The sequence below is a fragment of the Metopolophium dirhodum genome, chromosome 1, assembly GCF_019925205.1.
Source record: "Metopolophium dirhodum isolate CAU chromosome 1, ASM1992520v1, whole genome shotgun sequence".
In the NCBI taxonomy this organism is placed as follows: Eukaryota; Metazoa; Arthropoda; class Insecta; order Hemiptera; family Aphididae; genus Metopolophium; species Metopolophium dirhodum.
The window spans coordinates 144,792,761-144,923,242 of record NC_083560.1 but is presented as its reverse complement, the minus strand read 5'-3'; the positions used below and the strand labels follow the sequence as shown (position 1 = coordinate 144,923,242).

General features: G+C 31.6%; 9 protein-coding genes and 4 pseudogenes across 9 annotated transcripts; 6 read left to right on the top strand and 7 right to left on the bottom strand.

The window, feature by feature from the left end:
• The first annotated feature begins 19,817 nt into the window (after positions 1–19,817).
• On the top strand, positions 19,818–20,988 carry LOC132933123 (uncharacterized; annotated as a pseudogene).
• Positions 20,989–22,667: 1,679 nt separating this feature from the next.
• On the bottom strand, positions 22,668–23,336 carry LOC132933122 (uncharacterized; annotated as a pseudogene).
• A 12,871-nt stretch (positions 23,337–36,207) lies between these two features.
• On the bottom strand, positions 36,208–37,493 carry LOC132932777 (uncharacterized). The gene is made up of 3 exons (XM_060999141.1): positions 37,455–37,493; positions 36,510–36,641; positions 36,208–36,414 (listed from the first exon to the last, which is right to left on the bottom strand). Exons 1-3 carry the CDS (start codon positions 37,491–37,493, stop codon positions 36,208–36,210), a joined length of 378 nt encoding a protein of 125 aa, XP_060855124.1.
• Positions 37,494–40,423: 2,930 nt separating this feature from the next.
• LOC132933121 (uncharacterized) lies at positions 40,424–43,627 on the top strand. The gene is made up of 3 exons (XM_060999446.1): positions 40,424–40,594; positions 40,927–40,937; positions 40,999–43,627. The coding sequence occupies exons 1-3, from the start codon at positions 40,424–40,426 to the stop codon at positions 43,625–43,627; spliced, it is 2,811 nt and encodes a 936-aa protein (XP_060855429.1).
• Positions 43,628–47,541: 3,914 nt separating this feature from the next.
• On the top strand, positions 47,542–48,345 carry LOC132936955 (uncharacterized). Its single transcript, XM_061003768.1, has one exon. It carries the CDS (start codon positions 47,542–47,544, stop codon positions 48,280–48,282), a length of 741 nt encoding a protein of 246 aa, XP_060859751.1. The 3' UTR covers positions 48,283–48,345.
• Positions 48,346–53,457: 5,112 nt separating this feature from the next.
• LOC132933119 (proteoglycan 4-like) lies at positions 53,458–54,198 on the top strand. The gene has a single exon (XM_060999445.1). The coding sequence runs from the start codon at positions 53,458–53,460 to the stop codon at positions 54,196–54,198; it is 741 nt and encodes a 246-aa protein (XP_060855428.1).
• Positions 54,199–55,433: 1,235 nt separating this feature from the next.
• On the top strand, positions 55,434–56,171 carry LOC132935386 (uncharacterized). Its single transcript, XM_061001929.1, has 2 exons — positions 55,434–55,656; positions 55,864–56,171. The coding sequence occupies exons 1-2, from the start codon at positions 55,539–55,541 to the stop codon at positions 56,157–56,159; spliced, it is 414 nt and encodes a 137-aa protein (XP_060857912.1). The 5' UTR covers positions 55,434–55,538; the 3' UTR covers positions 56,160–56,171.
• A 56-nt stretch (positions 56,172–56,227) lies between these two features.
• LOC132935385 (uncharacterized) lies at positions 56,228–57,840 on the bottom strand. Its single transcript, XM_061001928.1, has 4 exons — positions 57,159–57,840; positions 56,809–56,928; positions 56,511–56,713; positions 56,228–56,399 (listed from the first exon to the last, which is right to left on the bottom strand). Exons 1-4 carry the CDS (start codon positions 57,195–57,197, stop codon positions 56,243–56,245), a joined length of 519 nt encoding a protein of 172 aa, XP_060857911.1. The 5' UTR covers positions 57,198–57,840; the 3' UTR covers positions 56,228–56,242.
• Positions 57,841–61,302: 3,462 nt separating this feature from the next.
• LOC132933118 (uncharacterized) lies at positions 61,303–63,537 on the top strand. The gene is made up of 2 exons (XM_060999444.1): positions 61,303–63,276; positions 63,364–63,537. Exons 1-2 carry the CDS (start codon positions 61,303–61,305, stop codon positions 63,535–63,537), a joined length of 2,148 nt encoding a protein of 715 aa, XP_060855427.1.
• An 8,288-nt stretch (positions 63,538–71,825) lies between these two features.
• Positions 71,826–73,482, bottom strand: LOC132933117 (uncharacterized; annotated as a pseudogene).
• Positions 73,483–91,321: 17,839 nt separating this feature from the next.
• Positions 91,322–92,023, bottom strand: LOC132933793 (uncharacterized). The gene is made up of 3 exons (XM_061000071.1): positions 91,846–92,023; positions 91,622–91,766; positions 91,322–91,472 (listed from the first exon to the last, which is right to left on the bottom strand). The coding sequence occupies exons 1-3, from the start codon at positions 92,021–92,023 to the stop codon at positions 91,322–91,324; spliced, it is 474 nt and encodes a 157-aa protein (XP_060856054.1).
• Positions 92,024–93,178: 1,155 nt separating this feature from the next.
• Positions 93,179–93,763, bottom strand: LOC132933116 (zinc finger MYM-type protein 1-like). Its single transcript, XM_060999443.1, has one exon. The coding sequence runs from the start codon at positions 93,761–93,763 to the stop codon at positions 93,179–93,181; it is 585 nt and encodes a 194-aa protein (XP_060855426.1).
• Positions 93,764–101,187: 7,424 nt separating this feature from the next.
• LOC132933115 (uncharacterized) lies at positions 101,188–106,272 on the bottom strand (annotated as a pseudogene).
• Positions 106,273–130,482: the final 24,210 nt, after the last annotated feature.

The following is a 130,482-nucleotide window of genomic DNA, read 5'->3' as shown; positions in this document are numbered from 1 at the left end:
TATTATGATTAAATTATGTCCTGAATAGAATTCCTGGCCTGTCTATCTAACATTCTAATCACTGATAAATCTTTGAACGACACTTATTATCGGAGATGCGAACAATAATATAATTATCCTTCAAAAAATAGGAGACCGCTGCAGGATTTGTCAAAATATAAGTAAAGCTTATTAAAATAATTTTACCTCAGATTGTAAAAGTAATAGAATTTAATAGATTCATTCAGAACCTTAATTTAAAAAAGTAAAAACTAAGTAAAATGTACTATTAATTCTGAAAAAAACTGTTTTTGTTGCGTTTTCTATTTATAATTGTACTCAGTTTTCTAAGCACAAACTAATAATATAAAATGATAGTCATAAAACTGACAGTGCATATTATTTTCAAGTTAAGAGATAAAAGTCAGATAATTAGGTTTAATATTAAGACTGCAATTTGAGATGGAACATATTAATATGCGCTTACGAACTATTATTACTTGACACTATATCAATCTAATTTACAATATGGGATAACTATATGGGGTGGTACCTCTGAAAACACACTAAAACCACCAATTTAATTTGATATACATAAATAAACGTGAATCTATAAGATACAACCTAAATATCAATTATTCAAAAAACAGTATTGGTCAGATATTTCTAGACTATTTAGGACCAACTTATTTCAATAATCTAGAAATTAATTTTAAGAGGTATCTAAGGTAACTAATTTGTTATCTCAATTACATAGTTTATAAGTTTCTCATTTTTGTTATAATTGTATCGAGTCTTTTTATAATTATATTATATTATTTTATTATTTTTTTGTTAAAAATTGTTATAATGTTTGATTTAAAACTGTTTGAATAAATAAATAAATAGTAAATTGTATATGCTGTGTAATCTCTCTAGCTAAATAGCTTGTTCAGTATCCTTATATTATTTTATTGATGATACACGTGATAAGTACTATATGTTGATCCCCGCTGTATTTAATGTATAATGATGTAATTTAGTAAAGTATTACTGCACAAGTGAACGGGTTAAGGTCGGTTTTGACCTAACGAATTAGTTATAAAGTAATTATATTTCAAAATAATGTCCAAAATGTAGTGTATACTTAATGTAAATTTAAAATCGCAGTGTCAGCTTTACTGTACAACAAAAACTATGATTCTATTTGATGGTGTTGATATTAATGTGCAATAAATATAGTGAATATAAGTGAACAATTTGAGACAGCTGTGTAAAAAATTGTGTTTTTAGTAAATAATTATTAACTAACCCGCTGGTATGGTTTGCATCCTGTGTTGCGGGTTGATTGGATTCGTATCGTAGATGACCAGATTAATGTCTCTTGGCGGACGACCCCCTTCGCCTACGAACACGGCCGCAACTTCGTTTGCGGTAGGCAGGTTATTTCGCCCGTCGTCCCGGGCCGCATCTCGGACAAAATGCATCGTCACTGGCCTAGGTCGCACACCTGCGGGATCGGCGTCGGCTAGGTCTCTTTCTGCCAGCCACACCTCACGCATGTTCCTGGAACAAATATAGACATGTATATTTTTATACTTAGACAGACTCCATTTAACTGCATTTAACTCTATAATTGTATAATTAACATAATACATAATAATAAATATGTATATTATAAATGTGTGTGAAGTGTAGTAAGCTTAGTAGACCACATAGGTTAGGTAATAACAATGAAACCTATACTTCATATAAATCCAAGCATTAAATTAGTTATATATTTTGGTATAATTATGATATAATAATAAAAACGTCCCAGCCCTAAGTTATATTTAATATTACCTATATCATTCATAAGTACATATAACTCTGTTGGTAGCAGAGTAAAATTATAATAAACACATAAAATACATATAATATTTAATATAATTTAAGTAATAAAGTAAAATTTTTTGCTTTGTATACTATTTTGAATCAACATTAAGTAATAACTGCAGTATATTGGTAGCTGTGAGTGTCTAATATCAACGTAATATCTAGTTTGACAGTTAACATAGTTAGTTTATTGGTTACAGTTTTTTTGTTTTTTCAGTCTACTTCAGTTTGGCCCACAACCTCGCCTTCGAAGTGGCGGGCGTTACACTGTGTGCAGATTCTGTTTAACGCGCCCGCGTTGTGCTGCTCTGGAAGCGGGTGTGTCACGCCTGCCGGCCTGTCAATTATTGGCGCACGCCCTCGGGGTTGTTCACCCACGGCAAGTGGTCAGAACTGCAATTTAAATGATAAGTTTTATCTATGGTTTTTTTTATAAGTAAGACATATTTACTGACCTCTTCGTCGACGTCTGGCTGCAACTCGTCGAGCATGTCCGCAAACTCCAGTTCCGCTTGCACTTCGTCCATCTGCACTTCTACCACTTCCACGTCCTCCCCTCCGTCCATCTGGACTTCTACCACTTCCACGTCATCCCCTCCGTCCATCTGGACCTCAACAAATTCCACGTCCTCCACCACTTCCATCTGGACCACCTCGTCCTCCACCACTTCCATCTGGACTACCTCGTCCTCCACTTCCTCCACACCTTCCATCAGGACCTCGACAAATTCCATGTCCTCCACCACCTCCACTCCTTCCACATCATCCCCTACATCCACTGGGACACCAACGACTTCCACGTACTCCACACCCTCCACTGGGACGCCGACGATCTCCACGTCCTCCCTCTCTTCTATCTCGACGTCCCCAAGCACCTAAAAGTTAGGTTGAGTTTAGAGTAGGTACAATTGTATTGATAATTCTATATAATTATAATAATAACAACAATAATTATTGCTATCTATGACAGTAAGCGTAGGTACCTATAATATGCAATGAGTGAATTTATATGAAATAAGGTTTATGTCACACAAATAAAAGCATACATGTTTTGGTTCAAATTTTTTTTTAAATAGTTACAGAATAATGTTTAGCTGAATGTGTGTTCAATGTGATCAAGTCACACCTATATACAAGCCCTGCCTAATCTTAATACAATCTTTTATGATAACATTGCAGTAGGTATATTGAGATAATAAAAGATGCACTGAATTTTGTTACAGTGAAATAAATAAATTTTAACTTTAAATTAAAACTTTGGTTGAATGAAGTTTAAAAAGTGAGATGTATATTGAACGCCATAACTATATCAAATATTGGCAATAATGTTTGTAGAATGTTTTTGCTGTTGTCATTTTGTACTGGGAGTACAGTGTACCTACACACTTTATTTGAAATAAAATTAGTTATAAAATCATGTGAGAATTATAAACCATCAGCACAGCAAGTAGGCTATTGGATTTGGTTTGCAGTCTAGTAAAGTATCAAACTGTAGCCACTGTGAAATACCGCCCACATGGGTAAATTGAAATAATAAACACATTTTAATGCACAAAAGTTGATGTAGTAGGTAACATTTAAAATAAAGTGAGATAATTGTAACTTAAACCTAGGTCATTAGTAAGTAGTGAGTAGTAGTAGTGGTAGTAATATTAAGAACAGTGTGAGGAAACGTTTAAGTATTTTGTTTATTGGTTGTAAACAACCATAATAAAAGTGAAAATACAGTGAGTTAACTGGAAATTACACTACCCATTGCGTATGAGTAGATAATATACAGTTTAACATGACATTTTGAAATGAAAATTGTCCAACTGAACAACATTATATAGGTTGTATTAGTTACCTAATGAATCACAATAAGATTGACCCAGTGTTTAATATGCAATGAAACAGCAATGTTGTTCGTAATTGTTTAAATAATAAAAGCAATAACAAAAAAAGATTATAATTTTATACAGAATGCAAGTAGGCTATTGGATTTGGTTTGCAGTCTAGTAAAGTATCAAACTGTAGCCACTGTGAAATACCTACCACATGGGTGTATATAAATAATAAACACATGATAATGCACACCGTAGTAAAAGTTGATGTATTAGGTAATATTTAAAACTAAGTGAGATAATTGTAACTCACACTACCTACAATTGTGTATGAGTGGACAATGACTTACATTTTAAAAATGTATTGTACTCTTTAACAGTAAGTGTCATATGCAATAAGTGCATTTATATTAAATCACATGATAAGTTGAATATAAGGTTTATGTTACACTAATAGAAGCATACATGATATGATTCAAATTATTTTTTAAAGAGTCTTCAATGTGATAAAATTAAGTACACCTATCAAATAATACACAGGGTGCACAGTGTACATATTTTATTTTAAACAAAGTTAGTCATACAAATAAAGTCAAGAAAGTATTGAAATAATCTTACTGTATAACAGTAAGTGTTAAAGTGAAATTGCATGATAATTTAAGGTTTATGATACACCCATAAAAGTATACATGTTATAGTAAGTCTAAGTCTAAGAGTACCACATGTGAAATGATAAAATACCTATCTAGTACCCAACTTACAAATAAAGGAGAGTAAACCTAGGTCAGTAGTAAGTAGTGAGTGGTGGTAATATTAAGAAGTGTGTGAAGTATGTTGTTTATTGGTTGTGAATACCCAAAATAAAAGTTGAAATACAGTGAGTTAACTGTAACTTACACTACCCATTGTGTATGAGTAGATAATATACAGTTTAACATGACATTTTGATAGAAAAAAGTCCAATTGAACAACATTATATAATATAATTTAACACAGAATGTTAACCAACAACAATAAAAGTACCTATTGTATTTGGTTTGCAGTCTAGTAAAGCATCAAACTGTAGCCGCTGTGAAATAATAAACACATGTGATATTTTAATGCACACCGTAGTAAAAGTTGATGAATTAAATAACGTTTGAAACAAAGTGAGATAATTGTAACTCACACTACCTACAATTGTGTATGAGATGGCAGTTTAACGTGACCTTTTACCACACATTAGTAGTAATATTACACTGTAGTGTATAGGGTGTACAGTGTACATATTTTATTTTAATCAAAGTTAAAGAAAGTATTGAAATAATCTTAACATTGCTAACAGATGTGACACATGTTCTTAAATGATAAAATACATATCCAGTAATGAGTCAAGTAATACTTTGTGTAGTAGTTGTATTAAGAAAATGTAAATTCATGTAAGAAAACGTCAAGCACTCTGTTTAGGTTAAGTCAATATACCCGTAATAATTTTAGTTAATGTATTAAAATAAGCTTTACCCAGTGTTTAATATCCAATTACAATGTTGAACAGCAGTAACGCAATTGAATAACGAAGTATACAAGTAGGTAGTGTTTAAGACACTATCTGAAAAACACTATATTAAGTCAATCCCATATTGTAAATGATCAAAATGTATATCAATGTGATATTATCATGACCTTTGTTACAGAACCGTAGTACATACCTATTTATTATGTTTAGTAGTATACTTGTATGTTGCTACAAAATAGTTGAATGTCATTGAGTTAAGTTATTAAATCAAGTTTGAAATACACAGTAGGTACCTACATTAAACTTATGGGAGTACACGGCAGTAATAGTGACAAAGTGTCGAGGTCCGCCATAATAAAATTTATACTCACCAAAGACGGCAGTGCTGTGTGCAACAGACGGCGGCGATGTGCATTTCCTACAGGATAGTCATAACCCGGAATAAAGTGCCTTGAACACACCTTGGAGGTGTGGTTCACAGCAAAACCCTGGGCCACCACAAATGCCACCCACTCAAGACGACGACGCACGTCGGTTGGAAATCTAAAGGTGACATATTATTGATTTTATTACATTGATATTCATTGACGTGTTTTGTGAAATCGTAAATACCCGTGTATTGAAACGCCGTTGATGTCGTCCACGATTCCGCATAGAATGCAGCGTTTGACCATATTGAATAGCCTAAAGACATCACGAACAGGTTATAGTAAATTTATCAGATTTATTTATATAAGTAAAAAGTAAAATATACTAAATAGTAAATAATATGAAAAACTCGTTCAAAAAAAAAAAATCGTTGTAATCGAATATAACGACGGTATCAGTCTGTTATCAGTGTTGATGTATTTTTAGAATTAATAGGTATACACCTTACATTGTAATGTACGTAAGAGAAAATAGGAAAATGTGAAAAATGACATACCCAGCTCGTCGTAGCACACCTAACTGTTTGCGTAAAAATATGCTAAAGCGACTAAAAACATGTCATAAAAAAAAATAGTCACCGCAATGGTAACGCGCCGAAACGGCCAACGGGCTTACGTCGATCAGAGCAACTGATAATTGTCAATACGAATGCGGCTATAAAAAAGTTAAAAAAGTACAATGAAACTGCGGTGTCAAAAACAAAAAAAGCGACGTGGTCAAAATAACGGAAAACCATGTGTGTGTAGGTAGTTAAACAGCACGCGCTACCGCGAATACACCTGTGTGCGGAAAAGGTAATCTGAATATTATAATGCCTATCTTGACTTGTACTCACCGGTATGAAAAGCGCCCAAAACAAAGCACACCAAAACACAGAGAAAAGCTCTAAACAACAAACTCTATCACTTTATAGTTACTTTTCTGTGTTCGTAAATGTGCGTTGCGAGAGCGCCGGTCACGAGATGACGTTGGATGACACGGACGCGCACCGCGTCGCTAAAGTTGTCCCCCGCACACCACCACACCACCGAGGACGAATGCGTATAATCATAATCTACTGGTCATACTGTAACAACTACGTGGTATTGCAGTGATATATTGCATACACACACACACACACATACCCACAAACACACAATATACACATACTTATGCATATTAATTACGCAAAACAACCACAACAAATATTATAGTGTGTATATTCACGGACAACATTGTTGAAAGCACATACTGCTCGTAGGTAGCTATTGAATCAACTCGACCAACTATCTCGCTTTAAGCTGTAATATAAAAGAAAATTGTATTAATGACCTAAGCAATAAATACCGAAAAATACCTACCTATGTGAATTAATAAATCCACACTTCTAAATATATAATAATATAGTCCATCAATTACCAACTGACTTCCCTGTTAATCGATTTATATATATATATATATATATATGTATAATATGTCATAATATAACGTATAGTCAATTATAATATAATAATAATTGTATATAAAGTCAACAGCACATATTATTGTGTAATAGCTTAAAAATACAAACTACCTACATACTGTATAGGTACATTTATAATATGTTGTCGTATTATACATCTGAGTTAATTTTACACGTAAATACACAGGCACACTAATGATTATCAATTATCATTCTTAATTACTATTCCATAATTACAAATTACCTTTCGTTGAGTGTGATAGCAAAAGATAAATTACGAAAAAAAATTCCAAATTAACACGGCCGCCGCAAATTATCTTCAATCCGGCGTCCGGCATCGAAACCACGACCCCCGGGTCATCCGCACCGACGCCTTAACTACCTACCTACCTACTGAGTTGATAACTGGTGTCGAATCTATGACTGTTAAGCCGTTTCAACGTCCCGGCGAATTACGAACGCGGTCCCAGCGTCCGCAGAGGGCTTTTGAGCCAGCGATCCCACCGCTTTGGGCAGCGGACGACCGGCTCCGCCACCCTCGGACGTCGAAATCAAACCCTCCGACGCACGTATTTATGCCTGTATATAGTATTACCCACTCGACGGCGGCGATATGGGCACTCGGCTCTCGGCGTCGTCCCGCGGCCTCGGAACTCGTCCCGGAGGAAGTACGGCCTATAGATTTAGCGGGGAACGCGAATAAGGGGCAAGCGGGGAGGGCAGACCCCTCGAAAAGGGCTAAAACTCGAATATTTTAAAAAAAAGGCAAAAAACGCGCGCAACGGCGGCGGACGTAAAGCGCGTCGTTTCGGCCGCGGAGGGCAAAAAGGTACTCAAAATCTGACGGGGAACGCGAATAAGTCATCAACGGGGAGGTCCGACGTCTTCAATAGGCGTAAAACTCGAATTTTGAAAAAAAAACGTAAAATGTTGGTTAAATACGAATATCACGATAAGGCGGAAGCGATAGCGAAAAGAAAATGACAAAAAAAAAAACGCGGAAAAAAAAATACGGATTATCACGGCCGCCGCAAATTATCACCAAACCCGGCTGGCATCGAAACCACGACCCCCGGGTCATCCGCACCGACGCCTAACCTACCTACCTACCTACTGAGATGAAAACTGATGTCGAATCTATGACTCTTAAGCCGTTTCGCCGTCCCGCGAATTGCGAACGCGGTCTCGACGTCCGCCGAGTTCTATTGAGCCGGCGATCCCACTGCTTTGGGCAGCGGACGACCGGCTCCGCCACCCTCGGACGTCGAAAACACGATATTCGCAAAAAAAAAATCGAACCCTCCGACGCACGTATTTATGCCTGTATATACTTACTGGACAGAGGCGATATCGGCACTCGGCTCTCGGCGTCGTCCCGCGGCCCCGGGACTCGTCCCGGAGGAAGTACGGCCTGTAAATTTAGCTGGGAACGCGAATATCCCGTGAACGGGGAGTTGAGACTTATGAGAGAGCGGTGAGACGCGACTTCAGTCGAAAAAGTCGGAAAAATCGGTATAACGGCGACGACGCCGCGCTTTCCGCTATCGTTCTCTACGCCGTGGCGCTCTAAAATATTCAAGTACGGCCGCGCGCGGCCTATAAATATAACAGGGAACGCGAATAAGTCGCGAACGGGAGGTGAGACGTTTCCAAAACGGTTAAAACTCGACTTTTCGAAAAAATTATCGAAAAACGCGGGCGACGGCGGCAATCCTATCGCACGTCGTCTCGGCCGCGGTGGGACGGGACGGGACAAAGTACGGCCGCGCGCGGCCTCACAATTTAACGGGGAACGCGAATAAGGTCCGAACGGGGCCGTCCGAGGTGCGCGAAGGCGTTAAAACACGAATTTTGAAGAAATTTTGACCGGCCGCCGCAAATTATCACCAAACCCGGCGGCCGGCATCGAAACCACGACGCATAAATACTAAAAATATATGTGCAGGTGGTCCAAATGCGTTGAATTATCCAGGTACATAGGCTCATCATATTTATGTTTAAATAAAATTATTTGATTGGCGTATGATTATAAATATGATCAGGCTCTTTCCTTCTTTAGGTATTTCAGTTAAATATGGTACTAAAAACACCAATAATATTTGGAGACACGAGAAATGCTCTTTTATTCTACACAACCCAAATATAAAAAGGTGTAATTGGTGTGATAGAATTTGTACAGCATTTCGCAGTAAAAAACATGACAGTTTAACAAAAAATAGAACAAAAAGATTAGGCGGCACATTAATTCCAAATCGTGCAAAAACATTGTTTATATCAGTAGTTCTCAACCGGGGTGACATGTCACCTTAGGGTGACGTGGACCTAGCTTAGGGGTGACGCAGAATTTTAACAAGAAAAGAAAAAATTTTTCGATAATAGTAAAATTATAATAATAATAATAAAATTTCGAAAACAATCATATTATTTCTTACACCTATACCACCACTGTCATGTACATAACATACCTCAAAGTTCGTATCTTTATAATAGTTTGTATTATTTATATTTGTACCTAGTAATAAGTAATTTGTCGTGTGATAACGCTGCGATACCGCTACATACGTCTTAACGACTCAACATTAACCGGCCATCAGTCAGTATTCTACAGTCGCTGTGTAATGTTATCGCTCTTGGTTATGTGAGCATGGCTTTAGTGCACTAACAAATTTAAAAACAAAAAAACGCAACAGACTCACAAAAACAACTATAGAAGACGATATGAGACTCGCTCTTTCCACCATCAACCCTAGGATTCCCCAACTTTGTAAAAAACACCAGGGTCAAATTTCACATTAAATTTATATAAATCATTATTTTTTTTTTAACTTTAATTTTTTTCTGTACTGTATTTTTTTTTTTTAATAAAAGAATAATTTTAATATAATATACAGCTAAGATTGTTTATTATTTTGATGTTAGGTTTTTTTTTTTGTTACATTACACAGTTAGGGTGACGCGATGTTTGATTCTAGTGGCTAAAGGTGACATGAATCAAAAAAGGTTGAGAACTACTGGTTTATATTAAAGAAAAAAAAACATAATATACAAAAATTGAATTTAAGGTTGGATATATTTTTTTTTAAATACTATTATAAAATTCTGTATAAATAATCTATGTTTAAACATTAATCATTAGGTACAAAAATAAAGTAGCAAAAATTCAAAATAAATTAGTTGGTTTGCAAAATGAAATGGAAAAGTTTTCAGAAAATTCTGTTGTTGACATTTTAAAAAACAATAATGTTAATGAATCACAACAAATTTTAATTAGAGAAATTTTTAACAGTAGTAAGGTAAAACCAAATAATAGAAGGTACTCAGAGAACTGGATATTACTTTGTATTTTATTTCACAACAGGTACCTAACCTAACCTTTTATTCTCAATTATATTAAATTAAATCACTCATCAATCATGAATTATGCATTTAACAGGTCTTCGTCCACATACAAATTTCTAAGAGAACAAGGTATTTTGCCTTTACCTTGCTCTCGAACAATTCGTGAATATTTAACTATGGTTAAATCAGATTGTGGCTTTGATGACAAATTTTTTAAATTGTTTAAGACCAAAATAAGTTTTTTAAAAGATACCGAAAAACACGGAGTACTGCTTTTTGATGAGATTTTTTTACGTGAGAGTATTAATGTTGACACTAAAACATTGTCTTATACTGGTTTGGAAGATTATGGTAAAGATAATTCTTCCTTAAATTCTGGTCAAAAAGCTGATCACGGACTAGTACTGATGTTCCAAAGTTTGGGTTCTAATATTACTCAGCCAATTGCAGTATTTGCATCAAAAGGATCAGTCAAAGGTGACTAAAATAAAATAAACCTGTAAAAATTCACAGTAATAAAAATCATTAAAATATTTTAGGAGTTGTACTCACTCAGTTGGTTGTTAAAGCAATAGCCCTTCTTGAAAATGCTGGAGCAAAGATAGATGGTGTAGTGAGTGATGCGAGTTCAACCAACAGGAGGCTATGGAATGAATTTGGAATATGTGGTAAACTTGGCAGTTTGAACAATTATATAACACATCCAATGGACAAAAATCGTAAAATTTATTTTTTCTCTGACGCACCACATTTAGTTAAGACTGTTAGAAACAGATTGTACAATAGTAAAACATTAAGGGTAAATAGTAATTTCTAATTAATTTTTAGTTCTACTATTGAAACTATAAAATAGAACAAAATAATCAGTATTAAGTATTACGTAATATTTATTTAACAATAATTAGGTGTCTAATGAAAAAAATTACATAAAGTGGGAACATTATGTACAACTGCACCAAGAAGACTTAAAACAAATGTCCAAAAGAGTTTGTCCAAAAATTACAAACAGACATTTAGTTTTGGACAGTTTTTCAAAAATAAATGTTAAGTTAGCCACCCAGGTATAAATAAACATCAATGTAGGTATGCAATTATTAACTACTTTTATTGAAAATTTTTTTTAATATTTCAGATGTTAAGTAATTCTGTATCAATAGGATTAAATTATTACAGAGATTATGTAAAAGTTCCAGAATTAAAAGACTCCCAAGAAACTGAAAATTTTTCAAAAATGTTTAATGATATTTTTGATTCGTTGAACAGAAAATTTCCAGCAGAGGGCATAAGAAAAAATTCAAAAGATTTTAAGGTAATGAAGAGTAGTTTTTAAATACCTACACATTGGTAAAATAAAATATAAACTACTTATACCTATATTAGGTTTTAGAAGACGCTCTAAAATTTATTGATGAATGGGAATTAAATGTAGTAAATAAAAAAAATTCATGAGTACAATTTTTTAACAAAACCAACTGCTGAAGGTCTTAGGGTTACAATAAAGTCTACAATGGAACTATCAAAATACTTGTTAGAAGAAATTGGATTTAAATATGTACTGACTTATAAGATGAATCAGGATAAATTAGAAGTAAGTAACTTCTATAATTCACATTTAGTTATATCCTAAATGGCTAAATGTTATGCAGGAAGCTTGATAACATTCATGGTCTGCAGGTTCTATGGTAGTACTTCCTATTTCATCTTAACTTACTTGCTTCCATTAGCCTATTAAAATAAAAATATTTTGTTGTAATATTTTCTTACCTATTTGTTTTGTTTTAACATTATAGCAATTTTTTGGTGTAGTTCGTCAAGCTACTGGTCCAAATGACCACCCAAGTACACCAACCTTCTTGCAGGTCTACAAAATATTATCCGCTTATTCAATTTTAAAACCTCCAAGAACAGGAAACTGCACAATTTTGGTAACTACAGCTCCTAAAATTAATTTGCACGACATTAAAGAAGTTTTTAATACTGAAGAATCTGTGAGATCAATAAAAATTCAAAATCTAGCTCGTAGATTATATGAAATTTTAGATACTGATGTGTGGGAAGCTGATGATATTTTTGATCATAGTTATTATAAATCAACAGTAAAAGATTGTATTACTTATTATATATGTGGATATGTCAGTAGAAAATTATTAAATCATGTAAAATGCATTACTTGTAAAATGGCTATTCAAACAAGTTAGTACTAATTAATTTAATAAAAATTTACTTAATTAAATTAACTGTACTATATTTAGCTGGAAACTCTTCTAATATTCCTGAGGCAACATTAACCAACATGAAATCCAGGGGAGGTTTACAACATCCAAATCAAGGATTTTTCAAACTCATCTCAGCAATTGAGGATTCTTTTGAAATACATTGCAATAGTGAAAATATTTTTCAAAACTGTGTTGACGAGCTTCTGTCCAAAAGTGGACACTTGACAGTATTCCCGTGTTCTGAACATAAAACTGATATAATGACATATATTATCAGTTATTATATTACAATGCGGATGAGGCAACACACCGCATTACAAAATAAAGATCTAAAAAAGAAAAGTAGTCAACTGAAAAAAAATCTAAATTAGTTAAGTATTAAGCTAATGTATAATACCTGTTATTTAAAAGTAGTGAAAAAAAAATAATATCCCTACCTATCTTAGTAATTAATAATGTATTTGTATCATGGAACAACATTATGTTTGTATGCAATCATAACGATTGATCTCTGGTACCCACCTACTCCTGTTTTCAATAAAACGTTTAAAATATTTTAATTTATTGTATAATTATTATTATTATTGTGTTTGTTAATGTTTGTTGTTTAAGTATGCATTTAGAACAAATATAAAAAGAAAATATTAGTGTATATTTAAAGATTTTAATAGCAATAGCATTTTAATTTTAAGAAAAAATTCAATACTATTTTTTTATAAATAGAAACATAATATTATACAACTAAATTTTACTTACCTCCGTAACTTGTAATAAATAACATTATAAAATATATTATTTAAATCGAAATAGCAATAACTGCAGTAGCGAAATGTGGGTTCAGATCTTCAGTTTTAGGCTGATTAGCGTATAAAAATTAAAAATATTTTTTAATTAAATAGTTATATACACAGTCAAAACATTCACGATTCACTAACCGTTCTCTTAAAGTGTTACATTTTACAAGTTAAAATTGTACATGCTTGAATGTTGATGCTTGCACAAGAATCAAGTACCCACGGTCACTTTCAAGCGCAAGACGCCCAGCCAAGTGTGCACCGGCCAAAACGGCCTGACTGAAAAACTGTCGGGCGTATAACAGTTAAAAAAAATATTAATAAGGTTACAATCATTTATATATATGTAAAACTGTATAAGTATATTATATTATAGCCGTATAGGTATTGGCATTTAGCATGAACTAATACTAATAATAAATAATAAACACAATTTAATATTTATATTATTTAAGAATTTACGAGAGAAAATAAGTAAAAATAATAGATAACAAAGAAGAGTACAACCCACCGCACGCCCACTGCGCAGCGCGCGCCCGCCGACCAGCGAACGAACGGAACAGTTGAATAGTTGATACTTGGTAGTTCATGAAAATAACACTACGATCGCTTCGGCTGCAAGATTTCCCTCTCTACGGAAACTACGTTTTAAAACATGACCGCACCACTACCACCCGCCCATCATGTCGCCACCAGTCCATACTATCTTAGTTCATGATCATAACTTAACAAAAAAAGAAAACAGCTTATATTATAGTAGTGACTAAAAGTGAGAGTTGAGAAACCGTCTTTAACAGCTACTTCTATTTTATTTTTAAAAAAAAAGTAGGATGTTAAATTTAATAAAAAAAAAAAATAGTACTTCCATAGCTTGTAGAAATTGAGGTATTTTTTCTGAGTATGATGGATGGTTTATTTGTTAGAGTTGTTTTGACAATCTTTTGACTGGCTGTTGAAGATAGGCCACGACGAACCAGGCGCGTGGACTGACCAGTACAAGTACACACCTGCTACCGGCCGCACCAAGACGAGTCACGTTGAGAAACTGGCTGACTAATCTGATCCGGGAAAGGGGCAGGCGGGGTACGGTCTTAACGAAGTTAGCCCTAGAGCTTCGAGTTAACTGAACTGTAATCACAAGGGCTCGGGGCAGGCCATGCTTGGTGCTAGCGAAATGACCAAGGACCTCCGAGTTCCCTGGACCACCTGTACCTTCCAGGGTGGTAACCCGGTGGTTTAGAACACGCTAAGCTACAAAAGGTTTGAAATGGGTAGGAAGGCGGGGGGGCGCTCGAACAAGGCTGCACACTCGAGCGCCCTCACGAAAAGCTCACTCATGACTGTGCAGAACCGTGCGGAGCAAAAAGAGCCGCGGGATTGAGACCGCGGCTGACGATGTCCTGCCCGGGTACAGGACTGGGCGGATGACGAACGGCCGGAAGGTGAGGTGGTCTCAGAGACTTACCGGTAGCGACGGGAAAGGGTCATCAATGAAGGAAAAGAGGACTGGCTAGGCAGTTTTCAGCAGACCAGCCACTCCAACAGTATACCCCGGAGATGGGCAGCTTGCCAAATGCAGGTCCTCAAGGATCGCAGAGCATCTGCTTATACATACGACTGCCCGACCGTCAGCTACGAAAAAGATCCGCGCTCAAGGTGCAAGCGATCGGAGCGGACCGAAACGCAGAGCGCGGATCCACGGGAAAAACCAATAACCGTGTTCCAGGCGTATCAACGCACTGAGGAAGGGTGGACCTGATAGGCACGTCAAAAGACCCCGACGTGGGTCTCTGCATAAGGACGACCGAGGTGATGGAGAGCACCTTCCTTTTCCGCACGGGAACCATCTACCCAAGTGGGGGAACCATACCACCTGCGACAAACCAGTGGGTTTAGGCGAGAGGCGTCAGGGCACGACGAGAGAAGCAGACGCGGACCTCTGTGAGCGCGCTGGCGCTTCTAGCACGAACCTGACTGAGAGCACATGGGCCCGACCAACTCTCGTTGGAACCTTCTACCCAAGTTGGGAATCATACCACCTGCGACAAACCAGTGGGCACGGGCGGAAGCGCCAGAGCATGACGTGGGAAGCAGACGCGGACCTCCGTCAGCGCGCTGGTGCTTCTAGCACGAACCTGACTGAGAGCACATGGGCCCGACCAACTCGTGTGCGAACACGTGCTAGGTGGAAGTCCGGCTGGGGGACACACTCCGTCAAGCACTCAAACCCGAGCATTCGGTACGGACACGGCACCCGGCAAAAGAAAACCGTACCACTCAAAAAAGGTCGCATCGCGTCAGCGTAAGAACTGCCCCGTTGTCGATGCTAGTGGGAAAAGAGTCGTTGTGAGTACTCTGGATAACGGATCCTTCAATCTCATCTCGCGGGCGACGAGGACAGCCCCACTGAAAACCCGACCTAGCTTACGCCCGAACGGTAACAGTGCCCGTCGAGCTGTGTGGCGTGCGTCCGGCCGACGCGCGCGTGTACCTCGCGTGCTCGCGCTCGCCGGCCGCGCGTTCGCGACATATGTGGATGGCCTCACGGGGGCTGTCGGAAGTATTGCCTTAGTAGAAGGGGAGGAATTTGCCTGGGTCGAATCCAGCGCTCGCCGACGCGGATCAGCGAGACCCACCGATCTACCCCGTACGGGAGTAGCCGGCGGGGGAACGTCAGCATGGCGCCAGGGCGCCCTGAACTTAACCCGTCGGAGGGATGCGACCGCGTCACAAAGGCGTGAAGGAGCCGCCCTCGAGAAATATGGCTAAAGGTGTAAAAACCCCCGAGGGAATGGTCTTATACTCCCCGTCACACAGTGGTTCACAATGGCTTTTGAAGATATCTAGCGAAACCACAGCCAAGGAAATGGGGCCTGTGTGTTTCGCTGGGCGCCGCGGGGTTGACGGACCGCGGCGCTTGCCGATGGCCGGGGCGTCCACGTCGCCGGCGGATGGATACTGACTTAGAAAGTTTGCTAACACCGAGCCAATCGTCCCAGTTACGGTCGATTACGTGAATCAACCGGTGACACGAGATCCAATCATGGCGTCTCTGACGAGCGTCTCGCTGAAGTGCGTGAGATGAGAATCACAGAAGGCCGACGCTAGCTCCTATACGCTTAAGGCGTCGCGTCGGGTGATTACTTCTCCGAACATCCCTCATGAGTACCTTGACCGATAGATGGTTCGCATTAGCTATGAGCAAAGATGCGTTCCTGGCGGGAGAGATCAAACCGAGTGGATGGGAAAGCGCACTGGCGACTCGGTCGGCGGAGGGGCGGTGATCTGGATTCAGTCAATCGTTTACAAATGACCCAGCTCTGGAGAAAGGACTCCGGTGTTGTGCGCCGAAACCAACCTCGACGGCTGGGGGCCACCAGTGGCAAAACCTTGAACGCACCAGCCCACTGGGGCCGGCAAACACAGTTTGTCGTCAAAACAAGCACAATTTGCTACCGTAAGACTGAAACCACTGAAGAGTGGGCGGAGTCAGGAACCACATACCTGATCTACGGGCGGGTAACATCTTAGTAACGTTAGGCGGAAGCGAGGGAACGGGTGCTAAGGCCCATCGTAACCGTAGTCCGTAAGAAAGGCTAAAGAAACTGCAGTGACGACGGCGACGGCAGGCTCGGATCCCCCGTTGCTGCGTGGAAACCGACCGTTACAAACAAAACGGGGCCACCAGAACTCTGAAGGCGGCAGAGCGAGGGCAGGTCTGGGGGACTGCTGGTTACACCGGGCCGGTGTTCCCGCGACCTTACGGGTGAAGCGCCCGCCGGTCGGGGAGGGGCTGGCGGGCCCCTGGAGCGGTCTGACCTAGGTTGCTGAAAGGGCATCGAGGTAACCCCGTGAAGACCTACTGGCACGCCCACCCGCCTGGCAAGGACGGCCCAACCAGGTCACGACGAGTCAGGCGGGTAGACTGACCAGTACAAGTACACACCTGCTACCGACCGCGCCAAGACGAGTCACGTTGAGATACTGGCTGACTAATCTGGTCCAGGAAAGGGGCAGGTGGGGTACGGTCTTAACAAAGCTAGCCCTAGAGCTTCGAGTTAACTGCACTGTTATCACAAGGGTTCGGGGCAGGTCAAGCTTGGTGCTAGCGAAATGACCAAGGACCTCCGAGATCCCTGGGCCACCTGTACCTTCCAGGGTGGACACTCGGTGGTTTAGAGCACGCTAAGTCATAAAAAGGTCTGAAATTGGTAGGAAGGCGGGGAGGCGCCCGAACAAGGCTACACCCTCGAGCGCCCTCACGAAAAGCTTACTCATGATTGTGCAGAATCGTGCGGAGCAAAAAAGAGCCGCGGGATTGAGACCGCGGCTGATGATGTCCTGCCTGGGTACAGGACTGGGCGGATGACGAACGGCCGGAAGGCGTCTTCGCACCCCCGTTCCGATCTCTACGCCAGTGGAGGGCGCATCTCCAAACCGAGCTTCCCGGGGTAATAGGAAGTACCTGGAGGTGGTCTCAGAGATTTACCGGTGGTGACGGGAAAGAGTCATCAATGAAGGAAAAGAGGACTGGCTAGGCAGTTTTCAGCAGACCAGCTACTCCAACAGTATACCCTAGAGATGGGCAGCTTGCAAAACGCAGGACCTCATGGATCGCAGAGCATCTGCTTACACATACGACTGCCCGACCGTCAGCTACGAAAAAGCTCCGCGCTCAAGGTGCAAGCGATCGGAGCGGACCGAATCGCAGAGCACGGACTCGCGGGAAAAACCAACAACCGTGTTCCAGGCGTATCAACGCACTGAGGAAGGGTAGACCTGATAAGCACGTCAAAAGACCTCGACGTGGGTCCCCGAATAAGGACGACCGAGGAGATGGAGGGCACCTTCCTTCTCCGCACGGGAACCATCTACCCAAAAGGGGGAACCATACCACCTGCGACAAACCAGTGGGTTTGGGCGAGAGGCGTCAGGGCACGACGAGAGAAGCAGACGCGGACCTCTGTGAGCGCGCTGGCGCTTTTAGCACGAACCTGACTAAGAGCACACGGGCCCGACCAACTCGTGCGCGAATACGTGCAAGGTGGAAGTCTAGCTGGGGGACACCCACCGACAAGCACTCAAACCCGAGCATTCGGTACGGACACGGCACCCGGCAAAAGAAAACCGTACCACTCAAAAAAGGTCGCATCGCGTCCTTAAGAACAGCCCCGGTGTCGATGCTAGTGGGAAAAGAGTCGTTGTGAGTACTCTGGATAACGGATCCTTCAATCTCATCCCGCGGGCGACGATGACAGCCCCACTGAAAACCCGACTTAGCTAACGCCCGAACGGTATCAGTGCCCGTCGTATGTGGCGTGCGTCCGGCCGACGCGCGCGTGTACCTCGCGTGCTCGCGCTCGCCGGCCGCGCGTTCGCGACATATGTGGATGGCCTCGCGGGGGCTGTCGGGAGTAGTGCCTTAGTAGAAGGGGAGCTATTTGACTGGGTCGAATCCAACGCTCGCCGACGCGGTTATACGAAACCCACCGATCTATCATCTATCTCGAACGAGAGCAGCCGGCGGGAGACCGTCAGCCTGGCGCCAGGGTGCCCTGGAGTAACCCGTCGGAGGGATGTGACCGCGTCATCCAAAAGCGTGAAGGAACCGCCCTCGCGACAGATGGCTAAAGGTGTAAAAACCCCCGAGGGAATGGTCTTATACTCTCCGTCACACAGTGGTTAGTAATGGCTGTTGAAGATATTTGGTAAACTGCTCGCTGGCTGATGTTTTGACGAAGAAGACTGTTCTGCTGTTGGTTGGTCTTGGAACTGCTGTTGCTTAAACTGATGACGATAAGCTAAGAAATTCTGTGTTTTATACCCGAAAATAACCCTCTCTTCTCTCATTAAAAATTTTTTTTGGGGATGGATTTAAACATTTTAATTAATTTCATATCCTGTTTTCATATTATAATAGCATTGACATTTAGTAAATGTGAAAACATTTGACTGGACAGGTTATGTTAGCAACAATTTAAATTCATATAATATAATTGGTTTTTGGGAATGAATTTATACATTCTAATTTATTTTAAATCCTGTTTGTAATAATTTAAATTCATATAATGTAATTTGCTGTTGTATATAAACATGTTCCAACAGGCATCTAAGGTAAGATTATGATAGAAATTTATTCAATGAGGCATTGACCATGGTAAATGATAAATGTCATAAACTTTTGACTGGGCAGGTTATGTTAGCATCAATTTAAATTCATGTAATGCGATTTGCTGTTGTACCTGCATGTACATGTTTTAGCAGGTTTCTATAGTATAAGGTTATGGCACCAGGCCATCGCTATGGCCATTTGTATACTTAATTATTAAAGTAGTGGTAAAAATCTGTGTATAAAAGACAGAGGTAATTCACTAATATTCACCAGTCTTCAAGATTTCATCCCAGGACAAGAAGCTCAGTTCAACAGAAATACTATCAAAAAAAAAAATGTCGTACCGTACAATTGCTTCAACTGATTCAGAGGTTAGTAACTACTTAGTGAATATCTTATAACCATAGAAAATTGGAGGCCGGTTGTAACACTACTCAACGCTATGGTTATAATTCTTAAAATAACATTAAATGACTGATTATAACATAGTTTTTTTAAAAAAATAAATAAATATTTAGTAACTAAAGTATATTGGAAGTGAGTTGTGACATTACTCAACGCTTTGGTTATAATTCTTAGAACATAGAAAAAATATATAATGAAAAAAAACAGTAAAAAAATAATATACTATGTTTTATGTTTCATAGAATGAACATTTCAGTGAACCAATTGATATGAGACAGTCTTTTTCAAAAACAAAACCTGGATCAAAACGTCCTGTAGAAAAAACAAGTGCTAAAAAACCTATGAAAAAAAGCAGAATAAAATGGTAATATAAATAATATTTTCATAATGATAGCATAAATAATTTAATTTTGTTATAGAATGCACCATACAGAGATAATATCAGCGAACGCTTGAGATCAGAAGATTTTGATGTTGGGGTATTTAATTCGCTAACATTCAGACAAGGAGATGGTGTTGTAACAATAAAGACGCCTTTTGAAGAAAAAGAAAAGGATATTTGGGTGTTAAGCCATTATAAGGTTGCCAACATCGAGAATGTGCCAGTAAAGGACAGGTAAATACATTGGTTTAAATTTTAAAAAACTATTGCTGAATCTTTTTTTTTTTAAATGAAATTGTAATATTTCATATACAAATGATGTATCATCGTTCTGTAGATGATTATAATAATTAAAATCATAGTTTTTAATATATTGGTTGGTTGGTAAATTCGTTCCTTTGACAGGTGGACGGTAGACCACGGACATCATTTTTAATTAGGTCATATGCAGTGTTGAAAGTAATTTGGTAATTTGCTAAACGTTTTTGCTTGTCTACCACATATAAATCAATCAAATTCTGTAATTGACGAAGCCGGTACAAATCTACGTGTGTTAAGGTAATGTATTCCTCGTTTAGATGTAGGGTAATTGAACTCTGTTTAACTTTGATCGAATACGAAAAGGAATCGGTAATCTTTACACGCCTCACTCTGGTATTTAGGTTATTAATAATTGAATTGTAATTAGATCCAGACATCAGTGTAAACCATTCTTCTAAACTTAATTGTATAATTTTCTTTGAAAGTTTACATTCTAATAATAAAATAATTGAAATCTGCTTGTTAATTAGTAATCCAACTGTAATACTTTTATTGTTAAAAGCTCGGATGTCGAATGTAGACTTACAGACAATTATTGGTGGACTCATAATGAAGTTATTTTTTTTTTGTTAAATCTTTTAAAAAAGTGTACAATAAAAAGTAGGATATAACTGTTAGGAGTTATACATTGAACTGCTAGTTTTTACCATTGTAGTCATATTATAATATACTAAAAACTCTGATAAAAAAAATGCAAAAAAATGTGAACGTACTGTTACGTGCTACCCCTTCAGGGATTCACTATGTAGATGATTAAAAATAATGGTAGCCAAATTAGATTTATAATACAATGTTTTATTAGAACAAATATAAAATGTATAGTATCGTCGTGGTAATAGTAGTAGTAGTTGTAGTCGTCCTGTATATGGCTAGTGGCGTGAAGTCGCTTCTGCGTTGCTGGTCCAGGTACATCTGTCTTTACTGTGTTCCCAGCCCTCCTATATATGATGTCGGTTCCTTTGATGGATCCTGCGCATGGACGGGGCGGTGTATGTAGCTGGTTCAATAAGTTGTTATTCTCGCAACCGCCGCTCGTGACTTGTTGTTGGCCGCTCCCCTTGATTAGTTTGCCAAAATAGGATATAGTTTCTAACTATGAGGTTACGTCTAGGAGACCATAACAACTCAAGGAGAACTGCCTCTCCGAGTATAATAATACTTATATACTGATACATGAATTGAGTACGTAAAGCTATTCCTTTACACCTCCCTGCCAAAAAAAAGATCATTAGCCTGTAAGGTTAAGAATCTTTAACAATACTATTTAAGTTCAATAGTCAACAGTAGTTGATTTTACAATTTGGTATACATTTACATTTACAATTTGTTATAATATTTACCTTTCATTACAATCTTGCTTATAACAAGTTACAATAATTGATAGATATATATGTTTTACATTTACAATTTTGTTATAATAGGTTACAATTTGTTATACATACTTTGTGACATTTTACATTTATAATGTAATTTACAATATTATTTAATTACATTTGTGTTCTTTTTTTTTTTTACAATTAGATAAAATTTGAATACATAATAATATAAAATTTTGATTCCCTGAAATTATAATATTAGAAGTGTTAAAATGTTAGTTTATTATATAATATAAGTTTATATTTCCCCTTTTGAATACAATATTTGTTAGTTATAATAAATCTTCCACCAATTGATAAGTTATGTGAATAATATAATAAACTGTTACACATATTATATGTCAACATAATTTTATTTACTTAGGATATTCGAGTATATAGCTTGGATCTCTTGTTTTCTCTATTAATTTAAGTAATTCCTTACATTCTCCGTTACAATGGTCATTCATAAAGAGTTCAATATTTCTGGTTATCTTATTTAATTTTTTGAAATCATAACGTTCGTTTAATCTTTTGTTTGCTTTTAATATGTGCCAGTTAAAGCATACCGATTCCATCTTATTTTCCTTAAGTTTATAAATATGTACTTCGGTGCTTAATATTTTTTTTAATTCTTCGATAAATCTAAAATAATATAACTGTGTTAAGTCTACGTAATTACCTTCACCGTGAATTTATCCTAAAAATCTCTATATATATTTTTATTTTTTCCTATATTTTCTACCTAGTCTATACAAATATATCGGCTTTATTTTCGTGACTACATAGTCAAAAACGCATTTGGTTAAAATTACATCAGCAATTGGATCGTGACAATGCGTGATATGATGATTCGTATTGCACACCAATCCATGTGCTTCTAATAAGTTTAACATCCTGCCGTTTTTATTAAGTTTTCCTATGTACCCTGAATATAAGGTTTCTCTTGTTTCTATATTAGTTAGTTTTAAATTAAATTCATTATTATTCCTATCACTGGACGCCGTTATATTTAAAAACGCTAATATACCCCTTAACCTTAATCTTTTTACAATTGTTAGATCTGTCGTTCTGTTCCAAAAAACTATTATTGGCTCCCTGCTATGGATGTGCAAATATTTCTGTAGGTATACCGTTGACAAAGTCACCTCCCCCTGATGGTTTATACTTTTGTATAATTGGTCCAACAATGGTGTGGTCAAGTTTGGTTTACTCCGGAATACCCTTTTGATTGTTTGCACAACTTTTCCCAAGTCACGGCGCCGGAACCTCCTTAACTTATCGTCTTGTGTAAGTACAAGAGGATTCCCCTCCAGTTTCATCGGTTTATATTTTTCTAAACTGTTGGAGATGGCGCCGGATACCAATCATATTTCGGTCCTATTGATCATAGTGAATTCGAAATCCATTATGAAAAAACGGATTTGAGAGCTAGAATATATATATAAAATATTAAATGTATGCATATTATTATTACTATAGTTACATATTACTACTATATTTAATTTTCCTGTGTTGTTGTTATTATGTTTTGCTCTTCGAATATATGGTCCGTGGATAATATACGTCGTGAGATTAGTTGCTCTAAAAGCATTCCGACTTCTACACAGATTGAACTATCCGCCCTAGGGTTAACAATTACTGCGTGTATAAATGCAGTTACCGGTACCATAGCTTGATTTAAAACACGTTGTGTAAACGGCATAGTCATTCTCCTATTAGCCTCTATGACATGTCGTTTGAAACATCCTACACAAATCATATCCCCCCAGACAAACTGATTGTGCTGCTCGTTTAATAATTCGTTTTTCAGCTCTCTGAAAAATTCTATTGCTTGTAGTGTCAATGGTAGTTCTGCCGACAATGGTATGTTTTCGTTCATGTTTGTCTCTGTTAAAATCTTTATATATTAAACTTTTACGTGTATTTATATTTCGTTTCTTCTTATACTCTGAAATAGTTAAAATTTCATTATTTATTACGATAGTTACGTTAATATTATTACTATTCTAATTTCTGTAAATATTACTTATGATATATTATTTTTACGTATTATTTTTTTTCTATTTGTACGTATTTATAATTTATATTATAATTTATTTAATATTATTATTATTTATTTATTTTTATTTGATTTATTCTTATTTATTTATTTATTTATTATTATTTTTTTTTATTTATTTTTTTTTTACAAGGATTTATTTATAAAAAGAAATCGGTGGTAATGATACGTCTATTAATTAATTGATTTAATACTGCACCTATAGTTAAACAAATTGATCTATTTGGACATGTAAGGTTACAAAATGGATGAAGATAAGTGGTCAAAGGAATCATCACTAAATCTAATTCTTCTTCTGATAATGGTACGGGCATTCTATTGTTTGCTTCTAGTACATGGTGTTCAAAACAGCTTACGTATACTATGTTTCTTCGTACTAATTGAATAAGCGCACTAGTTAATAATACTTCCTTTAATTCTTTAATAAAATCGATTGCATGTAATGTAAATGAATAATCTACAGATATTTGTGCATTTTCGCCCATGTTTATAATTTTAATTTAATGGTTAACGTATATTTTATTTTGACGTTCTCTTGTTTATTTTCTGAAACATAATTATATTATTTGATTGCATTACTATTATAATTATTATTAATATTAATTAATTAACTTATTATTTATTATTATATATATTTTTTTTATTTATATATGTTTTCTATATATTATTCTTTTTTTTTTTTTTTATCTTGGTGACGGTGGTGGAGTGAATGGTGTCTCTTCAAACCACCTTATGTAGTCACTTCTGTTTGATGGTCTATATTTAACTATCCTTCTGGGTATATCTATTACTTGTTCATCACTAATATATTTGCATTTAATTAATATATATATTGCTATTATGAGTACGAGAGATAGTGCTGCTAATACTATTGTTACATATAGTAAGTTACCGTGTATAAACTGGTGTTTTTGGCTTTGTTCTCTTAAAACTTCTTGGTCTATCATTTGTTGTATTTCATCCAAGGACTTGGATACGCCGTGTAGATCCGTTAATTGTATATTTGGATTGTCTCCCCATCTTTTATTTACTTCGAATCTATATATGTGTTCAGGTATCTTCTCTAAAATGCTTTTTATGTTAGTTGTAGGTATGAAATCCTTATAATTCGTGTTGGTAATCTCTTCTGTGGCGGTTAGTACTGCATCTTGTGTAAATACTTGACAATTATTGTTTACGATAGTTATTTCTCCAATTTTATTTGTATCTAGCGTAAATGGCTCGACTATATCTGTACAACTTACGGTCAGTGCTTCACTTCCCACATGTAACCAGGTGTTTTTGTTTCGCAATTTATGGTATATGTTTCTTTGTAGATTAAATTTTTCGATTGCACAGTTCCGTTGATTAGAAATAGTATCAGGTCCTTTGAATAATTGTAATTCGCATGGTTGGCGTTCGCTGTTTTCTTGAATTGGTTGAGGTTTTCTACATATTCTATATATTGTAGTCTCTGTACAGTCGTCCAATTGTTTTTCTGTATATGTAGTAAATCGTTTTCTATCTTTAGTTATTGCAATATTGTTATAAGTAACTGTTGGAAGATACCACCCTTCAGTATTATTTTGAACATGGATTATTGGTATAGGTATTAAATGGTATAATGTAAGTTCAATGTCAATAACTAACGGTATTTTTTTAATGAATACTAAATTATCGTTTTCATAGTAAATACTCATTTTAGTAATTTTTTGAAATTCATTTAATTCTGAAGCTTTTGTTCCCATAGGAATGCTATATTGTTTCTTAATTGTTAGTTCTATTGATTTTAAAGTTGATGCTAATTCTTGCGGTGTCATAAGACTTGGGTGTATTATTCCTTCTCTAGCGGCTGTTACTATTTGTCCTAACGTTTGAGTTTCGTAGGCGTATTGATTTGTGATTATTGTGTATACATTATGTACTTCTCCTGCCATTAATAAGTCTAAAACATCGTCAGTTCTAGTTTGTATTTGTAACATTCTTACGTATAATTGTTGTTCCTTAGTAGAAATGTTTCTATATAATTGTTCAGTTTGTTCTAACGTATTTCCTATATTTTTTACTATTGTTTTTACTACTGTTGTTTGAGCCTTCATTATGTGTAGTATATTAGCCCCCGATTCTTCTGTTTGCTTTATAGCTTCCCGTGTTTTTTTAGTGCATTTATCATCGCATACGCCAAATAACGTGTACATAGCGTTACCTATTATGTTTACTAACCCCCTTCTTTTCCGTTGCTTATTATCGAATTGATCCATACCACTTCCTAATGACAAATACATACGTTTTTTTTGTTTACTTATTTCGCTATATAAATCCGTTATTACTATCTGGTATTTCCCGCATAAATCGATATGTTTTTGATCGGTACATATTTTTGTGATATTTTTCATTTTTTCCCCCAATAAATCATATTTCGTATTGTACTCCTTTAGCGAAAAATATGTTACAAGTTCATATTCAGCCCCTATAATCCTAGTAGGTCCTACATTTTCGTAATATAATCCCTTGCCATTTCCATATGGTGTATATTTAAGTGTTCTGATGTATTTATTTCGTCAGATTTGACTAGACAACCAATCATCATCACCAATCTAAAAGTATAAAATTATATTTATATTAAACTAACTACCTTATTTTATTATCTTATATGTATATATTTTTTTTTAAAACCACCTATCATAATCTAGTATATCCCTTGGATCGTATAAAAGTTTCATATAATTTGTTAGTCGTTTACATAATGTATCTACTGACGTCACTGAATTTGGTGATAAATCATACATGATATTAGTAATAATTTCTATTATTTTAGTTATTTCGAGAGTTGTGAAAGGTTCTTCAACGTTATTATTTGCAGTATTGATATGACCTATAAAACACCTCGGTATGTTCTCCGGCCCTATAGTATATGTTTCGTGTAATTCTTGTTTGAGTGCGATTTCAAGTTCCAAAATGAATTCCCTTTGTCTGTCCCTAAAATTAAAATTTATCTATAATTTATATTTTTTTTTTTTGCTTAAAGAATTTTAAAAAAAATGTTTAGTCCTACATTGCTTGTATTATGCTTCCTATTTAGTTTTATTCTTAAAATCAAATTAATAATTCACACGTTAATTAAATATAAATAACTATATATATATATATATATTTTAATCGGATTGTGCATCATTATAATATTTTTTAACATTGTTTCTATGAACAGTGATGCTACGCCGCCCACGCTGTATAACTACATTTTCATTTCCCACTATTGCTATGACTTCGTATGGCCCTAACCATAATGGATCGAGTTTTGTTCTATGATTATTATCCTTTAAGAGTACTAAATCCTTAACATGTATTTCTTGTGGATTTTCGTTCCTATCGTATCTTTCCTTACTTTTTATTTTGTTTTTAACTAATTGTTCTCTAGCTATCTTATGTGACACTTGCATGTTTTCCTTTAAATCAAATAAGTAATCGTCGTAATTGTATCGTGGTTCTGGCTCGGTTTTTAATTTAATCGGTACCTCCAATGTGCATCCATAAACTAGTGCGTATGGCTGGAAGTAAGTAGATGAATGTACTGTCGAATTATATACAAAAAATGCAAAAGGTAATAAATGATCCCAATTATTTAAATTCTTGTCTACATAGTGTCGTAAGTACTCAGCTAAGGTCCTATGAGCACGTTCAACAGGATTGCCCTGTGGCCTAAAAGGACTAGTGTTAACTTTTTCTATCTTTAATAACTTGCAAACTTCAGCAAACGTTTTACTAAGGAAATCGGTGCCCTGATCAGTTAATATCGTTCCCGGTATACCATGTACACAAACGAAGTGTATAACAAAGGCTTCCGCGACCGTGTTCGCTTTTTGGTCAGGAATTGGAACTCCCAAAGTGTAACGCGTTAGATCATCTTCCATAGTTAAAATATAAATATTATTAGATAATGTTGTCGGCAAAGGCCCTACTATATCCATAAATATCTTTTCAAATGGTTTTGAACTTGTAGACGTAATAGCCATTGGTTGTTTGATATGCCGATTTGATACCTTATTCACCTGACACGATGTACAATTCTTTATATATTTCTTAACGTCCCCCTTCATATTTCTCCATATAAACGGTTTTTGAATACGTTTAATAGTTTTGTTAACGCCTAAATGACCCCCGAGTTTTGAATCATGAAACTGTTTTAAAATAATCGCTTTTTCTTCCTCAGTATATTCTATACCTGCACATATAATGATTTCTATACCTGTTTTACGAAATATGTATCGTATCATTGACCTTATTTTTTCCCATTCTAAATCGTTATGTTCGCCTAATTTAGTCATAGCTAGTTTTTTTAATTCGTTTTCTTCACAAAGTAGTTTCAAATTTATTAATGATATATACATGTTTTCGTAAGTTGTTTTCTGCCGATCTCTATTTTTTGTTACTAGGAATATTATTATGAATCTATTTTCCTGTTTGTAATAAGGCGTGCCCCCTATTACTTTACTGAGCGGTAATATCGCACCGTTTCCAAATTGTTTTTTTAATTGGTAATTTGTTCCTGTCCTAAAGTTATACTGCCTTGCAATTTCTGACACTAATTATATTCTTTTGGTGATTCTATTAGTGTACCTATAGTTTCTTTCACATTATTATTCGTAACAAGTTGTGTTTCTATTTTTTCGAGAAATTGTTCATATGTTTCATTTTTTATTTCCTGAATTGAATACATTCGTGTAAGTGCGTCTACATTCTCTTTTTAAGAAATTACACTTGTCTGGTTGTAATTTCAAATTGTATTTTCAAATCGCTCGAAAACGTCTATTAGCTTTTCGTTATGATCATACAAATTTTTCCCGTATACGATTATGTCGTCTAAATATACTAAGCATTTAATTCCTATTAAACCTGCTAAGGCTGAATTCATAATTCTTTGGAAAGTTCCGGGACTCGTCTTCATTCCCTGAATCATTCGTTTAAAATGCCAGTGACCTTGGTTAGTCGAAAAGGCTGTTAACTCCCGTGAGCCTTTGTCCATCATCACTTGATAAAACCCCGAAGAAAGGTCGAGACTACTGAATAACTGGCTGTTTCCTAGCTGATCTAGTATTTCTGTAATATTTGGCAAAGGGTGAAATTCATTTATGGTCACCTCATTAAGTGCCCTAAAATCTACCACTACTCTGAATTTTTGTTTGCCTGAATTATCCATTTTCTTTTGCACTAACAGCAAAGGGGAATTCCAGGGACTCCTAGAATTCCCAATAATTCCATTTTCTTCCATTTTTTTAATTTGTGAGTTTATTTCGTCTTGTTGTGCGTGAGGTAATCTATAAGGTCTACGATATATGGGTGGTTGGTCCTGCTTTAATTTAATAGAGTGTGTACCCGCGGTTGTAAAAGTTAAAATATCCCCTTCCATATGAAATATATCATTGTATCGTTCACATATCTCATAAATAGATTGTTTTTCAGTTTCGTCCATGTGCTCAGTTATTATCATTTGTTTTAGTTTTGCTATACGTTCGTTGTGATTGTTTTTTGTTTCAACTGAATATATTTCGTACTCAGTATTGTAAAGTATTTTGTTTAAATCAGTTTTGGTTAGAGTCTTTATTTCTTCTGATATGTTCAACATGCTAACTATTGCCCTACCGTTGCTAACGATGGATACTGTATTACTACAAAACACATCCTTTACTAATTGTTGTTTGTGTATTAGAATATTCTTGTTTTCAACTAATGGGTCGGAAATCAAAATCCCTATAATAGTTTCGGTTCGTGGTTTTAATTTGATAGAACTGGTTTCCTCTACGATTTCATTAGTCATTGTTGGTGAATGGGAGGTCGTTTGGATAATCAACTTGTTTTTTGCTACATCTACTATTACATTATTAGCTGAGAGAAACTCGTTTCCTAGAATACTGTCCTTGGGAATTGGAAATCGTGTTCCTACTATATGAAATTCTGCATTGATATTTTTCCCGTTTAATTCTATCGGTATTATTAATTTCCCTATCGTTTGAATGAGGTCCTCGTTTATCCCACGTAAATTTATTCTTTGAGTATCGTCTACTTCTAAATCTTCGCGCAAGCAATTTATTTTGAGTATGTTTACCTGACTATCTGTGTCTATCATTAAGTGTAATTTTTTTGTCTTAGCAGCGGACGAGTTAAATGTTATATGGTTATTTTCTATAGTTGTAACGATGTGGCAGCATCGTGCATTGGTGTTCTGCGATAATCTGGTTTATCGAACGAGTACCGCGCCCTTCGTTCGATACGTTGGCGTTTCCCGAGTTATTGTCGTGTCTACTTTCATCGTTTCGTTTTTTGTAACATGCATTAATATTATGCCCGTTTCGATTGCAATATGTACATGTTGCTACTTGCATATTATAGTTCGTTGGCGGTTGCGTAAAATTGTTTCTATTAGGTGGACGGTTGTTGCTACTGTTATTTGAATAGTTAGTTCTAGGATTGTTTCTACACTGCGATGCATAATGATTTCCATTACAATTATAGCATTTTATTACTGGTCTGTTAGTATTATTTGGTTGCGAAAAGTTATCTGTTCGTTGGTAATTATTTGTTCGCGTAAAATTATTCGGTTTCGTAAAGTTATTTGATCGAAAATTTCCGTTGTTTCTGTTATTGCAATTCGTATTAGTCGTTCTCTGATAGTTATTATTATTGTTACGTGAAAAGCTACTTCTGTTGTTTGAATTTTCATTTTTACGTCTATAATAATTATCCCTTTCCGTATTATATTCGACCTCTTCAGCTTTCGATAACTGTTTAGCCATTTCAAGGGTTTTCGGATTACGTGATTTTACTATTGTCCTAATCGGTTCTACTAATCCTTTAATAAAGTTTGCTAGCGTTTGTTCCTTAAGTGTTTCATGTATAATTTTTGCTTCTGTATCTATTTTACCTAGTGTACTGGCGGTACATAGTTGGTTATATAATTTTTCTACTCTATGGCAATAATCATTTACGTCTTCGTGATTGTGCATCCTAATAGAATTTAATTGTATTTGTAAGGTTTAAGCCGTAGCGGTGACCTCGAATGCGTCTGTTAAATAACTTTTTATATATGTCCACTTCGACACGTTTTTATATTTAATCATTTCTAATGCTCTACCTGTTAACCTTGTAGTAATATATTTGACTAGCGTTGGTGCATTTGCCTCCTCTACTAAGCTTACTGCCATGTCGCATGCATTTATAAATTGATAAATATCGTCTATTCCTGTACATAGTGGTATTAATTTAAAAGCGTCTTCTAATATTATAACCACCATTTTCTTTGCGCGCTTTTTAGTTGTATAATCTAATCATTGAAATTTAAAACTCTCTGTAACTGTGCTACGCGTAATGGGTTTAAGTGCTGGGCTTAGGTTTCTACTTGGGTTATCTTTTAACTGGGCTTCTAACTGGGTTTTCAACTGGGCTGGGCTTCTAATCGGGCTTAATAATTCAATTTGTCTATTCGTTTCGTTTAACTCGTCTTCTACACTAGTGTTATACAATGAATTAGCTACGTTCAAGGGAGATGTACCTTCTTTGTCCATAAATCACTTCACCACTTATTTAATACGTTTCTCATAATAATAATAATTCAATAATTGCCCTTTAATATAATAATAACTCAATAATACCCTTTAATTCAATAATACCCTTTGATTCAATAAAACTTCAATAATAATTCAATAATACCCTTTAATTCAATAAAACTTCAATAATAATTCAATAATACCCTTTAATTTAATAAAACTTCAATAATACGCCCTCAATAAATTAAAAAAATATTACGTTTTACACCAATATACCTATACTCGACTACTTAACAATACTTTTGTTTTAATTATGTTGCATACGTCTATGTAACAAATTTAAAATAGTTATTCACTCACAATAAAGCGGTGTTCCTTGATGCTGATGACATGCTGATGAATTTGATGGTGCTGCAACGTGACTTATTTGTTTTGTGTATAGGTTCTTCTTCAGAGTTGTAGCCTTGGAAGAGTGATCAATTCCTCCTTGTTGACTGTAGCCTTTGACGGTTGCCTCCTTTGAATGAATATCCTACCGACTGCGCCAGTGTTACGTGCTGCCCCTTCAGTGATTCACTATGTAGATGATTGAAAATAATGGTAGCCAAATTAGATTTATAATACAATGTTTTATTAGAACAAATATAAAATGTATAGTATCGTCGTGGTAATAGTAGTAGTAGTAGTCGTCGTCCTGTATATGGCTAGTGGCGTGAAGTCGCTTCTGCGTTGCTGGTCCAGGTACATCTGTCTTTACTGTGTTCCCAGCCCTCCTATATATGATGTCGGTTCCTTTGATGGATCCTGCGCATGGACGGGGCGGTGTATGTAGCTGGTTCAATAAGTTGTTATTCTCGCAACCGCCGCTCGTGACTTGTTGTTGGCCGCTCCCCTTGATTAGTTTGCCAAAATAGGATATAGTTTCTAACTATGAGGTTACGTCTAGGAGACCATAACAACTCAAGGAGAACTGCCTCTCCGAGTATAATAATACTTATATACTGATACATGAATTGAGTACGTAATGCTATTCCTTTACAGTACAGATAGCTAATTAGTGCATACTAGAGAGGGAATTTACATATACTTACTAACCTGTTACCTGAAAGACATTTTAAATTATTATATACGCACTAACCCGCTAGGCTATACGTCCACGAGATGTTAAAACATTTAAGATAAATTATTCAATTTATTTTAATTTTTTTTTTTTCAATACAGCAAATATTATAAACAGTATATATAAAAAAAACATTATTTAACAAATGGTGTTATACGAAGTGGTTTCACAATTTCTAATAACTTCGGTTTTACAATATTTACTTAAGATTTTTTGAACAACCTGATTACCTTTCATTAATAATACAAATAAACATTTCGGTGAGAATCGAGTTTGTTCTATAAAACAATTATCGTCGATTTCAAAACTATGCAGAATTATTCCACACCAACGACATTGAACTACTTTGTATATACTACTGTACATATATATTTTTTCTTTTTTTAATATACTAATAAATTGTAAGCTTAGGTTTTATAATTAAACATTTAAATTAAAGACAATGATAAATTCCTAACAAATATATTGTTTTGATTTATTACACTGATTTCACAAGAATTTTCTAAAATACTAGTTTTAAATTTATGAATAAATTATATAAAAACACATTTTGGATAAGTATTTCCAAGGTTGTCCAAGGTTGTCCCGCTCGACCAATTGCAATACGACTAATAACGGTACGCGAACATGCCAAGACAAAATTCCGACCCCCGCGGTCGAACTCGAATTTCCGTCAGGCTTCGTAACAGCCCTATTAGATTCGCAGGCACAAAAATCATACGTAAACCCGACAGTAGCCCGTAAATACGGCAAAACACCCACCCACGGACCAACAAACACAGTCCGGATGGCGGAAGGTCGCATTGCAACAACCAGTGGCACCTCCACATTAGAAGCTAGGATAGGTACACTCGATATAAAATTCGAAGCGACCATCCTAGACAATTTGTATTGCGACGCGTTACTAGGACACGACTTTCTTGTTAACAACGAAGTCTCTTGGGATTACGCCGCGTGCACAATTCACATGGGTAAGCAAATTCGTACGTCGACATGTTGGAAAGGGAAATCTCAACCACCCGCCACTCGTCCCGACCTGTCACAATTAGAATTTGGAAACGACCCCGAAACACGCGCGAAACTAACCAAGATTTTAAATAAATACGCGGTAGTATTCAGCGAAAAAGTAGGACGTACCAAATTAATTGAACACGAAATTCTGCTAAGTAGTATACATTTGTATGTTCACAGTCTACTTTTTGTGTCACCACGGTAATTTCACACCGTTCAAGGGAGGATGTCCCCCTTGGACACAATAATTTTACCGTGTAAAAATTATGAAGAATTTGTACACTTTTTACACGGTAATTTCACACCGTTCAAGGGAGGATGTCCCCCTTGGACACAATAATTTTACCGTGTAAAAATTATGAAGAGTTTGCACACTCAAAGTCAGTTTTGTCCAAATATTTACAGTGTACATGCTAAATGGTTTTTTTCTCAACAAACCTTATTACTAAAATGGAATAATTATTTAAAATACAGAACACAAGCCTTATTATAAAACTGAAATTATAATTACTAAATATTACTATATATTCACATTTTTTTTTTTCATTTAGGTTGGTTTCACTGTAATTTATCTAATTAATGAATGTCTATATTTTTTTTTTAATTTATATACTTTTGAGTTATAAGCTAATCGTTTTTATATTCAGTCGTCAATGATCCGCCGTTTACTCAAGTTGTGTCTCATTTTACTTTATTTTCTTAAAATTTCATTAAATTGTTTTACAATTTATAAATTTTTTTCAAAAATGAACTTTCAAAAATGTTCAAATGATTTTCAATCATTAGTTTATCGTATACGAAATAATCCGGCTGCAGTTCATCCAGAATTTTCTTCGTTTTCATCAAGATTTAAAACATTCAAATTATTCCCAAAAAATACTTTTCAAAATAAATATACATTGTCTGAATGTGGCTTAAAATATTCAGGAGTGGATGATGTTGTAGAATGCTTTTGTTGCGGACTTATTCTTCATAACTGGGAAAGGCTGGACGATCCATGGATTGAACATTGCAGATTCAGCCCAAGGTGTTTATATGTGTTATTAATGAAAGGTAATCAATATGTTCAAAACATATTAAGTAAATATTGTAAAACCGAACATATTTGTAATTGTGAAACTGAGTCATACGATACCGTTTGTTAATCATGTTTTTTTTATTATATTATGTTATAGTAAATGAAAATAAATGTTGATTTTTTAAAACAACTTATATGTGTTATTATTTGATGTAATATCTCGTGAACGTATAGCCTAGTGGGTTAGTGCGTGTAGTGATAATTTAAATGTTTTCAGGTAACAGGTAAGTATATATAATTCTCCCTCCACTGCATGCAGTAGTCGACTATGCTATACGTTCACATTTTTTGCATTTTTTTTTTTTTTTATCTATCAGGTTTAGTATATAATACGCTCACAAAGTAAAAATGCTTTCAGTTCAAAGTATATCCTTCATCGGTTATATTATATCAAATTTAAAAAAATAATAATTACGTTTATAGTTTGAAAGGTTTTTTAATTATTAAAAAGAAAAGAACCATAAAATAACTTTAATTCGTTATGGGTCTACCGGTAATTGTGTCAAAATCAGTATTTGACATACGTCCATTTGGTAAGAAGAGTGTTACAGTCGGACTATTAATCACCAAGCAAATTTCGATTATTGTGTTATTAGAATGCAAGTTAACGAAAAAAATTATTACATTAAATTTAGAGCAATGGTGTACGCTCATGTCTGAATCTAATTACATTTCAATTACTAACAACTTACATACCAGGTGTAGACGTGTAAGAATCACTGAGAACTTCACATATTCAATCAATGTGAAGCAGAGTTCAATAACCTTACATATAAATGATGATTATATTACACTCTCGCATATAGATTTCTGTAGACTTAAACAACTTCAACATTGTGTCGACCTTTATATCGCAGAAAAACAGAAATGTCTACCGAGTTTTCAAACAACATTCGATGCAGCTTACGAACTGATTAAAAACGATGTCCGAGGTTTACCCATCAGCTGTCAGAGGAACGAATTCACAAACCAGTATATTCAAAACTATGATTTTAATTATTATTCTCATCTGCAAAATGATGACACTTAATTTTTGTATGAAATATTACAATTTCATTTTAACGCAATGTCTGACATGATTTTACAGGACTTAATAGTATGATATAATACAAATTCATTTATATTTATATATTGTTTATTAAATACAAATTATTTTTATATTTATATATTGTTTATTTATTTAGATAAAAATTATTTTATATTACACCAATTATCATGCAGCTAATTTACTTCTTATAGTCCGACGTTCAGGGTCTTTCAATATTACGTCAAAGATGACCTGCATGGTCTCATTCAAACTGTTATTCACTGCCTGGTCTTTTGACTTATCAGAAGTCGTTATCTTGACAGTTGCCTCAGAGTGACGCCACCTGCAACATAAATTAATTATTCAATCAGCTGAACAGTGAATAGAAGTAGATTATTATTTTTTTTTTTCATTATAAGTAAAAAGTAAACAAAAGTATAGTATTTACCTCTCCTTTTGAGGAACATTTTTAATGTTTTTACACTTGTAGTGTGTTATTGTCCAGTAGTCGGTCCCAATATCTTCCGGATTAAATAAACTTTTAATGGTAGCCAAACCATCTCCCTGTCTGAAAGTAATTGTGTTGAAGATTTCTTCGTCATAATCTTCCGCCCGCAATTTCTCTTCTAAGATTTCTCTGTAAGATGAACTCTTAAAAAAAAATAAAAAAATAAATTCATGCTATAATTGATCACCTTAGAATATTAGATAAAAGTATTAAGATGATAACTTATTATTTATCTTACTGTTTTTGCCTGTTTATTTTTTTTGTTATTTTTCTTATCAATCGCTTTTTCAGCTCCTCTTTTGTAAGCCGTCTTAGTTTGTTTCGAAGCCGAAGGCTTCATTTTCATGTCTACGAATCCTTCAAAGTCGTTCTATAAAAATAAACTTATAGTATTAAATTTAATATATTGATAGATTGTTTTTTTTCATAAATGTATGAGTGGTTTACCGTAGAATTATAACTATAGTGTAGGTTAGGTTAGGTTAGATTATGTAGGTAATTTATTTTGAAAGAACTCTACACGGTTTTGTTTGTCATACTAACGAGTGTACACTTTATTATTTTACAAACAGAAATATAACAATAGGTGTTTAGGGTTCGGTATGAAAGTGTGCACGACTGGGAATTGAATCTATCGAACGGTATGTCAGTCAGTGTAATGCCAGAATACTCTAACTATTACCCTATTAACTGAGACGAATGTATGATCAGTGTAATGCCGGAATACTCTGACTATTACACTATTGTCATATAAATACCGTCCGATAGGTTCGGGTGTGGAGATTTTAGTAGTAGGTTAGGTTAGATTATGTAGGTAATTTATTTTGAAAGAACTCTACACGGTTTTGTTTGTCATACTAACGAGTGTACACTTTATTATTTTACAAACAGAAATATAACAATAGGTGTTTAGGGTTCGGTATGAAAGTGTGCACGACTGGGAATTGAATCTATCGAACGGTATGTCAGTCAGTGTAATGCCAGAATACTCTAACTATTACCCTATTAACTGAGACGAATGTATGATCAGTGTAATGCCGGAATACTCTGACTATTACACTATTGTCATATAAATACCGTCCGATAGGTTCGGGTGTGGAGATTTTAGTAGTTATTTTAGTGTTGAATAGTTTTACGACTGGTCTCCAATTCACTTAAGTTATTAAATAATTCATTTACTAACCTCTGATCCAGAATCAACAGTAGAAGTTCTGTACGACATCTTGAAATTGTTGAGTTAATGAAGAAGTTGCTGGATGTTGACTGTGATATTGCTGTCGATACACAGAAGTTGCTGGATGTTGACAGTGATATTGCTGTCGATACGCTAGCCTTATATACTGTAATGTTTCCACTACTATAGTAACATAGAAATGTAGAATATCCATAACAATGTTTATTAAACCAGCCAACGCCCTTAATTTGACCTCTTATTAATATCAGTTTTATTCCGCCAGCGGCTTTAATACAACCTTCTATTAATACTAGTTTTTATTCGGACAACGCCCAAAATTTGAGCTAGCTATTTTTTTAAATTGTTATTTCAGGTAACGGCCAACACCAATACATACATTATATATTATAATTACTATTACTGCAAAATAACTTAGTTGTTTTTAAATTATTATTACATTAGAACGTTACACGGTTTCTTTGAATAGAATGTAAGTTTTAAACGTCAACTAGGAAAAGTAGGAGGTGATTCTCGACTATATAACACAGCGTTTGTCAGTCAAAACGATATCAGTTCAGCTTGTGTTCCCCACAAGCAGCAACAGGCGACAGACATTCACCGTAGACATCATCAGCATAATCAAAAAAAAAATACTTCAATCCTTCAAAGTTAACCAGTGAAGCACCAGCATCATCAACAGACACTGAAAATTGGGAAATACTTTAACCGTACAGCTATCTATGTAAGTACTTATCTATTCCATTATTTACATATTTTTTAAAAAAGAACCATCTTATTGAATCTGAAACTACATCTTTACTAGTTTTTAAAAATTAAAAAAAATAATACACGATAATAAAAACATAACATAGCATAAACATTATTTATATTTTATCATAATGTTTATTAAATGGTTACAAAATGCTGGAAAGTTATTAAGTTGAAAAACAAGTTTATATAGTTTGTATATGATTATAATTATAAAAATAACATAATATAAAAACTTGGTTATTATAATATATAAGATATAGTCATATTAGCTAACATTGAATTATACACAATGCTGGTTAATATATAGTCATTTTAATTATCATAATGTATATTAAATGGTTAAAAAAAAAATGCTAGAACGTTATTAAGTTGAAAAACAAGTTTATACAGTATGTATATGGTTATAATTATAGAATAATATGATATAAAAACTTGATTTTGTAATATATAAGATATAGTCATATTAGCCAAAATTGAACTACACACAATGCTGGTTGATATATAGTTATGTTAATTATCATAACGTATATTAAATGACTACAAAATGTTAGAAAGTTCTAATAAGTTGAAAATAAGATTTAATTCTGTATATATGTATACAGCATGGTATGTAAATGATTATAATTATAAAATAACATAATAATATAAAAACTTGATTATTATAATTTATAAATTTAGCCATATTAGCTAACATACAATTATACACAATGATGGTTGATATAAATCATTTTTTATTATAAGATTTTTGTTTTTTTCAAAATTTTTTTTATATTTACATAAAAACATTTACAGATAATGAATTCTCACAATAATATTTTAAACGAAATAGAATATTATAAACAAATGATTCAAAGTTATACGGAAACGGATGAAAAAGACCACATCATGAAAAGATGGAAACTTAAACAGAATAAAAAAAATATTAAAAATATAAAATATCAATTGTTTTTAGCTAGAATGTGTACTTCTCCTTCTCTAGATGTAACTTATATAAATCAATATTATATAAATAATTTTATATTAAAAGAAAAAATGCTTTTTTTAAAAGAAGAGAGAGAAAAGATAATTATATTTCATTGCTCTAGATGTTCTGACTATTGGAAAAGTATCAATAATTTCAATATACAAATTCAAAATCTTAATTTAAAGTTACAGGAGTTCAATGAAATCTGTTAAAATTGGATTATATTTTAATAATATTTAGTACATATTATAGTATTATGCTTATGTTTAAAAAATAATTGGATAAATAATATAAGTTTTTTGTTTACATTATTATTCAATTATTTAATAAAACTATTTTATTAAATATACCGACCATTCTAAAAAATGTTTTTATTTATCAATTGATACAAGTTTAACATAATAATCATAAACTAATGTCTATAGATTACCTACTATAAAATTTACAGAATAAAAAAAAAAATGGAATCAAAATCATTCATTATGGATAAAATTAACGAGATAATTCAAAAGGCTGAGAAAAATGACAGAGGAATGAATGAAAAAGCAGTGGAACTTAAAAAAAAAATTAAAAAAATTGATATAAGAATAAAAAAAGCAGTTTTAAAAACAAAACAAATTAATGAATGAAAAAAAAAAAAATATAAAGGATCATTTACATTCGTTATATATTGATAAACAACGGGAAAAAAATATCCAAAAAGGATTATCTATATTATATACACAGTATAATTATATGAACAATGGTTAATGGTTATTCATAATTTTCCCTATTTTCATAATTCATTTTTTATCTCAAAACCGCTTTTTTATTTTTTATGTCTTATATTCTGAATGTATTAATTTTTGAAATAAAATGATCTATTTACATTATTATATATTTTGTTTTTTATTTATTCTATTTACAGTTTCATCATGAAAAGACAAACGGTGAGAAAATGTCAGCGAACAATTTCTACTGATAAAGAGTTATTCGAAATTGAACGTTTCAAAAAATGTTCGAAAACTTTTATCATTAGGAATAGATTAAATTTTATAGATTATACGCTTTTTTTTAACTATATTTCAGAAAAATTAATTTACAAGTTAAAAGAATCATGTAAAAATACGTCTATAAAATTTAATTTAGTCGTCGATAGTGTTTACGAAAGAATTATCACGCAAGAAGTACAGGATATTGCATTCAAAACGTCTAATGTTCTTGTGTGTTATTCATCTAATTTTAAAAAAAAACACTAAACGACATGTTCGATAAATTGTTACGGGAAGAGGCAGATTTCAAACAGAAAGGCTCTGGATGGTCGCTTAAGGTAATAGAAACAATGCAGTTAAGAATCAATATAGTGAATCCTCTCAAAGGAGGAACATATATTGATTTACCCAAACATGTTAAAGATAAAAGAGCGATTATCAATGTAAAAAATAGTGATAATAAATGTTTTAAATATGCATTATTATCTAAGTTTGATAATCGCTCTAACAAAACTAATTTTAGTGAAAAATATTTTAAGATGTTAGAAGTAAAAAGCGGCTTAAATTTTAAATGTGTTGATTTTCCAACACCAATTAGTCAGATACCCAAATTTGAACGTATTAACAATATTTCAATAAACATTTTCAGTTTGAATGATAAAAAAACAATTTTTCCTTTGTATATTTGTAATACCGAAAGAAATGTTCATTTTGATCTATTTTTGTTTAATAATTATGATACATCGCATTATTGTTATATTAAAAATTTTTCAAGATTGATCAGAAGTCAGAAAACGAAAAATTGTTCAAAATTAATTATTTGTAAAAGATGTTTTACAACTTTTAGTACTCAACCGTGTGAAAGTAAGCTTTGGGGTGTGAAAGGATTAAATGAACATCAGCGTAATTGTGGAAAGAATCCTTTAGGGAGACCTATAATGTTTGAAAAGGGAGATGATGATTTCATCTATTTCAAAGGTTATAAAAAAACCCAGAGGATTCCATTTGTAATTTATGCAGATTTTGAATGTTTATTAACTCCCAAACAGCCCAATGAATTCATTAAAAAATGTAAAAAACAGAAAACTCATGTTACGCATTTGCATGAGATTATGAGTTACGGGTTTTATGTAAAAGTTGACTATAATATTATTTCAAAAGAGCTGGTAAAACTTTTCAACATTCCGAGGAAGGTTATTATTTATAGAGGTGAAAAGGCTGCAAAAAAGTTTATGAAAAATATGATTGAAATCGGGAATAGTATCAATAAAATTTATCAAATTAATACACCGATGATAAAATTAACTGGAAAAGAAGAAGAACATTTTCAAAGAACTAAATTTTGCGAAAAATGTTTAAAACATTTTAAAAACAACAATTTAATCAAAGTCCGAGACCATTGTCATTTTACCGGTAAATATAGACAATTTCTCTGTCTTCAGTGTAATTTTGAAATAACAACTCCATCATTTGTTCCGATTTTTTTCCACAATTTGTCGTATGATAGCCACTTTATTATTCGAGAACTTGGTTGCGATGATAAAGATATTCATATTATCCCAAATTCTTCAGAAAAATATATATCATTTAGCAAGGAAATCGCACCTAGGTTCAGCATAAAATTTGTTGATACGTTCCGTTTTATGAGTGAATCGTTGAGTAAACTTGCAACCAATTTATCCGAAGATAAGACAAGGTTTAGGGAAACTCTCAAAATATTTTCCATGCAATCGTTAGATCTAGTTACCCGGAAAGGAGTCTTCCCATATGAATATGTTGACAGTTGGAGTAAATTAGACAATGCTTTTTTACCGACAAAGCTGCAATTCTACAACTCTCTAACTGACGAGAACATAAGTAATGAAGATTACATACATGCAAAAAATGTATGGAATACATTTGACGTAAAGACTTTGGGTGAATATAGCGATCTTTATTTAAAAACTGATGTTACCATACTAGCTGACGTGTTCGAAAATTTTAGAGACATATGTTTATCTACTCTCAGAATAGATCCTGCTCATTATATGACTGCCCCTGGATTTGCTTTTGATTGTATGCTTAAGTATACAAAGGTTAAATTAGAGAGGTTAAAGGATTATAATATGTTACTCTACTTCGAAAAATCAATCCGAGGCGGTATTTGTCAATCAACTAAAAGATATGCTAAAGCAAACATACCAAATATTGAAGGATTGGATTATAATTCGAATGAACCAATTACTTGGATTACATATCTCGACTGTGTAAATTTGTATGGGAAGTCTATGTTAACAGAATTACCTTTTAAAGATTTTGAATGGGTCGATAATCTCGACATAGATGTAACTAAAATTCCTGATGATTCTGAAGTAGGATATATATTAGAAGTTGATATCGAGTACCCTAAACATTTACATAAAACCCATAATGATTTCCCGTTTTTACCGTTTAACGAATGTCCACCAAATTCAAAAGTTGAGAAATTGTTAACTACTTTGTCATCGAAAAAAAACTATATTGTACATTACAAAAATTTAAAACAAGCGATTTCTCACGGACTTAAAGTAGTAAAAATTCATCGAGCTATCCGTTTTTTACAAAAAAAATGGATGGCATCGTATATTGAGTTTTGTACAAAAATGAGGGCAGAAGCAAAAAATGAGTTTGAAAAAAATTTCTGGAAGTTGTTAATTAATAGTGTTTTTGGTAAATGTATGGAGAATGTTCGAGCAAGAACTTCTATAAAACTGGTTTCATCAGAAAAAAAAGCGAACAAACTAATGGTAAAAACTAGTTTTAAAGACAGAACCATATACTCTAAGAATCTCATGGCTATTCACCAACATAAGGAAACTATTAAATTCGATAAGGCAATTTATGTAGGATTTGCAATTTTAGACGTTTCGAAAACATTTATGTACGATTTTCATTATAATGTTATGAAGAAAATGTATGGTACTAAAATTAGTTCTTTATATTCGGATACTGATTCCTTGATATACGCTATTCAAACTACAAATTTTTTCAATGATTTAAAAAATAATTTATTACCATATTTTGATACATCTAATTATCCTAAAGACCATTATTGTTTTAACGAATTACATAAAAGCCAACCAGGCTTTTTTAAGGATGAATTAAAAGGAGTAATAATTAAAGAATTCGTTTCATTAAGACCGAAATTATATGCGTACAAAACTGTAGACGGTACTGAGGAAAAAAAAGCGAAAGGTGTAAAGAAATATATTATTAAAAAACATATGCAATTCGATAATTATAAGGATATACTAAATGCTTTTATAAACCATTTATATGTTAAGGATAAATTAACTCATAGATCCATGAATTTTATCCAATCAAACAAACATGTTGTTCATTCGAAAACAATGAACAAACTTGTTTTAAGTGCTAATGATGATAAACGTCATATAAATGACGATGGGATAAATACTTTGGCTTATGGACACTATAAACTGAAAACATTATACAATTAAAGAAAAAATACTTCACTCGGTAGTGTAATAAAATCTATTAGAAAAATGGGTGCTGAAATAAAAAAACTACAAACTGAAAACAAATAATTATTTCAACTTTTTTCTGGCATTTATTATAAAAGTATTACATGTTATACATAAAAAATTATTATTTAAAAATATCTGATGATGTTATCCACGAATTTTGACTTGAATCAAAACCCAACCATTTAACAAACATTTTATTCCCAACTTTTTTCACAATACGTTCAATAAGAAAGGTGTTTGGAAAATTAGTTAATTTAATTTCCTATTCATAAAAACCACCTAAGATTATATTGTTTGATTCATCCTTTAGTTGATAAGTTACTGGATTTGTCTGTAAAACTTTTGAAACTGTAAATATTTCCGTTGTCCAATTCGGGGTATATCCTTTACTAAATATATGTTTATACTTAGATATTCGTACTTTATCGCTAACTTTAAATTTTGGTTTATACAATGTTTGTAAATTTTTATATGTACTAAATTTAATTCTGTTTGTATCCATTCGAGCTTCATTAGGTGTGCATTTGATTGTTCTATGTTTTGTATTATTATAGTTATTTATAATTTTTGATATTGTATTATACCAATTCCATGTACCTGTTGCAGTGAAATGTTTATATATATTATTTTTAAGTGTTTGTATCACACGTTCTGCGATTGAACATTTAATAACACTGTATGAACTGTAATGTTTAATTTTATATTTTTTCATTAAATCTTGAAATTGAGTATTATAAAATTCTGTACCATTATCTGTCTGTAAAAATTTCGGATTAGCTTTTTTCAATATATTAACCATTCCTTTTGTACATTCTTTTGCTGATTTATTTTTCAGCGGTTCCACAAATACATATTTGCTATATGTATCTATAACAACTAATATAAATTTAAAACCGTAATTTTTTTTAGAATGAGATTGCATATCCATTAAATCAGCTTGCCATAGGTCGTCAATAAACCGTGTAACCACACTACGTCTAGGAAATATTTTTCTCGCTGGTCGATGTAGCTCATTAGCTATACCCTCTAAGGTCGTCATTATGCTATAATATTTCTCTCACGCAGTTCTTCTAAAATAGATATGATTTCGTTATTAACACCAGTATTACCAACACTTTGCGATGATGTCAAAAGATTTAATCTAGTTACTAGCTCATTCGGATCGTCATAATAAACTAATTGGGTTTGAGGTAAGACATCTTTATATAAACCACTACCTGTCTTAGGATCAGGTGATGAAGTAAAATTAATCATATCTGTAGACATACGATCTGAAGGTGAAAAACTGCTTGCTGATTGATTAAAATCAAATGGATCATTTTCTTGTGTTATTTTTCTACGTTTAGCGTTTAATAAGCCAAAAGGACTAGAAGGTAAAGTATTGTTAAATGATTTTAAGTTAATTCGTGGAGTTGTATTCTCATTAATTTTATCTATTTCTTCATTAAACTGTTTTCCCTCCATTTTCATTCGATCATACAACGGTTTTACAACAGTCACCCATTTATGATACCTTGAGGTTCTAGGTTTTCCATCTGCTTTTAAATGGACTCCAGAAGTTTTCAAAATATTGTAATAAGATTCTATATCTTCTATAGTTGTTTTTTTTGGTTCCTTCTCACATAATAAAGACCATAAACCTGGTGTGAATTTATAATATTTATTAAGCAGCAGTAATTTACCGTGACTAAAAGTTACAGAATGTTTTCCTATTTTATATGAATCACTATTTTTATCATAATGCATACCATAGGATTTATCATAACGTATTGATTTAGGACGGTTATTTAAAAAATTTTCAAATGGTGAATTTAATTCGTTATCATCATCATCTTCACTAGTGCATGAGGTTTCTGATTTATTTTCTAGTACAGTTGACTGTGTGTTACATATTTCATTTTGTTTTGCATGTGTACTCAATGGTTCAATTATTGGTTTAAATGCCTCACGGAAATAGTTTTCAGAATCTATAACACCACGTTTCATTTCCATTATTTTTCGTTTAATATTTTTTTTTGATGTTATTAAATTTTCCAATAAAACTTTTTGTTTGTTCATTGTAAATAATAAAAGTACTATACCTGTATCGTATGACTGTCGATAACACTATGTAGATAATAACTGTGTGACGGTATATTTATATAGGTATAAATATGTAAAATTATTTTATTTTAATGAACGTATGAAACCCACATCTATACCTTCCTTCATTCATTTCCCGAGTTTTATCGATGACCATAAACCCATAATCACTATGATTCCAACATAAATGAGAAATTTTACGAAATTCTGAGAAATCCATATCTGTAGACGAATGATCGTTGAATATATGTCGTAAATTTGTATCATCTTGTTTAAGTATCATTAAGAAGTTTGCGTTATCTCTTACTAGCTGTTTTGATATTTTAGAATATGTCTGTGCTAAATAAAATACAGAGCTAGCACCTGAATGTCTGCCCATGCTAAAGTATTCTCTGATTACGGATTGTGGACCACATATCACATCATCAAAAATGATAATTGAATTTTTTTTGGTTAAGTTTGGTTTTATAACCTTATCAGCGTTTGTAAATATGAAAAAATTAGCACCTTTTATATCATCTATTATTTTTTTCAGTAAGACATATTTTTCCTGATTAGAGGTTTTCGAGTATAAATAAATATTTTCAAATCTTAACCCGTTTGCATGTGTGATCAGATTATACATTATATTTGTTTTTCCTGAGCCACTGGGACCAACTAGTATAGCACGTATAGTATCAGGTAATAACGAACCATGTCTTGATGGTTTTTTTACTACCTGAACATCTACATTTATTACATCTAATTTATCTTTCTGTTCAATCAAATTCATATTATTTTCGTATAAATACTCTAGATTTTTTAAATTTATAACCAGTTATAGATGGCGTGTTCAACTCGTAAGTACAATTCAAACAAGACTGGTAAAGGATTTGTAAACTCCCTTATAAATAGTCTCCCGTTCGAAGCTCATATTTCAGGATATCAGTATTGTGGTCCTGGTACGAAATTAAAAAAGAGACTAGATCGTGGTGATAAAGGAATAAACCCATTGGATGCTGCTTGTCGTGACCACGATATTGTGTATGCAACAAGTAAAAATTTAGACGATAGACATAAAGCTGATAAAGTGTTAGAAAATCGAGCTTGGGAAAGATTTAAAGCAAAAGATACACCTAGAAAAGAGAAATTAGTTGCGTACGCAGTAACAAACGCAATGAAAGCTAAAAGAAAAATAGGTATGGGTTGCAAACGGAAACGTGCTATAAAAACAAATTGTATACTAGCAGCGAAAAAAAAAAGAATCTCAAAAAAAAAGAATGGTGGTAAAAGGTTGATTTTAGTACCGAGACAATCAGGAGGTGCAATTCCCTTAATACCTATATTTGCAGGATTGTCAGCACTTGGTAGTTTGATGTCTGGAGGTGCTAGTGTGTATAATGCGGTTCAAAATTCAAAAAGAAAAAAAGGCAGTGGTTTGAAATCAAACAAGAATAGGTTAAGGAAAAAAAACTGATGATCACGCTACCTGATAGACCGCTTTCGTCTCAAGATATTATAAAATATATCGGAAAGTTGAAAATCAATCATTTCCGTGGTGTCTTTTCACGTGATAACTTACCTAAAAAACCACATACGATTGAATGTGGTATATTAAACTTGGATACATCTTCAGGCGACGGAAGCCATTGGGTAGCGTTTTATAAAAATAAGGACAAAGTTGTATATTTTGATAGCTTTGGTGATTTACCACCACCAATTGAATTACAACATTATTTCAGACAGTTCAAAATAGTATACAACTATTCCAACTATCAAGACTTCAATACATTTAACTGTGGTCATTTATGTCTTGAATTCTTGCAATGCATGAATCTATTACATTAAATCTGACTGGAAATTCAACTGTATTGTCGGCAAATTATTTTCCATCTCTAAACGTTTACGAGGATTCAGAAATAGCTTTGTTATCTTTGCAAACGTACAATTCATTTCCAAATATTATAAATCCAACTAATAACCGGCTGAGAATAAAATCAATTCCTCCAGATAGAATAGCAAAAATTCAATTTTTTGTACCAGTCGAATGCCGTGACATAGAAGATATTAACAAATATATGGTAGAAGAGTTATCTCAAGTTAATAAAGTCTACGGAACAAAGCTGACATTCAGTGTACGTATTGATCCTGTCGATTTTAGAACGTATATAAAATGTAATGGAATACTAAACTTTGAGCATCCGTATAGTATAGCACCTGTTTTTGGGTATAGAAAGAAAGTTTGTGGACCGTTTCATGAAGAACATCGATCGGATAAAGCTGCAAATTTAAACACAATTAATTCTATAAAAGTAATGTGTAATATAGCACATGGGTCATTCAACAACCAACTTCAAAACCATTCGATATATGAGTTTTTCCCAAGTGGGAGAAGAGGAACAAAGGTTGTTCAATCTCCGGTAAACCTTATATATTACAGATTAAACAAAACAGATATTAATTCAATTACTGTTCAGTTAGTTGACCAAAACAATAATCCAATTGACAATTTTAACGAAACGTTAACAGTTGTTCTGCATATTAAACGTCACGGATCTCATCATTAAATTTATATCTTAGATTTTGTAATGTATGAGTCAGTTACTTTAAGTTTAACTGGGAATGCTACCATATTATCTGTAAATTATTTTCCGCCTATAAACCTTTACGAGGACTCAGAAATAGCTTTGTTATGTTTACAGTCATTTAATTCGTTTCCAAATATTAATGATAATAATAATAAATTTTCTATACAAGTAGCTGAGAATGAAAACAATAATGATCCTATGATATGTTTTATTACATTGGAAGAGGGTTGTTATGAAATTGAAGATATTAAGCAACGAGTTAAGAAGCAAATAGATGACTATAATAGTAAAAACTTAACCAATTTAACATTCGACATTACAGTTGATCCTAACGATTTCAGATCGTATATAAAATGTAATGGGATACTACACTTTGAGCATCCGTATAGTATAGCACCTGTATTCGGTTTTGAAAAACGAGTATATAAGCCACACAATGAAATTCTTCGATCGGAAAAAGCTGTAAATTTAAACACAATTAATTCTATAAAAGTAATGTGTAATATAGCTCAAGGATCATTCAACAACCATCTTCAGAGTCATTCGATTTATGAGTTTTTCCCAAGTGAAAGGACAGGGTTGAAAGTAATTCAGTCACCACCAAATTTAATATATTACAAATTGAATAAAACAAATATTGATTCGATAACCGTTCAGTTAGTTGATCAAGATCATAATCCGATTGATAATTTTGGTGAGGCATTGACAATTGTGTTACATATTAAACGTTACGGATCTTGAGATGGGTTTAAAATTCAATATAAACCCACTACTTCGGATCAGTACAACTAGTCATAAGACTAAAGTGCTACCAGCAACATCAAATCAAATAAAAAAATTGACGGTGAAGAATAAAAAAATTTTACAAGCTTTGGGTTATCAATTAAAGCAGAATGCCTGAAAGTGATATTTTGGATATAACTTCACAGTACGAAACGGATTCTAAAATTACAAAAATTGAATATCATTCATACGTACCGTATACAACATCATTTAATAATAATGATGAAATACGTATATCGATCCAGCAAACGGATGTCTATCCATATCTACACGAAAGCTTTATTTTTTGGAAGGAATAATTACTGATGCTACCAAAGTGAAACTAACTAATAACGGTTACTCTTACCTTTTTGAGCAAATACGGTTGGAAATCAATGGGATAGAAGTAGATAGCACGCGTGTTCTTGGAATCACTAGCTCGTTGAAAGGTTACTTATCCGGTACGCCAGACAACTACAATTGCTATGAAAATGCTGGCTGGAATTTTAAAAACGCAACGCAATCAGAAAATGATAAAGGTGAATTTACCGCTTGTATTCCATTAAAATATTGGTTAGGATTGTTTGAAGACTACAAAAGAATATTAGTGAATTCTAGATTGGAATTAATATTAACCCGAAGTCATAGTGATTTAAATGCTTTACAAGTTAAAAGTGGTGCAACTGCCACTGAAGGTAAAGTCACCTTAAATAAAATAGTCTGGAAGGTCCCACATATAACGGTCGATGATGAAGAAAGGTTGAAATTATTGAAACTTATAGAAAAAGAAAAAAGTTTGTTTATCCCTTTTAGATCTTTTGAAACTTTTGAATATCCTGAACTCGGGACCACTAAAAAAGTTGTGTGGAATTTGAAAACTGCTTCAAAATTAGAAAAACCACGATTCGTCGTAATTGGATTACAGAAAGGACGCAAAAATGTGTTATCAAAAGATTGTAGTATATTCGATCATTGTAATCTAACAAACGTTAAAGTATTTCTGAACTCAATAGCTTATCCATACGATAATTTGAATTTAGATTTTTCGAAAAATAATTTCACCTTATTGTATAATATGTATACATCGTTTCAAGAATCGTACTATGAAAAAAGTATTCGTAACCCGATATTGAGTCCTTCTACTTTTGTAGCAAACGCACCAATTATAGTTATCGATACTTCAAAACAGAACGATTCAACCACAGCCTCAGCAGTGGATGTTCAATTGGAAATCGAAGCTTCAGATTCGCTTACAGGTGTAACTGCTTATTGTTTATTAATTCATGATCGTATTGTAGAATATGTACCTTTTACTAGAGAAGTAAGAAAACTTGTGTAAATATATTTTAGAATTAATTTACAATAATAAAAAATCTGTTATTACATAACTTGTGTTCTGTATTTTAAATAATTATTCCATTTTAGTAATAAGGTTTGTTGAGAAAAAAACCATTTAGCATGTACACTGTAAATATTTGGACAAAACTGACTTTGAGTGTGCAAACTCTTCATAATTTTTACACGGTAAAATTATTGTGTCCAAGGGGGACATCCTCCCTTGAACGGTGTGAAATTACCGTGTAAAAAGTGTACAAATTCTTCATAATTTTTACACGGTAAAATTATTGTGTCCAAGGGGGACATCCTCCCTTGAACGGTGTGAAATTACCGTGGTGACACAAAAAGTAGACTGTGAACATACAAATGTATACTACTCTGCTAAAAGACCCGTCCCCAATCGCGCTCAAACCATACCCATATCCGCAGCAGAAACAAACTGCTATCGACGATATGGTACGCGATATGGAAGTCCAGGGGCTCGTAGAACCAAGCACCTCACCATGGGCCGCACCAGTAGTAATGGCAAAGAAAAAAGACGGAACTTTTCGTCTCTGTGTCGACTACAGGAGGCTTAACGACGTTACGGAATCCGACGCGTACCCTATGCCAGATCTCAACAAAATGATTAGGCAAATGCGGGGCGCGAAAATATTCAGCATTTTTGACCTTAAGTCGGGGTACTGGCAAGTGCCGCTACACGAAAATGCACGAAAATATACGGCATTCCGAACACGTAGAGGTCTATATCAGTTCAGAGTCCTCCCCTTCGGTCTAAAGAATAGTCCAATGACTTTCGTGAGACTCATGAACGAGGTCATGAGGGGGTACCAGGATGATTTCGTACAAGTTTACCTGGATGATATTGTAGTATTTTCAAGGGACGAGTACGAACACCAGGCCCACTTAGACAAGGTTCTCGAGCGGCTCAAGAGGTTTGGACTAACGTGCAACACAAAAAAATGTAAAATCGGTCTACGCGAAATTTCATTTTTAGGGCACATCGTAGACTCGGAGGGCATACAAAAACAACCGGAAAAATTGGTATGCATTGACAATTTTCCGGTTCCCAAAAAGGTTAGGGACGTACGTAAATTTTTGGGCGTGTGCAACTGGTACAACCAGTTCGTAGATAATTACGCGGATACCATAGCACCACTCACTAATTTATTAAAACAGGGAATACGGTGGAAATGGACAGAGGTAGAACAACGCGCGTTCGAAACAATAAAAAACGCGCTAGTCACATCACCAAAATTGTCGCCACCCGATTATAGCAAGCCGTTTTGTCTGCAAACAGATGCAAGCGAAATAGGAGCCGGTGCGGTACTTTTCCAACGGGGTGACAGACCGGAGGAAAGACGCATAGTGTCCTACGCAAGCAAAAAGTTTAGCGAAACGCAAACAAGGTACGCCGCGGTCGAACGCGAGTGCCTAGCGATAATCTGGGTGACAGACAAATTCCGTCCATACCTAGAAACCCGACGTTTCGAACTCCTAACCGACAACTCGGCACTAACATGGTTACACAGGGCTAAAGACAAAAATTCAAAATTAACACGTTGGTCACTACAACTAGCTAATTTAGATTTTAGTACGGTACACGTCCCGGGAATACAAAACGAAGCACCAGATTTGTTATCTCGTGACCCGGCACCGGGCACACCTGTAGACGAAGATCGACTTGAGGAAAAATTGGTAGGGGCGCCCACAGCGCCGACAACCAGTGTTGACCTCGAATCTGACCGAATATTTTCAATGTTCGATAACCACGTTAGTGACGACACACCACTCACCGCGACGACTCTCGAAAAATGGCAGTCCGAAGACGCCACAATCCGCGAAGTAGTCGCCGGTCACAGGTGGGACGGGCCAGCGCGGAACACTAGGAGCACAAAATCGGGAACAAACGCATACGTTTTGTCCGAAGGTCTCTTACGCGTAAACGTAGGAACCCACACACCCGTCGTGATACCAAAAACCAAAGCACAACATGCAATTTGGAGGTGTCACGATCACGTCTTATCCAACCACCCGGGCTGGAAAGAGACGTACCGGGCGGTTCGACAACGGTACTATTGGAAAGGTCAAAAAAACGACGTCAGGTTATATGTCGGTGCGTGCCACGTATGTGCGTGCACGAAACCACTAAACTCACGTCCAAACGACCCAATGCAACCAAGAACCCCCCGTGAACCATGGGAAGTTATCAGTGTCGATCTCATGGGCCCATACCCACGTTCTGGTAAGGGAAAATCGTACATACTGGTAGCAACCGACTGTTTTAGTAGGTGGACCGAGGCTTACCCCTTAGGAACAGCAACCTCTAAAACAATAATCGAAACGTTAGAACGCGAGTTCTTTTCGCGTTTCGGTTACCCCCGCGTGTGTCTCAGTGATAACGGCCCACAGTTTGTGTCAAACGAAATGATGAACGCGCTAGAACGCTGGGGGGCACAGGGTTGGACGACCCCAATCTACCACCCGAGGGCCAACCCAGTCGAACGCCGTAATCAAGATTTAAAAAAAGGGTTACGCGCACAACTAGTAACGGGCAAACATAAATCTTGGGACACGAAACTACCCTCAATCCTATTTTCGATACGGAACAGGTGCAACGAACAGACATGCTACCCACCCGCGGTCCTTGTCCTCGGCAGAGAGTGCAAGAGACCCGGAGACTGGGCGCTGTCTAAAGCGGCGCCGGTACACATCAAAAAAATACAGGAAGAGAGGGTAGAGCGGGAGAAACGTATTTTAGGCAAAAAGGTAGTGGTAAAACCAAGCACGAACACCGGCACACCGGTGAAGTTCGGCAAGGGCGACGTAGTCTACTACAAAGCACACCACTTATCTAAGGCACACAAAGATTTTCACGCCGGTTTCGCACCAAAGTGGTGGGGACCGGTAAGACTGGCGAAACAGGTCGGGAAAGGAGTCTTCCAAACCGACCAACAACCACCGCGGAAAATACATGTGTCATGCTTAAAACGGGCACCGATAGGCCAACATTAAATAAACAATTGTCTGTAATAATAATCATTTACAGACAACATGACCGGCCAACAGCAGGAGAAGTGGCAGCAGGTTGCCGAGCTAATCCAACGGCTGGGGCTGGTATCCGGTGGCCAGGATGAGCCGCGAACAGCCGCCCAGGTCGCGAGGATGACTACCCGCCAACTCCTGCAGGACCCAGTGCGGGCGGCCATCTACAACCGGGGCTGGGCGGACCGTACGACGGACATTCAGCGGAGGTTGCGGCCACACCGACCACCATCAACGTCAACACCCGGCAGCCGCACACCGTCCCTGACAAGGCCACCACCCCCAGCAACGACACCTGCCCCCGTAACACCTGCGGAGCCGGCACCGGTACCCAGGCCAACGGGGGTACTCCCCGGCCCAACGGGAAGGGTGAGGACGGAGGCGCAGCAGGCAAGGAACCGCCGGAAATTCCAACAGCTGAAGGAGAAGAGGAAGGCCAGGGAAAGCGAGGCAAGCCAACAACGTCGGCTTGCCAAGCAACCCGCGCCAACCTCAGAACCGGAAGCAGCCGGCACGCCTCCGACCAACCCTACACCGATGGAGGTTGACAAACCGGCCTCCAAGGACGGCAAGTCCGAGGAGCCGGGACAACCCACCAGCCAGGAGTCGCCAGACCAATCGGAGTCCACGGTAGAAATTACCGAGACAGATTGGCTGGTGGCGTTCGAGGGGATGCCAGAGTTGGACGAGCACCACTCGAGTAGTATACATTTGTATGTTCACAGTCTACTTTTTGTGTCACCACGGTAATTTCACACCGTTCAAGGGAGGATGTCCCCCTTGGACACAATAATTTTACCGTGTAAAAATTATGAAGAATTTGTACACTTTTTACACGGTAATTTCACACCGTTCAAGGGAGGATGTCCCCCTTGGACACAATAATTTTACCGTGTAAAAATTATGAAGAGTTTGCACACTCAAAGTCAGTTTTGTCCAAATATTTACAGTGTACATGCTAAATGGTTTTTTTCTCAACAAACCTTATTACTAAAATGGAATAATTATTTAAAATACAGAACACAAGCCTTATTATAAAACTGAAATTATAATTACTAAATATTACTATATATTCACATTTTTTTTTCATTTAGGTTGGTTTCACTGTAATTTATCTAATTAATGAATGTCTATATTTTTTTTTAATTTATATACTTTTGAGTTATAAGCTAATCGTTTTTTATATTCAGTCGTCAATGATCCGCCGTTTACTCAAGTTGTGTCTCATTTTACTTTATTTTCTTAAAATTTCATTAAATTGTTTTTCAATTTATAAATTTTTTTCAAAAATGAACTTTCAAAAATGTTCAAATGATTTTCAATCATTAGTTTATCGTATACGAAATAATCCGGCTGCAGTTCATCCAGAATTTTCTTCGTTTTCATCAAGATTTAAAACATTCAAATTATTCCCAAAAAATACTTTTCAAAATAAATATACATTGTCTGAATGTGGCTTAAAATATTCAGGAGTGGATGATGTTGTAGAATGCTTTTGTTGCGGACTTATTCTTCATAACTGGGAAAGGCTGGACGATCCATGGATTGAACATTGCAGATTCAGCCCAAGGTGTTTATTTGTGTTATTAATGAAAGGTAATCAATATGTTCAAAACATATTAAGTAAATATTGTAAAACCGAACATATTTGTAATTGTGAAACTGGGTCATACGATACCGTTTGTTAATCATGTTTTTTTATTATATTATGTTATAGTAAATGAAAATAAATGTTGATTTTTTAAAACAACTTATATGTGTTAATATTTGATTTAATATCTCGTGAACGTATAGCCTAGTGGGTTAGCGCGTGTAGCAATAATTTAAATGTTTTCAGGTAACAGGTAAGTATATGTAATTCTCCCCTCTACTACATGCAGTAGCCGACTATGCTATACGTTCACATTTTTTGCATTTTTTTTTTTTTTTATCTATCAAGTTTAGTATATAATACGCTTGCAAAGTAAAAATGCTTTCAGTTCAAAGTATATCCCTCATCGGTTATATTACATCAAATTTTTAAAAAAAATAATTACGTTTATAGTTTAAAGGTTTTTTAATTATTAAAAAGAAAAGAACTTTAATTTGTTATGGGTCTACCGGTAATTGTGTCAAAATCGGTATTTGACATACGTCCATTTGGTAAGAAGAGTGTTACGGTTGGACTATTAATCAGCAAACAAATTTCAATTATTGTGTTATTAGAGTGTAAGTTAACGAAAAAAATTATTACATTAAATTTAGAGCAATGGTGTACGCTCATGTCTGAATCTAATTACATTTCAATTACTAACAACTTACATACCAGGTGTAGACGTGTAAAAATTACTGAGAACTTTACATATTCAATTAATGTGAAGCAGAGTTCAATAACCTTGCATATAAATGATGATTATATTACACTCTCGCATATAGATTTCTGCAGACTAAAACAACTTCAACATTGTGTCGACCTTTATATCGCAGAAAAACAGAAACGTCTACCGAGTTTTCAAACAACATTCGATGCAGCTTACGAACTGATTAAAAACGATGTCCGTGGTTTGCCCATCAGTTGCCAGAGAAACGAATTCACAAACCAGTATATACAGAACTATGATTTTAGTTATTATTCTCATCTACAAAACGATGACACTTCATTTTTGTATGAGATTTTACAATTTCATTTTAATGTAATGTCTGACATGATTTTACAGGACTTAATAGTATGATATAATACAAATTCATTTATATTTATGTATTGTTTTTTTATTAAATAAATAAAAATATTTTTATACTACATTTTTTTTTTTTTTCATGCGGCTAATTTATTTCTTATTGTATGACGTTCCGGGTCTTTCAAAATTACATCAAATATAACCTGCATGGTCTCGTTTAAACTTGTATTGAGAGTCTGATCTTTTGACTTGTCCGATGTCGTCACCTTGACAGATGCCTCAGAGTGTCGCCACCTGCAACATAAATTAATTATTCAATCAGTTTGGCAGTGAATAAAAACTAATGATTTTTTTCATTTAGCAATAGTTTTTTAATTAAAAAATAAACCAAAGTCTAGTCTTTACCTTTCCTTTGTTGGGACGTTGTGTATATTCGCACACTTGTAATGTGTTATCGTCCAATAATCCGTCGGCTTTTCGTCTGGATTAAATTGGCTTTTGATGGTAGCCAAACCATCTCCCTGACGAAAAGTGACAGAATTAAAAATCTCTTCATCAAATTCTTCCGCCCGCAATTTCTCTTCGAGAATTTCTCTGTATGATGAACTCTAAAAAAAAAAACAAATAAATAAATTCATGCCATAATTCATAACCTTAGAATATTAGATAAAGTATTAATATGATAAATTATTATTTATCTTACTGTTTTCATCTGTTTTTTTTTGTTTTTTTTGTCTACTGTTTTTTCAGCCCCTCTTTTTAACGATGTTTTGGCCTGCTTTGAAGTAGAAGGCTTTTTTGTGTCCAGGGACTCAAATTCGTTCTATAAAACATAAACTAAGGTGAATAACTATAAATGTATGAGTGGCTTACAGCCGATCTCTAAAACAATATTGAGCAACGTTACAGTCACACTCTAATTATTATTTAATTTTAATATTATGTTTAAAATAAAGTTATAATCAACCACGAATTTATTATAACCATAGCGTTGAGTAGTTTTACGACTGACCTCCAATTTGCTTTAGTTATTAAAGTGATTCAATTACTAACCTCTGATCCGGAATCGATGATCGAAGTTCTGTAAGACATCTTGAAGCTGAATTGTTATAGATGATGAAGAAGTTCTAGTTGCTGAATGTTGACTGTAATATTGCTGTTAATACGCTAGCCTTATATACTGTAATGTTTCCACTACCATAGATACTTTGAAATGTGGAATATTCATAGCAATGTTCATTAAACCAGCCAACGCCCTTAATTTGTCCTCTTATTAATATCAGTTTTATTCCGCCAACGGTCTTATACGACCTCCTATCGATACTAGTTTTTATTCGGACAACGCCCAGTTTTATTCCGCCAACGGTCTTATACGACCTCCTATCGATACTAGTTTTTATTCGGACAACGCCCTAAAATTTGACCTAGCTATTTTTAAATGAATATTCCGGACTACGGTCAACACCAATACATACATTATATATTATAATTACTATTACTACAAAATAACTTAGTTGTTTTTAAAATTAATATTACATGAACAGGTCATACGATTTCTTCGAATAGAATGTAAGTTTTAAACGATAACTAGGAAAGTAGGAGATGATTCTCGACTATATAACGCAGCATTTGATAGTCAAACGATATCAGTCCAGCTTGTGTTCTCTACCAGCAACAACAAGCGGCAGTCATTCACCATCGAATATTGAAAATACTTCAATCCTACCAAGTTTACCAGTCCAACATCGACATCATCAATAAGGGTTCATCACTCAACATTGGAAAATACTTCAAACCTACATAGTTTACCAGTCCAACACCGGCATCATCAACAGTCATTCGTCTCTAAACATTAGAAAATACTTTAATGTAAGTACCTATTTATTTCATTATTTATATATTTTTTAAAAAAAAAAATCATCTTATCGAATCTAAAACTCCACATCTTTACTAGTTTTTAAACGAAAAATAATACACGATAGCAAAAAACATAACATAACATAAGCGTTTAGGGAAGTGGTTATAAGTGGTTATAATGAACCGATATTCAATAGTTTTATTAGTAATTTTAATATTAAATGTACAAGGTTTTTATAATTAATTTTTTTTTTTAAATTTAAAAGGTTGATTAATTAAAATATCTATGTTTATCATGTTGTATATTAAATGGTTAAAAAAATGTTAGAAAGTTGAAATAAGTTGAAAAAAAACAAGTGTATACAGTATGTATATGATTATAATTATATGAATAACATAATATAAAAACTTGATTATTATAATATATAAAATATAGACATATTAGCTTACATTAAATTATTCACTATGCTGACTGATATATTATAGTCATTTTAACTACCATAATGTATATTTAATGATTAAAAAATGCTAAAAAGTAGGGATACGTTTAAAAACAAGTTTGTATTCCGTATACAGTATGTAAATGATTATATTTATTGAATAACATGATATAAAACTTGATTATCAGCTAACTTTAAATTATACGCAATGCTAGTTGATATAGGAACCAGTTTCTAATTATCAGATTTTTTTTTTTTTTAACATATTTCTTTATATATATTAGTTCTAACATTTTTTTAACCATTTTAAATAATGAATTCTCACAATGATATTTTAAACGAAATAGACTATTATAAACAAATGATTGAAAGTTATACAGAAACGGATGAAAAAGACCATTTCATGAGAAGATGGAGACTTAAACAGAATAAAAAAAATATTAAAAATATAAAATATCAATTGTTTTTAACTAGAATAAGTCCTTCTCCTTCTCTCAATGTAACTTATATTAACGAATATTATATACATACATGTGTATTAAAAGAAAAATTGCTTTTTTTTAAAGAAGAGAAAGAAAAGATCCTTATATTTTATCGTTCTAGATGTACCGACTATTGGCAATGTATAAATAATTTTAATATGCAGATACAAAATCTTAATTATCAGTTACAGGAATTGGGTACAATCTGTTAAAAACAAAATAAGATTATATTTTTTTAATATAAAGTATTGTATTTATTATGTTTATGTTTAAAAAATAATTTGATGATAGACACATGTAAATAAATAAACATTCTAAATTAAAAGTTTTTTGTTCAATTATTTAATTGTAAATAAGCTAAATATACCAACCATACAAAAAAAATGTTTTATTTATTAATTGAAGTAAACTTAACATAATAATCACAAACTAATGTTTATAGATGATGTATAACCATAATTTATTTTAATTTGTTGATAATATTTATACATATGTGTGAATACATAAGCTAGTCTATTATTATAAGTATTATTCACTAATTAATATACACTATTTTATTTTTTTTATTACTATCAGTTAGTGTATAAAAAAAACTATGACATTTTCAGAATAAAAAAAAAAAAAAAAAATAAAAAATAAAAAATGGAATCAAAATCATTTATTATGGATGAAATTAACGATGTTATCCGAAAGGCCGAGCAAATTGATCAAGCAATGGATGAGGCAGCAGTAGAATTTAAAAAAAAAATTAAAATTATTGATATAAAAATAAAAAAAGCGGGTTTAAAACAAAAAAAAATAATGAATGAAAAAAAAAAGATTGCAAATGATTATTTACATTTGCTACATACAGATAAGAAACGTGAAAAAAATATTCGAAAAGAATTATCTATATTATATGCACAGTACAATTATATGAACAATGGTTAATAGTAATTCATAATTTTCTTGTTTTCATTCATTATTTTTTCACCTCAAAACAGCTTTTTTTATTTTTTATGTTTTGTAAATATATTCTAAATGTATTAATTTATTTGAATGATATTTTAAATAAAATGATCTTTCTACATTATTATATTTTTTTTTTTTTATATATTCTATTACAGTTTCATCATGAAAAGACAAACGGTGAGAAAATGCCAGCGGACAATTTCTACTGATAAAGAATTATTCGAAATTGAACGATTTAAAAAATGCTCGAAAACTTTTATCATTAAAAATACATTGGATTTTATAGATTACACGCTTTTTTTTAACTATATTTCAGAGAAATTAATTTTTAAGTTAAAAGAATCGTGTAAAAATACATCTATAAAATTTAATTTAGTCGTGGATAGTGTTTACGAAAGAATTATTACACAAGAAGTACAGGATATTGCATTCAAAACTTTTAATGTTCTTGCATGTAATTCATCTAATTTTAAAAAAATACTAAACGATATGTTCAATAAATTGTTGCGGGAAGAGACAGATTTTACACAGAAAGGTTCTGGATGGACGCTTAAGGTAATAGAAACATTACAGTTGAGAATCAATATAGTGAATCCTCTTAAAGGAGGAACATATATTGATTTACCTAAGCATATTAAAGATAAAAGAGCGATTATTAATGTGAAAAATAGTGATAATAAATGTTTTAAATATGCATTATTATCCAAGTTTGATAATCGCTCTAATAAAACTAATTTTCATGAAAAATATTTTAAGATGTTAGAGTTAAAAAGTAGTTTAAATTTTAAATGTGTTGATTTTCCAACACCAATCAGTCAGATACCTAAATTTGAACGTATAAACAATATTTCAATAAATATTTATAGTTTGAATGACAAAAAAACTATTTTTCCCTTGTATGTATGTAATACCGAGAGAAATGATCATTTTGACCTATTTTTGTATAATAATGATGAAACATCACATTATTGTTATATTCATAATTTTTCAAGATTAATCAGAAGTCAGAAAACGAAAAATTGTTCGAAGCTAATTATTTGTAAGAGATGTTTCACAACTTTTGGTACTCAACCGTGCAAAAGTAAGCTTTGGGGTGTAGAAGGATTAAATGAACATCGACGCAATTGTGGAAAGAATCCGTTGGGGAGGCCTATAATGTTTGAAGAGGGGGATGATGATTTCATCTATTTCAAAGGTTATAAAAAAACGCAGAGGATTCCATTTGTCATTTATGCAGATTTTGAATGTATATTAACTCCTAAACAACCTAATAAATTCATTAATAGACGTAAAAAACAAAAAAATCAGAAAACTCATGTTACACATTTACATGAAATTATGAGCTATGGGTTTTATGTAAAAGTTGACTATAGTATTATATCGAAAGAGCTGGTAAAACAGTTTGAAATTCCGACGAAAGTAATTATTTATAGAGGTAAGAAAGCTGCAAAAAAATTTATGAAAAATATGATCGATATTGGAAATGAAATTAATAAAATTTATCAAATTAATACACCGATGGACAAATTAACTGATAAAGAGGAACAACGTTTTCAAAGAACCAAGTTCTGTCAAAAATGTTCAAAACATTTTAAAAACAATAATTTGGTTAAAGTTCGAGATCACTGTCATTTTACTGGCAAATATAGGCAATGTCTCTGTCTTCAATGTAATTTCGAAATAACTAGTCCATCGTTCGTTCCAATATTCTTTCATAATTTATCTTATGATAGTCACTTCATAATTCGGGAACTAGGTTGCGATGATAAAGATATTCATATTATTCCTAATTCATCGGAAAAATATATATCCTTTAGCAAGGAAATCGCACCTAGATTTAGTATTAAATTTGTCGATACATTCCGTTTTATGAGTGAGTCGCTAAGTAAACTTGCAGCCAATTTATCTGAAGATAAGTTGAGGTTTAGAGAAACCCTAAAAATATTTTCAATCAAATCATTAGATTTAGTTACACGGAAAGGAGTCTTCCCTTACGAATATGTCGATAGTTGGAGTAAATTAGACAATGCTTTTTTACCATCAAAGCTTGAATTTTATAACTCGTTAACAGATGAACAAATTAGTGATGAAGATTATAGACATGCAAAAAATGTATGGAATACATTTGACGTAAAGACTTTGGGTGAATATAGCGATCTTTATTTAAAAACTGATGTTACCATACTAGCTGACGTGTTCGAAAATTTTAGAGACATATGTTTATCTACTCTCAGAATAGATCCTGCTCATTATATGACTGCCCCTGGATTTGCTTTTGATTGTATGCTTAAGTATACAAAGGTTAAATTAGAGAGGTTAAAGGATTATAATATGTTACTCTACTTCGAAAAATCAATCCGAGGCGGTATTTGTCAATCAACTAAAAGATATGCTAAAGCAAACATACCAAATATTGAAGGATTGGACTATAATTCGAATGAACCGATTACTTGGATTACATATCTCGACTGTGTAAATTTATATGGAAAGTCTATGTTGACAGAACTACCTTTTAAAGATTTTGAATGGGTTGATGATCTCGACATAGATGTAACTAAAATTTCTGAAGATTCTGAAGTAGGATATATATTAGAAGTTGATATCGAGTACCCTAAACATTTACATAAAACCCATAATGATTTTCCGTTTTTACCGTTTAACGAATGCCCACCAAATTCGAAAGTTGAGAAATTGTTAACTACTCTATCACCGAAAAAAAACTATATTGTACATTACAAAAATTTAAAACAAGCGATTTCTCACGGTCTTAAATTAGTAAAAATTCATCGAGCTATCCGCTTTTCACAAAAAAAATGGATGGCATCATACATTGAGTTCTGTACAAAAATGAGAGCAGAAGCAAAAAATGAGTTTGAAAAAAATTTCTGGAAGTTGTTAATTAATAGCGTTTTTGGTAAATGTATGGATAATGTCCGAGCAAGAACTTCTATAAAACTGGTTTCATCAGAAAAAAAAGCGAATAAACTAATGACAAAAACTAGTTTTAAAGACAGAACTATATACTCTAAAAATCTCATGGCTATTCACCAACATAAGGAAACTATTAAATTCGATAAGGCAATTTATGTAGGATTTGCAATTTTAGACGTTTCGAAAACATTTATGTACGATTTTCACTATAATGTCATGAAGAAAAGGTATGGTACTAAAATTAGTTCTTTATACTCGGATACTGATTCCTTGATATACGCTATTCAAACTACAAATTTTTTCAATGATTTAAAAAATGATTTATTACCATATTTTGATACATCTAACTATCCCAAAGACCATTATTGTTTTAGCGAATTACATAAAAGTCAGCCAGGCTTTTTCAAGGATGAATTGAAAGGAATTATACTTAAAGAATTCGTTTCATTAAGACCGAAATTATATGCGTACAAAACTGTAGACGGTACTGAGGAAAAAAAAGCAAAAGGCGTAAAGAAATATATTATTAAAAAACATATGCAATTCGAAAATTATAAGGATATACTACACGCTTTTATAAACCATTTATCTGTTAAGGATAAATTAACTCACAGGGTCATGAATTTTATCCAATCAAACAAACATGTTGTTCAATCGAAAACAATGAACAAACTTGTTCTAAGCGCTAATGACGATAAACGTTATATAAATGACGACGGGATAAATACTTTGGCTTATGGTCACTACAAACTAGATAAATTATATAATTAAAGAAAAAAAAGACTTGATAAATCTCCAATCGGTATAAACAGAAAGCGCTATCAAACGGTAGTGAAGTAATTTTTTTTTTTTTTTTGTTTTTAAAAAAATTACAAACTGAAAACAAATAATTATTTCAACTTTTTTCTGGCATTTATTATAAAAGTATTACATGTTATACATAAAAAATTATTATTTAAAAATATCTGATGATGTTATCCACGAATTTTGACTTGAATCAAAACCCAACCATTTAACAAACATTTTATTCCCAACTTTTTTCACAATACGTTCAATAAGAAAGGTGTTTGGAAAATTAGTTAATTTAATTTCCTGTTCATAAAAACCACCTAAGATTATATTGTTTGATTCATCCTTTAGTTGATAAGTTACTGGATTTGTCTGTAAAACTTTTGAAACTGTAAATATTTCCGTTGTCCAATTCGGGGTATATCCTTTACTAAATATATGTTTATACTTAGATATTCGTACTTTATCGCTAACTTTAAATTTTGGTTTATACAATGTTTGTAAATTTTTATATGTACTAAATTTAATTCTGTTTGTATCCATTCGAGCTTCATTAGGTGTGCATTTGATTGTTCTATGTTTTGTATTATTATAGTTATTTATAATTTTTGATATTGTATTATACCAATTCCATGTACCTGTTGCAGTGAAATGTTTATATATATTATTTTTAAGTGTTTGTATCACACGTTCTGCGATTGAACATTTAATAACACTGTATGAACTGTAATGTTTAATTTTATATTTTTTCATTAAATCTTGAAATTGAGTATTATAAAATTCTGTACCATTATCTGTCTGTAAAAATTTCGGATTAGCTTTTTTCAATATATTAACCATTCCTTTTGTACATTCTTTTGCTGATTTATTTTTCAGCGGTTCCACAAATACATATTTGCTATATGTATCTATAACAACTAATATAAATTTAAAACCGTAATTTTTTTTAGAATGAGATTGCATATCCATTAAATCAGCTTGCCATAGGTCGTCAATAAACCGTGTAACCACACTACGTCTAGGAAATATTTTTCTCGCTGGTCGATGTAGCTCATTAGCTATACCCTCTAAGGTCGTCATTATGCTATAATATTTCTCTCACGCAGTTCTTCTAAAATAGATATGATTTCGTTATTAACACCAGTATTACCAACACTTTGCGATGATGTCAAAAGATTTAATCTAGTTACTAGCTCATTCGGATCGTCATAATAAACTAATTGGGTTTGAGGTAAGACATCTTTATATAAACCACTACCTGTCTTAGGATCAGGTGATGAAGTAAAATTAATCATATCTGTAGACATACGATCTGAAGGTGAAAAACTGCTTGCTGATTGATTAAAATCAAATGGATCATTTTCTTGTGTTATTTTTCTACGTTTAGCGTTTAATAAGCCAAAAGGACTAGAAGGTAAAGTATTGTTAAATGATTTTAAGTTAATTCGTGGAGTTGTATTCTCATTAATTTTATCTATTTCTTCATTAAACTGTTTTTCCTCCATTTTCATTCGATCATACAACGGTTTTACAACAGTCACCCATTTATGATACCTTGAGGTTCTAGGTTTTCCATCTGCTTTTAAATGGACTCCAGAAGTTTTCAAAATATTGTAATAAGATTCTATATCTTCTATAGTTGTTTTTTTTGGTTCCTTCTCACATAATAAAGACCATAAACCTGGTGTGAATTTATAATATTTATTAAGCAGCAGTAATTTACCGTGACTAAAAGTTACAGAATGTTTTCCTATTTTATATGAATCACTATTTTTATCATAATGCATACCATAGGATTTATCATAACGTATTGATTTAGGACGGTTATTTAAAAAATTTTCAAATGGTGAATTTATTTCGTTATCATCATCATCTTCACTAGTGCATGAGGTTTCTGATTTATTTTCTAGTACAGTTGACTGTGTGTTACATATTTCATTTTGTTTTGCATGTGTACTCAATGGTTCAATTATTGGTTTAAATGCCTCACGGAAATAGTTTTCAGAATCTATAACACCACGTTTCATTTCCATTATTTTTCGTTTAATATTTTTTTTTGATGTTATTAAATTTTCCAATAAAACTTTTTGTTTGTTCATTGTAAATAATAAAAGTACTATACCTGTATCGTATGACTGTCGATAACACTATGCAGATAATAACTGTGTGACGGTATATTTATATAGGTATAAATATATAAAATTATTTTATTTTAATGAACGTATGAAACCCACATCTATACCTTCCTTCATTCATTTCCCGAGTTTTATCGATGACCAAAAACCCATAATCACTATGATTCCAACATAAATGAGAAATTTTACGAAATTCTGAGAAATCCATATCTGTAGACGAATGATCGTTGAATATATGTCGTAAATTTGTATCATCTTGTTTAAGTATCATTAAGAAGTTTGCGTTATCTCTTACTAGCTGTTTTGATATTTTAGAATATGTCTGTGCTAAATAAAATACAGAGCTAGCACCTGAATGTCTGCCCATGCTAAAGTATTCTCTGATTACGGATTGTGGACCACATATCACATCATCAAAAATGATAATTGAATTTTTTTTGGTTAAGTTTGGTTTTATAACCTTATCAGCGCTTGTAAATATGAAAAAATTAGCACCTTTTATATCATCTATTATTTTTTTCAGTAAGACATATTTTTCCTGATTAGAGGTTTTCGAGTATAAATAAATATTTTCAAATCTTAACCCGTTTGCATGTGTGATCAGATTATACATTATATTTGTTTTTCCTGAGCCACTGGGACCAACTAGTATAGCACGTATAGTATCAGGTAATAACGAACCATGTCTTGATGGTTTTTTTACTCCCTGAACATCTACATTTATTACATCTAATTTATCTTTCTGTTCAATCAAATTCATATTATTTTCGTATAAATACTCTAGATTTTTTAAATTTATAACCAGTTATAGATGGCGTGTTCAACTCGTAAGTACAATTCAAACAAGACTGGTAAAGGATTTGTAAACTCCCTTATAAATAGTCTCCCGTTCGAAGCTCATATTTCAGGATATCAGTATTGTGGTCCTGGTACGAAATTAAAAAAGAGACTAGATCGTGGTGATAAAGGAATAAACCCATTGGATGCTGCTTGTCGTGACCACGATATTGTGTATGCAACAAGTAAAAATTTAGACGATAGACATAAAGCTGATAAAGTGTTAGAAAATCGAGCTTGGGAAAGATTTAAAGCAAAAGATACACCTAGAAAAGAGAAATTAGTTGCGTACGCAGTAACAAACGCAATGAAAGCTAAAAGAAAAATAGGTATGGGTTGCAAACGGAAACGTGCTATAAAAACAAATTGTATACTAGCAGCGAAAAAAAAAAGAATCTCAAAAAAAAAGAATGGTGGTAAAAGGTTGATTTTAGTACCGAGACAATCAGGAGGTGCAATTCCCTTAATACCTATATTTGCAGGATTGTCAGCACTTGGTAGTTTGATGTCTGGAGGTGCTAGTGTGTATAATGCGGTTCAAAATTCAAAAAGAAAAAAAGGCAGTGGTTTGAAATCAAACAAGAATAGGTTAAGGAAAAAAAACTGATGATCACGCTACCTGATAGACCGCTTTCGTCTCAAGATATTATAAAATATATCGGAAAGTTGAAAATCAATCATTTCCGTGGTGTCTTTTCACGTGATAACTTACCTAAAAAACCACATACGATTGAATGTGGTATATTAAACTTGGATACATCTTCAGGCGACGGAAGCCATTGGGTAGCGTTTTATAAAAATAAGGACAAAGTTGTATATTTTGATAGCTTTGGTGATTTACCACCACCAATTGAATTACAACATTATTTCAGACAGTTCAAAATAGTATACAACTATTCCAACTATTAAGACTTCAATACATTTAACTGTGGTCATTTATGTCTTGAATTCTTGCAATGCATGAATCTATTACATTAAATCTAACTGGAAATTCAACTGTATTGTCGGTAAATTATTTTCCATCTCTAAACGTTTACGAGGATTCAGAAATAGCTTTGTTATCTTTGCAAACGTGCAATTCATTTCCAAATATTATAAATCCAACTAATAACCGGCTGAGAATAAAATCAATTCCTCCAGATAGAATAGCAAAAATTCAATTTTTTGTACCAGCCGAATGCCGTGACATAGAAGATATTAACAAATATATGGTAGAAGAGTTATCTCAAGTTAATAAAGTCTACGGAACAAAGCTGACATTCAGTGTACGTATTGATCCTGTCGATTTTAGAACGTATATAAAATGTAATGGAATACTAAACTTTGAGCATCCGTATAGTATAGCACCTGTTTTTGGGTATAGAAAGAAAGTTTGTGGACCGTTTCATGAAGAACATCGATCGGATAAAGCTGCAAATTTAAACACAATTAATTCTATAAAAGTAATGTGTAATATAGCACATGGGTCATTCAACAACCAACTTCAAAACCATTCGATATATGAGTTTTTCCCAAGTGGGTGAAGAGGAACAAAGGTTGTTCAATCTCCGGTAAACCTTATATATTACAGATTAAACAAAACAGATATTAATTCAATTACTGTTCAGTTAGTTGACCAAAACAATAATCCAATTGACAATTTTAACGAAACGTTAACAGTTGTTCTGCATATTAAACGTCACGGATCTCATCATTAAATTTATATCTTAGATTTTGTAATGTATGAGTCAGTTACTTTAAGTTTAACTGGGAATGCTACCATATTATCTGTAAATTATTTTCCACCTATAAACCTTTACGAGGACTCAGAAATAGCTTTGTTATGTTTACAGTCATTTAATTCGTTTCCAAATATTAATGATAATAATAATAAATTTTCTATACAAGTAGCTGAGAATGAAAACAATAATGATCCTATGATATGTTTTATTACATTGGAAGAGGGTTGTTATGAAATTGAAGATATTAAGCAACGAGTTAAGAAGCAAATAGATGACTATAATAGTAAAAACTTAACCAATTTAACATTCGACATTACAGTTGATCCTAACGATTTCAGATCGTATATAAAATGTAATGGGATACTACACTTTGAGCATCCGTATAGTATAGCACCTGTATTCGGTTTTGAAAAACGAGTATATAAGCCACACAATGAAATTCTTCGATCGGAAAAAGCTGTAAATTTAAACACAATTAATTCTATAAAAGTAATGTGTAATATAGCTCAAGGATCATTCAACAACCATCTTCAGAGTCATTCGATTTATGAGTTTTTCCCAAGTGAAAGGACAGGGTTGAAAGTAATTCAGTCACCACCAAATTTAATATATTACAAATTGAATAAAACAAATATTGATTCGATAACCGTTCAGTTAGTTGATCAAGATCATAATCCGATTGATAATTTTGGTGAGGCATTGACAATTGTGTTGCATATTAAACGTTACGGATCTTGAGATGGGTTTAAAATTCAATATAAACCCACTACTTCGGATCAGTACAACTAGTCATAAGACTAAAGTGCTACCAGCAACATCAAATCAAATAAAAAATTGACGGTGAAGAATAAAAAAATTTTACAAGCTTTGGGTTATCAATTAAAGCAATTAAGAAAATCACCCGTTAAATAATTCGTAGAAAAAAAAGTTATCATTTGAAAAATAGAAGTTTTATAGCCACAGAACACTACATAAGTAGTAAGAAAAATATCAGAAATTTGAAAATATGGTCTTTAAGTATACTTAAAAATTCTAAAAATTAGAATTTGAATGATGTTTTTTTAAAGGAAAAATGGTAGTGAAAATATTAAATAAAGTTTTTTGGGGCCTTTGTATTTTATTATGATTTATGGGGTGGGGGCCCTTAAAAAACTGATCCATGGGCCTTTGGTGTGCCACGCCGACACTAACTGTATGTTTTAATATATTTGTGTGTTCACATTGTGTCTACTCCAAATTAATTGTGGTAATTATCTGTAGGTACTTTATTTATTATATCTTTATATGTTTAATATGTATAGACTTGTTTTATATGTTTTGTGAATTTTTCCAGACAAATCTAATTATCTTTTTGAAGTATAATTTTATTATTTGTTTTGCATTTTTAATATGTGATTAAATTATTAAATAACATAGTATTCCAAATTAATTGTGGTAATTATCTGTAAGTATTTGATTTATTATAATATCTTTATACTGTTTTATATTTATAGACTTTTTAAAAAAAATGTTTTGTGAACTTTTCCAGACAAATCTAATTATCTTTTTGAAGTATAATTTTATTATTTGTTTTGTATTATTATTATGTAATTAAATTATTAAATAACATAGTATTGCAAGTGTAATATAAATAGCATAGCAAAATTGTACATTTAGAATGATCCATTAAATATAGTTGACCAATGATTTCACTGTATTAATTTTTATACTAAAGTAATTTGATCTATTATCTAACATACCAGTTAAAATATAATTAAGAGCCCAATGATTGTATTTTGTGATATTTTTATAGCAAGTTATGAACTTTATTGAACATTTTAAAATACTTATCACTTGTTATAAAATGAAAATATCAAAATACAATCATGGGACTTAACAATATTTTCACCATTACATTTTTAATAGTTAATTTAGAGATTTTGTTTTGTATCTACCTGATTAGGTACTTGACTTAAATCATATTATGGAGAATTAATTATTTGTTTATATTATCTTTAAGACGTAAAAAAGTAATTGAACGAGAAGTTGAGTGTTCATCACCTATAGTTCAAAATGTTAATACATTGGAAACAGATACATCTCCTATAGTTGAACATGTTAATACATTGGAAACAGATGCCACTGTTGAACCATCCAAGAATAGTATATCTGATAAAGTTGAGATGTATTTTCTTCAAAAAGAAAATTAAGATTTAAAAAAACAAACATCCTTTCTTAAAAGTCACCCTTTTGGTTACCATTCGCTAGAATCTGATTGCAAAATGTTTGAATTTTACTGTGGTATAAGTAAAGCTATGTTTGATATTATTGTAGATTTATGTTCCAAAGTTTCTATTAATTATTATTATGGCTGGACAGTTGAAAAGTTTTGTTTAAATGATCAAATTCTAATGTCATTTATAAAATTAAGATTAAATTTAGCTTATCCAGATTTGGCATTTAGATTTAATACCAGTGAGTCGACAGTTGGAAATATTATTTTAACATTTGTAAGTGTTCTTCATGAAATATTATATGTCAATTTAATGAATTCAGTGCCTTCACAAAATAAAAATCGAAATTGCTTGCCTGTTTGTTTTAATAATTTTCAAAACTGCAGAATTACATTAGATTGCACTGAAATTTCATGTGATATTCCTAAATCACTTTTGGTTCAAAAATTAACATATAGTTCCTATAAACACAAAAATACTTTAAAAGGATTAATTGGGGTGGCTCCCAATGGTTGTATAACATATGCAAGTAAATTATATCCTGGGTCTACATCAGACAAAAAAATTGTTGATCATTGTGGTGTGTTAACAATATTGCAAGCAGGAGACCTTGTTTTAGCAGATAAAGGTTTTTTAATAGCAGACTTAATGCCACCAGGAACTTCTTTAAATATTCCTCCTTTTTTAATGACATCGCCATTCACTCCAAGTGAAGTTATGAAAACTAAAAGTATAGCCAGGATTCAGGAGCTAGGATTCATGTAGAAAGAGTTATGGTTAGACTTAAGAAGTTTAAAATTTTATCACATATTCCAAAGGCACTATACACTAAATCATCACTAGTATTTCAACTATGCGCTACATTGGTAAATTTTCAGAATCCAGTCATAAAAGAAGTACAGCATTTATACCCAAATGAACATCAATTAGAAGCTTAGTTTTAATACATATATAATTAGTAGGTAGAAGATACTATATAAATAAACATAAGCTTTTATTTTTTGTTTTTTTTTTTTTATTTATATTATTATATCTTGTACAATTAAACAAAATTGGAATAAAAACTAATTGTTTGTCAATATATAAGGAATATATTTATCATGATAAAAATTTAAAAGTATTTCTATATTTACAAACCAATTAGGATCTCTATCAATTTTAAAAACCACTAGTGATTTTAATGTCCATATAATAAGCATTGCAGATGATACTTTTGTCATATACATTTGACCTTGTATTTGATGGTAATACTGATGATCAGAATTCAGAACAAAATCATTTTTAGTTGTATCAAATGTAACTATATAATCTTTAGTGTTAGAAAGAGCAGTGTTTAAATTTTCATTTCTAAATTTGTAGGGACACTAAACTTCGATACAAAACATAATATCATTCTTAAGTAACAACCCATCTGGACTTGCACCTAAAAATCCAGATTCGTGTAACCAAATCCCTGTTTTTATTACATTACATTTGTATACATTTTCAAATTCCTGTATTGCAATAACCTCATGTGTTCTCCCCCATTCAATACTTTTAACACCTTCTACCACATACTTCCCTAACAACGTTTTAAATAATGAGTTAGGATAACGATTTATTTTTGTTGCGTGAATTATTTTATGGAAGTTACTAGAAGTTAACCTAAAGTTACGATACACACACCACTTAATATTTTCAGCTTGTCCAATAGTTTTTGATGATACGTCTTTAATATTTTCAGCAGATAACTTGCATACCTCTGACAACATAAGTCTGCGATTTTGAGAAGTACTAAACTCTTCAGAATGAATAGCATGTTCTAAAATCAAAATATCGCTATGATCTTCAACAGGAGGTTCTGGAACTTAGTAACCATGTAAATCCTACAGTTTGCTGTACAGCTAATAGTTTACTTAAGCATAAGGTTTTCAAATCTATATTTTGTGTATCCGTGACTGCTTTTAAATTATCGGTATACAACTCATCAATAGTACAAACTTCTTCATTGGCTTGAACAGACTTTTTTGACCAGGTGCATGATATATCTGTGACAGATATATTTTTATGTCCATGTAGTAGCAAGGAAATCATATGATGGCATTTAGTTTGGCCAGTTGGACATGTACAGCTTGCTTGCTCTATTATTTTATTCTTGAAGTATATCTATAATAAGTAATCGGTTTTGTGAAGAATTTGAAAAATACTTTTTCATGTATTCAATAATTTTTAAATATTTTCAGTAAGTATGAAGTAGTATTAGTAAATTTCTACTTTACGGGATACCTTTTTTTTTGCAATTTTATTTTTGAAACTTATGTGGTTATTTATACTGAAAACGGTGATGAAGTCAGTACAACGAGCGAGTGGCAATGCGGGCATCACTGGCGTCCCACAAAAAATGTAGAAAAGTTCCAAAGTATTTACTATGAGATTTTAAATATTTTATTTTTGTATTGAACACTTTTGGGTTTATTACAAATATTTTATTTTTATTCGAATATTATTAAGTGAGTATTTAGTGTGAGTAGAGGGAGTATGACAAAAAACTAAAACTAACATGTCAAACAAGAACCTTGAATAGTTCATGTTTCTAAAGTACAAGGTGCAATTTTTTTAAAAAAATAAGCTACTAAATACAAATATTATAAGGATACTATATAATGTTAATTACAAGCCTATAAAATAAAACCAAAAGTATTTGATAAGTATTCCAAATACTTAACAGTAAAAGTATTTAAGCAGTATTTTAAATAGTTGAAAAAAAAAGGTATTTGAGTATTTACTATATCAAAACATAAAATAAATAAGAAAGTAAGTAAGTACTTCATGATATCAAAAGAAAAATTAATTTACCTTAACATCATACAATCTATTTATCATACTGGCATGTACTTGACCACTCAATATGCCTACATCATGTAAATAATGAAAGTTTACCACATAACCACATTCAAATGAGTTTTCTCCCTTAGAAAATATTTTAGTGTCATTAATAAAACTAATGATTGAAGATATTTTAATTATGCTATTTGATGTCATATTTTTTTTTTTTTTTTTGTATTTATTTTAATAGAAAATTTACAATCTATGCTACAATAGGCATAATAAGCAAATTTGAACACATACATACAATTTTTTTTTTTTTCATCCAGTGATAGAACCCGACGTTGATGTCATATTGATGGCAGTAATATGGCAAATATAGCACAATTTGTATTCTTCAATAACTAACAAAATGATAGTCCGTTTAACGCAGAATTTGCTTAAAAAAAAGTAAAAACTTGTAGTAAATACGTTTTAGATAGTAAGAATGCTAAAAAATTGACCTGAATACAAAAGACACTAATTAAGAAGAATTGTTATTGTACGTTCAGGTGTTTTAAACGGGGTGAACCGTGATAGCGGTTTGTTTTGAACCGTCGTTCTTATCAATCATTGACGTGACGTCACTACTATTTGTGCCTATTATATAATGAATCAATAATAAGAACGAGAAATTGTATTGAAAGAAGTTTTGGAGTGTATAAGCGCAGATTCCCAATTTTATCAGTTGGAATAAATATCAATGTGTCAAAAGTTGAATCAGTCGTTGTGGCAACTGCAGTATTGCACAACATGGCTATGGACTTAAATGAAATAGTACCCAATATAAGTACAGAAATGGAAAACCTAATCAACCTATCATTTTTTGAACAAGGGACAGAGGCACAAAACCGTCGACCTAATGGGGCAAATGAAATTACAAGAAACACTTTAATAAGATACTTTGAAGCAATGTAAAATTTAATTTGTCTTCATCTGGACAAACATGATCTAATGATTTAATTTAATATAGATTAACAATATTAAACAAACAATAACATAATATAGAATATGTTCAATACAAATTTAACATAATAAATTGTAATACTATGGTATATTGTAAATATTTTTTTTTATTTTTTTATTTATATTGATATTGAAAGATTATACCTAACTAATAACTGTATTTAATTTTTACTAATTATTATAATTTTTATTTATTATTTAACCCTTAATTTAATTTTTAAATTTATTTAAATTGATTTTGAAAAAGCCTTTAATTTCAAATCTAAAAGTTCCATTTCTTTGGCATGCTTTTGATTCATAAGCTCTATTCTGTGATCTGATTCTCTTTTTTCAATTTCATAAGAGTTCTTATGTCTGGCATTCATTAACTCAATCTTAAGGTTATGTTCCTTTCTCATTAGTTCTTCCTGAAGCCCTACTAAGTTTGTTTTGAAAATGGCCCATTTAGAAAGCTTATCTTGTAATGGACGGTTTCGAGCGCGACCTATAATGTGATATTTTAATTATTTTATATACATTTATAATTATATTTTGGAAACATATAAACATCATTGAAAATCAAGAAAGTAATAAGTTTTAATAATTTTGACAAAGTAAGTGACCTTGGCCAATTTTAAACTTTCATCAAGTTTTTAAATCATATTATAATGGAAATGAATGTATATGATAGAGGAACCAACTCTACAATAATAACATAAACATTCATTTTCATTATAATTGTATTGCTCAGAAACTTGTTGAAAATTTAAAATAGTCCAATGTAACTTATATTGACAAATTTATTAAAACTTATTACTTTTTTGGTCATTGAAATGAAAATAAGCTCCATTTTTCAAATTTTGAGAATTTTTACTAAATAGGAAAGATATAGTAATTAGTTGATAGCTCATTAGAAAGAGCTTGTCAATAAGATACAAAATGTGAAATTAAAATATGTGTTTGGAGCACTGATATAGGTAATATTATGTTCAATAACGTTTTATGAAATGAAAGTTAGGTACTTAATACAAATTGATATTTGATTATAAGTTAATACATTATACTATACTGAATATTATCAAAGTTTAATACAATCTAACAATATTTTCTTATTTTTAAATTTGTTTAAATTAATATTTAATTTTTTACAAAGATCAATATCAAATCAATACCTACATGGCTACATCTATTGTACTAATTTTTCTAAACTGTTTGTTACATTTTAAAACATTTACGTTCGAACATTTACATTATTCATGCTGAGGCATAAATATATTAATATTTTACTTTTAACATAATATAATATAATACAGTTATTTATTATTTTTTTAGTTTTTTAATTTTACAAAATTAAAAGATACTATTTTATTTATGTATACAATATGCATTACTTTTATTCAACGGAAAAAATATATTAAGTTAGTTAATTAGATATATACATAGTAGGTACCTACATAGACCTACCTACATACCAAACATTATTTTTTTACCTTTAACATCATTTTTAATAGAGAGATTACCAGAATTGTTACCATCTACTACTGTCTCCATAATGTCTTTATCTTTCAATATTTCAGTTCTACAGTCAACTAATAAGTATGTAATGAAATAAAAAGTATATATAGTTATGTATAATATATAATTACTATATATACAATATACTGTTATTATATATAATAGTTCAATTAAATCAACATAATCAGAAAAACTACTTTTTAACATGGTTTTTATTTACCTTCACTATTTATATTTTCGATTTCTTCGTTAAAAGATATATTATCAAACATATTTTGTTGAGAGGATGGTTGAAGTACAGTAGAGGGACGAGTTCTTAACATGTCTGGACTATATTCAGACCAATCCAAAACTACATCAATTGGTTTCAATCCAGTATTTGATGCCAACATCATACCACTATTACTACTCGGGTTTACAACACTTCCTGTTCCTGGTATGGTGAGATTCCTGTCACCATCAAACTCTGAATTGAAACCAGTCAACTGATTCCCAAGAATTTCTTGAAGATCTGACTGTATTTCTGATGAAGAGGTAGTTTTGGCAGGTCCCCCGTCGTATGCTCTTTCATCAGAAAACGCTTTTTTGCCAGATTTTTTTATGTTTTCATACTTACTACGAAGAGTTTTGGGTGGACGATACCATTCACCACAAACACTGTTAAATTCAATCGCTAATTTTTCGTAGGAGGCTGATTTCAGTTTATTTGAATTCACATCAGTTTTTTTGCACTCAATAGTTGAAGCATATTTCTTAACCAGAGCGAGCAATGTTTTCTCTTCTTTATATGAGAAGTTAGTGGCTCTTTTTTTAGTTGGAGTCATTTTTAAATGAATCTAATGTATTACAAAATAATATGCTATTAGTATGAAATAAAAAAGATTAAATAAATGAATAAAACTTTATTTCAAACCATAAAAGATTAATAATATTATTCTGAATCTGAAATTCTGCATTAATGTTATTATGCTATCATTTTTAAACAAGAGTGATAATGCACTGATAATAATAATATTGATCTAGTGTAGTTGTCCCAACGTTCATAGAATCCACCGACCGCTCTGATAAACCTAGTTTAACTATCCGTAGTTTAAACTACCATTGAACAACATAGCAAATTTTAAACTCAGTTTATTTTTTAAACCAAGTTTAGATAATCTCTAGTTTAAACTAGACTGGTACAACTGGCCCTAAAAGTCATAGATTCGGGAGCATACTACTTGCGTCCGAAATTATTATCAGTGGGTGAGTTGCGTCCCGCAAAAAAAAAGATTCAAAAAGGTCATAGCGTATTTGCGTCCCGGTATACCTTACCTTTTTCTATGACCGATATAATATAATCGATATAAAAATGTACATTTATGATACAAATTTAATACAAATAAAAATGGTTATAATAAATTATCAGTTCAATTCAATTGCAATAATAATAATACAAAAATTCATGTTATACATTTTGTCATAATAAATATAGTATAATACAATAAAAAATAATAAAAAAATCATATGTTATGAATTATTATATTGGTTGAAATTTAAATGAAACGTTAATTACAAAATTTAATGGTTAAATATCATTTTTTTTTAAACTTTCAATTTGTTTATTTAAGTTATCTAATTTTAAATGTTTTTTTTTTCTATAATCTTTCTTGTTAGTATTAACGCTATTAATTAAGACATATGTATTAATCTGGAATGATTTTAAGACTTCAATGAATTGAAAAATATGTGGATGACTAGAGTAAAAATATGAATTAAATTTCGAGTGAAAAACTTCACATGCATTTGTTGTTCTTTTTATACTATTTGAACATTCAGACCAAACATGAGGAGGGAATTTAGAATTTTCAGAAATATAGTTATCTAATATATAGTCTGTAAATTCTTCACAACCAGTCGGAACAATAGCCATGAGCTCAAACACAAACACATCACTCACCATTTCAGGAGGTAAAAAAGGTAGTCCAAAAAAGCTCTTTAAAAATTTACCGATTTCTGTAGAAGTTCTGAAATCATTAGTTAAACCAATAGCTTGAATTTTTCGCCACCTATAGAAATTACGTATTAATTAATTATTAAAGTAGAATTTTATTTATTATTACTAATTTCATGTGATACTAATTTATAGTATTAAGTCTTACCAGGATTGGGCCAAGTGAAAGCGACATCCTTTAACTTTAGATTCTGTCCAAATTTTTTGAATTGTAGTATGTATTGAAATTTCTGAGTCAGCAAATACAGTGTCTGGTGAAAATATAAACCCTTGCTTTGCACGCTCTTCCCTTAGGTGCGTAAATGCTTCAATATATGTTTGAGTTTCTTTATCGGGAAGTAAAAAAAATACTAATGGTATATAATGATCATTAATGAGTCCATGAATTGTGAACATTTGTAAAAATGTTTTGCACAGTATTGAAACGTGCTATCGACGTAAATTGTTTTCAATATTATCAACACACTAATATTTTTATCACAAGAAAATAATATGATATTATTTTCCCGGTCATTGACTAGGAGAAAATTTTCATTTTCAGCTGTAAGTACAGGGTGCTCTTGTAATACGTTGTGTACATCTTCTATATTCATTGGAATTTTTTGTAGGATCGATCTACGAGCGTTATAAATGTTTTTCCGAACTAAATTTATATCATTAATTGTACATTGAATAGCATCACCAGCACTAAGTTCTGCACAAATAATTTTCGATGGTCTTGTGCTAAGATCCGATAGGCTTTTTCGTTTTGCAGAATTACTTAATTTTTGTCGATTGAGGTGAGTGATGTCGTCTGGAGCATGATAAGGCGTATATGAGGTTGGATTACTTATTACATTTTGATGAACGTCTACTTTCATATAGCTTTTGCATTTTTTATTCGTACACTTCCATCGAAAATTGTTATTGCTTAACATTTTATGATACCTGAACTTGTAACCATCAATTATTTTAAAACCATTATTCGTGACCAATTTAGAACTACACATTTCTTCCATAGCTTAAAAATTCGTATTTTATTAAATTAACTTATTTTTTTTTTTAATTTGATGAGTGGTAATTGCACAACTATTGGTCTAATAACACGAATCGACCGAATCATACTGAATAAAAGTAAAATGTGAAAATATAATGCGAGTAAAATACAAAAGATTATCGACGTAATTGTTATATCTTATCGAATCTAACAACCAACAAGATGTATTATGTATACATGTTCCCATACCTTCTTCACATAAAATAATACCCACATAAGTTATTAATGTAATATACTATCATAAAGTACCTATCATAGATAAATTGTATCTATATTGTAAGTAAGTAACGCACGAACTCACACACATGTATACATTGTATATTATGTTACGGACAAAGTGGGGTAGTCGGGCATTGTGCACAGTGCCCATCAGTTTCGGGTAAAGTATTCAGTTAGTAATAATTGTTTACTATGACCGGTCATTCTATAACAATGTCTGGGCAATTTGGATTGTCCGACATACTTTTGGTCAATGTAAAAATTTACCGTATAATATATGTCGGTACCGCGGAGACGACCTAAGGACGATACCGCGTCGTCTCGTAATTAAGATATTATATACCTAACTCACAATGACAAAATATAACGATTATTAACAATACAAAGATAAAATATAAATATGATAGAAAAATAACAGACGACGCATATGAGTGTATGTGTGGCAGGTGTGTGATAGGTGCACGTCTCATATCACTGATGATCGATCAGACTCTGGGTGCAAACACTCCTTTAGCTATCTTATCGACCACCTATCTTTATTATTACTCTGTTATAATTTGGAAAGTTTTGGTATGATGTGGTATTATATGGTATTTGTCTAAAATTATTTGAGCAATACTCCAGTACTGCAGATATACTGTGTAGTGTGTTCAGTGTTCAGTGTTGTTCAGTGACGTTTGTAATATTGTATTAATTTTTTTTCCGCAACTTTTACCATGAAATCCGAATTTAATAGACGTTTAAAGTTATTATACAGTGAAAAAAATGCCAATTGTACATTTTTTAAGTAAAATAAAATATATGGAACTAATAACTAAAATTAAAGAAATAAAAACAAAAACCACGGCTAAAACAGGTACAGAATATAAAGCTTTAAAAAAATATGATGTTATGATGGTAGGTGAAGTTGAAAAATTGGTGGTGCCATTATTGCCTACTTCTAATTCAATTAAATATTATGTTTATAATGAAGAAATATTTGAAATTATTAACGAAATTCATTTAAATATTGGACACGGAGGGCGTAATAGAATGATATATGAAATAAATTTGAAATATAAAAATATTACTAGGGAAATTATAATGTTATATCTAAATTTGTGTATAACATGTCAAAAAAAAGGAAGTACTATAAAAAAAGGTTTAGTTGTACGACCAATCCTCTCCTCAGAAATGAATTCGCGTTGCCAGGTCGACTTGATCGACATGCAAGCTCAGCCCGATAAAAACTTTAAATTTATTTTGGTCTATCAAGATCACTTAACTAAATTTGTTTTACTGCGTACATTAACCCATAAACGCGCGGAAAATGTTGCTTGCGTTCTATTGGACATTTTTACTACATTTGGTGCACCTTCAATACTCCATAGCGACAACGGTCGAGAATTTGTTAGTACGATTATTAGCGACTTATGTAATATGTGGCCTGAACTTAAAATAGTTCACGGAAAACTACGACATTCCCAAAGCCAAGGGTCCGTCAAAAGAGCAAATCAAGACATTGAAAATATGATAGCTACTTGGCTCCAGGACAATAATACGAGAAGATGGAGTGAGGGGCTGAAATTTATTCAATTCATGAAAAACCGATGTTTACATCATGGGATTAAATGTTCACCATACGAGGCTATGTTTGGTACAAAAGCTAAAGTTGGACTAGCCACTTCATCACTTCCAAAAAATATTTCATCTATATTGAAGACAGAAGAAGACTTAGAAGAAGCTTTAAAAAAAAGTACGTATACTTATAATATTATAATAAATTTTACTATTAAATGGATGTATTAAATTTAAAGGAATTTTGGCTGTCCTACGTATAAATAATATTTCGATAAATATAATATGTAGGTATTACCAATTAAAAAATATATATTTTTAGCTGTCGTATGCCCGATTGGTAATGAACATGTCAATATTAATGATGAAGTGCACGAAGTTCAAGACAAAAGTATGTCAAATATTTATTCATCTAAAACATTTTATTAATATTGTTTATTAATATTTTTTAGCGGTGACGAACGATGACATTTCCGAAGGTGATGATTATGACAATAAAAGTGATGGAAGTGATATAGAATTAAGGGGGCTGGAGCAGGTACAAATTATCACGTAAAACAGGCCAAAAGCTAGACAAAACTGTGGGACTTGGGTTTGACGGATTTTAATTTTGAAAACCAATTGAAAATCTTCAACAACTCTTCTAAAGCATGGCCGTGGAAATTTATCATTATTACAAAAAATAATGGCGTACTTAAATATATAAAATACAAAAATTCTTATTTTTTTAAATTGTCAATATTTTATCGAAGAATTTTTATTAAGAAAATCCCCTCGACCATTCCCTTACTGACATAATGACTAATTAATATCCATTTTCAAAATAAAAATCCGTCTAATCCAACTCCCACAATTTTGTCTAGCTTTTTGGCATTTTTGTCATTTAAATAGTGTGGTGTTTATTTGACAAAATCTATAGCATTGACATGTGCCTGCGAGTGCGGAAATGTATCGGATCGGCGAATTTGGCGGTAGGTACTAATTGAAAATAAACTGCCATCATATTCCTGGAATATAATGTAAGATAAGAAAACGTGCGCCGGCGGCGGCGGCGGTGGGCACAATATAATAATAATTAATATCGTCTGGCTCAACTGTTTCGGTCCGCCACCGGTCGTTGGTACTTATTATTCTACGGGGAGTAAAAGTAATATTCTAATTTTGATTTTCGAATTTCGAATTTCGATTAGTCAGACGTCTGCTGTTGTTTGAAACTAATGCGCAGTCCTTATAGTGAGAGATTTTTTTTGTGAAATAAATATTTGACATCTTCGATACTATAGACAGTAAAAAAGACTGGCGTTATGGAAAAAAAAATAAAACTCTTTTATCCAAAAGAAAGAAGAACAAAGGAAATATTAACTCCCTAAATAGATTTAAAAAAGTAAGTATAAAATATATTACAAATCTATTGTATTAATTAACTATTGGATGATATTATAATCATACTGAAAATTCTAAATATTAATTCAAAATATATGGTGATATTTGTATTTGGATTTTATATTTGAGTAATTAAATATTGATATAACTCCTGAGATGATGAACATGCTCTAATAATATTAGTTAATTCAGTTTTAGTATGTATTGATTTTACTATGTTGTGTGTTTTTTTTTTATAAATGAAAATTAAATTTTATTCGTTGGGTAAAAAAGCTTCAAAATTTGATACAAGACTTCTAATATATTGTCACAATAGTAGTTAAAAAATATTAAAAATACATAGTCATAATTTTTTTTAATAAGTATTGAAAGGTCAAATTTTGACAAAATACGTAAAAATCACGAAAATTTGCAATTTATTTTGAGTTAGAAATTCATAAAAATTTTTCTTTTAAACCTAAGGTTTGAAAATTCTATACGAAATTCTTCATGAGTTTGTCTACTTAGAGTATAGAAAATGTCAGTATAAACAGTCAGTGAAAATTGAATGTAACTACGATAATTTTTTAGTCTTACACCGACACCCAAAATCGATTTTTCGTAAAAATTACCGTTTTTCCTTATTTTATTTTTTATTTTTTCTGGCGCTTTTGAAAACTACTGGAAAATTGAGATATTGACCTCTCAAATGCACCAATTATTACTTTAGGACATGTTTTACCTATTTCTCGTATCATGACTAAACAATTGACCTCATTGAATATAAGTACTACCTACATAGTAGTATAAAGTAGGTAGGTACTACGTACGTAATATACATTTTCATTACAGTGCAATGCAAATGTAATTTAATTTGTAACTAATTTTTTTATTTAAACATTTTTTTGCACAGTATATAACAAATATAACTTCGTTTTTAATAATAATTTAAATTTATTTAATAATGAATTTTTTGAAAGGCTTTTTTTTATACTTTTACCGCATTTTTTAGAGTTTTTAGGTCATAAACGCATTTTTTTTAAAGAGATTTTTTTTATATTTTTAGAGCATTTAAATCTGAGCCCTATTTATTTCTTATACAGACATAGCCTAATAGTAAAATAAATAGGTAAAAATTGGTAATACAAATTGGCCGACAAACCGTCTTCGCTCAGAATTGTTTTAATATACAATGATATTATATCATTGAATTAAAATTGAATACCTTTCACTAAAATAACTAACTTATAACCTACTGTACAGCAGAACTATAGCCACGTATCGACATTTTTTATTCAATCAATATTTTATAAAGTTATAAATTGTTGTAGGTAAATTGTATTGGTCAAACGCCATCAACTTCTTCGAATACAACAAATTCACAAATTATACCGGAAGATAATTCCCAAAATAATGTGACATCAGTACTCTTAACTCCTCAAAAACAGCATGAAAATGACGAGTTGTGTAATGATGACCAATGGGCAAAATTAGAGGGCAGACGTATTGTAGATCTCAAACATATTTTTCAATCTTTACAGTCTATACAACACTTGGGATTTGATTGTTCATTTAGAGATTTAGAGTTTGTGAGAGAAAATAGAAAGGGATACTACAGTACATTTCAGTTTAATTGTAAAGTGTGTGGTTTAAAAGAACAAATAGATAGTGAAAATGTTAAAGGCGAAAATGTTAACATTAACATGGCAATAGTAAGTGCTACTGTAAATGCTGGTCAAGGGTACAGCCAACTCGACGAATTTTCTGCAACATTAAATATGCCAAATATGTCCAACCGATTATATCAAGAACTTCATTCGAAAATTTTTATGTATGTTCATGACATAGCCTGGAAAGAAATGGAATTAGCAGGGCAAGAAGAAAAAAGATAAGCGATCGAAAAAAAATGCCCAGCAAGTGCCAAAGATATGACTCCAGAAGAAGGAATAAATAGTAAAAAAATAAAGAGTTGTAAAATATTAGATGACAAATTGCATTTGAAAAGAACAGATAATTACTATTATCAAGTGCAGGGTCAACTTCACATTACTCGCAGAATGTATTCTTATTTTTGTATTTGGACACCGAAAGGTATATAAGATATTTATTTACTAATTTATATAAATTACTTTATACTACTTAATTATATTTATTATTTTATAGGATTTTTATTCGAGATAATTAAAAGAGACGATTGTTTTTGGAATGAAAAAATGGCAACTCAATAATAATATCCTAGCTCCACGATGGATGTGACAGAAACGTTCGAATACTTCAACGCAGAGTGTATTACAATATATTATTATTATTAATATATTTAATAAATATTGATCGATTTAACTATCTCGAGTTTTATCTATCCCGGGGCGGAGCGGCGTCAAGGAAAGCGGACGGCCGATATTGCCGCCGTCGCGTAAGTATTACCATCCCACATGGAAAATATATATTGCCAAAATATTTCACAAGTATTTTACTTAAAATCTTAATATTATCAGAAAATTGTATTAACGTTTTCATATGATTTTAAAATTTTGTCAAAATATTTTCACATCACATTACTGTAGAAGATAAAATATTGTAATTAAATTGTTTCACAATATATTTTAAATATTTTATCTAAATATTTACACATTAAGACTTATGAATATTTCGAACATATTTGAGTGAAATATTTACTCATTATTGGCTTTTAAAAATTATATATATATTTGAGCAAACACCTTTTCAAAATATTTTCAATATTTACATATTCTATCATACACATAATATATATAAAAATACATACATAAAATGTATAGGATAAACCATTTTCCAAAACATTAAATGTATTTACTTTATTTATTATACATATAATATAGGTTAGGTATTATAATCTCATGTAAGTATGTAACAATGCAGGGTATAATCAAGTTTAATAAAGATAAAAACCAATATTATATTGAACTTATATAATATATATTACTCACTTTGTTATTATAATTATAGTAAAAATCAACTTTTTTATTTTAGAAAATATAATAATTAAAAAAAAAAAATTCAAAACCTACACAATAGCAAAAACTTTGAAAAAAATCATATTAAAAATAAAAATTAATATTTCTAACTTATTATAATATTCATTACTATTACTAGTAATAATATTTTATAAATTATGCAACTTTGGAGACCTTTGCAAAACAATTTAGTACAATAAACTTATATTATTCAAAACCTACACAATGGCAAAAACTTTGCAAAAAATCATATTAAAAATAAAAATTAATATTTCTAACTTATTATAATATTCATTACTATTACTAGTAATAATATTTTATAAATTATGCAACTTTGCAGACCTTTGCAAAATAATTTAGTACAATGAACTTATATTATTAACAACTTTTTTAAAAAAAAAAAAAATATTTTAATGAACTTTAACAACTGTTTGTATTGAGTGAATTATGCTTTTCGCCTTGGTCAGGTAGTGCAATTTTTTTCAGTCGTGGAGTAGCCTACGCCATCCAATTTTTGAGAGGCTTTTCAATTTCAAAATCAGTGGAATTGGAAAATTTTTTCATTTTTCTGATTGACTCTAAACATGTTAAAAATCAATATATTATTATTAGCAAATAAATAATTATAGTCAGATCTAAAGTGTAGGTGATTGCAATGATATATAATACAAAAGGTACAATATTGCAGGGCATCTATTAAATCACCAAAAAGGTTCCCAATAAGATCAAAGTTAAACTGCAGTTATCAGCACTCTTTAGGCCAAGAAAAACTTTCTGTAGTTATTTGTTAAAATGAGAGTAAATATCAATAATTAAATTGTTTTGAAAAAATAAATTATATATGTTTTTCAATGATTAGCTGGTTACATATTCCAATTACATTTATATTCATTTAGTGTGATGTATTGTGTACATTATTCCTATTATAATTATTTAATAAATTTAATTACCAAATATGACTTTGCAAGTTTTTAGTGTTGAAAAATTATTTTTTCCTTTAAATCCGATGTAAGAAAATTCACTGAGAAATGAATCAGTGAAAAGAGTTTTCATAACTTTCCTCACTGTCTCAGGTATAGTTTGTCCCATCAAACGGCTTAACTGTTTAATCTATAAATATGTCATTGTTAATCTTGTTGCATGACTACGTCATAATAAATGTAATATATATATAAATAATTTATTTTAACATAGATTTCTTGAACCATTCATCATCGGTTAACTTTTGTTCCATAATATTCAGGTCCGCTTCATTGTCAATACACATTATATCAAAATCATTTAATTCATCTAAAGAAGCATTGTTTTTAACTTGTGAATTACATAAATGTTCATACATCTTTTCTTGCATATTGATGACTATATCTAATCGATCTTGCATATTTTTCATTTCATGTTTTAATGTTATAATATTTCGGTTTACAATCTTATAAGAAAAAGCTAAAAAATTTTAAAATATAACTGTTATTTTACAATGTATGATTTTATATTATATTAGGTAAACTACCTAGTGCTTGACTTGGAAAAATTAAAGTAGAGAGAATGTTTACTTTTAAAAAAACAGTATCCCCATCACTTGTTAAACATTAATGAGAAGTTGGGTCTCTGCCCCCACACTGCCTAAAACCCCTCTTTAAATTATATAAAAACTATATAATATACCTTTATAAAAAATTAAAAAAAAAAATTTTTAGTTAATATAAGACAGGTAATTACTGAAGGTGCCTATAAATATATTATTATATTATTGTTATAAATAATAACAAACTCAAACAGATAGTAAAAGTTAATAAATTAATAGTTTATTAATAATTAGTTAATATTAGTCGAATCTCGATAACACAATTTTTTTTTTGTCCCTAGGAAATTAAAAGTATGTAAATAAAGTTATATGTAACTCGAAAAATATATACGTCAAATTAATTTTTATCTCCCTTGACATTCGAGTTACCAAGACTCTAGTGTAATTAGTTTAATGAATAATCCATAAGACAAATATTATGATGGTACCTATAGCAGGTATCTCGCCTATTTTGATAAAAATACAAAATGATGAAGTGTCCTGTATGTTCCCCTAAAAAATAATAGAAGAAGTACGCTAACATTTTTGAAAAATTAGTTGGGGTACTCTGTCCCTTTGCGCCCTTTCCCCAATAAGCAAACACTGATATTACCACAATTTATTATAGTATTATAGCCAAAGTTGGTATATTATTACATAATATTCAACTAGTCATGTTTACCGTTTTTATCACTTTCACTGTGCACTGCTACTGGTTTCATAATTGGTGTTGATGTTGGTGTTGTATATTGGTGTACATCAGAAGTTAATTTTATTTTTTTAGTCGATGACGGATTATTATCGTGAAGGGAGACTTGGTTTTCATCAAATTCATTTAAGTTTATATCTTTATTACTTGCAGATGTATTCAACCAATTGTCAGGTGTATGATTTATTCCATTATCATTAAGTTCCAATCCTCCATCTAAGTCTAAACGTATAATAAATAATAATTTTACTAATATAGGTACTTTTACAAGCATGTATTTAAATAATGTAAAGCAATAGTTACCATTAAATAATGAACCAAAATCAGGGAAAGTTGGTCCATTATTATTTTCTTCAGTAATAACACATACAGATGATGACTTTTCAGATCTATTTGGAGGAAACAAACTGGTTTTAAATTTTGGCTTTTCTTTATAGCTTTCATTTTCAGTACTGGATAAATCAGATGTTTGTTGTGCTTTAGAAGCTTTCTTTCGAGCTATATTAATATCATCTAAAAGTATATTTAAAAACAAAATTAAGCATTAGAGGTACCTACTTTAATTGATTCTTAATTATCATTATATAACCAATATAATTACCAAAAGGATTTTTGCTTAAAATTCTTGCATCATAATAGCGAAATTCATCTGAGCGTTCATCAGGATCAATACATTTTTCTATGTAACTACTTATGTTGGCTCTCTTTTTTGGCCAGGCACATGATCCCTTATTATTGTACCAGATATTTGGGACACATTCAACAGACATATCTGCATTAAAATAAACAACGATCCACATGGTTCTGAAAAAAATATGGACATTTAGCTATTATTCTAATAAATATTATTAACATTATGAATTTCTAAATAAATTTTAGAATTACCTACTATTTATATTCCAGCTAGTTATAAGTAAATTATATTGGTCCAAACTTATATTTACAATTGGTATATATTATTTTATTATTATAATATAATTATATGCTTTTCTTAAAATTATAGGTATTATATTACAGATATTTACAGTTAAATTTTAATTTTATAAATTAATCATGATGAAGAATTGGTATAGCTATCATTGTATTTTTGAAATCAAACATAATCATTTTTCTTTTAATATCAGACATTTTCCATTGTTTTTCAATGTCAGACAAATTTTGAACTATATAAATATCTAATTTAGATGATTTTAATGGCATAGTAAAAAGCTCTTTTTTTTCAATAAATGTTTTACCAACAATTATAGAACATTTTTCAGCAATTGATTTTTTTAAATCTGTTATTTGAACAATTTCATCATCTTTAGTAAGAACATAACAATCTGGTTTTTTAGTTTTAAATTGTAATTTTTTAGTATTGTTAATTTCTAAAATTTCATTATTGTTACAATATTCAGTGTATCGTCGAACTACCCGTTGTAATGGTTTGTCGTGTTGTAATGTTTGCGGATCATTTTTTTTAGTACTTTCATAAAGTTTTCAAAGGGAAATGTACTACACACATTGAGGGAGCCATGTCTTTCATAATCGTCACATAAATGCAATAACCCATGTACATTTTGTGATACATATTTAACACCATATATGTATTGAAAGGATTCTACAAAATATTTTAGAAGTTCACGAGTAAAATTTAAATAATGATGATTATTTTCACATAATAGAATTCTCATTGATATACAAAGAGCTAAAAAATTGTTATAACTATCGTTGGGTAAAATATCTTTCAGTACAATGATTCCAGTGTAAAGAATAAATTGACGAAATTCTGTGGCTTTCCACCTTAAAACTTCTTTTACAGGCCTAGGTTTTCGAGCAAAATCACACGTTATACTGCCTTTAACTTTTAAAATCCCATTGGTAATTTGTTGAATCTGCCGACTCGACAAACGACCATTCGATTTGTTTTTACCTAATCCTAACCAAAGAACAAGTAATTTTTTAGTAATTCCAAGGCATACTAAGTGCATATAATCCATCGAAAATAGTTTCACAATATCTGTATCCGGTATTAGTGCAAGACATGATATTGTAGGATGTGTATGGTGTTCTTCATCCTTCATACAAATATAATCGGCATGATATCTTTCAGTATTGCCATTACTATTATACGGAAAACAAACACTTGAAAAATACTCTCCTTCGTGAGTACATCTAGGGCATGAAAAATATCCAGAATGAGTTTTAATTCTCATAATAAAGGATTTTGCCGGCGAATCACAACATATGACATTAATAGAAATTTTTTTTTTCACATTATTTATCATAACTCCATTTTGAGTTAAATCTAAAATTTCTTCAATTAAATCTTTAAGGAATATATTGCTATCTTTAGGCTTTTCATATCCATGATAAATCCCGACGATAAATACATGCTTACTATAAGGCTGAATATAAGCTAAAATTGGCCAAAAACAACTACCACTACTTTTGGATATTGGGAGGCCATCAATTCCTAATGAAATTTTTATAAGACTGTCAGAAAAATTAACAATTGATTTAAATCGCTTAATACCGAAAGCTAAACCAAAATGGTAGTACATACCAGGCTCTACTTGACGTATGTTAATTACTTTAGATGATCCTAAGCCCATCAATGTTTTACAACTTTTGGGGAGGAAATCTAAATCAAAATCATTTTTCAAAACATTAAGAAGCCCATCAACTGCAGTCTGAGGAACATTATAATTTACTGCCCAGTGACAAAGTTTATTTTTTATAAATTCTTCTAGTCTTTTTTTTTCAATAATTGGTACAATTTCCTCTTTATCACTAGATACAATAAAATTGAATTCTGAAAGATTCTTATTTAATTCGTTTCTACTTGGATCACTTTGATCACTTTCAGACTTATCAGACTTATAACTGTTATAACTGTTAAAATTAATATTTTTATTTTCAATTAATTTGTCAGATTCCTTCAGTGGCGAGAAAACTAAATTAGTATCATCTGTATCATAATCAGTAGATTCTAAACCTTGTAATTCAATTTGTATTTTCCTTCGTTTATTACTATAGCTAGCCATAGTGAAAATTAAAATTATTATTATAATTTATAATACCTGTAATAAAAAAAAGAAATCTACTTTTAATTTATTTAAAATGTATTTAATTTATTTAAGTCTATGTATTATCGTAGCAACTATTCAAATATGTGAATAAATAAAATATAAGTTATAAGTACAGATTTAATTTAAATGAAAAAAATAATATAAAATGAACAATTAATACAATTTATAAAATAACAAACTAGATAATATATATCATATAATATATACCTATATTGTTATATTGAAATAATTTTCTACTTTCATCACTATATATTTTATTTTAATTTCAGCGCTACACATCACATGGCATATTATAATATTATATATAGGTACCTACTTTTTTATCAATAAAATGTTAAGGAACCAAAGTAGTGACACAATTTTTTTTCATCCATCAAAAATCTTAATATTATTTATGGACTTCTGTTAAAACATAATATACTTATGCTGGGTTGCATAAAATTTTTTTAAATTTAATGGTTCACTAAAAATGTAATGGACCAATAATGGGCCACTAAATCTTGTTTAAGGGACCATTAGCTCACTATTGATTCATTAAATGTTTTGTGCAACCCGGAATTAGAATATTTATTAAAGGTAATAATAAAAGAATAAAATAGGCAAAGAAACTTTTTACAGCTATGGTAATAAATTCATAAATTCACATCATTTAAATATTAAATAAGAAATTATCTTTAATATAGTAGGTACATATTATGTATAACTAATATAAAATTCTTTTATAAATAGGTCTAAGTATCAAGTGCTATATTAAAAAAATAATAAAAGTTTTGCTAATGTTGATAGATGTAAGATATGCACCTATACCTATAACTATGCTGGTATGATTTCAAATTCAATTTTTTAATTATTATCAGATCTGTAGCTAGGGTACATCAAGCAAGCCAATGAAATGGAAAAATGAAATTAATAGTCATCAAAATCAGTGGCGTACCTGTGAATCATTTTTTTTGGGGGGGGGGGGGGGGGGGCATAATGAATAACACAATTTTTTTATGGTTATAATATAATCTGAAACTTTATTATAAATTATTGTTAAATACTTAAAACATGAATCATATAACAAAATCTAAATTTCTTTTTTTACTGCCAGCAAATAAATTAATAACTTCGTCAACTTCAACTGTTCTATGCCTATGAATATTAAGCAAAGCTAATCCAACCAAGCGTTCTTCACCCATGTTTGACCTTAACCAAGTTTTTAATCTAAGTTTAAAAGAACAAAGCAATTTTATTTTTAAGCAATTTATTTAAAATAAAATATAATCATGCATGATGCAAAAGCATATAAATAAATCTACAAAAGTTATATTATTAATAATATTCATGAAATATTGAAATAAGTAAAATCAAACCTTCTTAATGTTGAGAAACTACGCTCAGCAGAAGCTACAGAAACAGGCAAGCAAGCAATAATATGTAGTATTTTTTTAATATTTGGGTATAATATTTCATTACACTGGTCCATAGATGCTAATGCATCATTAAGAACAATTCCATCTGTACATAAAAATAACACAATTTTTTTTCAATACATTTGTAGTAAGTAATGTTAGACCCTAAAATATAATTACATTACCTTCACTTTTTATTCTGTTCCATTTTTCTTTCCACAGTTCTATTTCAGATTTCAATTGGGACTCTTCTAATGCTTCATCATCAAATTTATAATGTGTTATTATAGTTTCTGTGACTGTTTCAATCATCTTGTCATCAATATGAATAATATGTTTTGGAATAAGTTGAATTAATATCATTATTGTCTTGTTTTTTTTGTTTAAAAATCTTGATTTTAAGTCTTCTAATACATTGTCTAATAACGGTATAAATGCAGATACTCAGTAATATTTTTCGGTACTCTTAGATTGGTGATTAGAGCGATTAGTTTGGTGTTTAGATAGTCTTGGAGTTTTTATTTCAATGTCAAGATCTTTCATCAATAAACTGCTGTCTTCGAATAGTTTTTGAAAAACTTTTTCACACTGTGTACGTTTATTTTCCAAAATACTAATTACATCTTGGATACAATCAAATGCAGCTAAAACATCATTATCTGTTCCCTGAAGTATTTTACTAACTGGAGCTGTGACACCAAGCAAGTTGGATAATATTTCAATTGAAATAATAAACTCACAAGTGCACATAGCTGTTAATAATGTTCTTGCTTTAGATGAAGAATCTTGTTCACTCCATTCGGAAATATTGGTCAAAGCTTCTATAATTTGAGGTATTGATGATTTAAAAATCATTATACTGTCATGGCGTTCTACCCATCTTGTTTCACAAAGACTTTTTAGATGAGGCTTGCCATTTAAAACAGTTTTTAGTACAAAGTTTCTTTTGGACGACATATTAAAAAACGAGATTATTTCTTTTAAAAGACCAACATTATTTCTTATACATTGTGCGGTCGATGATTTAGAAATAGCTAAATTTAAGGCATGGTTAGCACAAGGACAGTGAACAGCATTCTTCGCGATCGATTGAATAGTTTTAACAGCTCCTCGGATTGATGACACCATAACTGAACATCCATCTGTACCCACCCCAATGCAGTATTTCGGGTTTAAAGAAAATTCTTTTAATATTTTAATTACAGTATTACCCAAAATTTCACCAGTAAGTTTAGGTTCATACATGGTATTGCCAGCGTCTTCTTCAATACTATATATATATGCATGACAGTTAATAAATGAAATAAAATTTTCTTGCACTATACCATTATTAATATATCGCAATATAAGAGACATCTGAGAGACATGACTGATATCAGTTGTTTCATCAAATAACAAACTATAAAATTTAGAATCTTTTACCTCTTTTAAAATTTGTAGTGTAATAATTTGTTTACAACATTTAATCAGGTCATTTTGAACCCCAGGACTAATATATGTTGATTTAGACTTAGATGTTTAATGTTTTTCTAATGTAGAGTCGCCACTATGTACTCTATACTTGAGTAGCTCACGAAAATTGCCTGTATTTACAATGGATTCATTATTATCTACAATATTTCCCTTTTCACGGTGGCCTCTAAACGGAATATTCTGACGGCCGAGGAATAAAATTGATTCGATAATCGGTGTAAGTCTTTTTCGGTTTTCTATTACTTGACTCAGCCTTTCATTATTTATTAAATTAATAACTTCTTTTTGGGGGTTATAAAGAGTTTTCAAAAAGTCATCCGCGATTTGAATAGCAGTAATATGATATTTATTATTGCTATGTACTTCCAAGTCTCCATCCTTCCCAGTTAAATTTGAAAATTTAGTTACAGGTTCAATGATAAATTTTTTCAAAGTTATCGTGTTATACCTTCCTCCTTTATTGCTAAATAAAACACAATATTTGCAGAACAAACCGGACTTGACATGAGAATAAATTAGCCATTTGTTTTGTTCAAAATAACTTTTTCTTAATGATCTTTTCACGCTTTTACCATTTCTAATATTCATAGTAAATGGATATATAAAGTCATCAGGAGGTAAATTATCCATATTAATTATTTTTTCTTTAACATTATCAGATAATGTACGACCAGGTGTTCTTAAAAAGTTTCCAATGTCTATATTGTATGTGTAATCACTATAGTCCGCGACATGAAAAGTGGCCCCTGTGTACCGCGACCCGTTGCTGCTTCCCTACCCGTTAGCCATTGGTTCTCAACCTATACCGCATACTGCGTGGCTGCCGCCACTCGTAAATCGTAATACACATTTTAGTTGACTTTTTTTTTTTGTGCATCCTTACTGGTTACCAACGTTTTACAGCTGTCCGGACTAAAAAACCAGTTTTTACTGGAGTGTCTGGAAGACAGCTGCAAAACGTACTGTGGAAGGGATACAGTGATGCACATAATACATACAGGTCCTATGGCTCACGTGTTTTATCGCATTGTCAGTTGTTTACCGTCCGTTCGTTAACAACTATTTTTTACACCATTTTTTCTCCTCCGTCACCATTTAACGTTACCGTGTACATTATTTAAAAATGTCGTTTGTTGATAAAGATACTCACAGCCAGAGTAAAAAAATTATTTATAGTGTGTATACATTTTTAAAACAAATGTCAGAGAAGCCAGATTTAACGGCTGATTTTTTTAAAAGTGCTCAAGTTATTACAGCCCAAGCTTGTGGAATATCTCATCGTACTGTAAAACGGATTTGTGCTGAAGCAAGAAGCAATGTTAATCCAGAATTACCAGATGCGAGTCCTACGTTTATTTCTCCGCGTAAAGGATACAAACGCGCAAAAACTGTTTCAGAGCTTGATGATTTTGATTCCGATATTGTGAGAAGGACTGTTTACGAGTTTTATGACCGAGGTGAGTACCCAACTGCTCAATTAATACTCAATGTTGTAAAAAAAAAAACAAATTATACCGGGTGCGTTCGATCGATGCAAAGGCTCCTCAAAAATTTAAAATTTAGTTATAAAAAATGCAACGATGGTCGTTTGTTTTTAATGGAGAGGAACGATATCGTCGCACTTCGGTGTAAATTTCTGAGGCAAATATGTATGCTGCGAGAAAATAAAGACGATCGGCCTGTTGTATACCTCGATGAAACGTGGGTAAACCAAAACCATTCACGCACGCTTATTTGGCAAAATGAACACAATTCGATGGGTCTAAAGGTACCGACTGGTAAAGGAGGTCGACTTATTGTATGTCACGCAGGATGTGCTCGCTACGGGTTCATTGAAGGGTCGAAATTGGTATTTCGTAGTAACAGCGGAAATACAATCGATTACCACGACCAAATGAATGGTGAAGTGTTCAAACAGTGGTTTATTCAATTGTTGAATAACCTTGAAGAGCCATCCGTTATCGTAATGGACAATGCGCCATACCATTCTACCCTCAAAGAATCATACCCAAAAAGTAATTGGAGAAAAGCCGACGTCCAACAATGGTTAACGGGTAAAAACGTTGAATTTCATCCATTAGAAACACTACCAGAACTTCGTCAAAAAGTTAAGAACCTAATGCCACGAGAAAAAAAATACGAGCTGGATGAAATCGCGTCGGAAAAGGGTCATGAGGTAATCCGTCTTCCACCTTATCATTGTAAATATAACCCGATAGAGTTAATTTGGGCTCAGGTAAAGGGTGAAGTGGCAAAAAAAACAACACGTTCAAAATGGTTGACATTGAACGTCTAACACATGAGGCATTAGATGCAGTGACTGTAGATGATTGGAAGAAATGCGTCCGACATGCGGAAGAAATTCAAATTGAAGACAACAAAAAAGAAATTATGCGGGACACCATGATTGAACCAATAATTCTTACCATACTTCCGGATGACAGTGACTGGAGTGACGACGAAGATCAAGATGATGACGAAGAAAACAGAGAATAAAATATTTTATTTTTTTTTTTTTTGTATTTGTATTATTTGTTTTAAGTTTTTAATGTTTTTTATTTGGTTTGAATCAACAAATTATTGGTTTATAAAATATTTAAAGTATTTTCAGTAAATTAATTTTTAATTCAAAAAAACGCGGCAATTAGTTTAATTACGTTATGAACCACTGAGGCGAAACGGCCGCTAGGTTCGTGACTGGCAGGGGCCACTTTTCATGTCGCGGACTATAACTGGACTATTACAAACAGTTATACTTACTTTAGTAGATTCATCATTTTGTGACATTGTAGATGATTCAGTTAGAATAATATTATTTGAATTGGAAGATTGTGGATCAGATGTTTGAAGTTTTTTCGTGATGGGTCCAGTGCTGTCATCACAACAACGTTTTTCAGCTTTTTTTGATACAATTGTGTCTGAATGTTTGATTTAGACATAATGAATAATATTTAAAAATTAATTCAAACAATATTTAATACAAAACAAGGAAAAAAACAACTCTTTTTCGTTAAAAGAGTAGATAGTAGATAGAAAATAAGTAATGATAACGTCCTCGTGTTATCACTTGATATCAATCATAAGTGATAACCACATTATAAAATAGTGACTATAATATGTGACCATAACTCCTAATTCCGATTTCGTTGAGTATTGACATTTTACATTACATCACTGAGATAGATAAGAATATACTAGTATACTAGTACATTGAACATTGATAAGTGATACCAAAAAATTTTGATATCAAACACGATTATAATCAATGAAAATTAAAAATATTTATTATTTATATTATTTAAGCTTGACAATGAATTTGCATTATGGCATCAAAAACTTCTCGGGTGGGGGGGGGGGGGCAAATTCCCCTGTTGCCCCCCCCCCCCCCCCCCCCCCCCCCACAGGTACGCCGCTGATCAAAAGACTGAATTAAAATGTTTGATTTACAGCGGAAAATATCTTATGACCCGCCAATAACTATTTTGGTATAGGTATAATAAATTATAATTTTATCATACTATGATGAGTATGATGAAAAATATAATCATCAATATACGTTTGATATTATCTAATTTAATAGGTAAATAAAATGTGTTTTTAGTTATAGGTACCTATGGTATATATACCTATGAGTGCTATGACTAGCTATGAACAGTAATCTTCATATTATAATGTAGAAAATAATCTATATTTTATAATAGATAATCATTATTGATTATGAAATATAAATATTGATGTCAGTCTCTGATGTTCAAAGAACATTATTGGTATAATATGTAGGTACCTACCTAAGTACTTAACCTCTATATCTAACCTATACTTAACAATAATAAATAATATAATATCATTTTCTTAATAGGTACTATAATATTGTCAATAGATAATAGGTAATGTGAAGGTAGATAATTATAATAAAATATATAAGTATAATACAATTATAGGTACTTACGCGTACAGAGTGTAGACGTGGAGTACTTGTAGTCAAAAACCAGATCAAAAACACAGATTGCGAAAACGGATTGCAGTAACGGTTGCCGTCCTGACGAAATATCAAGTCGTGCAAAATATACTTTTAGATAATTATAATAAAATATATAAGTATAATACAATGATAGGTACTTACGCGTACAGAGTGTAGACGTGGAGTACTTGTAGTCAAAAACCAGATCAAAAAAAAAAATTGCGAAAACGGATTGCAGTAACGGTTGCCGTAATGCCGTCTTGACAAAAATCGAGTCGCGCAAAATGCCACTTGCCGCGTCGTCGTGACGTCTTCGCTAGTTCGCTCACTGCTCAGCTATAACGCGGCAACGGGCATAATGGTTTTGGCGGGGAGAAGCGACGCGAGTCGTGGTCGGGCCCCGCATTGGATTTACTGATAAACAATTAGATATTGTAGACGGATAACGGAAATCGGAATTACCCATCAAATAAGTACTTATTTTATTTTTATATTGTTATTTATTTTGACTGGCCGGAGCAGCGGGGTGCGGGGGCTGTACGCTATCTATTTAGTTATATGGTAGGTACATCGTACATAGGTACCTATAGGAATTACAATTTACTATTTAGTATTTACAGCTGACTACATCGGTGTTTTCTGTTGGATCCAATTATATTATTTCAGATTTCTTTTTTATTTGACTAATTGACTATAATAATTATTTGAAACCATAGTACTAAGTTGCGTTGCGCGTCGCGTGGAGTGTGGAGCAGTCATAGACTTATAAACTAATGGACAGCGCTTAGAGAGAGAAGTCAGGGGTACGATATAGATTATAGAGAGAGCGTAAAAAGAAACAAATTAGTAAAATGTATGTAGTTCCTTATGCGGGCTTTATGCGGTGCAGTTCATTACTTTATGTTTTTTCTCTCTCAGTTATATGGTTATATAATATAGCCACGGAGTGCGCTGTCCATTAGTTTATAGGTCTATGGGAGCGGTATAGCGTGGTATAGTTGACGCGCCGTATAATTTGTGTTGCATGGCGAGATTTGGATGCGCGGTGCGTCTCTTTCCGACACATTTTTTATTCGTGGCAGAAAACACCGAATAGCCCTCATTTGGCGACCAAACGTCAAAATAATTTAAACGCCATAATCCTTAATATTATCGTACAAGTTTTTAAGTTTGTTTTACAGACAAACAAGACGTGATGGAAAACGCCGAGTTCTTACAATAATTATTATTTTATATTATTCACCATTTAATTGTAAATAATTAAATCTATGAAATTGAATCAGACCTATACAGTATCGCGGGGCCGTCTTTATAAGTTATATGCACCCCGGGGCGGCGGGGCATCTTATAAAATTACACGCCTCTTTGAAAGGTAGTAGTGACTAGAGGGGGGTAGATTTACGGGATTAGAAATAAAAAAGAGTAGGTCAGCATATTGCGGTGGTGGACGATTCTGACTTTCTGAGCTGACGAAAGAAAATGTATGAATCATAAATATTAAAATTATATGTATTAAATATTAATAACTGCAGTTTAATAAGTAACCATTAATAATATAATATAATACTGCACCTAGTATGGGAATTAGGTAGGTAGTTTCTAAATTTCATTCGTTTCTATGGCGATGCACAATATAAAGCGTTAAAAAAAATTATTCAGAAAATCACGTTTTACGTATTTTTTCGGTGGTTTTTCACGTAGTGTTAAATAATTATTCACAAAAATTATCTCTTTCAAGTACCATCTTGATCCGATTTGCTAAAAGATAATATACTATAATATGTTAAAATCGAAGCACCGAATTCTAGTCGTTCTGGTAAAAATGTTTGTTTACTGGATAAAAAGATTCTAACTAGCTTCCTTGCTCCTGCAGCCGCTTAAAATCAAAAATATAAATAGTAAATACCTATACCAATGATAAAATGATTAAAAATAAGGTGTTTAGATACGCTTAATACGTAAAAGTTTAGTAAAATTATGATTTTTTATTATACCAGTATACAACTAACAACTATAAAAACGCCTGCTATTGGTGTATTTTGGAAATATAAAATGTGTACCTAGTGTCATAATATTATACTCGCAATTATAACCAAGAAATCATTCAACAAATTCGTCTAAAAATGGATTATTGAGAGATATTCAATAGTAAACCTTGGCTAAATTTTGAACTATATAATCGACAATATATTATAATATTATAGGTAGTACTATAGTATATTATATATATTATATATACCTATTAAAGGTACAAAATAAATCATATTTGCCACATAAAATTTTTGACTTTTTGAGAAAAATGCCTTTTTTATATTTTAACACCTTGTAGATTTTAATTATTTAATTATGATATATGTTTTCCAGCTTAATTTTACCCGACGAATGCTATGTAATAACAATAAATATGATTCAATTATTTTTTAATAATCAAATTTTTTAGAGTACTATATATTTATATTTAGTTGCAAAAAAACAATAAAATGCTTGTTATGATAAGTATCATCTTGAATTAGGTAGTGCCTACAATATGGAAACTATCTTTATTAATTTTGGTAAGTATAAATAAGAAATTTAGAAAATGTGATCGCCTTTATATTATCCGTCTTAAAATTGCCAGTTTATATTGTTATTATATTATAATAAATCCTAATATTAGAATTAATTTAATGTATTAATAATTTTAAGGAAAATTATGGGGATATTGTTTATATACTTTAAGCATGTCTAAAATATTATATAATATGAATTATTATTATTATATAACCATGATAGTTGAATATTATATAAAATACTAGCTATATATTATAATATATAGTTAAATTTCTTTTTAATACATATTTTACGAAAATATTATGAAAACTTTTTGGTTAAATTTCAGTTAAAATATATAGGTGACCAATATTTTGAAAACACAAGCTAAGATAAAACGTCATAATATTTGATAGATAGTATTTTAGAAATTTTTTGATTATATCTGAGCTTCAATATTTGGACAGTAACCATTTTAAAAATGTTTGTAGAAAATGTTAATGTAATATTTTATACGCAATGTATTGAACATTTTTTGGCTTAAATATTTGGCAGACCAATATTTTCATAATATTTGTTTAGAATTAGAACTATAATATTTAGTATGCAATGTATTGAAAATAATTTGGATATATTTCTTTATAAATATTTGATAAACAAATATTTTCAAAACAGCTTGGAAATATTTTCATCATAATATTTTCGACAAAATCATTTTATAAAATTGTGAAAATATTTATATTTTTAAATTTCCATGTGGGATACTAGGTACAGGTATAAATACATGTGTGTGAGGGTTCTTTTGCGAATTATGTATGTATTGTTAGCAACGTTTTTTTTTACATACGTTCAGGCTACACTGTCGACCGGCCTACCGGCCCGTGTCCGCCGCCGTATCTTAAGGTAGGGACACACTATTATCACGTCACGTGAGGTCACGTCGTTATTTCGCTGACTCCCGTCACGTCACATCACGTAGGTATGTTTGAAAATGATCACACTATAGTCACACACTATCACGCTATCACATCACTCACGTGGTTTGGTCACATTACACAGTGTATTGACTTTCATTCAAGATGGAGTATGCTAGTTCAACTAGTTCTTCTGATTGGGAAAATGATTTAGAAAATGCTGCTGCTTTTATCGTTATAAGTGAACAAAAGAAAAAAAGGTCAGAATGGGTTCACAAAACTAATACAAGACGAGAAGAACTTGGGGAATTCAATCGATTAGTGCAAGAGTTAAGTGAAGACAGTCATAGATTTCACATGTACTTCAGAATGACAAAAGAAGAATTTGAATACCTTCATGAGCTGATCAAAGACGAAATACATAAACAAAACACACAATTTAGAAAAGCAATCCCTTCACGAGAACGATTAGGAGTTTGTCTAAGGTACACATTTAAATGTATAAAAAAATAATATAAAATACATGTTGATTTTTTAATACAGTTCATTTAATGTAATTCATTGAAATTAATTAATATTTATTATATATTATATTGATAAAAGAAAATTGTTTTATTAATAATTAGAAAATTCTATGTCGTGATTCATGTTTAACATTTCCCCAAGTGTGGGCTTGTAGTGAGGTTGAAGTTCTTCATATGTTGAATGCTGAGATGATGATGTAGTTGCTTCAGATTGAAAAGGAGAAGATAGAGAAGCTGTTTGGTTACTCGTATTTCTTTTTCCGCTTGGAGAACAGAATTACTTAATAATAATTTAATTTTAGCCTGTTCTACTGGTGGTAATAGTTTTGTCATTTTAGACATACTCAGAAAAAAAATATCTGTTTCGTCCATATTTTCAAACACAGTAGGAAGTTTTGGTTTCGTGATTTTCTCTTCCTGTTTCGCTTTTCTTGAAGCTGCATTTTCTTTCATTATCTCCAATATTTGATGTGTCGGATTATTATTATTGCTGTTGATTTTTTTGATTTTTTTAAGGTTGCTTAAAAAGTTTGCCCCAGCTTTTTCAGAATGTTTTATTTGGCCTGTCCCAGATGTATCATAATTTTCAAGTGGTTGTATATCCTGGACCTGATTCTCTATTCCATCTACATTTCCCTCTTCTGTTAAGATTTCTTCAGTTTCATTATTATCTACATTTATATCCTGTGTTTTATAATCTGAATTGATATTTACATTTGTACCATGTTCTTCATTTACAAATGAATTATTCAAATTACTTGTAGTCCTAAATTAGTAATTATTAACTTATTAAAATTATATTAAAAAACTCTAAGAAAAAAATATGAATTTTTTTCGTACATACTTTTTATTTTCTAAGTATGGTAAAACAAAAGACATTTGCTGTTCAAATTTCCAAGGAGCAATTTTTTTTGCAGCCTGTCCACTTTTTTTCACGGCGTATACTCACTGCGTTACAAAAACAACTTCTTAATTTATTCCATTGATCTTTTGCTTTTTCCGCTAAAAATATATTTTTAAATTATTCAAACAATTATTTTTCACATTTTACATTTTTATTTTGTATTTGATTTTTGGCAACGGGGAATTCCTTTAGAAGCATTGCATTTAGTTTTATGATGGGATTTAGCACCGTTAGACAAATAGTCGTTGAAGTTTGTGACGCTATATGGACAAAATTAGGACCCATTGTCATGCCTCAACCCACAGAAATGTTTTGGAAACGTCGCAGAAAGGTATAATACGTTATGGAATTTTCCCAATTGCATCGGGGCGATAGACGGAAAATATATTAATATTCAGTGCCCAATTAATGCCGGGTCTACTTTTTATAACTATAAAGGCATTCGATAGTACTACTAGCACTTGTTGATGCTGACTATAAATTTACAGCTATTGACGTAGGTTCTTATGGGAGGAATAGTGACGATGGAATTTTTTCAAAATCAACCAATGGAAAAATGTTGGAAAATAAAACATTGAATTTGCCAGAAGACGTTCCTTTAGTTATGAATGGAGTGCCACAGCCATACGTCATACTCGGCGACGAAGCATTTCCATTCAAAAGATATTTGCTTCGTCCCTATAGTAGATGCCATTTAGGAGAAAATGAACCAAACAAAATTTTCAATTATAGGCTTTCTAGAGGTAGAAGAGTGGTGGAAAATGCGTTTGGGATACTGGCAGCTCGTTGGAGGTGTTTTCGTAAATCTTTAGAGGTCCAACCAGAACTGGCTGAAAAAATCGTACTAGCAGCCTGTTGTCTCCATAATATGTTATGTACAGATAATATAGATCCTGATATAGACATATCACAAAATGAAGAATTAGGCATGCAAAATATAAGAGGTATAAGAAGAAATTGTACACGTGAAGCTTTTGACATACGAGAAAATTTTAAAAACTATTTTAACTCCACTGCTGGTAGTGTACCTTGGCAACTTAATTATGTACGTAGAGGACGACTTCTAAATGATAATGACTAGTACAATTTAATATTTTCTTTTTTATAATTTAAATACTTAATTTAATAATTAATTATTTCGTAGTTGTATATAATTAATTTAAGAATAATATCTACTACCTACTATTCATATTATGATTATTATTATTATTATTAATCTACACATTACACAGTGTCATTATTATTTTGTAATAAAATACATTTAAAAGTTTTAAACCATATGATTAAATAATTTTACTTATAATATTTGAATTTATTATTATTTATGTAAAATATTTCAGTAAGTATGAATTATTGTAAACATAGGTTATGATTGAATTGTTCATAACTATGATTTAAAAATATTACAATTTCTAAAAACAGATAAGAACATAATATTGTATTTAATATTTTAATGTACCTATTTATAAACTAACCTTGCATTTGTAATTCCCTCCCGATTTCTTCCCATGCTTCCTGACGGATATGTTGGTCCCTATAGCTGGTCAATTTATAATTGTATAAAACTTCGTGAAGTCTCACTTGTTCTATTAATTTTTCTTCCATATCTAATAAAAACTGAATTTGTATAAAACAAGCTTCAATTTTCAACCAGTCAAAGTTCAAAATCGAAATGAAATGTGATATCACGTAACATAAAATATGCGAAACGATAGATAAATAGAAACATGATATCACGTGAGGCGCAATGACATATTACGATATCACGTGAGTGGGGGGTAATGTGTTTCTAACATATTAAAATAGTATGTATTAATAGATTTTACATATTAATCGTGTGACGTGACGTGACGTGAGCTAGGAAAATAAGACGTGACCTCACGTGACGTGATAATAGTGTGTCCCTACCTTTACGTTGTTCTGTTTTGCCGTCACCGCCGAGCACGACGGACTCGTGCGGACGAACCGCCGTTTCTGATTATTTATTGTTCAATCCGCTATTTATTATTTATTTTACGCTTTGGTGACGTTATATATTATAAACTACCGTAATACTAAGTTTGCGATATTTATTTTTTCCGTGCATTCATCCTGACAAAAACCCCTTATAGATTTATTTCTATTAAATCAGAAGTGGGATACGACTCTTTAAACGCAAGGAATCGATCGTTTCCGTTGTGCCGTTTAAAGCTAGTTTCACGTCGTCGTTTTCACGTCACCCTCCTCGCACCGAAAAGTAACGTGTTTCGTGAAGTTCGCCGAGTGCCGACGCTCCGTACGCGGGGACGGGTACAGTTTTCCCGATTTTGATAACAATTGATAACAGCGAACTTGATAAGAAAAAAAAAATAATGCTTATGCCAACCTACAAAAGTTAGAAAAAATCCCAATTCCCGCGGCGTTGACCAGCAAATAAATCAAAAATATAAAAATCTTTTTCATATGATTGAAAAAATGTATAGCGAGAAATTTTGCCTCTATAAAATAAAACCCTATTTAGTTAGCTTTTAATCGGTGAAGTTAGGTTTTTATCATTTATTGATCAATGATCATTAACCATAATATATAATATTCATATTTTAAATTTAAATTTTAATACTTTTAACTTTATACTTTATACCAATACTTTAACCTCTATTCTATGCTTTATACTTCACACTTTCACAGTAGGTACATACTCACGATTACTAATATTATTATTTAAATTTTTGGAGTTAAATGCAGCTTTAATATTAGTGAAAGTATACTTACTGTGCTATAAGAAATAAATTTAATATATAATAATATGTTAAATGTGCCAAACGAACCTAACTATATTTATTGAAAAGTTATGAATGTATGATGCCTATAATTATTCTCAGATTTAAATACTACTTTGGATATTATTGTAGTAAATTTTTAGTAGATATTCATAAAATAAATTTAATTTGATTATTTTTAACTTTACAATTCCACAATTCATTTTGGCGCAAGAAACTAATCTATTTATTTATATAATATTTAGAAACAAAAATAAAAATTCATATTTGTTGTTACTTATTAGTTATTACTTATATCTATATGTTTATAGTTTTTTAAATACTTTGTAAACATAATTATTTTTTGGGACAAGTATTTCAGTAGGTAATAGGTATATTCAATGATTATTACTAACACTTCTGTTTTTATTGAAGATAAACTTGTTATAGGTATTATGTAACTAAATGGCAGATCGCTACATGCAGTAGGCAGTTTCTTCACAGTTTTATTATGTCTTCATTCTAATTATATTTATGTACATATTCTTACTGTATTAAATATATGATTAAACATATTAGGCCACTGAATCATTCAATTTTATTTCTGTTTCAGCCTGTATTGTAGTACAAAATCGACAGTATTATTTCAACAAGACATTTTTCTTTACATTATTAAAATGATTTAAATGGCAATGAATGTTTTTAATTTTGGTTTTTTTTTGTACTAAAAAAATAAAATAAGTACTTTAAATTTATTTTAATTCCTAACCTTTCAAATTATTCATAGTTTTTAGTTGTTTAAGGTTCAATTTTGTTGTGTGACAATTTCTTGTTTTAAAAATATGTTAACTGTATCAATCTATTCAGTATTTATAATTTATTGGTATATTTAGAAAAAATAAATTTAAGTTTAATGCAATTTGCAATAATTAGGTGTTATAACATAAAGAAAGATAAGTATATAAAATATTTAACCCTATAATTTCGATACCTTTATTGGATTTAAACATGTACTCCAGACTATACTATTTAAATACACTTCCACGTTTGGTGACTATCAACAGACCAAACAGACTACTTTATTCACTCAAATAAATACACAATTAATAGAAGGTACTACATAGGGATTTTCTAGTACATAATAAAATGGGTATTCTTTTCTCCTTATAAAGATAATGCTGTATAACACATATGCAATATAGTCCATATTAAGGGACAATGTATATAAGTACCTATATTATGTGAGCAAACATAAATTTACTGTCACTTTTTCAGTAATATTTGTGTTTGTAAGAAATATGGACAATGGCTGACCCTTGTTAATTCATTTTTTACTGTTAACTTCATTTCAACACCATGATGAATAAATATATATTTATATAATTATGATATTTTCACAAATTACAATAATACTATGACATATTTATTATTTATCAAACTTAATATTATATTACTTTTTTATATTAAAAAATATTATTGACTTTTGTTACCCTTCAATGTTATACCTGTAGCTAAATGCATGTCTGCATTCTCCTTTTGCATCATCCTTGATGTACCTGTTCTATGCATAGTTAGTTTATAGGCGTATGGTTTAAAGTATAGATGAATTAATAATTTTTTAAATGTAAGTAAAGTCTCTAGGTAGCACAATTATTTTTGGAGTTGCAACTAAATAGTAAATAATTAAAATCAATTTCAAACAAGTTAAACAAATTATTTACTATTTTTTGGCAGTTTATCCCAAATTTTGGAAAAACTATTGAGAATTTCGGAAAATGACCTCTAGAGAACCTAACCAACTTCAAATAACTTTAAAATATTCAATCGAAGATTCAGTTTTTATAAATGCACTGTGCCTTAGTAGGTACTTTGAAACTTGAAAATTGAAATTACTTTTCTAATTGTTATCTAGTGACGTGTATTTTATTTTCCTTGTACTGTTAACTAGGGGTTTTAAAAATTAAGTACCTATTATGTTTTTTTTATTATTTTATATTGCATCATATTTTGTTTATAAATATTTTTTAAAAACACTTTTACTGTTACCTAGGAGGTAACTAAAAACATTTACTACATTTTTCGTAATCTTAGTACTATACTTCATAAAATACAATTGAGAATAATTTATATTTCATTGGTTCAATGAATTATTACTTATGGTATTGAGAGTTGGGGGTTTGCTTATGATGTTCACTTACATAACTAAAAGTAACTATAAATTAATTAATTTAATTTCTATTAAAGTTACTAAACTGTGCAAGTATTCTGATATTATGTGTATAATTTTGAAAAGCTATTTAAATAATGTTTATTATAACTTGTATCTAAACATAAAAATATTGTTAATACAAGATTTAGAAAAATGTAAATATAAGTATCATTTAAATATGCCTAGATGTTGTAAATCTTTTGGTCTCAAAAACTTATTATTTAGGAAATACTACTATTATTAAAGAAAGGACTTATATTGAATATATAATATATAATAAGAATTTGAAAAACATATTTAAAAATTTAAATCCTTCAATAAAAGTCCTATCTTTATGAAACCTACAAGGATCAAAGCAGAAGCGTGCGTAGATCATTTGTCATCTGGTAAAAGTTTTTTTAACTCAAATATTAAGGGGGTAAATTAAGGTTCAAAATTTTGAATTGTTCAAAAAAAAATTGGCGGGAAATTTTCTTTTGTCAATTATCCAGCTTTAGGGTCGATACGTGATTTTTTTAAGAACAGATATTGGATCTAGAGGGGTCACTGCATTGAACCTCGAAGATTTCAAGACTATACGATCAATATTGTAGGTTTTAGGTTTTCTCAATATTACGATATTGAAAAAACCAAATCCTTCAAAAAAAGTACGATCTTTTTGAAACTTTCGAGGATCGAAGCAGAAACGTCTCTAGACCAGTTACCAGTTTTTAAAAGTTTATTAACTCTACTATTAAGGGGTTAAATGTTGTGATCAAAATTTGAATTTTTTTAAAAAAAATATTAGCGGGAAATTTAGTTTTACCAATTTCTCAAACTTAAATACGAGACGCGGCTTTTTCGAGAACAGAAATTTGATCTAGAGGTGTCACAGCATTGAACCTGAAAGATTTCAAAACGATACGACCCATATTAAAGGAGCTAATTTTTGAAAATGTACATCCAATTTTGTGTTGTTACTTATTAGCTCAAATATTATATTAGAGTTAATTGATCTATTATTTTATAGGTTTTAATATTTTATTCTTATATGCCTATCGATTTACATTAATAAATAATGAGCAACACGCCTACTAGAATAAGTGTGAAAAAAAAATTCATGACAATTATTACTTAAAACGTCATACATACATATACCATAAGGAAACGTCTGGTTATACGAATAATCACATATTGCGTTTTTCAACTTTTTGCTACTCCGATTACAGGCGAAATAATGGTCGCACGTACTTCAACCATAGAGCCTTTTTAAATCCTCGTACACCAAAAGACAGGAATCTCGAGTTTCGTACTGATCAAACGAAAACCTAAAATCCAAAATACACGTAACTACGTAATTTTTTAAGTACAAAAAACACTTGAAAAATCATAACTCCCGAATCAAAAGTGGGATAACCTCGATCTTGGTATCTATCGATACGGCGCAAAGTCTTCTATAACGTCCGACTACAAAAAAAGGCTCACCACTCCCAAAATCTAAGTGTCCGTACCGGAAACCCCGAAAAACGCAAATTTTAAATTTCCGAAGCCCCAAAAGACGGAGAAAAACGGCTCCTATGGTCTCGACACCTGATACCGAATTTGATCACCGACCTCCAAACTATACAAATCTCGAGTTTCAGAAATGTCGTACAAAAACTAAATCTTTTCCAAAATACAACTAGGGGGGGGGCGACTCCGGGATTACGTTTTAGAAGGGCCTAAACCGAAACGTTTGGGAACTTAAAAGTATAATATTAGATTATGAAAACGTCATCAGCTACAACTTATAGATTTATTGAACTTTAAAAACTATTACATATTTATACGTTAGTTCGCATTTGGTAATTACGCCAGTAACATACAACTTTCTATGTCAGTAGTTTTCCTAGAAGTAGTTACCTATTAATATAATCACATCGATAATAAATCTATTTAGTGTTAAACATGAACAATTGTTTATATAATTATTGATGAACTCAATCATCAAAGTTTATGACGTATTATACGTCTCAAAAATGATTATAAATTAATGTATTTTGTCATAAATTATAATACTGTAATATGACATGTCCTGAAATTTACTAACGCTGGACAATAGGTATAAACGTATTGTGAATTAGTAAATGACAGATATATAATATAATATTAGCCATTAGGTATGTACTCTATTCAGAACTATTGTGGTCGTCTGTTTGTGGATGAGATTAATCCCACATAGGAGAACGAGAAATGGTGAAATCTAAAGTTTGTCGATGGAGAATATTATGGAGATTCCATTTAAATGGTTGGTGTAACGAATTTTCCAGTTGTTGAATAGAGAGCTTACAAAAACCATAAAAAAACCAAAAAACCATACTAAATTTGTTTTATCAAATAATCATAGATTTTAAATTATGATAATGAATTATTAACATGTGTAACCATTGTTCAGGTTGTAGATGGTTACCACTTCAAATGTCCGCAAACAATAATTGAGGTTATGTTCAATTCAAATGTAAATAATAATTATTCGTTAATATTTTGTTAATTTTTATTTAATTTATTAATTATTTCATTTTTTTACATTTTTTTACCTTTTATACAATATGTTTATTATTCACTATCGTGTGCACTGTGCAGTATACAAATTACAAATTTAAACAGTTCACCTTAACTTTTCGTAAGTCGTACATACATTTTAGCTACTAATTGGCTTGCCTAATCTTTAAATTTTATGTTATACAACAGTGTATTATTTCTAGGTCAAATGTATCTACAAAGAATTAAAATCATTGCAAATCCAAGTTAAACTTAATATGCCATTTACAAGTTACAACAATCACATTCAAACCTTCATAACTCAAATCATGTATGTTCTGTATAGTATTAAAATTCCTATTATGTATTACTTATTGGTGGTGATACATCTGAAACAACTTAACAGATACATTAAAACGATAATTATTTATCTTACAAAGTTGCAGTCAGATGTGGATTTAATACCTGATATTTTGTAAATGTTTAGGGCCATTATCATAGCTGATGCTTAAAAATAAGTATTGCTTAAGCTATACCTACTTATGACTCAAACACTAGACTTTAGCCTAAGAAAAGAAATAGTGTTACTTAAACTAAGGATCGTCGAGACCTACATCAAGCATTGCTTTTAGTTACTATCACAATTTTTTTAGTTTTTAAATTACCAACATTTACTTAAGCAATACTTATTCTTAAGCATTGACTATGGTCCTTAGTGTTAAATTTTATAGTTATGGTTAATGATGATGGAGTTACTAATTATTCATAATATTAAAAAGTTTACATGCTTACCTATATTGTTATTTTTTATTTTTCCCCATAAGGCATAGATAATAATAAATAATACAAGTATACGCTATAGGTTCACAACTATAACACAAGGATGTTTGCTATTTTATATATTGGGATAAACTATGTGTTGGGACTATGAATAATGTTGATTGGTTACTATTTTACTTTCATTGATTTTTATATGATATTGAGCCATTAAATGAATACAATTTTCAAAATAATTTAATTAATATAGTTGTTTTTTTTTCCAATTTTAGTAAGCAAGATACAGTAACTGGTGTATGCATGTACCCAAGCCATGTAGGAGATTATTCTGTTTGGAAAAACTTCTTCTGAAAAAACTGTTTCCACTAACAGCTCCACATGGTGGTTTACGAGTAATGACCAAAATAGGCATCTAGCTTCAACTTTTGTGTTGAAAGAACGTCATTAAGCTATACCACATAGAGTTGTAAATACCGTTTCCGGATATATGCCGGTGTATTTATTTATATATAATAATATTATGTTATTCTGTAATCCGTGACAAGTGCCATACTGTGCCACTGTGGTTAAGGCACAACTAAATAAATTGGGTGCCATGAGTAGGGATTTAAATTCTGCCTTATTAACCCTTAATTGCATGACTTTTTTTTTTTTGCTGAAATTAAATGTTTTTTATTAATTTGGGAGTGGCGAATTTGGCAAAAATAATAAAAAAATTCCAACTCAAAATCCAACCTAGAAAAGTACAGCTTTTAAGTCCATTGCACAAATGCAACTATATGCGCACAAACTTAATTTTTATTTTCAATGGCAAACATTAATATGTATGTTTATTTTAATTTCAACTACCTACTTTTATTATTAATATGCTAACTACTAAAAATTAGTCCAAGATAGGTTATTTAAAATAATATATTTTTATTGAGAAAATAAAAAATAAAAAACATAAAATCATAATATTATATAACAATGTTAAATGGTGTTCTAAAATTCAATAAAATAATAAGAATGACATCCAGTCTTTATAATAATGTAAATATCCAAATAAAATAATAATATAATAACAACTTGTATTTGTAAATTAAGATATAACAAATTGGTAAAATAAGTAATTTAATGTTCAAATAAAATAATAACCATGACAACCAGTCTTTATAAATTATTATAACAAAATAATCAAATAAGTACCTAATATTAAAATAAAATAATGATATCATATCAACTGATATATTATGGTATTCTAATTATAAAAGTTTAAGTATCTAACTAGACTTCTGGTAGACACCAGTTTTGAACTATTTCATATGATAACTGTTGAAACAGTCACTATTTCTAGTAAAACACAAAGCCTTATTACATTTAGCACAGCTTACATATGTAATACCTTTACAACCTATGTATTTGCATTTTTGTCTCTTTTGAGACCACTTAGGATTATGTTGAAAACCATCAAACCTTACATCTATAGGGGTAGTGTTGACATTACGTTGCCTTTTTTTATCTGTTATATTGCCAAATTTATCTTCTTTAAGTCGTCTACCTCTTTTAGGCGACACTCATTCTCCCATTTGACATAATGAAACAGCCTCACGGAAATCTGCCAAACTAGATTTATATTTTTGTCCTTTACTTTCATAAATACGTTTTTGTAATATCCAAGAATTAGTAACAGTAATGTCTACTAAATTATAGAACAACCTCATGTACCACTTTCTGGATTTTATTGAAATTTTATATCTTCCAATATTTGCATCCAACAAGTCAACCCCACCCATATGTTTATTGTAAACACTTATAATATTAGGAAAAGGAACCATTATTGATTGTTTTTCTTTTTTGGAAAACCTTTTTACATTTTCAACTGGGTTCATACCTACAAATGTTGAAAGTAAAGTTACCAACTTATTATCTTTCCATAAGACTGCTGTAATTTTTTCCTGATTTACAGTAGCTGTACATTCATACATGGTACCCCTATCCTTAGATTTCATAGCAGCATCTGAAGGAAATGGTACATTTTTTAGTCTATTTCTTCTAACAGTCCCTAAGCTTTCAATACCTCTAGTTTTTAAATAAACCATTAACTGTATTGAGGTATAATAATTATCATAATACAATTTAAAATTGTTATTTGATGGTATTATACGAGCAAGACGTACAACAACATTTGCACTTGCACCAATATCTGGTTCACAAGGTAAACGTAGCTCTGAATTATTTTCTTGTCCACTATAAATTTCCAAATTATATGCAAAACCAGAAACACCTGCCATAACAAACAATTTATAACCCCATTTGTGCGGTTTCATGGGGATATATTGTTTTAAATAATGTCTAGCTTTAGTAGAACATAATTGTTCATCAATTGACAGACTTTCTTCAAGCGGAACTAATTGAAATTTTTTATTCAATGTTTCTAGAACCGGCCTTATCCGATAAAGTCTATCATGTCCAGGTCTATTGAATGGGATAAGTTGGTCATTGTCATTAAAATGTCAAAATTGTTTGATTTTTTCAAACATATTTACAGACATAGTATTTTTTATAATATCATTACCTATATTTGATGACCAATAGCTACGAATTGAAGGATTTTTTTGAACAGACATCATAATGGTTATTCCTAAAAATCTTTTGAAGTCAGTTTTATTAATTTTAAAAGGTTTTTCGACATTTTTGTGAATACTATATTTTAGAGTTTCCTCACAAATATGGTCAATAAGATCATTATCAAAAAAATAACTAAAAATTTGGTATGGAGAATCCAAGTTTAAAATATCAGTTGTGAGTTCTTCACTACCTAGAAACTGTGAGCTGGGGTTTTCTTCAAAGGGTATGTTTGTCCAATTTACAGATGTAACTGGAGTAAATTGTCTTTGACTACCATTAGTATTTTCAGATATAGAAACAGTGGGTTGGGAGGTATCCTCAAAAAAATTATAAGTGCAAGTAGAGCTATCATGAGGGACAGATATAACAATAGGATTATTATGATATACAGATTCAACAAATGCTAAATTTTCATCAATGACAGGTAGTTCTACTTCATCAGTATGTACATACTCATCAATCTCTTCTATAGTTTCAAAATCATTCAACTCATCAAAGTCACCTTCATCAATTTCATCGTCGGAATCCAAAGGTATTTCGAATAAAGCGTCAAGCATTTCTTGTTCACTAAGTCCTTTATACTTCGACATTTTAGTAATATGGATATAACAATACAATATAATTTAAAAAACTAAAGTGGCTAGAAAATATAATAAAAACGTTTTGATGTCATAAACTCATAAACAAATTTTCTATTTATTTTGTAATCAGCCAACAAGTCAATAGCGTGGGTAAACAGATAAGAAGTTTGTACGCATATAGTTGCATTTGTGCAATCGATGTTTATCATTGATTATCTTTGTACCATTTATTAAAAACACCTAAACGACAACTGTTCGACATAGTTTAGATGTACGATAAGCTATACACATTTTTTCATTTTAGATATCACATATATTATCAGTTTTATGATTTTTCAAAGTTATCATATAGCCATTCGGTCACCGTACAATCACTAGTCAGTTTCCATGTGTTATTACTTAATAAATAAACACGTTACAGTAAACAAATGAGATAACAAAATAATCATAATTATTTAACGAATACGATGGTTTAATCACAAACTACCTACTAGTAGTTTTAAGGCCAGAATATATAAAATTCATAATGTTGCATAAATGCAACTATATGCATTTAAGCATATTAACACCTTAATAATAATTAATGACATTAAAACGTTGCACCTACCTATACTCAAGGACAAGGCCTAATATTACATTTATATATATTATATTTATAAAAAATGAAAAATAGATTATAATAGAATATATGTAGATTCTAGATGTCTCGTTCACAAAAATCCACGCTATTTCTGACACTTGATATACAAAGAATTCCTATATTACAAAACTAAATTACAAATTACAAAATCTAATAAATATATATTACAAATAAAATATTGAAAAAACAAACAAACAATTTTGTATTTTTTGGAGTTAATATTTTTACTGTAATTGAATTCTTCTTTAGGGGATTGAAATTTTTCTTATTAAAAGATACAATAAAATAGAATAAGAAACGGTTAAAATGTAATTTAAGAAACAAATTTTCATTTTCAATGTGCTAAAATAAAATTTCCCTTGTTGGTTGATTGAATTTATGTTTAAATATTTACCCGACTAAAAGATTAAATATCATATCACATCAGTACATCACTGTCCAGCCAGTTTCAAACCATATTACTCTATTGATAAATACCTCACCTTTGATAACTAAACATGGTTTGTTAGTTTAAAATAAATAAAAATTAAACTAAATAGATACTTGGTGTGTAGATAATTGGGACTAATATTAATAGTTATTTCTTTTTACTTAACTCCATATTAGATGTAGATGATTTTTATTTACTGTGTTTTTAATGTGTCAACAAACTAATTTTATATTATTTAAGTCAAATTTGATATTTAAAAACCAAAAAATAGAAATAGTGACTTCTTGTATACTGGATATTTATTATTTAGATTCTTATAATAAATTATTTTGTATTCATTTAATTAATTTTGTATAATTATGATTAGTAACAATTCGCATTAGACTAATGATTCAATTAAATGAACTCGTCAGTAATAAATTATGATTCTTATGATCAAATGAGTCACTGTACTGTCTGAACCAGTTCATTTATTTGAAAAAAACGAATCAGTTAATTAAAGACAACTTGTCACATCTCTACAGTACTCAACAGTGTATTCTTCACTTCATACTTCTTAAGTTATATTTGTCTATTTAATGTATATTTGAATGTATTTTTTTTTGTTTCTATTTATTGATAAACTTAGACGAAAAATATACATATTATATTTATATTTTAAATTTCAGCTATATAATTTTTTTTAATACATATATAAAATCTTAGTTTTATAATTTACACATTACTTATGTAATTATGTACCTTATACATAAAATATAATAGAATTTAGACAAGTAAATGCAATTTTTAAGTCTTATACTCTTTATATATTATGATGAATTTACAATTGATACTAATATGTATGCATGGGCGGAAATAGCATTTGGGGTGGCTAACGCCTTACTTTGATAATATTGAATAACCTTAAAACAAAATTTAGGAAATGTTTGAGGAGCTTATGTGTGTATGGACGTATGTAAGTTTTTGAAACTGCATTTAAAACAAATAACTGTTGTGGAACATAAAATTAATAGCAATACACCATATTATTCAACATATGTCGCATCGTATTGTTATTGGAAATGTAAGTCACTCAATCATGTATTATTTTATCAAAAGTTAATCAAGAATAATCAAAATTATTATGAATTCTGTGTTACAAAGATTCACTAGATGCGTCATGAACAAACTATTTTAAGTTTTTGAGCATTCAAGGTTTAAATGTGTAACTTTGGTGGGTAATGGGTAGCTCCAATATTTGTTTTCTTAAAATTCGGATATTGATAACCTGTAGTTATAATTGATAAGTGGTAGTTAGGTTTTTAGCAATTTTAAATTAAGATTTTTGTATTTTTATGTTGGAAACGCTTGTTAGGTAAAACTAAAAATATTTTTATGCAGGAAATTTATGTTTCTAAGGTTGGCATAACCGATCTCCCGAAATTTGATTTTGATGATATCTCGCTGTTATCAACATCGGGAAAACTGTCCCAGCCCCCCGTACGCGTAACTCCGCTGTTCGTAAAGTTGGTGTCACGTGTTTTGCGCGCCGTGTGCCGCCGCGGCCCAAAAGTTTGACCCTGCAATTTCGAGGTTAGCTTTATCGCAATCGTAACCGCGACCGGGTGCGCCGCCTTATCGCAACGCGACGTTATCAAGTTCACGTGATAACAGTATTTACATCCGTCCATACGATGACGTGTGACAGTTCGTCTCCGGTAGCTCCTACGTACAACCAATTGATTGAAGCGGTGCGTGCATTAACCGAAAGGTTACAATTACTCCAAAATGCCGCCCCTACACGACACGTTCAAACGCAACAGTTACCTATACACAACGTCATTCCCTCGGCTACTTCCTCAGTCGACTACCACATACTTCCAGATGTGGGAACGTCCATCTGGTCGTTCACCGGACACGAGTCGAGCAGTCAACCGGAAGATTGGATCTGCTCTGTCGACGGGATGGCTCAGGTCAATCAGTGGCCACTACGACATCGTCTACAATATCTTAGATCGCACATTTCGCAAGCCGCGTGGAGTTGGTTTCTGTTGGAAGAGTTCAGAGATCGGGACACCTTCATTCAGAGGTTTAAAACCACGTTTGTTCACACGTTGCGTAAGGCCTAACTAGTATTACACCTGCTGTTCTGCCGAAAATTACATCCAGCTTGGCCGCTGGGTCGTCGACGTCCGAGACCGAACCGAAAACGGACGCGTCGAGGGACCGCCCGATGATTTACTGTTATAATTTCCGTGGCACGGGACACATCAGTAGGGATTGTCCGAAACCACGACGACCGATGAAGTGTTCCAACTGCAACTCCAATCAGCATACTCGCGGCCGATGCCCGGAGCCATCTGAACGGTCTGAAAGCACGCCAGCGGCCGACCATGCATACCGTGTCGACGCAAACACCAGCACGAGGCCGAAAAAACCGTTTTCTAAAACGGTGTTAGTAAACGGACATGCCGTGTCCGGCCTGATCGACTGTTAGGTTAGGTGTTTGTTTATTATTATTGTGTGCGTACATAGGTACCCAATACATTGGCATGTGTTTATGTATGCGTGTGCAATATTAAAAGTAGACGATCAATTATTACGAATTAGGAGTCACACTGCAATACTACGCGCGATACTACAGTACGACCGTTATTATACGCGTGGTGTTGGGTGGAGTGGAGTCGCGGTGGGACAACTTTGGCGACGTGAAACGCGCCCGTGACAACCTGCCTCATCTCGTGACCGGCGCTCTTGAAACGTACATAAACTCTCACAGAAAAGCCTGATACGTTGTATTATTTAATATTCAGTGCTTTCCTTTGAGTTTTGTTGTTTTGCATTGGGCTCTTTTCACATACCGGTGAGTACAACTGTTGGGTACAAAGAGTACAACCAGTTCAACGGCATTACGTAACCTACCTTCCCGTAAAACTGGTGATTGTGCGCTGTTCAACACCACGACCCAAATAGTGTCATATGGTACGTCGACGACGACGTCGTTACGTAGGTACCTACTCGTACAATATAATATTATAAAATAAAATAATAATATATCTCCGCCGGAACCGTGTCTTTACCTTACGTGAAACACCACAGTAACAGTCTATAGCCAACGGCTTGACGAATAGTGGTAATTCCCGCCGTACAACGTACAACCAATCCACACACCGGAGAACTCCCCGAATGCCAACAGTCGATGGACATTTTGGATTTACAATTCTACAACTAATCTAGGATCAACCGCACAATTCCTTGGGTCATGTGAGTAGGGAATATGTCAATTTGTTATTCATGTTATATTGTTATTTATTATTTATTTTTTGCCATTGTGCATATTGTTATTAACTATTATGTATATTAAGTCATACTGTCAGTAGGCTATCATAGCGCCGAGCGTCGCTTATTACTTAAAATTTATATGGATTACCTTGATTTATTTATTAATATTGTGTGTTACGTATTTTGCGTTGCAATCATTATACTTGTTTTACAGTATTTCTTAGAACTGTTCTTTATCATTCTTTTTATTGAACCTTATATATTATATTTAGTTTAAAACATAACGAGGTCAACCTCCCTGCCTTTGCTTAGGGTTTGGTCCGTTACATTTGGTCCTTCGAACCGGATCTATAAAAAAAAGTTAGAGAATAGATCGTAACAAAAAAGAAGATAAAAAAAAGAAAAGGAATATAGTTATATTATTTCCTTTACCTATATTAGATTATAAGAACAATTACCATTAAACGTCAGGTACGATCCCGCGGACTATCGTAATTACCTGGTCGATAATATTATTGTCAATTATAGCAACATTAATATTGGTGGTCTGACGTAATGCGTATCAAGTAAGATTCTGTTATTAATAATCAACCTTTCACGGTCAACGACCTGGGTACTAATTGAGTGTGATAATATTATTACTATTACGGACGGGTACATCGACGTTATAATAATACAAGTCCGTGTTATTATAATAAACACGTAAGCACGTAATTTTGTTCGTTTGTTATTTGCTTCGAATATTTAAATAATATCAGTACACCACAATGCCGGGTGAAGCGGACATCGAGCGTATAGAACGTTTTTTAAAGCGTTGTATAGTAAAACGGGGTGATGTTATGACTCAAATGAAGACTTTGTATGAACTTGCGCTTACTGTGGAAGCAAATCCCGACGTAGCTCCTATATTTTGTGCACGTAAACGACATATAGAAACACTCGTTACAGAATTCAATGTCGAGCACAACAGTGTTTTGGACAATCTCCTTTTAATGTCACGTGAGGACGAATTTACTGATTCTCACTTATCGTTAAAAACAACGTTCATGGAACAGTACTATTATATTATAGCGTTAGATACGAGGTTAAAATTAGATCCGCGCCCCCCAGCCATGGAAACACCGGCAAGCGACATTAAGCATCTTACATTACCGAAAATTAAATTACCCATTTTTGACGGTGACCTTTTAAAATGGCGTACATATCGGGACACATTTGCATCGTTAGTTCATAACAATCAAGGTGTGTCTAAAATCGAAAAGTTCCATCATTTATTAGCGTCCACGACGGGCACTGCCGGTAGTGTGGTGCGTTCGTTGTCGTTAACAGAATACAATTATGACATTGTGTGGGACAATCTGCACACTATGTACGACAAGAAGCGAGTACTTATGACAGCAGACTTAGATGCAATTTTTCATTTTGCACCATTAGCCAAAGAGTCGTTATCAAATTTGAAGTCCTTTTTGGCCACCTTTCAAGAAAACATCGCGGCGATTAAGGCACTTGAAGTCCAAGATCTGGAAGGTTTTTACTATTTTACATCGCGTCTAGAGCATTAGATCCATGCACCCGACGGTTGTTCGAGTCCGAATGCCATCACGTCGAGACACCAACACTCAACATATTGTTAGAATTTATTCAAATCAGATGTCAGGTACTTCAGAATATTAGCGCTCATCCCACAAAACCGTCACCATTCAAAGGTGGGCACTCGAAGTCACTGCTATTCGCCTCCTCCACTACGGGAACGAAATTGTGTTAACTCTGTCAAGACAATCACTTCCTACATCAATGTCCGAAGTTTTCTCAATACAGTGTTCAAAAACGGTTTGACTTCGCCAAAAGTAAGCGGCTATGTATGAACTGTCTCAGTCCCACGCATAAAACCTCTGAATGCTCGTCCATGAACACATGTCGTGAGTGCTCTGGAAAACGTCATTCACTACTTCACCTCAGTCAACGTCCAAAAAAGACATCGGCACTAATGTCTACTCCTGAAGCTCTTGAACCATCGCTTGCAGCTAACACAGCCTCGGGAACGTCAACTTCAACAGGGCTGGAAAAACCATTTGTCGGAACATTCCAATTTAGTGTAAATGTTATTCTTGGAACAGCCATAATCCATGTCCGCAACAATATCGGAGATTGGACTCCAGTTCGTGCGCTGCTCGATACCGGGTCTCAAATTTCCGTCATCACCCATGCGTGCGCGTCTCGTCTGGGCCTAAGACGTCGATCTTGTAACACCTCAGTCATGGGATTATCACAAGAACATGCACCAGCTACAAAGGGATCTACACACTTGACGTTCAGACCAAGACACGCGGACAACCCGAAGATATCGTGTGACCTATTAATTCTATCAAAAATAACTGGTCCGATGCCCGCGTCTAAGTTAAGCCCAGACATTCGAAACACATACAACCATGTTGAGCTGGCGGACCCTGCATTTGACAATCCAGCACCAATTGAATTTCTACTCGGCGCAGATGTCTACTTCAATATTTTAGGTGACTGTGTGCGAGTACTACATGCTCGCGGATTCCCTTCAGCGTTTGAAACTAGCCTCGGATGGGTCATAATCGGCCACACGACTATCACGAATTCGTCGCGGAACCAACTTTATAGGAGCGGACAGGGAACTACAAAAACTTTTCAGGACGTCGGCAACTCAAAATTCTGTCAGTGATGCCATTCCGTGCCGCTGGCATTTCAATCCCCCGGCCGCACCCCATTTCGGTGGGTTGGAGGCCGCGGTCAAGTCCGTCAAGTTTCATTTGAAAAGAGTCGTTGGTACTCAAATCTTAACATTCGAAGAACTAACAACTTTAGCAAGTAGAATTGAGTAGTATATATTTGTATGTTGACAGCCAGCTTTTCCACGGTAAAAATTTTTTTTCAAGGGGGAATGTCCCACTTGGAGCACTCAGATTTACCGTGTAACACAAAACAAAGATTTTCTACCAAATTTTGTCTTCGTGTAGCAAATTTTTTAGCAAATCTTTTAAACTAAAATAATTATTTTAAGTAAAGAACACAAATTATTAAATAATAGTTTTTATTGTTAAAAATTAATTCTTAATTATATTTACACAAGTTTTCTTACTTCTCTAGTAAAAGGTACATATTCTACAATACGATCATGAATTAATAAACAGTAAGCAGTTACACCTGCAAGCGATTCTGAAGCTTCAATTTCCAATTGAACATCCACTGCCGAGGCAGTAGCTGAATCGTTCTGTTTCGAAGTATCGATGACTATAATTGGAGCGTTTGTCAGAAAAGTAGAAGGACTCAATATCGGGTTACGAATACTTTTTTCATAGTACGATTCTTGAAACGATGTATACATATTATATAATAGAGTGAAATTATTTTTAGTAAAATCTAAATTCAAATTATTGTATGGATAAGCTATCGAGTTCAGAAATACTTTAACGTTTGTTAAATTACAATGGTCAAATATACTACAATCTTTCGATAACATATAAGTCAAATTAATTATTTCACATGATCTCCTGATCCTCATTAGTCTGTTTTGAAAACTATATATATATATACAATCGATAAAAACAAAAAGCGTCATCTAGTGGTAAATAAATCAATGAAAATAATAATACTGCTGTATTTTGTTCCGCTAGATAACGCTTTTAAACTGAGTCATTAAGTTTATAGTGACCATAAGCTAAAGTATTTATCCCGTCATCTATTATATAACGTTTATCATCGTTTGCACTTAGAACAAGTTTGCTCATTGTTTTCGAATGAACAACATGTTTATTTGTTTGGATAAAATTCATTTATCTATGAGTTTGTTCATCCTTGAGAGTTTTATGGTTTATAAAAGCGTTTAGTATATTCATATAATTGTTAAATTGCATGTGATTTTTAATTATATATTTCTTTACGCCTTTTGCTTTTTTTTTCTCAGCGCCATCTATAGTTTTATAAGCATATAATTTCGGTCTTAATGAAACGAATTCTTTAATTATAATTCCTTCCATTTCATCTTTAAAGAACCCTGGTTGATTTTTATGAATTTCACTAAAGCAACAATGGTCTTTAGGATAATTAGATGTGTCAAAATATGGTAATAAACTATTTTTTAAATCGTCAAAAAAATTTGTTGTTTGGATAGAATATATCAGGGAATCAGTATCCGAATATAAAGAACTAATTTTAGTACCATACCTTTTGTTCATTACATTATAATGGAAGTCATACATAAATGTTTTCGAAACGTCTAAAATTGCAAATCCTACATAAATTGCCTTGTCGAATTTAATTGTTTCCTTATGCTGATGAATGGCCATGAGATTCTTAGAATATATAGTTCTGTCTTTAAAACTAGTTTTCGCCATTAATTTTCTTGCTTTTTGTTCTGAAGAAACCAGTTTTATAGAAGTTCTTGCTCGAACATTCTCCATACATTTACCAAAAACGCTATTAATTAGCAACTTCCAGAAATCCTTCTCAAACTCGTTTTTAGCTTGTACTCTCATAGATGTACATAATTTTATGTTTGATGCCATCCATTTACTTTGAGAAAAACGGATAGCTCGATGAATTTTTACTACTTTAAGACCGTGAGAAATTGCTTGTTTTAAATTTTTGTAATGTACAATATAGTTTTTTTTCGGTGATAAAGTAGTTAACAATTTCTCAACTTTCAAATTTGGTGAACATTCGTTAAACGGTAAAAATGGGAAATCATTATGATATTTATGTAGATGTTTAGGATACTCAATATCAACTTCTAATACATATCCGACTTCTGAATCATCAGCAATTTTAGTTACATCTATGTTGAGATCGTCAACCCATTCAAAATCTTTAAAAGGTAATTCTGTTAACATAGACTTCCCATACAAATTCACACAATCGAGATATGTAATCCATGTGATCGGTTCATTTGCATTATATCCAATCCTTCGATATTTGGTATGTTTGCCTTAACATATCTTTTGGTTGATAGGCATATCCCGCCCCTAATTGATTTTTCGAAGAAAAGCAACATGTTATACTCCTTTAACCTTGATAATTTGACCTTGGTATACTTCAGCATACAGTCAAAAGCAAACCCGGGAGCAGTCACATAATGAGCAGGATCTAGTTCGAGCGTAGATAAACATAAGTCTCTAAAATTTTCGAACACATCGGCTAGTATGCTAACATCAGTTTTTAAATAAAGATCGCTATATTCACCTAAAGTCTTTATATCAAATGTATGCCATACATTTTTAGCATGTATATAATCTTCATCACTAATTTTCTCGTCTGTTAAAGAGTTATAAAATTCTAGCTTTGATGGCAGAAATGTATCATCTAATTTACTCCAATTATCGACATATTCATAAGGGAAGACTCCTTTTCGTGTAAGTAAATCTAGTGCTTCCGCAGAAAATATTTTAAGAGTTTCTCTAAATCTCGACTTATCTTCAGATAAATTTTCCGCATGTTTACTTAATGACTCGCTCATAAAACGGAATGTATCAACAAATTTTATACTAAATTTAGGTGCGATTTCCTTGCTGAAGGATATATATTTTTCTGATGAATTAGGAATAACGTGAATATTTTGTTCATCGCAACCGAGCTCTCGAATTATGAAATGGCTATCGTATGATAAATTATGAAAGAAAATTGGAATGAATGATGGATTAGTTATTTGAAAATTACATTCGAGACAAAGACATTGTCTATATTTACCAGTAAAATGACAGTGATCTCGAACTTTAATTAAATTATTTTTTTTTTAATGTTTTGAACATTTTTCACATCTTTTAATTCTTTGAAAATGTTTTTCTTCTTTTTCAGTTAATTTACCCATTGGTGTAGCAGTTTCGTAAATTGTTTTGATATTATTTCCGATATCAATCATATTTTCCATACATTTTTTTGCTGCATTTTCACTTCTATAAATAACCACCTTTCTAGGAATCTTCAACTGTTTTACTAACTCTTTTGGTATAATATCATAGTCGACTTTTACATAAAACCCATAACTCATAATTTCATGAAAATGTGTAATATATGTTTTTTTTTTTTTACAACTGAATGAATTCATCAGGTTTTTTAGGAGTTAAAATACATTCGAAGTCTGCATAAATAACAATTGGTATCCTTTGAGTTTTTTTATAACTTTTAAAATAAATAAAATCATCATCTCCCTCTTCAAACATTATAGGTTACCCTAATTGGTTCTTTCTACAATTATGTTGATGTTCAATCAATCCTTTCATACCCAAAAGTTTGCTTTTACACGGTTTGTTCCCAAAAGTAGTAAAACATCTTTTACAGATAATTAGCTTAGTACAATTTTTAGTTTTCTGACTTCTAACGAATCTTGAAAATTTTTTTATATAACAGTAATGTGATGTTTCATCATTATTGAACGGAAAAAGATCGAAATGTTTTTTTCTTTCAGTATTACAAATATACAAAGGAAAAATATGTTTTTTATCATTTAAACTATAAATATTAATTGATACATCGTTTGTACGTTCAAATTTTTTCATCTGACTGATTGGTGTTGGAAAATCAATACATTTAAAATCTAAACCACTTTTTGTTTCTAACATTTTAAAATATTTCTTATTCAAATAAGTTTTATTCGATCGATTATCAAACTTGGATAGTATTGAATATTTAAAACATTTAGCATCGTTATTTTTTACATTTATAATTGCTCTTTTATCTTTTATATATTCAGGTAGATCTAGATACGTTCCTCCTCTGAGAGGATTCACTGTATTAATTCTCAATTGTAATACATCTATAGTTTTAAGGGACCACCCAGATCCTTTCGCTAAAAACTGGTCTTGTTCAGATAATAATTTATTGAACATTCCATTTAGTAATTTATTGAAATCGGATGAATTACATGCAAGTGTATTAGAAGTTTTGAAAGCTATGTCCCGAACTTCTTGAGTGAGTATTCTTTCGTATACGCTATCCACATGTAAATTAAATTTTATAGATGATTGTAAACATGATTCTTTTAACTTTAAAATTAATTTATCTCTAACATAGTTAAAAAAAAAGCGTGTAGTCTATAAAATTTAAAGTATTCTTAATCAAAAATGTTTTTGAACATTTCTTAAATCTCTCGATTTCAAATAAACCTTCATCAGAAGATGACATCCGCTCGTGTTTTGTAACCGTTTTTCTTTTCATTATGAAACTGAAAAAATAGATTAAATAAAAAAAAACACAGATATAAGCAATCATAATATTGTAAAATGTATTATAACATCAACTTCTTTTTTTTTTAAATCTTATGCAAGCAATTCAGAATATTGTTTTCAAAATATAATAAAAGTATTAATTCTAAATTATTACAAAGAAAAAAAGAATTGGTTAATATAATAAGAAATTACTCAGATTCTAATTCTCTTAACCGATTGTTTAGTTCTGTTAACCGACACTGAAGATCTGCTTTACATTCACTTGAATAGTTTTCGAATCTATTATGTTCATTTATCAATTTATTTTTAAAAAATGAATTTTTCTTCATACCATTATTAATTTTTATAAATACTTTTCGAAATGTTTTCCGTTTCTCGATATAATAGCATTTATTGTCACGCACCTGCTGTTCTGCTGCTAGAATTCTACTTTTAATTACGTTTATTTCTGGGTTCATGATTCTGAAAATTACATAGAATTTCAAAAACTAACTAATTGATACGTTTTTTAAATCTAAACCACTTTTCCTAACATTTTTATTAAATTAGTTTTATTTGAAAACATTTATCATACCAGCAGATCTTATATACGCAATAATAATTATATGATAAAATACTAAATAATAACAAAAAAAAAAAATAATATTTTAATTATTTATTGAAAAACAGAATATTATTCGACATTATCTAATTTACTATATAAATCATTTAGACCTTTTTGAATATTTTTCTCGCATAAATAATTTATATATGTTAAATGTTTAAATTCGTTTATTAAATTCTGTTTTTCTTCAATAAGTCTTTTTCTGGTTTCTTTCAGCACCGCTTTTTGAATTTTTATTTTAATATTTTTAATATTGGAATAGAACATTTTTTCGTCAACATCTTGAGCATGATCATTTTCTTTTTGCTGTTCCAATATTTGAATGATTTGCTCGTGAATTAACGATTTGGCTTCCATGTTTTTTCTTTTTTTAAAAAAAAATCTGGAAAAATTATATAGAATTTGTAAACTATCTGCCAGATAAAAAAAAATAATGCATATTAATAACAATAATTTATTTCCAACATATTTCTATTTTTTATGTTTTTTAACTTTTATATTAAAAATTTGTATGTATTAATCATAATTTATTAATACTTAAGAACTACAGTTTTCCTTAGGGATATAATTTTCGGTTAAACTTATAATATTATTACTAATTATTCATAACAAATTTAAAAAAAAAAATTTAACCTGATCTAAATCTTTCGCGCTTAGATTCTGCTGTTGTAATAAAATCTAACCTTTTACCGAAACAGTGTTCTCGCTTACGAAAATTTGTAACATATAAATCACTATATTTTTTACATATATCCATTTTTTCTTCTCTTAATAAAACTAATTTTGCGTTTAAATCTTTTATATAAGAAAAATTTGGGTTAGAGTTTGTTCTACTTAAATAAATAATGAATTTCAGGTTTTTAATTTTTTTTTTGAGATCTTTATATTCATATCTTTCTTTAATCTTATTTTCATCAATCATCTTCGTTAAGGTTACAATTTGTTCTCCATAATATTGAATTTGTTCATTACAAAAATCATATGAATGCCAAAAATTCATTATCTGTAATTTTTGACTAAATACATTAGTATAAAATATAAAATATTATATAAATCTAATTATTAAAGCGATTATTTATAAAACAACGAATGTACGTATATACGTAGGTATATATAATAATAACTAATTATATTATTCAAAGCTAAATAAAAAAACTTTAAAAATTAGACAATATAGCATTTATATCATAAAAAATAAAATTTTAGTTGCTAGTGAAGCTACGTCACACGATAATAGAAAAAAACGTGATAGTTTATATGTTAGTTAATAGTAGATAGGGCGATTGTAACTATCGTAGAGTTCGTACGGTAACATTACGTTGTCACGAAAGCAACTACGTGTTTACTATCAACGTGCGACAGCAGCTTTCGAATAATCTTAACGTAAAAGCAATAAAAAAAAAACATTATAGAAAAAATAATTTAAATTTATATATGTATATAATATACGTTTTAGGATATATTTTATACAGTCATTAAACATTATTGAATATTTTAATATAATAAAAAAAATTTTTTATATTAAAACATTTTACGTAAGATAATATTACACGTGTAATACAACAATCACGTTATCTATAACAAATATTTATAATCAGCTATAGTATTTTAACATTGTGGCGAACCGCCGCCACATAACTAACTCACACCGTTGATCATCAGTGTAAAACGGTTGGTCACAGTGATTCCCGGCAGACGGCGATTACCGCGACTCGGCGCGGCGGCCGCCGGTCTCGCGTTCTTCGCTCTCGACAACGTAACCGACCGCACGTCCTACACCATCGCTCCCGCCATCGACCGCCGATTTACGTTGAATCGCGATCTGTTCCACTTTGTTAAAACCTCACCGTGACCGACCGTCAAATCTTGGTACGCACTCATTCAAGTGCTTCTTGTTTTAAGCCTAACAACCGTTGTACAAATAAATATTCAAATTACCCTTTAATCGAGTGTAAATCTTTTGTTCGTACGGTTTCGTATAGTTATTATCATGAAAGAGATTGACTATTAAAGATTTTTGAGGTTAGGTAATAATTATCAATATTATTGATGAATGATAAGCCCGATGTTCTATCTTATCTATGTAAATCTATGATAGTATGGTACATCAGTTATCTTCTATACTGCGGACGTGGTGTAATTATAACGTATTATTGTTACTTGATCATAACTTAACAAAAAAAAAGAAAACAGCTTATATTATAGTAGTGACTAAAAGTGAGAGTTGAGAAACCGTCTTTCAACTACTTCTATTTTAATGTTTTTATTTTAAATAATCTATGAAAAAAAATCTTTAAGTCTAAACACTCAATACCCATAGTAATATTATAAAACTGTATTATCATTACAACAATAAATTGTTATTATTCTATTTTATTTTTTAAAAAAAAAGAAGTATGATGTTAAATTAAATAATAACAATAAAAAAAAAAATAGTACTTACATAGCTTGTAGAAATTGAGGTACTTTTTCTAAGTATGATGGCTGGTCTATTTGTTAGAGTTGTTTTGACAATCTTTTGACTGCCCGTTGAAGATGTTTGGTAAACTGCTGGCTGGCTGTTGTTTTGGCGAAGAAGACTGTTCTGCTGCTGGCTGCTCTTGGAACTGCTGTTGCTTGAACTGATGACGATAAGCTAAGAAATTCTGGGTTTTATACCCGAAAATAACCCTCTCTTCTCTCATTAGAATTTTTTGTGATGGATTTAAACATTTCAACTTATTTTACATCCTGTTTTAATATTATAATGGCATTGACATTAAGTAAATGTGAAAACATTTGACTGAGCAGGTTATATAGCAGCAATTTAGATTCATATAATATAATTGGTTTTTGAGAATGAATGTATACATTCTAAGCATTGACATTTAGTAAATGTGAAAACATTTGGCTGGACAGGTTATGTTAGCAACAATTAAAATTCATATAATGTAATTGGTTTTTGAGAATGAATGTATACATTCTAATTTATTTTAAATCCTGTTTGTAATAATTTAAATTCATGTACCTAATGTAATTTGCTGTTGTATATGAACATGTTTCAGCACCCATCTAAGGTAAGGTTATTGTAGAAATTTATTCAAGGAGGGTATTGACCATGGTAAAAGGTGAATGTCATAAACATTTGGCTGGGATAGGTTATGTTAGCGTCAATTTAAAGTCATGTAATGTGATTTTGCTGTTGTACCTGTATGTTCATGTTTTAGCAGGTTTCTATAATGTAAGGCTATGGCCATTTGTATACTTAATTATTGAAGTAGTGGTAAAATCTGTGTATAAAAGACAGAGGGAATTCTCTAATATTCACCAGTCTTCAAGATTTCATCCCAGGACAAGAAGCTCAGTTCAACAGAAATACTACCAAAATAAAATGTCGTACCGTACAATTGCTTCAACTGATTCAGAGGTTAGTAACTACTTAGTAAATATCTTATAACCATAGCAAATTGGAGGCCGGTCGGAACACCACTCAACGCTATGGTTATAATTCTTAAAATAATATTAAATGACTGATTATAACATAGTATATTGGAAGTGCGTCGTAACATTACTCAACGCTTTGGGTATAATTCTTGGGACATAGAAAAAATATATAATGGAAAAAAAACAGTAAAAAATAATATACTATGTTTTATGTTTCACAGAATGAACATTTTAGCGAATCAATTGATATAAGACCGTCTTTTTCAAAAACAAAACCTGGATCAAAACGTTCTGCAGAAAAAACAAGTGTTAAAAAACCTATGAAAAAGAAGCAGAATAAAATGGTAATAAAAATAATATTTTTTCCTAATGATAGCATAAATAATTTATTTTTTTTTATAGAATGCATCATACAGAGATAATATCAGCGAACGCTTGAGATCAGAAGATTTTGATGTTGAAGTATTTAATTCGCTAACATTCAGACAAGGAGATGGCGTTGTGACAATAAAGACGCCTTTTGAAGAAAAAGGAAAGGATCTTTGGGTGCTAAGTCATTATAAGGTTACTAACATCGAGAATGTACCAGTAAAGGACAGGTAAATACATTGGTTTAAATTAAAAAAACTATTGCTGAATCTGTTTTTTTACTGATTTTATTTACTTTATTTACTTTTGTTTTTAAATAAAATAATTTGTTGTAATAGATGGAAGTTCAGTGAAGCTACTGTTAGATTGTACACGACCGACGAATCAAAATATCAAACAATTCATACTGGTCTTAATGAGACAATGCAAATTATATTTGATAAATTACTAACCGATCCAAAGCGTCAAACTATTAAAAGCAAGACGGTTGTTTGATTATTATACGGAAAAATGAGTTTCATTTAATAAAACAAAATATTATTATACATGTATGTTTTTATTTGTTCAATACTCAAAGGTCTTGGATAACATAAACCTATAAACTATATAGTATGTCTGAGAAAAAAATTTCTAATTGAAACATTGCTATCAATTCTGTACTATCAAAATTTAATCTACTTATTTACTGAAAACATGTGATAAGAATAAAACATAAAATTTGAAACTAAAACGCATTAAAACTATTCTTTATGATTAAAGGTAACATGTAATTTAAGAAAAAAAAGCAAGTTTATTATTGAATAAAAAGTTTTTATTTTTTAAATAAATAATTATTAAACATATTTATATATTTTATATTATTAGATCTTGTAAAATCATATCGGACAATGTGTTAAAATGAAATTGTAATATTTCATATAAAAATGATGTGTCATCGTTCTGTTAATGATTATAATAATTAAAATCATAGTTTTGAATATATTGGTTGGTAAATTCGTTCCTTTGGCAAGTGGATGGCAGACCACGGACATCATTTTTAATTAGGTCATATGCAGTGTTGAAAGTAATTTGATAATTTGCTAAACGTTTTTGCTTGTCTACCACATACAAATCAATCAAATTCTGTAATTGACGAAGCCGGTACAAATCTACGTGTGTCAAGGTAATATATTCCTCGTTTAGATGT

What these genes read in the sequence shown, in the direction of transcription:
- LOC132933118 (XM_060999444.1), top strand. Translation starts at nt 61,303, where the DNA reads ATGATCGATATTGGAAATGAAATTAATAAAATTTATCAAATTAATACA. An exon ending in AGGAAAAAAAAGCAAAAGGC is followed by an intron (nt 63,277 to 63,363) that starts GTAAAGAAATAT and finishes TTATCTGTTAAG; the next exon opens with GATAAATTAACTCACAGGGT.
- LOC132933793 (XM_061000071.1), bottom strand. Translation starts at nt 92,023, where the DNA reads ATGATATTAATTCAACTTATTCCAAAACATATTATTCATATTGATGAC. An exon ending in GAACAGAATAAAAAGTGAAG is followed by an intron (nt 91,767 to 91,845) that starts GTAATGTAATTA and finishes TTTTATGTACAG; the next exon opens with ATGGAATTGTTCTTAATGAT. An exon ending in AGTTTCTCAACATTAAGAAG is followed by an intron (nt 91,473 to 91,621) that starts GTTTGATTTTAC and finishes TTTTAAACTTAG; the next exon opens with ATTAAAAACTTGGTTAAGGT.
- LOC132933116 (XM_060999443.1), bottom strand. Translation starts at nt 93,763, where the DNA reads ATGGATAATTTACCTCCTGATGACTTTATATATCCATTTACTATGAAT.
- LOC132935386 (XM_061001929.1), top strand. Translation starts at nt 55,539, where the DNA reads ATGGGTCTACCGGTAATTGTGTCAAAATCGGTATTTGACATACGTCCA. An exon ending in AATTATTGTGTTATTAGAGT is followed by an intron (nt 55,657 to 55,863) that starts GTAAGTTAACGA and finishes TCTCGCATATAG; the next exon opens with ATTTCTGCAGACTAAAACAA.
- LOC132933121 (XM_060999446.1), top strand. Translation starts at nt 40,424, where the DNA reads ATGTTCGATAAATTGTTACGGGAAGAGGCAGATTTCAAACAGAAAGGC.
- LOC132936955 (XM_061003768.1), top strand. Translation starts at nt 47,542, where the DNA reads ATGCATGAATCTATTACATTAAATCTGACTGGAAATTCAACTGTATTG.
- LOC132933119 (XM_060999445.1), top strand. Translation starts at nt 53,458, where the DNA reads ATGACCGGCCAACAGCAGGAGAAGTGGCAGCAGGTTGCCGAGCTAATC.
- LOC132935385 (XM_061001928.1), bottom strand. Translation starts at nt 57,197, where the DNA reads ATGTCTTACAGAACTTCGATCATCGATTCCGGATCAGAG. An exon ending in TCATCGATTCCGGATCAGAG is followed by an intron (nt 56,929 to 57,158) that starts GTTAGTAATTGA and finishes TATGTTTTATAG; the next exon opens with AACGAATTTGAGTCCCTGGA. An exon ending in AAAAAAAACAGATGAAAACA is followed by an intron (nt 56,714 to 56,808) that starts GTAAGATAAATA and finishes TTTTTTTTTTAG; the next exon opens with AGTTCATCATACAGAGAAAT.
- LOC132932777 (XM_060999141.1), bottom strand. Translation starts at nt 37,493, where the DNA reads ATGTCGTACAGAACTTCTACTGTTGATTCTGGATCAGAG. An exon ending in CTGTTGATTCTGGATCAGAG is followed by an intron (nt 36,642 to 37,454) that starts GTTAGTAAATGA and finishes TTATTTTTATAG; the next exon opens with AACGACTTTGAAGGATTCGT. An exon ending in AAAATAAACAGGCAAAAACA is followed by an intron (nt 36,415 to 36,509) that starts GTAAGATAAATA and finishes TTTTTTTTTAAG; the next exon opens with AGTTCATCTTACAGAGAAAT.